Source organism: Xenopus laevis, chromosome 7L (genome assembly GCF_017654675.1).
Source record: "Xenopus laevis strain J_2021 chromosome 7L, Xenopus_laevis_v10.1, whole genome shotgun sequence".
In the NCBI taxonomy this organism is placed as follows: domain Eukaryota; kingdom Metazoa; phylum Chordata; class Amphibia; order Anura; family Pipidae; genus Xenopus; species Xenopus laevis.
In genome coordinates, this window is record NC_054383.1 from 100,748,758 (window position 1) to 100,870,653 (window position 121,896).

General features: G+C 39.2%; 3 protein-coding genes across 5 annotated transcripts; 1 reads left to right on the forward strand and 2 right to left on the reverse strand.

The window, feature by feature from the left end:
• Positions 1-4,187: 4,187 nt before the first annotated feature.
• On the reverse strand, positions 4,188-22,866 carry lrrc47.L (leucine rich repeat containing 47 L homeolog). The gene is given in 7 exon segments (NM_001086373.1): positions 4,188-4,729; positions 5,738-5,827; positions 8,429-8,531; positions 15,105-15,220; positions 18,913-19,029; positions 19,379-19,837; positions 22,262-22,866. Coding segments are annotated over 7 exon segments (1,701 nt in total). The 5' UTR covers positions 22,835-22,866; the 3' UTR covers positions 4,188-4,486.
• Positions 22,867-29,904: 7,038 nt separating this feature from the next.
• On the forward strand, positions 29,905-31,943 carry LOC108697017 (UDP-GlcNAc:betaGal beta-1,3-N-acetylglucosaminyltransferase 7). The gene has a single exon (XM_018226695.2). The coding sequence runs from the start codon at positions 30,489-30,491 to the stop codon at positions 31,719-31,721; it is 1,233 nt and encodes a 410-aa protein (XP_018082184.1). The 5' UTR covers positions 29,905-30,488; the 3' UTR covers positions 31,722-31,943.
• A 14,990-nt stretch (positions 31,944-46,933) lies between these two features.
• On the reverse strand, positions 46,934-118,337 carry cep104.L (centrosomal protein 104kDa L homeolog). Of its 3 annotated transcripts, none has more exons than XM_018226102.2 (22): positions 117,926-118,337; positions 115,933-116,054; positions 108,208-108,381; positions 107,680-107,818; positions 104,992-105,054; positions 104,749-104,825; positions 100,539-100,710; positions 99,992-100,147; positions 95,047-95,289; positions 94,421-94,624; positions 93,432-93,599; positions 83,877-84,050; positions 80,080-80,256; positions 78,996-79,202; positions 74,250-74,366; positions 73,862-73,895; positions 70,820-70,901; positions 69,108-69,216; positions 67,526-67,664; positions 63,689-63,756; positions 48,320-48,410; positions 46,934-47,923 (listed from the first exon to the last, which is right to left on the reverse strand). In XM_018226102.2, the coding sequence occupies exons 2-22, from the start codon at positions 116,043-116,045 to the stop codon at positions 47,787-47,789; spliced, it is 2,844 nt and encodes a 947-aa protein (XP_018081591.1). In that variant the 5' UTR covers positions 116,046-116,054; positions 117,926-118,337; the 3' UTR covers positions 46,934-47,786. The 3 variants fall into 3 exon arrangements, with proteins under 3 accessions (XP_018081591.1, XP_018081590.1, XP_018081589.1); XM_018226101.2 differs by having other exon boundaries at positions 46,935-47,926; positions 100,539-100,707; XM_018226100.2 differs by having other exon boundaries at positions 46,935-47,926.
• Positions 118,338-121,896: the final 3,559 nt, after the last annotated feature.

The window sequence follows — 121,896 nt, forward strand, 5'->3', positions numbered from 1 at the left end:
CAGGCAGTCTCTGGGCTCCGGCTGATCCTTATTGTTTAGCTGCTCCTGTGAGAGTTACACAAAAAGGCTATTCATTTTGTATGGCATGACGTCAGCAGGAAACTCTAGAGCCTTTCTTCTCTTTCCCGCACACAAGGCTGGAACACGGATCATGATTAATGAAATGCAAGGACTGTTGATGCCGACAATCACCTCCAGGTTACATGTTAGGAAACCGGCTGGCAATGTATCATGCTTTATCACAGCTGTGTTTTGCTATTCTGCTCTGCTTATTCAGCAACGTCATAGCACTTGAGAGAGGCATTTACTGGAACAGCAGTTGTTAGGGGTGTGTAGCAGAGACTGGAATGCTTATGGTAAATACAGCTTTATATACATGCATTACTGTGTTGTCCAGGGAGCATTAGATGAATTGTTTACATTGTTATGTAAGCTTTAGTCTCTCAGCTACAGATATTGATGGAGGTAACTGCACAGACCTTGTAGGGCAGATTTATTACTGAAGGCAACTGCACAGACCTTGTAGGGCAGATTTATTACTGAAGGCAACTGCACACTGCTGTAGGACAGACATACAGCTGGAGGCAATGGAACACTGCTGTAGGACAGACATACAGCTGGAGGCAATGGAACACTGCTGTAGGATAGACATACAGCTGGAGGCAATGGAACACTGCTGTAGGATAGACATACAGCTGGAGGCAATGGAACACTGCTTGCGGGACAGACATACAGCTTACACTTTATGGGAATTATTTCTATATTGCTTTAAATCTCCTGTGCTATATATATATTATGGGAACCAGAGACAAAATGTCTAGTTTTAACTTTCCCTGCATCATATAAAATGTATATCATCAATCATTTCCACTTGTCTCTACAAATCCACACTGGGTTCCTTACCTGCAACACCAATAAGCAAAGAAACAAAGGGCTATGGAAGCTGCAAGGCATTTACATGATCACACCAGCGTCTTGTGTTGCCTCTCTCTTATGATTAGCAGATCATTGAATGATGAAGCTCAGTAGTAGAAAAGGCAGATTTTGGGTAATTTTCAACATTATCACACAGACAATTTCTTATAAATCACCCTGAAGCTCGGTTTAAACACACACACAAACACAATATTGAAAGAGGTTTCTGGCAGCTGGCATTTCATTGACATCCAATTCCAAGTCACGTATGGTTCCTGCTTAGAAGGCAAGGCTGGGAATACACTAGCAAACACTCCCTATCTAATGGCCGCATACAAACGAATTTCTGGTCAGTATTGGCATCAGCTTGCTGATTTGTCACAATTGAATTGGTGCTGCTGTTAGTGCAACACAGACATATAGATACAGCCTGTTCACAAATGTCCTTTAATTGCCATGAATTTTTAAAATGTAGTTAATTCACAAGAAATAGGCAGATTGCAGCAGTAACACCGGTCAGCAATCAGTTTATTGGAGTAAGGACCATGGGTTATTGCAATGTAAAAAGTTATAGTGCACTTGCGCCTGTATAGGGAATGCATCCAACTGTCTCCTTCCTTATTTTCACAGAGCAGCAGTTTGATCTTGCTTTCTGGCTGGAATTCAGACTGTTGTAAAAGAGACCTTTCGACCACAGTCGTTAAAAAAATAATTTATATCACTGCAAAGTTCTGATCTACCTTAGAAAGGTAAATTATATTATCAATCATATTATTTCAGCTGCTGTTTGGGTTGCCACCTGGCCTGACCGGTAAAAACGATGCCTGACCCCAATGTTATTAATAGGGAAAAAATCTAAATATACAGGAAGGCAGGTATTTTTTTTCCAAAAAAGGTGGCAACCCTAGCTGCTGTGAATACAAACACACTTCAATTCTTTGGATTTGGCTACAGGTTTCTAATCCACGTTTGTCCACATCCCGTTTACTACATTTGGCTTAACATAAAGAATAACGTGAAGCATCTAGACAAGTCCCACAGTGACAGTATAAATATATGTATAATATATTATCAGTCCGTGCATGAAATCATTGCTACCATTACACAACATGAATCATCATGTAACTTAAGATTTGCTTTGACATCCCCATCTCTCATGCATCTCCCTACAACCACGGCCTCTTACTTTATCTTGCTCAGCCCTTCAACCCACTGTGCCCTCTCGCTTCCATGGAATCTTATTTTCCCCCAGTTTTATTTCTTGTTCACAGCTACGAGTTTTCCTTATCTTGACATGGCAAGCAGCCTATATTGGGAAGGTGATATTTAAAGAACAAATAAAGTCCCATCAGCCACCAAGAAACTTTATACAAAAGGTTTTCTGCATCAGGCCATGGTTAGTAATCCCTGCAGCTCGACATCTTTATTATGACAGTAGGTCCTCACTAGACAACCAGTGGCCATTGCTTGCTGTGAAGAATTTCAGGTTTCAGCCTGAGCAGACAGTGAGGTTATAGTTTGGCATATTGACTTCTAACCCCTTGAAATAAAGCATCAAGCTCTGTGGTGACTGCAATGAAGCAGGTCCAATAAAAAAAGCAATGATACAGAGGAGTAGCTCTACTGTATGTAAGAAAACCCAGGGGGTCTGTGGAGTATGGTTTAAAGTTCATTATGATTGGACATGCTCTGCACCATACTGAGCCTTGTCCCGCCTAGATTTCTATATGGGAATATAAAAACAATAAGATGGACATGGTAAGACAATGGCAGTGTAACAAAAACCACAAAAACTATGCAACGAGTCTGTAATCAGCACAGTCAGGCAGAACCAAAAGCACCTAAATGCCATCTCTGCTAGCAGCCACCTCCAGTTCACCTGTACAGACAATGTGCTGACATTCTATAGAGCTGCCGAGCTACGTTCACTCGGGAATGATGACTTCAACATTTCCCAACAATGCCCACGTGACCGATCTACTGCCTACAGCAATATTCACATTCAAATGCCTGGGATCAGGCTCTAGCACAGTCTGCTGCACAGATTTGTATATTAATCACTGTAGATCTCTCCGAGAGGACAGGGACAATCACAGGCTGCCATGTATCTTCAACTACACAGTCTACAATGACTTCATACACTATAGGGAACAACTGCAATAGGTAAATCATACATTCCTTTTTGAAAGAGCTAGGTAATCTTTGCAATTGGTCTTTATTTTAATAGGGTTTAGATAATATTGTGCCTCCTAATGCCGCTTTCCAGAATGCAGTTTTAATATGCTAATTAAGCAGCAAATAGAACACTGTTGGTTGTTAGAGATTGCTTATTTATCTGCAGAGGCCTTCTCCTAATCCACCTCCATTCAGACTTCAAAAATGCTTTGTGGCTGCCAGGTAAGAATGATAATAGGAATCAGATATCTATTGAAAGTACAAATCGGACAACTGCAGACCAAAGTGTTTAATTCAAAGAAACATATAAATGAAGTCACGAATGCATATAGTTTTTCATTTATCTTTTACTATGTTATAGAATGTCCCATGCCTAGCAACTTTGCAATTGGTTTTCAATTTTTATTTAAGTATAGTTTTTGAATTATTTGTTTTTCTCTTCTGCATCTTTCCAACGAGTGTCACATACCCCATCGGTCAAAAACGATTGCTCCGAGAGGCTACAATTGTATTGTTTTTCTTACTTTTTATTATTTATCCTTCTATTCAGGCCCTCTTCTATTCACATTCCTGTCTTTCCTTCAAACCACTGACTGGTTGGTAGGATAAACAGTTCCTTTAAAGAGGCTGTTCACCTTTAATTAACGTTTAGTATGATGTCGAGTGATGGAGACAATTGGCAATTGGTTTTTCATTTTAAATTATTTGTGGTTTTTGAGTTATTTAGCTTTTTATTCAGCAGCTCTTCTGTTTGCACCATCTGGTTACTAGGGTTCAAAATACCCTAACAACCATGCATTTATTCAAATAAGAGATTAGAAAATGAATAGGAGGAAGCCTAAATACATTTGAAGCCTTAGAGAGAATTTGTTATTGGATGGGGTCAGTGACCCAGATTTGAAAGCTGGAAAGAGTCAGAAGAAGAAGGCAATTTAAAAAAGAAAAAAGAAAAAAAAGAATTGGCCATGCTAAACGTTAACTTAAAGGTGAACCACCCTTTTAAGGACTGTGATTATTTGCAAGTAATGTATACCTCTGTAAAACAGACTAAGCATACACTGCCAAATAAAAATAAAACAGCACACAACCGCACAAAGTTTAGATTTTTTTTTTTAATAAATATCAGTCTCCCCCTCAATATATTTAAGAAGAATAAAAATGGGTATATTGGGGACCCTGTGTACAATAAAATGTACATGCTTCATTTCAAAAGCTACTTGGGCCCAAATCAAGATGATTACAAAATGTAAACATTTCCGCATGTATATGCACTTAGAGGATTAAGGAGTGGGGGAAGTAAAGAATAACACAAATAACATCTGCTGAGAGGGGAGTCTCTGTATTCCAGGGAAGGTAAGTGCTTTTTAGAAAAACTTTCTATAGCAGTGTGTTTAACTCAGCGCATGATAGCGAAGGCAGAAGAACTGAAGTTCAGGTCTGTTTTGGAAGGATACAAAACCTTGAGGTTTCCTTCAATATCAGAGACACGCACTTGTTCCAGTACGAGCTGAGCGGCCGTCCCTGCGTTGGGATTATTACTGGCCAATGGCTCTTGCTGATCCTCTGCTTCAGGCTCAGTGTCTGAAACACCTTCTGGCTCTTTGTTTTCCAATGTAAACTTATGGAGCTCTGCCATTTTCTGGAAACAGTAGGACAAATGGTAATTACTTATTTAGCATTGATCACATTCTATACGCTAGTACAACTCCCTAATAAAGCTTCAGTTCCCTGAATACATACACAATAAGCAGCAGGCCACAATCATACTGGGTGGGAATGATAAACACAGTTGGCTGAGATATCCCAGAAAGATTCCATGTCTCGGGGCAGATTGAATGTCACAATCTTTATTGCTCTTGGAAAGGTAATATATTTCCACACCAAGTGAAAGTCTTTTAACAGTTCAAGGAATGAAAAACTAAACCTCCTTTCCTGCAGTTATTAAGCTGATCACTTGCATTGTGTTCCAGCTAATACCAGAGCTGCTGGTATCACATATACCCTCAACAATTACTAGGCTGGATCAAAATACACACGCCAGCAGCTCTAGTTATGCTCTGCTGGGTTAGCAAGGGAAAAAAAACAAACTTCTGTTAAGTTATACCATGGAATAAATGTGAAATTCCATAAAAAGATGAAAAGGCACCAGCTAATACTTTTATAGTTGTTTTCTACAAGACTTTCATAACATAAAAGCAAGTTAACTGGCTCTTGACTAAACGGACCATAGTGTGAGTAAAAGCAATGGGGAACAAAATTATTATGGTACAAGTCAATATTCAATAGCAGAGAGAAAGACTGTAAAACTAAGGGGTATCCTAGAATAAGTGCTAATGGCCACCTATAGAAATCAGCCGGTTACTGGTCCCCTATTTAAAGGCAAACAGCTGATTGGTCACTAGGCAAACTTACCACTCTCTAGTATATTCCACCCAAATGTCTGTATAGGCATCCCCTGTACTGACCACAGAACTGCCAGAAAGTGTACTGTATAGTGGCCCTTTAATGTATTTTATAATTACAAGAGCATTTGTGTAATTAAGTAATTTGCGCTATGCTACAAAAAAAAAAAAAAAAAAAAAAACAATATTCTGAGAAAATTCTATTTCCTAGTTTATTTCATGCAATGCGAGAATGAAATACTTACAAGGATGAGTGCGTCTAAGACATCTTTGCAGATCTGCAGGCTGGTGCCACTTGTTACTTCCACAAAGACTTCTTGGGTGCTTTTCCAGATCTTGAAACAAGAAGATCAAAATTAAAAAGGTTTCCCTTCAGAACATGTCTCTGTAATTGTGTGTGTATGTTATTTACTGTCACAGATCAAGCTTAGAAGAAAAAAATAAAATTTTTAGAAGTCCACAATAGTAGGAAGCACAGTTTATTATATATGTAAAATGTTCCTTTCAGTACATTTGCATTTCTTCATATAGTAAGGCCTTGTTTCACAGCAATTTAAAGGGGTTGTTCAACTTTAAAGTTAACTAATGATATAGAGAGTGATATTCTGAGACAATTTGCAATTGGTTTTCATTTTTTATGATGTGCTTTTTGAGTTATTTAGCTTTTCTTTCAGCAGCTCTCCAGTTTCCAAGTCACCCTAGCAACCATGCATTGATTTGAATAAGAGACTGGAATATGAATAGGAGAGGGCCTGAATAGAAAGATGAGTAATTAAAAAGTAGCAATCATAATACATTTGTAGCCTCACAGAGCATTTTTTTTTTTTAGATAGGGTCAATGACCCCTAGTTGAAAGCCAGACAGTCAAAAGAAGGCAAATAATTAAAAAAATGAAGACCAATTGAAAAGTTGCATAGAACTGGCCATTCTAAAACATGCTAAAAGTTAACGTAAAGGTGAACCACCCCTTTAAGGCAGGGGTTCCCAACCGCTGGGCTACTGCCCAGTACCAGGCAGCGGATAGTCTTCAACTGGGCCGCTCGCTGAGCCTAGGGGACAATTGGATGGCGGAGTGCTGACCCCTCCCAACCCCCCCACCCCGGTCCTTGCAAAAAAATTTGGCTCTATACCGGTCTCCTGGCCAAAAATGGTCGGGGACTGCTGCTTTAAGGCATACACTGTATAGCAGTTATTTCAATACTTATACACAGAACACTTGGTTCTAATAATTATATGCAGATGCCCTGGCAACTGTCTATAAAAGACAATGTAAGTATATGCAGGCAAGGATTGCAGCATATAAACAATGGAATTTACCCTATACAATATTATCTTCCCAAATAAACGGTATTATTTGGCAGTGAACAGACACTGTCACTAAGGGGGTGATAGATGTTTTTTTATCTTTTCCTTATCGTACAACCTGAAACAATCTTTTAAATGCACGATTTGTCTATCGACAAAAACAACCGTTTCAAGCAATAGCATTAAAGGGGAACTATTGTGCAAATGAAAATGTAATATAAGCTTCAGCATACTGAAATAAGAAACTTTTTAAATAAAATCAATTAAAAATTCTGCATTGTTTTGGAAATAATCAAGTTTATCTTCACTATCCCTCTCTCAGCATCAGTTTCTCCTCATTCTGTCTTCATGCAGCAGTTGGGTGTCAGATATTCATTGACAGTTAGAGCCAATATATCTTACTAGACATTAAGCCCGTTAAATTAACGGGCGCTAGAACATATGTAGTCAAACATTCGCCAGAGACGGTCTGTGGGGCACATGCGCAGTAGCGCAATCCCACGGACACAGGGACTGGACGCAGAGACACTTCAACTTTATTATATAGGATAGGGGGGCTCCTTTTGCCTAGAAGATGTATTAGAGCTCACTCTATTAAAATAACCAGGGTTTGAAAGCCCCTCCTTTTTGTAAAAACAGGGCGACTGCTGCTCATTGTTTGGTTTCACTTTAGCCCTGTTGCTAACTTACTGAATGTCAAGTACGTGGCAACAGCTACACCAATAACATACAAGGAACTAAAAGGTTAAAAACAGGCAATGCACAGTGTGTGTTCTGTGTTTAGAAATAGTCTTACAATTAGCAGGGCAGGAAGCAAATGTTACCTTCAATTTCCTTTTAAACTGGTGCGCAAAAGAAGGGAATAGGCACAGATAAACACTACAATTGGTTTGGCTACTGGGAGATATATAGTTGTGCTTTAATTTACCCTAATGAAAGGAACAGAAATATAAAATGCAATGTGACAGCACTCCAAGGATTTATGACATAGACATCAGTCAAGCAAAAAGGTTTATTGTATTCATATACAATACAATAAACCTTTTTGCTTGACTGATGTCTATGTCATAAATCCTTGGAGTGCTGTCACATTGCTTTGTTATATTATTTTCTACGGATTAGCACCCAGGTTATTTCCCTGGCTTATGGTGTGCGCTGTGTGTGTGTGTGTGTGTGTGTGTGTGTGTGTGTGTGTGTGTGTGTGTGTGTGTGTGTGTGTGTGTGTGTGTGTGTGTGTGTGTGTATATATATTCCAAGTGGGCAGCACACCGCCTTTGTAGCTTACCTCAGGTGCAAGGTAAAATGGGTAGATAATGTAGTAAAGATGACCAGCAACACCGAGTTTTTTGAAAGAAACAAATTGTATTCAAGTTACAGGCTTTGCATGTAACTTGAATACAATTTGTTTCTTTCAAAAAACTCGGTGTTGCTGGTCATCTTTACTACATTATATATATATATATATATATATATATATATATATATATATATATATATATATATATATATATATATATATGTATGAAATATATAAAGGATGTGCACTACAGGACAGGGACACAGTCAGAGTAAGGTTGGAGAGCATCAGCTTTGTACTATGAACTAGCACTAATATAGAAAAGCAGATTTACCTTTGTCTTCTCGCTGTTTGTGATTGGTGGGAAGGAAATGACTGCATTCTCAGTATCAATTAAACAGGGATAATTTTCTTTGCGATCCAATAAATGAAGGTACCTATAAAACAATTATTAAAAGCATTATAGTTTACAGCTATTTAAGATGCCCATACACAAGTTCACCACACCAAAATGATAGGCCACGGCTGATTATTCACATACATGCACACACTAACAAATAACGTTTAGAAGTGTCACATGTATACACACACACTTAGGTAAACCTATACACACTGGAAATCAAACCCCTGGTGTTCATATTTAGGGGGGTTTATCGTGATACCTAGTTTTTTTAGGGTAAACCCACTGTTAGTGAAGTGTTTGGCCTTTAAGTCAGAAGTATGCAGGTTTCTGGAGCAGCACTTTGGAAATGTGGTGGCGAGCTGCTGATTTTTTGACCTATACAAATCCAGAAATCTCGATAAAGCTATACAATTTTGACGTATTCTGGAGACATGGGCCTTTCCAAATCAATTGTAATACCATGCATAAAATAAATTATGTTTCTACTATATCTGCTGATGGAAAAAAAAAATGTTAAAGTTAGAAGCCTATAACTTATTACAAAAGTGGAATTACACCAAAATTCTAGTATATTTTGAAAGCGTAGGTTGTTCTAAAAAAAACCAAAGCAAAACAAAACAAAAAAAAAAAGCCTTAAGTCCCCTCCAGGAAAGGTCCCTAAACTGAAAGAGCACAAAAATGTTCAAAAACGGTCTGGCAATAAAAGTTTGCTAGTGACCAAATCTGCCACAGTGAAAGAGTTAATGCTTTTATTCACATATAAATAAAAATAAACATCTATTCAGTAGGAGCTGCACTTTATTGTATGTATCTAATGCTAAATGGAATATTGGGCATAACAGTGCTACAAAATGAATCTATTTATAAGTGAACATATTATGCTTTCTAGAAATAACAAAAACATTCCTAAGTGCTTATATACAATATATAAGTTTGTAAATGTAATGCTGCCCTGCACTGATAAAACTGATGTGTTTGCTATGCAACAGTTTGTTTAGGGTAAGGACACAAGGGCAGATGTATTAGTACATTTTACTATCTGCACCGTTATGTTCTAAGAAATTACATCAAAAAGAAAAATGAAGCGACTGATTCCCCCAGCAAATCAGCAGACATTAGCTAACCCCTGTGATTTCATAACACTTGGGTAGATTATTTGCACTTAAAGTGGACCTGTCACCCAGACACAAAAAGCTGTATAATAAAAGTCTGTTTCAAATTAAACATGAAATCCAAACTCTATTTTTCATTAAAGTATTCATAAAGGTTTTAAACGCATTTAAAAATCTCAGCTGTCAATCAAATATTGTCTGCCCCTCCTCAATGCCTTAGAGATGGGGCAGAAAATTACTTTCACTTTCCATTAGGCACTTCCTACATGTCACTGCTCTCCACACATTCCCCTGTTCTCTTCACCGTTTCATTGTGTAGCCAGTACATGGGGATGGACATCAGGTCCCACATTCTGGTGTACAAACAAGATTATTGCCTTAATAACAGTGTCCACAAAATGGCTCCTGCCTGCTTGTTATAATTATGAATTCCCAGCCCAAAGGAAACAAAATTAAAATAATTCATACACTGTAATTAAAGTTCATTTTGCTTGACTAACATGATAAAATAGGATTTGGAATATTTTTTTTAGATGACAGGTCCCCTTTAATATCGCCTGGAATTCAGCCAACAGAGGAGACTGTACAGCGATGCAATGTTCCATTGTTCTGACCATGTGCTTCTTCCACAGTTAAACTCCCCTTCTTATGTGATAATAGGAATTCCTATACTTGTACAGAACATATTGATGAAATGCTTTTACCTTACCACAGATACTGTAGGAGGACAGCGGGAAGGCTGAATTCACAGCAATGACGTCCATAGCAACCAAAAGCAATACCGGTTTATCTAGCAGACAAATACCGATCAACAAGTGGAATGTTCTAGCACACATCTTTCTCCAAAGATTACATTGCTAATTTATTCTATGGTCACGATAAGTGTAAATAGTTTCTGCACCGAACAAATATCTTTTCCCCACAGCACTGAGAGTAAAGGCCGGAATATAGGTATCATGTGGGAAAGACAGATACTCATATCATCAACCTATCAAACACATCAAAGGTTTGAATTCCGATATCAGAATCGACCTGTTGTGGTCAAGAAATCCAAGGCAACAGCACACTGCACAAATATAAGAGCTGGTTTATTTAAAGTAATGAATGACTTCACTAGAACGTTATACAGCATTATAGCTGCACCATCTCTCATTAAAGCAGTTCTTAAAGGGGCTGTTCACCTTCAAACAACTAGTTTTCAGATCGATCACCAGAAATGACGACTTTTTCCAATTACTGTTTTTCTAATATTGAAGTGTAAAGTGTCATTTTTCACCTTCTAAAGCAGCTCTGGGAGGGGGGGGGGGGTCGCCGACCCTGTAAACTGTTCTACATTGATACATTTAGTTGATACATTTCTTATCTTTGTCCCTGCTGACCAGAATCTCTGGATTTCATTAAAGGCAGCTGTTAGAATTGATACAATAGTTACTAATACCCCAGAGATGCTGCTGAGAAATGTATCAACTAAATGTTGCAAAATTGTGACAGAGCCTGCGCCTGAATTACTGAGCTGCCAGACTCAAACACCAGAGACAGGGACATTAAAAAAAAAAAAGAAAACTAAAAAATAAATAATGGAGTAAGTAAGTAATTGGAAAAAAAGTCTATTTCTTAGGAACAATCTGAAAACAACTGAACTGAAAAAAGTGTTTGGAAGGTGAAAACCCCCTTTAACTAACTTTTAGTATGATGTAGAGAGTGATATCCTGAGACAATTTGGTTTTCATTTTTAATTAATTGTGGTTTTTGAGTTATTTAGCTTTTTTCCAATTTGCAATGTCAGCAATCTGGTTGCTAAGGTAGACATTACCCTATTAACCATGCCCTGATTTGAATAAGAGACTGGAATATGAATAGGAGAGACCTAAACAGATAAGAGAGTAATAAAAAGTAGCAATAACAATACATTTGTAGCATTAGAGAGCATTTTTAGATGGGGGTCAGTGACCCCCATTTGAAAACTGGGAAGAACCAGAAGAAGGAAAATCCTTCAAAAACAATTAAAAATAAATAACTAAGAGCAATTGAAAAGTTGCTTAGAATTGTTCACCTATTACGCAAAGGTGAAGCACTCCTTTATAGGGACAATAAACCCAACTATAAAGGTGTCCCACTGCTCCCCATAATACTCCATTAGAAGCTGAGAAAAAAACAATTACATATAGAAACCAATTCACCTACAGAATTCTACTGACCAAAAACTTAATTACAGATGCAAGAGCATCGCCCAGTGGGAATGCATATTCCCAGCACTGTCATCCATCTTGCTCTTATCTTACATACAGAGATTATCGTGCCCTATTGGGGTCATTATATCACACTGGAATCAGACATGGGGAGTAACATAGTAAGGAAGGTTGAAAAAAAGACACACGTTCATCAAGTTCAACCTTTTAGGTTTTTTTTTTTATCTGCCTAACTGGGAGAAAGGACAGACTTGTTCAGTGCTGGGAAACTGTGCTTAATGCTTCCAGCTCCAAATGCAACAGTAGCCAAATTTACACAGATCAGCAGAGATTCTCATTGGAGGGTTATTTTGCATTTTAATGCTGCCACGGGCCGTGGAGAGCTGGGGAAAATATTTTTGTGCAATATTGCTTTAAAGGAGACATTTTGTGCAAAAAATAAGAATGTACCAGTGCATTATACTCATTTAGATATAAGAAGAATTGTGCTTTAAAAAGTAGTGTTTCAGGCTGATTTATTGAATATTTCTGCAAAAACCCTAATAATCCCTCCCTCCTGTTCCACTTCCTGCTCCCTGAATTCCCAGTCTGTGCAGGGGAGCCGGTGGCTCTCAGCTCACTGCACTGTAGGACAGGAATCAATCAGCAGCTAGCAGGACCTGATAGGGAACTGAAGCATGTCTCTGCTTGTGTGACTGCAGGACTGTGATTGGCCGTCCCCTTCCTACTGTGCTTCTGGCAGGGACCGTTAGGACACGCCCACCCCTTATTTGAAACACAGACAGGGACCATAGAACATCTACAGGAAGCTCCAATAAAGGGGCTAGTTTTAGAGATAATTTTTAGCACCATGTAAAAGCAACACCATATATTACTCATAACTGCCTACAAAATTAGTGTTTTTTTATTTATCCTATATGTCTCCTTTAAAGGGATACTGTCATGGGGAAAAAAAAAAAAAATTTCAAAATGAATCAGTTAATAGTGCTACTCCAGCAGAATTCTGCACTGAAATCCATTTCTCAAAAGAGCAAAGATATTTTTTTTATATTCAATTTTAAAATCTGACATGGGGCTAGATATTTTGTCAATTTCCCAGCTGCCCCCAGTCATGTGACTTGTGCCTGCACTTTAGGAGAGAAATGCTTTCTGGCAGGCTGCTGTTTTTCCTTCTCAATGTAACTGAATGTGTCTCAGTGGGACATGGGTTTTTACTATTGAGTGCTGTTCTTAGATCTACCAAGCAGCTGTTATCTTGTGTTAAGATGGCCATACACGGGCCGATAAAAGCTGCCGACAGACCGAGTCAGCAGTTTATTGGCCCGTGTATGGGGGCCCCCGTCGGGCTTCCCCGATTGAGATCAATCTCGATCGGATGGGATTAAAAATCCCGTCGGATCGCGGCCGCATCTGTTCGTTGATGCGGTCTCGCGATCCGACCACCTGTTTGCGTTCGCTAGGATCCGATCGTTGGGCCCTAGGGCCCACGATCGGATCAGCCCGATATTGCCCACCTCAAGGTGGGCATATCGGAGGGAGATCTGCTCGTTTGGCGACATCGGCAAACGAGCGGATCTCTCCATGTATGGGCACCTTAAGGGAGCTGCTATCTAGTTACCTTCCCATTGTTCTTTTGTTTGGCTGCTGGGGGGAAAGGGAGGGGGTGATATCACTCCAACTTGCAGTACAGCAGTAAAGAGTGATTGAAGTTTATTAGAGCACAGGTCACATGACTTGGGGCAGCTGGGAAATTGACAATATGTCTAGCCCCATGTCAGATTTCAAAATTGAATATAAAAAAATCTGTTTGCTCTTTTGAGAAATGGATTTCAGTGCAGAATTCTGCTGGAGCAGCACTATTAACTGATTCATTTTGAAAAAAAAAAATATTTTTTCCCATGACAGTATCCCTTTAAGAATATAACCCTGATGTTGCTGGATGCTATGCTGGGATTTGTAGTCCGCTAATAACTGAATAAAGTGTGGTTGAGCCGGGTTTAGAGCCCCTAAAATTACGTTTTAATATGATGTAGACAGCAGGATTCTAAGACAATTGGTCTTCATTTGTTCCCAATTTTTCATGCAGCTGCTTCTTTTTATGCAAACAGATTTGATGCAGTGATGTCCAGATGGTGATGTATTTGATGCCATTTATTTATTTTTACAACAGAAGTTATGCCCAGTGTGCTTAAGTCCTTAATCCAGTTTGGACAAGAAGAAAACACAAGTAAAAGATCTGTCCCCATAAATAAGTCAGACTTTATCATCTACAGTTTTGTTTACAGTAGTACCTAACTAAGTCATTCATTCAACTATTGCTTTATATGACAACTAGGTACTGGGTTATACAACCAACGATTGGATGGTGATAAAGACATCTGCAGGGGGTCACACATTCAGTTACTTAGTGTTGCATAATGTTCTATTATTTCTTACATCAGTTTTTAATAAATCATACTAGAAGAATGTAAACCTTAAGCTGGCCATAGATGTAAAGATCCAATCATTATCGTGAGACCACGAATATTTCAAAACTATCGTTTAAATGTACGATGTGTCCATCAACTAAAAAGACCATTTCAGGTGATATTGCCAGGAAAACAAAGGGGAGCTGCCTGCTTGGCCCTGCAAACATAGATAGATTGCACTGGGGCCGATAAAGATTTTTTAACCTGGCCGATCAATTTTCTGACAGATGTCGGCTGAAAAATCTTAAGATGTACGATCTTTCGAATCCCACTTACCGCACGATAATTTCGAAGGATTGGTTGGATTTAGCTAAAATCGGTCATTTGTCAAGAAAAATCTTTGCGTCTATTGGGAGCTTTAGGCTCCTCTGTCTGATTCTTATCTCTTCTCTGATAACAATTAAAGTCACAGCATTAATACAGTAGTATAAATCACAGGTTCCCCTACATAAATAAAAAGAAATGAAACACATTTGTTAAAGAGGGAATGGTATGACAATTATTAGGAATGCACCGAATCCAGGATTCGGTTTAGAATTCGGCCAAGATTATGCTTTTTTTTGGTAGGATTAGGACAAATTAAAGTGCCTGGCCGAACCGAATCCAAAAAAAATCTCACAAATTTTTGTCAGGAATTTTTTTGACAGTATGGTTCTCTTTCCTACACATTTTCCTCATTTACATATGCAAATTATGGCTCGGATTCGGCTCGGCCGAATCGTTAATAAAGGATTCGGCCGAATCATAAAACAGTGCATACGGTGCATAACTAAAAATGATCACCCCCTTCCCCCTAAGTAATTCATGTCAATGTTTCAGGATTCTGAAAAAGACTAACTTGTGAAGTCCAGAGACATTCTGTCGCTTTTTCTGCTTCCTTTGCTCCTCTGCCTCAAACTGCAGTTGCCGAACAAGATCCTTCGCATTGATCTCTTTGCGACCCAAAGGTATAACCTGCATAAATACACAGGGACAAACCCCAATCCTCACAAAGTTTTAATCAATGACAAAAACATAAGAATGATGAAAAAACAAGCATGGTTTGATATTATAGGATTAGAAGTGTAAAGGGCATTATTTGCTCTATATTTGTCATGATAATAGCTTGCATATCCTTGATTTAGTTTTAATTAGCATTCACCCATCTTAGTTTCTAGTAAATGTAAGACAATTGGAAATGTGATGCCTTAGAATCAACATCCAAAGTCTAATGAAAGTATATTATTTGGGCAAGAACCGCCAGCCCTGATGCGGACTGGCAGTTCCTATGTACATCCAGCCACTAAAAGCCAGGGCCAGACAAGACACTTTCTTATAGCACCGAAACCTCTTAGAAAGTCTTAAGAATCATTCTACTCAGCTAAAGGTGTGTTATTTCTGGCCAGAGATCAGTGAAAAATGAAATGTGGCTGCCTGCAACAGCAGTTTACCAGGATTAATTTAATCATGGTGGGTTGTCCCATGGCATAATTAGGGCTCATGTACAAGCACACCCGTCTGTATAGAAGAGCTGGACATATCATACATCACTTTATACTAGGTACAAGTAAGCACACATGCTGGCTGTACGATGTAGCAATGCGAAGTTTTAAATATTTATATGGGTAAAAATCTTACTCATGAATTCTTATATACCTACAAGATAAAAGCCTCACTCATACTTTTTATATGGTTGTTGCTGCCAAGAAATATTTTATTTGCAGGTGCTGGCAAACAGATGTAACATTTACATTTAAATGCAATGTTATTACAGGTGCTCTAGTGCTATCCACAACTGATTTATATGCACATGCTCAGTGACTGGCACAGTTTATGGCCAATGATACACTCAATACAGTGAAGAATCCTTTCTTTACAAAAATGTTATGTAGCTCACACTATGAATGTGTGATGTATGCATGTATGTGTGGATGAAATGAATTGCCAGCACACCCTGGCCTCTCATGCAGTGTCTGGTGCATGGTGTGGGGGATCAGAGCCCCATATAATTCACACAAATAAGGGCAAAGACTTGCTACTATTTCGGGAGATTAGTTGCCAGCAACAAATCTCTTCTTCTTCAGATTAATATCCCCAAACTGCCTTCTTGACGGCTAGAACAAAAAAACGGCGGGATGGCATTCGGAATGCTTCGTTTCCAAAGTCGCCTCACGAGGAAACTTCAGGCTACTTCGTAAAGCCGTAGCGATCCGAGTGCCTTGCCGACGGGAAGGCTTTTCAGGGAGATTAGTCGCCCAAAGAAGTTATTTGTCACTGGGCGACTAATCTCACGAAATAGCAGCATGTGTCTATGCCCTAAAAGATTAAAATCACAAAATTGCAAGTAGGGATTAACCCTACGAGTTTATTCAAACAAAACATTTTGGGCTCACGCCCCTTCGTCAGACATTGGGGTCTGACAAAACGCTATGTCTGAATGAACAGGCAGGTGCAAAGTCTTAAAGGAAAACTATACCCCCAAAATGAATACTTAAGCAACAGATAGTTTATATCAAATTGAATGACATATTAAAGAATCTCACCAAACTGGAATATATATTTACATAAATATTGCCCTTTTACATCTCTTGCCTTGAACCACCATTTCGTGACTCTATCTGTGCTGCCTCAGAGATCACCTGACCAGAAATACTACAACACTAACTGTTACAGGAAGAAGTGAGGAAGCAAAAGGCAGAACTCTGTCTGTTAATTGGCTCATGTGACCTAACATGTGGTTTGTATGTGTACACAGTGAATCTTACGATCTCAGGAGGCGGACCTTATTTTTTAAAATGGTAATTTTCTATTTATGATTACCCAATGGCACATACTACTAAAAATCTATATTATTATGAAAATGGTTTGTTTACATGAAGCAGGGTTTTACACATGAGCTGTTTTACTCAGTATCTTTTAATAGAGACCTACATTGTTTGGGGGGTATAGTTTTCCTTTAAGACGGAAACATACAAAGAGATATAGTTGGGTACCTTGGGCTACGCCTACATGTCAGGACCATGAATCTACTGTTATGACTATAACTAAATGATCTTACTGGAAGATTTCTTGATACCACCACATGTTAAGTGGAAAGTCACCGACAGGTATAAAATTGATAGCACTTTCCTCATGTTGTACATTATTGAACTGACTGGCCATTACACTGAACAAATGCATCAACTATAACCTGGACATCCAAGCATACATCAGTATCACTTGAGATCTGACTGCTAAAACCAACAGCTAAGCAGAGATCACATATAAATTGTGGATAAGTGGCAATTTTAAGTTAAAATTACCCAAAGTTAACACAATGCACTTCTATCATACTTGACTGTGTTAAAGGGGTTGTTCACCTTTAAGTTAACCTTTAGTATGATGTAGAGAGGGATATTCTGAAACAATTTGCAATTGTTTTTTTATTATTATTGGTGGTTTTTGAGTTATTTAGCTTTTTATTCAGCAGTTCTCCAGTTTGCATTTTTAAAAATTTGGTTGCTAGGGTCCAAATTACCCTATCAACCATGCACTGATTTAATTAAGAGACTGTAATATGTAGAGGAGAGGCCTGACTAGAAAGATGAGTAATAAAAAGTAGCAATTCCAATATATTTGTAGCCTTACAGAGCATGTTTTCTGTAGATGGGGTCACTGACCCCTATTTAAAAACTGGAAAATCAGAAGAAGACAATAATTCAAAATCTATAAGAAATAAATAATGAAGACTGCTTCAAAAAGCTGCTTAGAATTGGTCATTTTGTAACATACTAAAATTAACCACCCTTTAACCCTGCCTTCCATAAAGCAAGCAACTTTAATACAGTTAAATGAAACTTTGACTACAGCTGCAAAAGGAAACACAGAAATACATTGTATCGAGCCAGTGTAATGTGTTACCCATTCCCAGAATGCTTAAAGGATAAGCAAACCTTAAAAATAAGTGAATTGATGAGGGCGCTATTCTAAGCACTTTTGCAATGTACATTGTTTTTTTTTTTTATTCCAAGAAATTAAAGGATTCATGTACTGTTAACATCAATTAAATTTGTTACAACAGCGCCACCTGCTGGTCATATTCTGACCAGTCTGACCACCAAGTAGTCAAGGAAGTTGTCAGGAGAAAGAAAGAGGCTGCTCTGATGTTCTTCTGCTTAGAAAATAATTTCTAATTTTTTTCCTAACCAGAAGAACATCAGAGCAGCCTCTTTCTTTCTCCTGACAACTTCCTTGACTACTTGGTCATCAGACTGGTGGGAAAATGACAGGCAGGTGGCGCTGTTGTAACAAAATTAATTCATATTAACAGTACACGTTTTCTTAATATCTTGGAATTAAAAAAAACAAATAATGAATGTGCATTGTAAAAGTCTTAGAATATTACCCCCCATCAATTTTTTATTCATTTATTCATATTTATTTTAAGGTTTACTCATCCTTTAAACACGGTTTTGTTGAAAAAAAAAAAGAAAAGTATTTGTAGTAAAGCAAACGTAACATTGGCAGAGTCTATGTGCAGATGTATCACCATTATTACATTTGTTCAGCTCTGTGAAATCCAAAACGCAGAAAGAGAATATGAGAAAACACCTCTGGTATTTACATGCCAACTGTCTTACAGTATAATTCTCCATTTCATTACACATATTGCTCCTAATGTATCATACCTTGAGGTCTTTGGGTGGTCTGGCGTCATACAATAGAGGTCCTTTCACCAAGCGCAAGTCGTGAGTGGCAATTGTAGCTAAAGTCCTTCTATCGCATATTTCCTCATGGAGCTTGGTCTGAACAGTAAAGAGCAAAATTACAAGCTAGAAAAGATTATCACAATCAATCACTCTTGTAAAGATGCAGCACCTTTAAAGGAAAAAGTAACAGTATAAAATAAAGGTGATTTAAAGTAATGAAAATATGTTTGTAGTGATGTGCTGCACTGGTAAAACTGGTGAGTTTGCTTCCGAAACAATACAATGGTTTAAATAAACAATGCTGCTGTGTAGCTATGGGGAAAACCATTCAAACCTGAAAAGGAGAAAAGGCACAGGAGACACAAGAGAGTACAGTTAAGCTCAGTAGTATACAATGGGATTATTCAGAACTTTATTATTATTATAACTAGGCCCATAAACCCACCTGAGCAGCAAGGAACCTTTTCAGAGCATTGCCTGGTTTAAGGTTCATTCCTTTCACCACACAGCACACAATGTATGGACGCACTTCTTTTGTGCCGGGGCTAACATTTACTTCGACTGGCGTTGGATTCTCTGAAAAGTGCAAGACTTTCAGCATCATCTTATTCAGCTCTCCTACATCTTCCGCTTCATCACCCTCATTGTCCTGCTTTCGTTCTTTCTTTTTCTTCTTCTCCTTTGATTCCTTTCCTGCATTCTCTGTTATTGTTTTGCCTTTCCCACCTCCTCGCCCACCAACTCTTAGGTACTCAAGCACAGATTTCGTCTGGCACCCATTGACCATCTTTTCCAGGCGTTTATCTTTCACCTTGTTGCCTTTGAAATTTATATCCTTCAGCTTGGAGCAGTCTGCAAGCTCAAATGGGATGTCAGTGAGCAGGTTATTGGAGAGATCAAGGCTCTGGCAGAAACAAACAGAGAAATCTCAGAACATGGCCACAATAAACAGAGAACTACAACTGCCACCAATAATATGGGCTCACAGTTAGAAACTAAACAGACAAATGTCTGAACATGTAAATATTACATTTAGGGAATCCCTGTGTGCTTGGAGTGGTGAATATTTACAAATTACAGGACATTCAATGCTTAAACATTATACTCCTGCTGTCTGCTATATTTCAGCCTGAAGCAGATTTCTCAATATAGGGTAACTATTTTTTCAAAAAATATAAATACATGTTTGCGTAGAGATCTGGCGATGTAACCACTATATAGAAATAAACTGAAAGCAAAGGCCAAATTTAAAATTCTGGACCTGTCACCCAGACATAAAAAGCTGTATAATAAAAGTCTTTTTTTAAATTAAACATTAAATCCAAATTCCTTTTTTTTTTAGTAAAGCATTCATACCTGTTGTTAACTTGTTTAAAAATCTCAGCTTTCAATCAAATATTGCCTGCCCCTCCTCTATGCCTTAGGCATAGAGGCGGAGCAGGCAGTTACTTTCACTTTCCATTCAGCACTTACTAGATGTCAATGAACTCCCCACATTCTCCCTCTCTCTTAACCATTTCATTGTGTAGCCAGTGCATAGGGATGGACATCAGGTCCCCCATTCTGGTGCACAAACAAGATTCTGAGATGATGCAAGACTTGCCTTAATAAGTGTTCACAAAATGGTGCCTGCCTGCTTGCTGTAATTATGAATTCCCAGACTGAAGGAAACAAGATTCAAATAATTTATATAGTATAATTAAAGTTTATTTTGCTTGACGTAACTCTAACGTAATAAAATAGGATTTAGAATCATTTTGGGTGACAGTTCCCCTTTAACTGCAATAGGATTATACAGGACATACAGGGTTATGGAAGATAGCTCATACAGGGTTATGGGAGATAGCTCATAGTACAAGTTGATCCAGCGAATGGTCCGATTGCCATCTTGAAGTCAGGAAGGAATTTTTTTCCCTCTGAGGCAAATCGGAGAGGCTTCAAATGGTTTTTTTTTTGCCTTCCTCAGGATCGACTAGCAGTAAGGCAGGTTATATATAGACTTAAAAGGCTGAACTTGATGGACGTGTCTTTTTTCAACCTGACTTACTATGTTACAGGTCAGTGGCTAGCTTTACTGCTTCAGGCTGCCCCAGTCCATGATACTCAAGGAATCTACGCCAACACTGGATGCAATGTCTTTTTAGTGCAGTGAGAGATAATCAGATCCAGGGGCGCGCCGCCAATGAGGCGAGCTGAGAGGCTCCCTCAGGCGGCAACGCCGGAGAGGTTTCCAGGTACGGCAAAAAGCTGCTCCTGGTACCTTTAACAACCGATTTTAAACCGGAAATTCGGCTTTACTAATGCAAGAGATCGCAATTGCGCTCTCCGCATTAGTGTTCCTGCCTCCCCTCCCGACAGGTAAGTCGGCGAGGGGGGGGCAGCATTGCAGGAGCCACCTTGGGTGGCCCTTAGGTTAAGAATCGGTGCTGATCAGATCATATATATATATATATATATATATATATATATAATATCATATACTATATGTATAGTTATTTTCAAATGGTTCCCTGTGCGGAGTAGACGGTGTAGTTGGAACCCAATCAAATACCTTGACTGTTGTGGACTGGGCTTCCTGAAGTAGCAGAGTAAAGTGAACCTTTTATCTTTAAAATTGTTAGAAACTATATGCATCAATCGGTCTATCTATATCCATCTGTCTCCATATCTCTATCTATTTCCATCTATATCCAGTGTTGGACTGGCCCATCGGTATACCAGGAAAACGCCAGGTGGGCCCAGGCGTTGTTAGGGCCCTCTTGCTTCTAACCTTTAGCCTACTTCATGGTTATTCCCGATTTATTTAAAGGAAAAAAATGCTTAATAATGGAAGAATGTCGTAAGTAGATATAAAAGACTAGGAGAATACAGAGGTTTAGTGAGGAGGGGAGAAACAAAAGTTTGGAAAGTGGGCCCAAGGTCTTGAGTGTTCTGGTGGGCCCCTGGCATCCCAGTCCAACACTATATCTATCTCTCTCTCTCTAGATCTATGAAACAAAAAAACTAGCACTAAGGCTCTTGCCATATGAAAGAAATGGTGTCTTGTTACAATAAACCTATAACCACCGTTTCTGTCCTCATGGGACCTTTTTCATTTGGGACCTAGTTAAAGCTTTAGCAGATTCTAATGGAGCCTCAACTTTATTGGATGACTTCACATCCTCTCAAAACATAAACAAGCCGTGTATCATGTATATTTAGTGAATATTATGAGCTGATCCCTAAGCTCGGGGCAAGGCCAGAGCATGTGTTGTGAATAACATAATAAAACCTAATATTATTCTTGGCCAGCAGCAGCTTTAGTTGTGAGCTAAGAGATTATTGTTACCTTGAGGGCAGGCAGGAGGCCAATGTCCCCCGGCAGCTGCTGGATCTGATTGTCGGCAGCAGAGAGAGAGGCGAGTAGAGACAGCTGTCGGCACAGGAGCCCGGGAGGGAGAGCTCGGACACGATTCCGGGAGAGATTGAGCTCGGCCAGTTTGGAGCAGCGCTCCAGCCCCGGGGGAAGCTCCATCAGTTGGTTGCAGCTGACATTTAAGGTGCAGAGCTCGGGCAGGCCGCATAGCTCCGCCGGCAACTCTTCTAACTCGTTTCCGGAGACGTCCAACAAGCGCAGGGCCCGCAGCTGTCCGACAGCCGGAGATAGGAGGCGCAGCTTGTTGCGGCACAGGACCAGGTTCTGCAGGTGTATGAGGTGGCCCAGGCCGGGAGGAATCTCTCTCAGCTCCGAACAGCCGCTCACTTCCAGATAGTTGAGAAGAGTGAGGGAAAAGAGCTGAGGGGGCAGCTGCCCGGCACAAACGCGGAGCTTCTCATCCAAACCCTGCAGGACCAGCTCCCGTCGCTTCTCACGTTCTACCTTCTCTAACTCAGGCCACCCTGCCGCCCCGACTGAAGCCATCTTCTGCAACCGGAATCACAGCGCACCACGTGTAGGCTGCCCGGAAGTGTGGCTCAGCCAATCACTCTTCATCCCGGAAGTATAGCTCAGCCAGTCACTCTTCATCCCGGAAGTGTGGCTCAGACAACCACTCTCCATCCCGGAAGTATCCCTCATCCAATCATTCTCGAGCCCTGTCTGTAATTTTCGTGAACCACCAGGAGGCGCGCTTATAGTGGGTATGAGATGTTTATGGTTGTTTATTGAGTGTCGTATTGGATGGAAGAGTTTGGCATGAGTAAAAATTAAAGTAATACTGGTAGATAGAGACTGTCATTATTGTAAACTCATGTTTCTAGAGCAACAGGTATGTCCTGTCCAGTCAATAAACACACTGGATGATCATCAGGGCTTCTGTAGATTATATAGTGAATAAAGTACCCCCTCTTGTAAAATATAAGGATATTATAAGTTACTGAGGAGTTTCATGACCATATACAGGTCATGGAACTCCAAGGTAACTTCTAATATCCTTCTATTTTGTGGGGGTACATTATTTATTATAATACACAAGTTTCAGTGAATCATGTGACAGAAATGACATCAGAACTCACTGTTTATAACTGATGACATCAGAACTCACCGATTATAAGGATATAAGGACAGAGATTTGCAGTAACAGGAGTTATGTCTGTCTGAGAGAAATGATGGGTAGGTTTAGGAACTCTCTCTTTGAATCAAGCAATGGATGAGATCTTTGTGGCAGCCAAACCTGTATGGCATAGACAGGGTACAATTCGAGATTTTCCCTAGGAGTTAAAGGGGTTGTTCATCTTTAAATTTACTTTTAGTATGATTTATGCATTTGTAATTGGGTTTCAGTTTTTTTATTATTTGTGATTGTTTAGTTCTTTAGCTTTTTATTCAGCAGCTCTCCAGTTTGCAAGTTCAGCAGTCTGGTTCCTAGGGTCAGATTACCCTAGCAACCATGTATTGATTTAAATAAGAGACTGAAATATGAATAGGAGAGGCCTGTATAGAAAGATGAGCAATACAAAGTAGCAATAACAATACATTTGTAGCCTTACAGAGCATTTGTATTTTAGATGAGGCCAATGACCCACATTTGAAAGCTGGAAAGAGTCAGAAGAAGGCGGTAAATAATTTAAAAACTATATAAAAAAAAGTATGTTATAGAATTAGCCATTCTATACCATACTAAAAGTTAACTTAAAGGTGAACCATTAGGATTGACAGTACACAGGAGAGTCAGTGGATATACTAGGCATTGAACCAGGCTTCTCAACTGGCTATAGAAGGCAATTACTTCCCTATATAGTCAACAGAGACATACTTCAGATTCCCTATTGGTGTATCTGTGTCTTTATGGAGTCATCCAAAAGATTTAGCACCTTGCATCACTTTACCAATGCAAGCTATCAACTTTGGGGAGAGTCTGTGATAGCACAAAGGGTTTTTGTCCAGTATTTGTCCATTAACTAAAAGTATGGAGAATCCACAGAAGATCATTGTGCAAGTGCAATCATCCAAGTAATATTTAAGAACTTAGAAGGACATTCCAATGTGTGATCAGCTCCAGGGCAGTTTTTTTGATCTCATCCCTATATATACCGCAAGACATATTGTGGAGCCTATTTACTAAACCTCGATTTTTTTTCTGGTTGAGTTTTGAAAGGGAAAAACACAAATTTTTAGAGGAAAAAAAACCCCTAAAACTTGTAGAGATTTATTGTACCCCAAAGCTACTAAATTTGAATTAAAGTCGAGTTGTTGGAGCATAAGAATCGAAAGTCGTATGATTTGGATTGACATCTGCTTTTGTTGTGACTTTTTTTTTGCACCGACTTTTTTGAACTGATTTTTTGATAAATGAGTTACAATCATGGATGGGAGTAAGTTCGGCTTTGCTTTAATAAAAAAAAACAGATAAGTGTCAGTTTTAGTAAATATTCCCCTGTGTGTTCTGTCTCCACGATGGTAATGTAACCCAATAATCAAGCTGGCCATACTGGCACAGATTGTTCATAAGCAGCATTCATTTTCTCACTGAACTTTATTGTCTTCTGTCCCCCCACAAAAGCTATCGGTGAAATAACACTGAAGTTGATTGGCCAAAAAAACAAATAAAACTCATTCCCTAGAAGCACCAGGATGTGGGTAGCAGGTTGCAGCTCTGCGTTCACAGGGAAATGTACAGTGTAGTTCAATGTCAGGTCTACCTACCTCCAGTTGGCATCCTACAGTGTGTAGTGATGAAAGCCACTTGCTCAGCCTGGGAAAGCAGCCAGCAGGAAGCGGAACGGCTTCTACTACTTGCAAACTTTTTAAAAATCTTTCTTAAATTAGTACAAGCCAACCTTTAAAGGCAAGTTTCTTCTATTTTAAGAGGTGTATAATGCAATGGCAAACAGTTGTCTTGACACTTGATGTGCCCTTTAATTTGGTTTTTCTGGATTTTTTAGGAGTCATTTTTTTCTGAAAAAAATAAAATATAGGAAACCATAGGGGAGATTTCCGACCATTATTCTTCTAATGCAGAGACTGAAAATATGGCAACCGTTGCCCAACAGTAGGCTGTGTCTCTTTGCAACCCGTAGGCCCACTCTGTGCTTAAAAAAAGTGCAGCTGGTGTAGACAATTTCTGTAAGTGGACTCACCCAGACCCTTGTGAATTTGGTCACAAGAACACTAAAGGGAACTGGAATTCAGTCAACTGAACCATTCAGACATGAGGAAACTCCGGGGGGACAGTGTTTAGGACGCACTTGTGTTCACATATGGGATGTGGAAGAACTCCAAGGTGTGAGGTAAATTCTTCTGCCAGCTGTAAGCAACATTATAACTAACAGCTTTGTTTTATGGCTTCAGCATGGGCAGAATGATTCATATGACTGTGCTTAGACTTAATTAAAACTACCAAATTGACTTGACAGCTCTACCAGCTTATACACCGCCTTCACTCATAACAAAGTTGCTAATATATGAAACATGGACATAACAGTAATTATTCTGTAGCTCCAGGGATATTTAAGAGAGTAAATACACTCTCCCCTTGCTCCTTGCTTCAGAGGTGATACGTGGGGGGCATTCATTATGTTACTAATGTAAGTGAGATCTTTAACTCACATTTTCTGCAATAAAAAGCTTTTTTTAACATGTGTACATTTTCTTTAAATCCGGTTTGTGTCAAAAACTGGACACACTTGGGGGGTTATTTATCAAAGTCCAAATTTGTCAATATTTTCTGCTACAAACTCCGATCAAATCCGCTCGGGTTCTTTACGATTATTTATTATTACATTTTCCCAAAAATTTGCTTTGTGGGAAAAAACAAGATTTTCACGATTTTTTTCTGAATTTTCACCCGAAAACTTCGGGGTATTGCACAAAACCCAGCTCACATCAAAAAATCCTCAGGGTTGAATAAATTCTGAAAAATTTGTAAATTTTTTTTTTTATAAAATTGGACTTTTAAAAAAATCACGAATCTGAAAATCTGGCATCTCAGACCTGTCAAGGTTGCATATAAGTCAATGGGAAAAGTCCCAATGATTTTTTTGATGTGCGCTGGGTTTCGTGCAATACCCTGAAGTTTTCAGAGTTTTCTAGTGAAAATTCCCAGAAAATCCAGAATCACTGTGTGTTTCAGTGCCCTAGAGTAGTACAGAAGCTCTACTTTGTGAGAGAAAGGAAGGAGGCATAAGGGGTGATTTAGCACCTCTAAGTGCATGTTTTTTGCATTTTGTACAATGCCTTCTGCTATTACAGAAAGATGAATATAGTGCTGTCTACATCTAATGGGAGGGGGAGACACAAACACAAGCAAGTAAGGGAGCAGCAAACAAGGGAGGCTGCAATGGGGCTGCCATGGATCCCAAAGCTGCTGTCTGCCCTTTATACTGGATTCCTTTATCCACTAACATACAGATTGCAGCCAGACCATAGGAAGAATTTCTCACTGAATGAACTCCAAGGTGCATGCTCTTTCTCCCATTAGTGCTCTTCTTCCCCTGGTCTTTTGGTCTATTTTTAATGACCATTATAGCCATTTAATTACAGATTCTAAACATTTGCCCAAGTTTTGTCTATCTCAGCTTTTTAGGTTGGTAATAAAAATATTCTCCTTATCTAAACTGTTTTTTTGTGTCTCAAAATTGTTACAAAGTATCTTATTTGCACCTGTTAGCTGTTCTGTGCTCTCTGCTAAACGCCAATTAAGTTAGAAACTTTGTTTCTTTTTCTGGCTGTTCAGTGCAGAGAAAATAGGGGCTTTCCAGTACAAACGAGGGACTGCAGGTTGAGCTGTCAAAAGAGGGACTGTCCCTCCGAAAAAGGGAAAGTTGGGATGTATGGTCTACTATCCGGTGAAGGTCCCATTTCTTCCCTTAGTTTATATGATTTTCATGCTATTTGGTACTGTTTCTTTTGTTACCTTGGGTTTCCCTCACAACAGAAATCATTTATTTCCTCCAAGGCAGTTGCCCATTAATGCTCTGCATTTATTCTCCCTTTGAGTCATAAAGAACCCCTAATATCTCTCACGATGTAAGTGCGCCCCACCCAGGGGAGGTTTCTGGAAACCTTCTCTATGTTCTTTGGGGATATTTTTCCTTTTATGTGCAGCAGGTTTGGTAACACTAATGTCTAATTTTGAAAAGAATTGTGTACATGCCTCATTGTGTATGACCCTTGCTCTCTACATTGTCATAGGCAGTTGTCTCACTTACAGAGAGTCAATTTGAATGTAAGCGCTAAACTTGACATACACATATGGGGCCTAGTTATCATGCTGTGTAAAACATTGTAAAAAAAGAACATCACTGGTCATTTTGCCCATAGTAACCAATCAGACCTTTTCTTTTGTTTTCTGACTTGTAAGTGGCAGTTGAAATCTAATGGCTGATTGGTTTCTATGGGCAACATCATCAGTGATGTTTTTCTCCAGTGTTTTACAAAGAATCATAAATAGGCCCTTCAGTGAGCATGTCCCACTGAGTATAGAATAAGTTTTTCACACATTGTGTTCGCTGTTTATTTTCACTATGTAGAGGTTTCCGAAATGTCTATGCCTTTAAGCGGGGGTTGTAAGCTGCTATCATATTCACTGTGTGTATGTTTTAGGCTGTTGCTTCAGTGTACGATCATAATTTCCTTGGGGCGATCCTTACCCCTCTTTCATGCTGCCACCCTCCCCCAGATTTTTGGTTTGAAAACTGTAAATTCGGTTCTAAGGGCAGAGACACATGCTCAGATTCGGGGAGATTTAGTCGCATGGCGATAAATCACCTCTTCTTCGAGGCAACTAATCTCCCTGAACTGCCTCCCACCGGCTAGAATCGAAATTGCCGGCAGGATGGCACTCGGAGCAATTCATTTTCCGAAGTCCCCCAAAGTTTCCTCGTGAGATTAGTCGCCCCGAAAAAGAGGAGATTTGTCGCTGGGCAACTAATCTCCCCGAATCTGAGCGTGTGTCTCTGCCCTTAAAGTTACCAGGAGCAGCTTTCTAGCCGTCCCTGTAACATGTGGGGCGAGTTTCTCAATTTGGTTCAGTGACCCTGTATTTTCTCGATTTTTGCTCATCTGCATTTGTATCCAGTTCTTTCTGGTCTTTTCTGAGAATTACTATTTCAGTATGGCCTCCAACAAGAGTTATTTGTTGTATTCATCTATAATAGTTGAATCCTTGTGGGTTGTTTCTGCAATGTTATTGCATTCTTTACTCCAGGTTTCCAGTTAAAACCCGTTACCCTCCCATTATGGAGTCCCAGTTAGTTCTGACATGGTGGAGCCCAGGTGAAATGGCAAAATTGTGTCATACTTGCCATAATTTTCCTTTCCTGGGCAAACTCCATGTCAACAGAATTCCCATCCCTTTTTTCATGATGAAAAGAGATCTTTAATCATGCAAAGATACAAACAATTTAATTCTTTGGGTGAACATGACCTTTGTTTGAAGCAGGTTTTATGTAGAATGTGTTGTATTTTGGAAAAAGGGACAATATTAGGGGATTTAATTTGGATCACCCTCCCTAAAGTCTACTAAAATCATTAATTCATTAATTAAATTAAATAGGCTGGCTTTGCCTCCAATAAGGATTAATTATATCTTAGTTGGGATCAAGTACAAGGTACTGTTTTATTATTACAGGGAAAAAGCAAAAACATTTAAAAATATTTAATTATTACAGGTTTCCAAATAAAGGATCCCATACCTGTACCACTTCTTGCAACCAATCTGCTTACAGTTGCCAGGGTCATTAACACTGGTAACCAGATTGCATTTCAAACTTGATTTGGTGCAAGGCTGGAGAGTATGGCAAATAATCAGAAAACTGAACTGCAAAGATGATTTTATTTTTAGCTTACCGTGCTTAAAGGGATTGTTCACCTTTAACTTTTAATAGGATGTATAGTGTGATATTCTGAGACAGTTCGCAATTGGTATTCATTTTTTATTATTTGTGGTTTTTGAGTTATTTAGCTTTTTATTTAGCAGCTCTAGTTTTCAGCAATCTAGTCGCTAGGGCCTAAATTACCCTAGCAACCATACATTGACTTGAATAAGTGACTGGAATATGAATAAGAGAGTAAGTAAGCTGCAGTAATACTAATTCAACATGCCACTGCATTTATCCTACTTGCTGTCAATTCAGCCGAAGAGAAGCAGCCTGAGCGGAACACCAGGGGGTGCTCTCCACTTGCATCTCAGCAAAAAGCCTCATCATTTTCTCATAAATATCTTCCCAATTATAAATGTAATTCCCAATGTTAATGATATATCTATAATAAATATCTAACAACCCTCAACTTGTTGGTTAAAACTGAGAAATGACAAACTGACTGCTTAAATTAATTTCACCATTCTAGCCCACATTGGTTATTAATGGAATAACCTTAGGCATTAAATATTTTGGGTTTGGGTTATCCTAGATATAACATATTTTAGTCTACAATATTTCCATGTAGCCATTTTTTGAAAAGTGTCTAAAATTTTGAAAAAAATGGTTACTAATAGTAACGTAAAAGGTGAAATAATATAGATAATATAAAGGGGAAGTCCTACTAACCTGAAGGCATGTGACTTTGCTGTGGTATGCCAGAGTGGACTGAAAGGGTTAATCATGAACAGCCAGCCAAGTGTGGCTCCTGGAAACCCGATGCTGGAGTTTACTGCCTGTGTACTCCAAATGCACAAGTGGCAGTTTACATCTGACAAATCACAGGGTGAAACTGCAGTGGAGACTTGGGCGCAGTATCATTCTGGATTCTAGTTCTGAAGAGTTTGGAAAGACTCCGTCAACATGTCTACCCTCCCTCCTGCTTCAGCATCAGGAAGAACAAGCCTGAGGAACTCCTGAGTTATCTGACATGTCCGTACCCTACAGGCATCCCTGTGCTGGAATGAAACTGTATACTTAAAGCATGAAACTAACGGACAGAACTCTGCTTTCTTCTCTTCACTGACATTTTCCAGAATCTGAATGTGCAGGCGATTTCATAGTACTTTCCAGTGACTCAGTTCTACGTTTCCTCAGGAAACGTATATTTTGCAGACATGCAAGTCTGTTATTTTTTTCAGGAATAAGCAGTAGACTGGGGGGAGAAAGCTGAGAATTGGATCCTGTTGAAATTCAGTGTTCCCAACATTCCAGGCATGGAGTGTCTGTTTCGCAGGAGAAGAGTCCTGAAAACCTGCCTAAGTGTGTCTTTATTTTGTGTAACACTGGTGACTATTCATAAGTTTCATATAGTGGAGGAAGGGGGCAAGAACGAGTTGGCACTGCATTCTAGAGTCAAGCACCAATGGCTTCAGCCAGAGAACAGCTCCTACAAAAGAAGCAGTGAAGGAACCAGTTATCACGATGCTGGATCTTCCAACAAGGAAAAAGCAAGGCTTTCCAGGGCAACTGATTTATCGCCCTCAAGGTGGGACATAAATGAAAGCAGATGTCCGGAAAACAGTGCTTTAAGGAAGCAACCCTGGTTCAAACACGTGGATCCTAGGTTCCATCAGTTTATTCTGCACAGGCACTGCAGGTATTTCCCACTGCTTCTGAACCATCCTGAAAAGTGCCAAGGAGGGGTCCACCTGCTCATTGTAGTAAAGTCCATCATTGAACAGCATGACAGAAGAGATGCCGTGAGGAGGACCTGGGGCAAAGAGAAGGAAGTAGATGGGAAAAAAGTAAGGACCTTGTTTCTTCTGGGAACCACATCACTGGGGAAAGACCATCGAAACCTCCAAAGGCTTATTGAACAAGAGGACCAAATATATGGGGACATCCTGCAATGGGATTTCATGGACACTTTTTTCAACCTGACCCTAAAAGAAGTCAACTTTTTAAAATGGTTCCACATTTATTGCCCCAATGTGCAGTTTATCTTTAAGGGGGACGATGATATTTTTGTTAACACTGGGAACATATTGGACTTCTTAGACTTTAAAAAGGACGACCCTCTGTTACCGAGCTTATTTGTGGGGGATATCATTTCTCGAGCTGCTCCTATCAGGAACCGGCAAAGCAAATACTTTATTCCCAAAGAGTTGTATGATAAGCCGTACCCAGTTTATGCTGGAGGAGGAGGATTTTTAATGGCTTCTTCTCTAGCACGGAAGCTCTTTATAGCTTCTGAGAAGATACAGTTATTTCCCATTGACGATGTGTTCCTGGGGATGTGTTTGAGTTCTGTAGGGGTACAGCCCAAGCTGCATCCAGGTTTCCGGACATTTGGGATAAGCAAACGAAAATCTAGTGCAATGAATAGGGACCCTTGTTTTTATAAGAGCCTTTTGGTTGTCCACAAAATGAGCTCGGAAGACTTACTTAAAATGTGGAATATTGTCCACCAAGGAAAGATCAACTGCAGTAAAACAGTTCATCTCTAAAGTCCAGTATCATCCAGTGACATAATGCAAAGTAAATCCTAAGCAGGAACAGAAATTAGTGTGGAATACAAAGAAAAAATAGTTGTTACATTGACAATGTAGGAATTTACACACTTATATTAATAAGGGAAATAATTCCTTCATCCTATATTGTGCAGGTATAGGATCTATTATCCTGAATGCTTGGGACCTGGTGTTTTCTGGATAATGGATCCTTCTGTAATTTGGATCTCCATACCTTAAATCTACTAAAACATTTAAATATTAAACCCAATAGGATTGTTTTGCCACCAATATGGATTCATGCAGCTTACTTACCATCAGGTACAAGCTACTGTTTTATTATTACAGAGAACCAGGAAATCATTAAAAAATATTTGAATTATTTGCTTAAAAAGGACTCTATGGGAAATGGCTTTCCCATAATTCTGATTTCTGGATAAGGGATCCCATCCATAGTTATACTGTATATATATATATATACACACACCCATCACTTCAAGTATTTGTTACAAAATGATTTGAATTTGTGGATGAGTCCTAATATTTATCAGTTTTTTTAAAATGACTATACATTAAAGTGGGAGGTTCGTCTTAATATTAAATGTCAATATGGTATTGATGGACCTATTCTTAGTCCCTTTTCAATTGGTCTTCATTAATTATTTTGTATGGTTTTTGACTTATTAGCCTTATCAGGAACTGAATACGTGTCTGTCCCTTGCCCCTGTAACCAAAAGACACCTGGATTGTGAGGGATAAGTTCCGTTGCTCTTATTTTATTTTTTTATTTTTTTGATAAACTTTCTGTTCAGACCATCTCCTGTTCATTTTCTGTTGAGACTTCTGAACTAGTGTCTGGTTTCAAGGGAAATTCCAAGTTTGAGGGCTCCATGAATGAAAAATGCCAGTATTGCAAAAACCACAAAAATAATCAATGAAGACCTGTTATCCAGAATTAATAAATTCCACCGGCACACAGGTCTTAGTTGCAAGCAGGGACAACCCTTGCTATGTTTTATTTGCGTGATGCAAGGTTTCGGGGTGATCCCCTTTGTCAAGCATTGCTGGTGGAATTTATTTACTCTGAAGTCTGGGGGTTTCCGAAGCCTTCTCGGCCGGGCACCGGGCAATTTACGACTTGGAGAGCCAGGGTGTGCAAGCTGGTAACTATACTTGTTTCTGTTATCCAGAATGCTCAGGACCTGGGGTTTTCCAGATGAGGGATCTTTATGTCATTTGGATCTTTATACCTTAAGGGGCAGATTTATCAAGGGTCGAAGTGAAAATTTTAATTTTCAAATTCGAATTTGAATTTTCGAGTTTTTCATGGCCAAAACTGTAAAATTAGACTAGGGAAGTGTTATAATTCGATTCAATTTATCATACACTGGCCCTTTAAGTACTTGAATTTGACTATTCGCCACCTTAAACCTGCCGAATTGCTGTTTTAGCCTATGGGGGACGTCCTGGTGTCAATTTGGAGTTGTTTGCTGCTTTCCTGACATTCGAGTTTTTCCTCTGAAATTTGAATTCGAATCTGATTCAAATTTGATTTGATTCAAGTTTGCGGGTCCATCATACTCCCCCGAGTTGTAAAAATTCTATTTTTTTATTAATAAATTACAGTTGGTCAAATTTTGAGTTCATGGGAGTTTTAAATAACTCCCATGAACTCGAAATTCGACCCTTGATAAATCTGCCCCTAAATCTGCTAGAAAATGATATAAAAATGTAATACACCCAATAGGCTGGTTTTGCTTCCAATAAGGATTAATTATATCTTAGTTTGGATCAAGTACAATGTACTGTTTTATTACAGAGGAAAAACTAAACCATTTAAAAAATGTTGAATTATTTGCTTACAATGGAGCCTATAGGGAAGGCCTTTCTGTAATTCTGGGCTTTCTGGATAACGGGTTTCCGAGTAATGGATCCTATACCTGTGCTGCTGTCAACATCATATTAAAGTTTATTATAAGGTGAACTATCCTTTAACCAAATGCAAGGAGTTCCATAGTAAAATTGTTACGTACAGATAAGATGCTCATCGATATTGGAGCTTATTCAGTCTGATGAGTTACAGTATATACTGATTGATTTCACTATTAAACGATCAGGTTTATTGCTTAAAGGGGAACTCCACAAAAACAGAACTTGAGCTTTTTGAAAAGTAAACATAATTTCAAGCAACTCGTTAAAAAAATATATCCAGACATTTCATGATTTTTAATTGTTTCTGAAAGGTCCCTAAGCCTAGCCCCCTGCTCTCCTTCTGATCTGTCTGACTACTTTGCTGAGCTGGCTGACTACTGTTACTTTGTATCAACAGCCATCTGTCCTTAGCCTGCATCCTCCAACCCCCACAATTCCCTGCACATGTGATTTCAATAAGGAACATCACAGTGCAATGCATTGTGGGTTATGTAGTTCCTGCATGCTGCCTGTAAACTGTGGAGTAGTTGTTACAATTTGTAACATCAGTGTTTAGTCCCTCCTTCCCTGCCAGGATTTCAAATGATGCAGAAAGAGAAGAACTGTTAAACAGCTGGATTTCAGCATAGAAAATGGCATTTATTTATACTTTTTTAAAAAAACAGGTAACTGAGATGGGTATATTAGGGGTTTTTGTGTAATCAAATTTTGGTTTGGAAGCCGGAGTTCCCCTTTAAACATCCTAGTTTGACATCCTAACTGTATTCGGCTTGGATCAGACAGCAAACACCATATAGGAAAGAGAAGAGGTTTTATGAGCTATTTCTTTTATATGAAGGATAACAGGGCTTCTAATGTGATACAACTGAGAATATATTAATGATACTGTCTGTTCCTTTTAAAAGGGAAACTAACATGTTTGATGGCAATGGCACAGGGATTGTTATGATTAAAGCAGATGGAAATACCCTTAAGCACTGGCAGTTAATTCCCTGCTACTGAATGGGAAATTTGCTGCATTTGGCACATGATGGCCTGCACTGTGTACCACGAGAGAACACTAACTCTTCTGTACGGTGCATAAAAGAAGGGACTTTTCCTATTTGCTAGAATGGGAAGCAGCGATCTCGTCTCTTTTTTTATGTGATAAACCACAAGATAACTTTTTCTCACTGTAATGAATCTGGCCCATAGTTGGGAGTCTCTCACTTGAAATATTTAATGGTAGGGATGCACCAAATCCACTATTTTGGATTTGGCCGACCACCAAATCCTTTGTCAAAGATTCGACCGAATACCGAACCAAATCCTAATTTGCATATGCAAATTAGGGATTGGAAGGGGAAAACATTTTTTACTTCTTTGTCTTGTGACAAAAAGTCACACGATTTCCCTCCCCGCCCCTAATTCTGATTTGGTTTGGAAGGGCAGAAGGATTGGCGGAATTCTGCTGAAAAAGGCAGAATCCTGGCTGAATCCCGAACCGAATCCTGGATTTGGTGCATCCCTATTTAACGGTAAAAGAGTCGGACCTGCTATGATGTTCTCCAGGAATATTACAGAAAGCCTTGCCACTCGCAATAAACCATTGGTGCAATAAACATATTAGACTGGATGCCCCGCCCCCTTCCATATCCCAATATTGGGCCAGATTCAATTCAATGAGAAAAAGGTTTATCACCTGAAAACTCATGGACAAGATTCAATTTGAGATGCAATCCATTTCAGAAAAACTTAGCTCACGGTTTATCACTTGAAAACTGGAATGACGTCTACGAGAAAAAACTGGAACTGAATTAAGGGAAACGTTTTTTTCTCCTCTAATTGAATCTCATCCATGATTTTTCACATGATAAACTGTGAGATAACTTTTTCTCACTGAATTGAATCTGGCCTATTACGTTTTAATAGAGATTTTTTTTTAACTACATTGGCATCCTGCGAGTCCCCCTAGAAAAGTAAGGGGCAGATTTATTAAGGGTCGAATAGTAAATTTGAATTTTTGAATTGTATTTTTGGTCAAAATTGTGATTGCTACTGTGGATTAAAAGATTACGGGCAGTGTTAACAAAAATCATGTCAATGTCACCCCCCATAGACTGATTTTTTTTGGATTCATTTTTTTTTTTTTTTTTTTTTAAAACTGATTTTTTTTTTCGGCAGAACAGCCAGGCTGACTTTGATATGGGAATGTGAGTCTGACATCTGGGCACGTATGCCAAAAACCTCACCATTTTGAAAAGAAAAGTGTCATTGCCAGGATAACTCCTGCAAAAAACAGCCTTACATTGCTTTCATTGATCTGACTGGTGCTGACCAATCTGCACAGTGTTCAGTTCAGTTCAGTTATCCAAAATCCAATCCAAAAGGAAAATGGTTGCATGTTGCTTAATTATAATAATAATAATGGTGTGCTGCGAATTTCTGCAACCTTTTCCTGAGCACCTGTCCAAATAAAGGTGCATGTGTAATTTACATAGCGCATATGTCTACAAGCTGCAGGAGGGCATGTAGGAACCCTCTCTTCTGCCCCTATACAAGTTAGGGAACGATAATGGACATAGGATACAACTAGGATCATTGGCAAGTAGTAAGGACTCTGCAAGCTTCAGCATACAGAAATAAGAAACTTTCTAAATACAATCAATTAAAAATCCTGTACCATTTCTGAAATAAAGTTTATCCTCACTATCCCTCTCTCAGCATCTGTTTCTCTTCATTCTCTCTTCATGCAGCAGTTGGGTGTCAGATATTCAGATTATATTCAGATATTAGAGCCAATATATCTTATAGATGGTCTCCTTTTGCCTAGAAGATGTATCACAGCTCACTCTATTAAAATCACCAGACAACATGGGGGAAATCCACTAACAGGCTAATTTTCACCAGCGTTAGCCACTTTGCCCTTTAGTAAATTTGCCCCCATGTCTCTCTACATGCAAGATTTGTGCAAAACGCAGTTGTTTAGTGTTTAATTATTTTTATTGATTTTAACCAAAAACCAGCTGATTGCTTAGATTTTGTTTGTGTTGGAATCAGAGTGAGCTCTAATTCATCAGCCCCCCTACAAGATCTATTGGATGTAACTGTCAATGATTATCTCACACCCAACTGCTGCATGAAGAGAGAATGAAGAGAAACAGATGCTGAGAGAGGGATAGTGAGGATAAACTTTATTTAAGAAACAATATAGAATTTTTAATTGATTGTATTTACAAAGTTTCTTATTTCACTATGATGAAGCTTTTATTAAATTTTCATTTTTGTGATAGTTCCCTTTTAAGCACTAATCAGGGGTGTGTCCTTGGGCCCCTTTGTGCTCTTGCACTTCTGCCTGGGGGCATAGAAAATACTCCCTTTTTCTGTACTTTAAGTGCCCCAAGAGCAATGAGACCCACAACTTGGAGCCAAGATGTAGTTAACTGATTATCTACTGAATTCATTAGAAAAGCTTGAAAGCTACTACATTTAACATGCCATTTGCTGTCAGGGTCAGACTGTACATGGGGGGCCCACCGGGTTCCTAACCTAAGGGCCCCCCGCGCGCATGCGAAGCGTGTGTGTGCAAACGCCGGTGCGCATTCACTACCGGCGACAAAATTTATTTTTTTGGGGGGACACGGAGATTGGTGGAGGGGGGCTGGGTTGACGGGGCCCATGAGGGCCCGCACCCACCGGGTTTTTTCCCGGTGTCCTGCCGGCTCAGTCCGACGCTGTTTACTGTACAATTTATGACACCAGCTTAAAAGATAGATTCCTCTTTTTTTTCTCTTTTCTATACTGTGCTCCATACTTACTGGCAGAACGTGGCATGGTAAAAGCAAAGATCCATGGAGTGGAAAGGGTTGAACTGCACTGATTCAGCCCTGCTGCATTGTAACATATGTTCTCTGATTGACTCTAAAGGGAGTTGTTTTGTCTGCAATGAGAACAAATCTGTACTGTAAGCAAAGCCCTAATGTTTATGGCAGAGAGTTTTAGGGAAGGATTTTACAAGCCATTGAGCTGTGTACAGCAGATGTGCATATTCTAAGAACGATACCAAATCAAGAATCTATTTATACCATATATTCCCCAGCAAATCTTCCCTAGGTAGTCACTAGGGTTGCCACCTTTTCTGGAAAAAAATACTGGCCTTCCTATATAGTTATCTTTTTTCCCTATTAATAACATTGGGATCAACCATCATTTTTACCGGCCAGGCCAGTAAAATACCAGCCAGGCGGCAACCCTAGTAGTCACTGATGTAAGCTACAACATCCCCAAATCAAAGTATAGCAACTATATGAATAAAGATGGACATACACCGTAAGATGATTTGTCTGATATTGTCAACTTTGTGGAGGGTCATATGTTGCTGATCCCGGGGCCCCATGCAGAGTCATTGGGAACAGGCTGAAGCCATGAAATAATAAGGGGCATGGAGTCAATATGTTGTGGACTCAATAAGCAGTTTTTTATGAATTTTACATACAAATGGAGCACCGGCTAATACAGTATCCAGTATACAAAATCTCTGCTGGAGTTTTAAGAGTTTATTTGGTTAATGAGAATGGAGATAATGTGACTCTTTTTGTCTGCAAATGTCTAGCTCTCTCAGTATAATTATTCCTTAGGAATCCACCTTACAAATTCTGCGCTATCCCCAAAAATTCATTGACTTAAGCCAGTGCTCCCTCTGTATCTGTCCAGTTTGTGCCTCACAAATATAGAAGGGCAAGTGATGGGTTCTCTACATATTTCGGGGAATCACAATTTACACTACAATATACTTACAAACCAACAAAATGTACCGAAAAGATTTGGAATGGAGAATGGAATGGAGAAGGCTTTTAATGTGTAGTTAAGAAAACTTTCTTTGGTATCCTAGAATTCCTTGTTATGATTGCATACTTGATAAGATCCGTGTCCCTTTACTGCGACCAGCTGCTGCTCCGTAAATGCAGCTCTTATCAATGACAATGCAGCTGAGCAGTTGTGACATTTCAATGAGCAAGTTGAGAAATATTAACTTAAATATGTATTGTTTGTTTAATTATTGAATAAAGATTTTTTTCTTATAATCAATATTGCATTTATTAAATAAATACACATAAATCAACATTTTGGGAGGTTAATAATCATCTTGGGTTACTTACATAATTATGGTTAATATCACATTGCCCCTTGCTAAGCAGTCATTCTTCATATACGTTAAAAGACCACTGATTGTATATTGACTTTTTCAAAGTAACTCTCTCTGCCTGTCACAACTTGGCCAATTCAGGCCCAGATATGAGGCCAGGTCACTAAGACCCAGGGACTCGGGTATCATATAGCTGCATTATTAATAGCGTCATTGGTTAAACAAGCAAGTGGTCAGGGCAGGCAGCAGAAAATAGCGGGTCCATTAGACAAGTAAGAGGACAACAGCAAGTCTTACACAAACAAGAGGTCACGCATGCGGCAGAAAACAGCAAATCCGATAGACAAGCAAGAGCTCAGGGCAGGCAGCAGACAATAACAAGTCCAGTAGACAAACATGAGATCAGGGCAGGCAGCAGACAATAACAAGTCCAGTAGACAAACAAAAGGTTAGGGCAGGCAGCAGACAATAACAAGTCCAGTAGACAAACAAGAGGTCAGGGCAGGCAGCAGACAATAACAAGTCCAGTAGACAAACATGAGATCAGGGCAGGCAGCAGACAATAGCAAGTCCAGTAGACAAACAAGAGGTCAGGGCAGGCAGCAGACAATAACAAGTCCAGTAGACAAACAAGAGGTCAGGGCAGGCAGCAGACAATAACAAGTCCAGTAGACAAACATGAGATCAGGGCAGGCAGCAGACAATAGCAAGTCCAGTAGACAAACAAGAGGTCAGGGCAGGCAGCAGACAGTAACAAGTCCAGTAGACAAGCAAGAGGTCACTGCATGCGGCAAACAACAGCAAGTCTTTTAGACAAGAAAGGGGAGTAGGGAGCAGATAATATCAAGTCTGTTAGAAAATCAAATACGTCAGTGCAGTTGGCAGACAATAGCATGCAGCATCAGACCAGGCTGGCAGGGCACTGGGAGAGAACTTGGTGGGCCCACCACCCCAGACCTGGTGCATGTCATGTGACAAGGTTACTACAGTAGCAGCTGCAAAGGAGTACATGATATGGCTCTGAGGTACAGAATGCATTGGGGAGTGGGAGGGGATTAATGGTGTGAGAGGCCTTTGTGATCGGCCTTTTAAGATTGTTACAGACAGCAGATTAGCAGCTGTCTGATCCGTGATTGCCATCTATTACTGCTACACTCGCTATTATGTATGTTCAACAGGATACCACTGATTATAGATAAAATAAAATGTTCAGTCAGTTTTTAATTAGTATTTCATTTTATATTGTCCTTCTTTACCTTAATGGCACTACCAAACTGTATTGTTAACCAAGGTACGATTAGTTGTTTCAGCTGTGATAATAGGTTTGAGATCCGATTGTATATTCAGAAACACGAAAGACTCCCTAAATGATGTAGCTGCAGAGCTAAGGTTCAACAGAAGTGCAATAGAAATGGACAAACTGGATTTTGTATCTTCTTTGTGCCAATTCTGGTTGTTGAGAATGCAGAATTACAGTAGAAAAAAGGAATTCTTGTTTTGTCATGCGCAGCACGATTTTAGCCACCTAGCTTGAGAAAGAAAGATTAAGGCTTTGGGAGAGTGGAATGCAGCAAAGAACTTAATCCAGTGGATTCATTGCAACTTTAAGCCTGAACGTCAATCTTAAGAGATTTCGGGTCTCTTGACATTGTAGCCTGTGAAAATATAAGTATTTATATATCTATTGCTGCAACTGGTAACATTTTCTCCTACGGTTGAAGTGTTGTCACTAGAAAATACCCAGAAAGATTCCTCTTAGAGAGTATTCAAGAGAGGGGTATTTAGATCATGCGATGAGGTGGGTACTGGGCTTGTTACAATACATTTCCCACAGGAGGACATTTACCCAATTCTTCATGCAAAAAAGAAAATTTAACTTCATCATAATTCAAGAAAATAAGTTAAAAACTAGAGAGATCAAGAATTTTTACTTATCCTGTAATTGTTTTACATGATGAATTCTAGTCCCGCTTGTAGTTCAAGCTTATTACTGCCAAATGCTGGTAACATAAATACTTTAGGGGTGTATTTATCATGCTGACAAACGATTTACCCAGAAAAATAAAAAAAAGCAGTGCTAATAAATGGGGAATATATAAAGGTGTGTATTTTCTCTTACACTGGGCCAGGTTCAACAAAAAGTTCTCATGGTTTATCACGTGAAAACTCATAGCGGAGATTCAATTTGAGGAGAAAAAAAAAAATCTTTTCTCCAAATTCAGTTCGTTTTTTCCCCCATAGACTTTTTTCCCCATAGACTAAGAGAGTCAGCCCCTTAAGCTGGCCATAGATGTTGAGATTTTTAAAAGATCAGATCCTGATCGTGAGACCACGATTTTCTCGAAACCGATCGTACGAATTTACCATCAACTAAAAAGACCAATTTGCCAGAAAACAAAGGGGAGCTGCCTGCTTGGCCCTTCAGACATAGATAGATTGCACTGGGACCGACAAAGATTTTTTGACCGGGCCGATCAATTTCCTGACAGATGTCGGCCGAAAAATCATAAGATGTACGATCGTTTGAATCCCACTAACCGCACGATAATTACGAAGGATTGGTCGGACTTCACTAAAATCGGTCGTTCGGCAAGAAGAGCTTTACTGTGTGCTAATTCCCCATTCTATTGATACACATGTAAATACTAAATGTAGCACTGCCAGATCCGCTCATTTAGTGAGGTTGCCAAACAAGTGGATCTATACCTGATTAGGCCATCTACACACTGGGCCAAATTGGGCTGATCTGTTGGTTGGCTTGTGAACCAAGGATCACATAGAGAAGCCTGTGCATCCATTGAATGAGGACTCCATTAACACATCAATGCATTCCTCATTGGGTGGGGAAAATAAAACCAGATATTGGTTGGGCAGGCCTGTCCCTATTCACAGTCCAATAAGCTAATGACTAGCTTTTATTGGCCAGTGTATAACTGCCTTTACACTACTGCCAAAAGATTTAGCTCCTTGGTTTCTTCTCCATTTACAGCTATGCATACATAAAGGCAGGGGTCCCCAAACTCTATATTCAAATATAGAGTTGGGGAGCAACACAAGCATGAAAAAGTCCCTGGGGATGCCCAAAAGGGCTGTGATTTGCTATTTGGTAGCCCCTATGTGGACTGGTAGCCAACTTGGTTTTTATACGACCAAATCTGCCTCCTAGTGAAAAAAAATCAGAATTAAAGGACCTGCTTTAAGGCCACTGACAGCAATATCCAAGATGTTGCTCATGAGTCACTGGTTGGGGATCAGTGCATAAAGAGAAACAATCTTTCCAAAGTTAGAACGTTTCCCAGGGGGCCGAGGCAAAAACTGCATAAATTCCGGCAAACCATTCAAACCGGAAAAGAAGAAAAGTAGCTTGTCTGAATGGGACCTCAACAAAATGGTGTCAATGTTGTGAAATTTAAAACTGGGGGTGTAAAGTCAGGGGTTCTACTGTAGTTTAGCAGTATTATGGGTTTGCAGAAACAATCCAATAAACGATAGTCACATTGAGACTTCCTGTATCCCAACAAAAGTTCAAACACAACAAAAAATTAAAAAATACATTATTCTCTTAAAATTAAATGTTTATTATGGATTTATACTCTGTATGTGAACACATGAATGTAAAAGGCAAGCCAGACATGCACAAATATATTGTGTCAACATTTTTATAAAGCCTTGGGCTAACACAGCAGATAATGAGTAGAAAAGGATCAATGGCTTGTTACATAATAGATCCAGCAATAAATATTAACACTCAAATCAGTCATATCTCATTCACTGAATAAAGAAACCAGTCAGGACTAGTCAGTGCCGCATACCTACTCCTTAACTTCTCCCCGAGTTCAATGGCTTCTCACTACTTCTACATGGAAAACTGAATTAAAAGGACATAGTGGAGCAGACTTTGTTTATAATAAAATAAATGTACATAATAAATATTGCATAATAAAGTTAAAAAGCTACCAGCGTGTGCAAAGCAGATCCAAAAATACATGCAGACTGGTGATATATATATATATATATATATATATACACAATAAACAAAGTGAAAATAAGATAATTAACAAGTATTCCATTCTTATTGGCTCTGAAGAGTTGCTTTCATATGAGTGTAAAAGGGCAGCAATCATATCAAAATTGTTTCCCCAACCAGTTAAATGAGCTGGGACACTCATTATTCACATGCTTTGAGTCCCAACATAATCACCTATTTTATTAAAATAATGTTTTTTTTATTTAGGGGCTGATTTATCACACCTTGCATAAAAAATTTACTTTTTGAATATTATCAAAAATGAAAAATAATGATCGATAGTGTTCTATGGCATTTGACTTGCAAAGCCGACATTTTATTGGCTGGTCAGGGATGATGAATCATTAAGGCTCACACAAAAGCATTAGAGATAACACAAATATTTACTGAATCAGTTGAACTGGTGTCGGCAACTTGGATCAGTTCCAAAAATCCCAACAGTTTGAATGTCTAGAATTCAGCAGAATCCCCAAATTGAGCTTTTCACATTTCTGCAATCTTTGCAGAAATCTCTGCAAACCTGATGGTTTTACCATCTATTTTGATCATATACGTTAGTGTATTTTTAAATGTTAAAAAAAATATGTTGCAGCGCCATTTTAAATCAATTTTATTGCAGTACAAAAATTGTTTTCTTAGTCTGACACTTAGGGGCAGATATATAAAAGGTCGAGGTGAAGTTTCGAAGTGAAAAACTTCAAATTTCGAGCTATTTTTTGTGTACTTCGACTAGGGAATAGTCATACTTTGATTCGAAGTTGAAGAAAACCGAAATTCGAAGGTTGAATTTTTTTGAAGTACTGTCTCTTTAAAACTTCGACCATTCACTACCTAAAAGTGCTGTTTTAGCCTATGGGGGACCTCCTAGAACCTGTATGGTGCAATTGGGAGATAGAAGGTCGAAGTTAAAAAAAACTTAGATCGAAGTACGATCGTACGATTCAAAGTAGGCCGAATTCGGCCCACTTCAACCCCAAAAAACTTCGACCTCCATTTGATTGCTCTTTTTGAATTCGAAGTTCGAAGTTTTTTTTAACTTTGAACGTCGACCTTTGATAAATCTGCCCCCTACAGTCCCAGTCTTCATCCGTTCTAGCAAAAGCCAAAAAAGTTTTGCCAAGCATTCCCTAGAAATCCAGTAAACCTCATCCATTTCTTTTAATGAATAAGGTGAGACACCTTATGTCAAATACTGTACGTATCACAATGTGACCTTTTGTCTCCAGTACAGTAGAACTGAGGGGCTTCTTCCATGCACTGCTCCATAAACGAGCTTTTTAATTCCACTTGATCCCTCAGCAGTAGGGATGGGCAAATTTTCTCGCCCTGTTTTGGCGCATAAATTACACCCATAGACTTGTATGGCGTCGTGGGTCAAAAAAAAATTTTTTTTTGCTGGCGGCAAATTTTTGGTGAAGCGAAACTGGTCAAATTTGCCCAAGCCTACTCAGCACACCTGTAATTCCATAAATAACCATCAACATCAAATTAAATAAGGGTTTCAGCCCATAGACTACTAGGGGATTCAGCATTTAAAACCAATAGTTCATTTTGGGTTAATGAGAGAGAGAGTTGATTGATATTTTTCAAATCTGTGAAACTGACATATAATATCACTTTGAACAGCCAGCTGGTTCACTTACTAAACATGTGGAGGCCTATTCATCAAAGGTCGGATTTTCGAGGTTTCTGAAACCATGACTAAGCTCACTGGGGGTCATTTATCAACACTGGACAAATTTACCTGTGGGCAGTAGCTCATGGCCACCAATCAAATTGTTGCATTCATTGTTCTACCTGCAGCTGGCTGAAGAAAGTCACTCACTGATTGGTTGCTATAGGTCACTGCCCATGAGCATATTTGCCCAGTGTTGATAAATGAGCCCCACTTTCTCTAAAACTGCAAATGTCATAAAATGTATTAAAAAAAATCAGAATAAAAAAACGTACAAATGGGAAAAGTTGCAGAAAGGCCGCAAAAAAATGCACCAAATTCAGTGTCAAACATATCTAAAAACCTCAAACTAAGAATCAAAGAAAGTTGTAAAAGGGACATCTGCCATTGACTTCTACATGTTTTAACTGGAGAATTTTAATAATCAGATTTGTTGCCGTTTTGTAGCATAGTGAACACCGAAAAAGTCTCACTTTCCCCCCTCCTTTTTGGATTTTTGGTGTAAAAACTATGAAAAACTATGATCCATAAAAAATTGCAGTTTAATAAATTGGCCTATTAAAGTTGGAATGTGCTGGAATGCTGCAGTAAACAGGATTCCAATATCCATGAGCAGCAATTGGACACTGAATTATCTGCACAGTACAGCGCATGGCATATACAGATGGGTCACATCTGATCACCTGGTGCACATGGATTAATGGATTACGTACAACAGAAACGTGATTATTTAAAGGTAAATGTTGTTGGTAAGGTCTCTTCCATCTTTACCTTTTTATGATGCCTTGTGGCAATCACTACATTAGGGCAAATCCTAAAATGTGTAACACTGTTTTTTGGATTAAAGGAGAAGGAAAGGCTAAAACTAAAGGTGGCCATAGACTTAAAGATCCGCTCGTTTGGCGACATCGCCAAACGAGCGGATCTTTCCCCGATATGCCACTAAACTGCGTGGCTATATCGGGGGTAATTCGAACGTTCGGCCGTATGGCCGAACGATCGAATTACGATGCGCCAAGCGGCTCCGACGGGTCGGTCGGGTAAATATCCAACCTTCCCGATCGATATCGTGGGCAGATATCGATCGGAATGACCCGTCGGAAGCCGCAATACACGGGCAGATAAGCTGTCAAATCGGTCCAAACGACCGATATCGGCAGCTTTATCTGCCCGTGTATGGCCACCTTAAGTAAGCTTTATCAGAAAGGTCTATATAAATACACCAGTAAACCATCAAAGTAATGATGCTCTGAGACCTCTGTCAAAAGAAACACTGCATTTCTTTCCTTCTATTGTGTATCAGACTTCCTGTTTTCAGCATAAACCTCCAGGGCTTGAGCATGCTCAGTTTGCTCCTCTCTTCCCCTAAAAAGAAAAAATGTTTTTTAAGGTTTCCAGCAGTTTGTCCCTGAAGCCGTTTCTATCCCGTTCTCCAACAGGTAAAAAAATTTAATAACAAATAAACTAAAACAGCCCTTCACAAGGAAGCTCAGGGGAAGAAAAAAAAAAGAATGATTGAAATATAGTGTAGTAAATTCTAGTAATTCGCCACCTTTATGTGCAAATCACTGTATTACTCGTGGAACCCACTCCGGCATCCACCAAACCGTAGTTAGCCTTATTCTAGGGGGTCACCATTAGGGGGAAGGTGGGTACTCACAGACATTTAAATTGGTTATGCGTTTATCTGTAGATTTAATTAGTGCTCCGATTCCAATTGTTGTCCGGAATAGTTTCCAGACTGGACATACCAAAATGTCGACTCCTGATTCAGCTGGAAAGAAGAAAAGCTTTGCCCGTGGGGATGTGCTACAAACTGCGGTGAGTCCCTTGGGGGTGAATAAAGTTTAAGCATGTGGGAGACAAACTTTAGCAAACAGATCACCTTGCAGCCATTGCTCTCTCCCCCTCCCTGCGGTAATCTGAGCCCAGAGCTATGAGTGAGCATGGAGAGACTCAGGCAGGAAGTGATGTCACAGCAAGCCAAGATGGCAGCTGCTATCATAAACAAATACAGATTGTCTAGAGCTGTTTACTCTTGTATAGTAAAGCATTCTACAGAATAAATATAGTGTTATAGCTTGCACTATTGTGGCTAATCTATTGGCAAGAAACTGCTTTGGTAATTTTCCTTCTCCTTTAAGTAACATGGTGTGTTGGAACACATTGCTTTCTTATTTCTGGAGAAACTATGTACACCTAATTGTAGAAAACTCCAGAGCACAAAGGTACGGAGGCATTTTATTGCCAATAGATTAGCTGCAATAGTGCAAGCTATAACACTATATTTATTCTGTAGATTGCTGTACCATACCTGAGTAAAAACCTCTAGAAGCTCTCTGTTTGTTTAGGATAGCAGCTGAAGTATTAGCTTGGTGTGACCACTTCCTGCCTGAGTCTCTCCCTGCTCACTTATAGCTCTGAGCTCAGATTACAGCAGAGAAGGGAGAGGAGCAAACTGAGCATGCTCAAGCCTGGGACAAGGAAGTTTAAGGTGAAGGCAGGAAGTCTGATACAGAAGTCCATGTGTACACAATAGAAGGCAAGATATGCTGAGTTTCTTTTGACTCAGTAAACTGAGGGTTTACTGGTATATTTAGTTGGACCTTTCTGATAAGGTTTACTTAGTTCTAACCTTTCCTTCTCCTTTAAGTAGAATTTGTGGATTGGAATGGAAAAGGTTTAGAAAATGCCCGAAGTAAAGGTCAGAAGTTAAGCGCTGCTCTTTTACAGTACAAGGGACTATCTCTTTAATTAGGGAGAGGGGTGTACATAGTGGGAAGCCAGAGTTGGCTTTAAGGAAATGTTTAGGCCGACTGCCCTTAGGTTAATCTTCAAATACCAAGAGCACCTGTCTATGTGCCCCCGCCTTGTTAATTATTTGATCACAACCCTGAGATCAAATCTTTATTGGAAAAGAAAGATTCTGCTTTCAAACTGGAGGGATCTCATTCTGGTGCCCCTGCAAACCAATCGCTGCTGCCAGACGTCCTGCAAGTGTTGTTAGTACCTCCTGGGAATCCTCATTGGCACACTTGGGTGGCACAAGCAGACCTGGTAGTGAGCAGAAACAGTTTTTCTTTTTTTAAAATTCTGATTAAACATAAAAGTACAAAATGGAATCAACATGAAACAGAATTTTCGTTTCGCTTCGATTTAAGTATTGCTGACGAAACGGCTACATCCGGACACACACGTATGAGAAGTAGGAGTGCTGCTCAACTAAATGATGTGAGGTAATACAAGTTATCATTGGGATAACACCCTCTGTATATGGTTCTAGGGAAATGATCCACTGTGTATTCATCGTTTCGGCTGTGCTTTGCTTGTCGCTTTATTCAGTCCTGCCCTTGGGGCTGGAATCCTACTTCCGGCTACTGGTGCCCGCACTTTTGGTCCGCCGGTGCCCGTTTTAGTTATTGTCGAACCTGGAGCTTTGGCTGCTGAACAATTAAAAAGAATACACGTTTTTAAAAGGGACCATAAGAATTTCCAGAGTTAATTCTGCAGCTGGATATAGATGCTTACCCTTCCCACCCCCATAAAAACCATTTTAAAAAACTTCCTTGTCGTCATTTTTTTAAAAAAAAATACCAACTTTTGATTTTAGAGGAAGGAATGAGCACATTGCAATGAGAACAACTTACAGAGGAGGCTTGGGGAGAGGATTTCTTTTGGGCAGGACCCTCTGTACTTGTATCGGTTATTATTTGTTACAGAGAAGGGTTTACCTTTACACAAGTACAGGCATGAACAATGATGATTTTTAGTTTGGGGCTTGTCTTTATTTGAACTGTTGCACGTGAAGCACATCTACAAAGGCGTCGCATTCATACCTTGTAATGCCACTTGTGTTCTCTGAAGGGCCGCTGTCCGGCGTGGGTTCATTCTGCAACCCTCTTTCCCCATGAGGTGGGATTTCCAGGCCTATAATGAAAAATGAGAACATAAATAAAAATATTACTGTGGTGCGGATATCTAAAATTAAAACAATGTCCATGCTCTTGAATATTTAGATATACCGGTATGTACATTTCTTCCAATCAAAGTAGTAGGGTATCCAAACGCCACTGCTAGTTCAGTCCAGTATAGAAGTGCAGCTTTCCCCGATCAGGTCACCAATATCCTGATATATGGACTTTAGAATCTTAAAAATGGAGTAGAGCACTCAAAAAGCATATTAATGCTGTGAATATTCTTTTATTGCCGACTACTGGTACACAACATGTTTCAGGCCTATGTGCCCTTTATCAAGTGAGTGACACACAGGCCCGAAACATGTCGTGTACCAGCAGTCGGCAATAAAAGAATATTCACAGCATTAATATGCTTTCTGAGTGCTCTCCTCAATTTCTAAGATTCTAAATTTCTTCCAATTAAATAGCATCGGCTTTTATGAACAGGATTTACTCCAAATTATCATTTTGTGCCTAATTGTCCTAAGAGTGCACTTTTTGGTGGGTTGAGATGTAAAATCTAACAAATAGCATGCGCGTTAGTGAAAGGTTTTTTTTAATTGTGAAGACAGATTAGGTGGGGTCCCTAGAGGAAACAGCTCATTTACTGTACTGTGTTGCAAAATGTATAATGTAGAGAGTGATATTCTGAGACAATTTGCAATTGGTTTTCATTTTTTATCATTTGTGGTTTTTGAGTTATTCAGCAGTTCTCCAGTTTCCAATTTCAGCAATCTGGTTGCTAGGGTCCAAATTACCCCAGCAACCATGCACTGATTTAAACGAGAGACTGGGATATGAATAGGAGAGGGCCTCAATAGAAAGCGGAGTAATAAAAAGTAGCAACAATAATAAATGTGTAGCCTTACAGAGCATTTGTTTTTAGATGGGGTCAGTGACCCCCATTTGAAAGCTGAAATGCACCAGGAGAAGAGGGCAAATAATTAAAAACAAATAATGAAGACCAATTAAAAAGTTGATTAGAATTGTCCATTCTGTAACATAATAAAAGTTAAGTCAAAGTTGAACCACCCCTTTAAAAATAATAATACAGGTATGGGCTCCATTATCCAAAATCTGTACCTTAAACAGAAAGATCTGAATTAAGGGAAATTAATTTAGGGAAGAATAAACATTTTTTTTTTAATTATTTCCTTTTTTTATGTAACAATAAATCAGTCTTGATAACTAAAATATAAACAATCTATATTTGAGGCAGAACAATTCTATTTGGTTTAATTCATGTTTAAAAATTTAAGATATGGAGATCCAGTTTACGAAAATATGCTTTATCCGGGAAACCCCAGGTCCCAAGCATTCTGGATAACAGGTTCCATATCTGTAATAAAAAATCACCCCCATACGTGGTGGTAGCTTCTGAAAATGAACTTTATTCAATAATATAATGGTAACCACAAAAGGTGCAGATTTATCAAGGGTCAAAGTGAATTAGAGGGAAATAAATTTGAAGTAATTTTTTGGACACTTCGACCATCGAATAGGATACTACGACTTCGATTCGAAGAAAAATAGTTAGAATATTCGATAATCGAAGTACTGTCTCTTTAAAAAAACGTCGACTTCAATAATTCGCCAAATTAAACTTGCCGAAGTGCTATGTTAGCCTATGGGGACCTTCTAGAGCAGTTTTCTAAGTTTTTTGAAGTCGAAGTAAAATCGTTCGATCGATCGCTAAAGATCGTTCGATTCTGCTTCGACTGCAGGATACCCAAATTAGATGAAAAAAGTTCGAATTCGATATTCGAAGTATTTAAATTAGATGGTCGAATTTCTAAGTATTTTTAACTTCGAAATGCGACCCTTGGTAAATGTGCCCCAGAGTGTATAATTGGGTGTAAGGTGAAGGTGGGATGAATTACCAATAAAGAAGGAAATCTGAATTCCAGAGTGCTGCTGTATTGTTTCCTTCTTTATATTTCATATAAGAAAAGAGATCTATGAAACACAGAGGTGCTGACAATGATATTCTTATGAGGCGTGTGAGAAAGAATGCGGAGAAGCCCTGAGTAAGAAGAGCATTACATTTCCAGCTGGGTGTGTCCGGAGAAGCAGAGCAAATACATTTTACTGCTCAATATTCTCATTACATGGTCAGGCAAGCAAAAATAAGGGATTCTCAAAAGAACATATTTAAAAGAAAAAGCCCATTGTATTGCTGGTACGTAGCATGAAAACAATAGGATATGGTGAACTGGATGAATGAATCGGATTAAGCAGCTGCCGTTCACGATTGGATGGTGTACCACGGCCTGAGAACCGATTATAAATGATTTCGCCAAAACACGCCACGCTGTGACCATGTTATAAAAAAATAAATAAATAAATAAAAAGTTCAAATGATGACAAAAATCCAGGTGAATATATAAAATTGCAGCAATGACCCATGATTCCCCAGTGTAATACATAGATATATGTGTATATATATATATCTATATATATATGTAATGCATCTGGTCCTGGAACTCTGTGACCATAAATGAAATGCTGAAAATGTGTGATCTGCACACTCAAAGGAAAAATGTATCAATTTTTATTCCATACAAAAGTTAAAATATAGGCCCAACGCGTTTCAACCGATCAAGGTCTTCATCGGGGGGAAAATACAAAAGTAATAAACCGTAGAGACTTGCCAGATCCACCAACAGAGAAAGACCGCATAACAATCCAAGTTAAGCACCTGTAAATTTGACTCCCAGACACTAGGGCCGGACCTCTTAGGGGTTCAAACATCCTATATTTGGTCAGGACCCCCTTACATTACTACAAGGTTGCAATTGTTTACTCCAAATCATCCCTAAGTAACTATCAGACAGGGCTTCTACTAGTATTTATCAGAGCAAGCAGATATCCCACCCAAATCACATTATAACTGGCTTTTAACTGAATCCCCCCACCATGACTCTACTTTGGGGTCCCAAAGTGGGCCAGTCCTTCAGTTTGGCAACAACATCCCTGGAGTATCTATGAAAGCAACATCATATTTCACTTTTTTCTCATATGAAATGTTCTCTTATAAATGTTTTTCCATTGAGGGTACAGTAGGCATCAAACATTAGGTTAGGGCAGACACAAATAATTCTCAAAATGCCTCAAAGCTTTTTAAAGGAGAAGGAAAGCTACTGAGGCAGGTTATTGCCAATAGGTTAGCCACAATAGTGCAAGCTACAACTCTGTATATATTATGCAGAATGCTTTACCATACCTGAGTAAACAGCTCTAAAAGCTCTCTGTTTGTTTAGGATAGCAGCTGCCATATTAGCTTGCTGTGACATCACTTCCTGCCTGAGTCTCTCCCTGCTCGCTCATAGCTCTGGGCTCAAATTACACTTACTTGCTTACTGGTTATATATAATATATATATATATATATATATATATATATATATATATATATATATATATATATATATATATATATATATATATAAATAAATATAAAAAAATAAAAAATAAATATATATATATATATATATATATATATATATATATATATATCTTTCTGATAAAGCTTACTTAGTTTTAACCTTTCCTTCTCCTTTAACGCTGCCGAGATCCTGGGTACATGCACTCAATACAAATCATGAGACAAATAAAGGGAATACAATTTATTTTCTAAATGACATGAGCAACGAGACAGGGAAAATGTGGTCGCATCGGTTTTGCTGCGAGTGCTGTATCAATTGCATGAATCCACTGTGCGCAAGATTCTTTTATTTCTGGACTGGGTTGAGTATTGACCCTCTCTATTGATGTTTTCATTCTAAATAGATTTAAAAATAAAAGTCTGAAAATTAACCCACTGTCTTCCTGCCAAGGAGCTTCCATTTAATCTTCTGCTGGAATGAAGGACACTATCACATAACAAAACAGGCCCAGCTGAAGATTTCCTTTTTGCAATTAAAGAAAGCCATGGAATGAGAATGCTTCTCTGGAATTTCACATGGTCTGTCTGGAGTAACAACATGCCTTTATTTGAAATCATAACTGTGTCCTTTAATACAGGTGCTTTGCTCATATCGCTTACGGGACCGAGCATTTAAAGCAAGATGCGGAAATGAATGCAAAGGATAACCTTAGCTAACCCCAACCCCCGAAAGAATACTGTAACGAGACAAAACCAAATAAGGTGGCAGCAGGTGAAGTGGAGCTCAGATTAGTGCGAGAAATTTTTTTTGGTATTATATTATCAATTTTCTTTGAGAAATTAATTTTTGGTATTATATCATCAATTTTCTTTGAGAAATGTATTTTTGGTATTATATTATCAATTTTCTTTGAGAAATGTATTTTTGGTATTATATTATCAATTTTCTTTGAATCAGCTGCAGCCACTAATGGGCAGATTTACCAAAGGTCGAATATATTTTTTCTTTAATAAATTTGAATATATTTACAACCTCGATAGAATAGTCCCGACCCGAAAATTCAAATCGAACTGAGTTTTCCCCCTGGAAAAAAACTTTAATGTCAGGAAGGCTATTAACATATTTAAATGGTTCAACGGACCTTTGCCACTGACCTGTAAATAGGGTTGCCCCCCGGCGGGTCTGGACCGACTGCGGCCGGTATTACAAATTTACCGGCAATGTAGAAAAAAAGCCCTTGGCCTGCCCCCAATTAATTTAGAATTTACCTTTTTTTTCAGCCTTCTTGCCATCACGCGATGTGGCCCACCCCCATTTGCATGTTGGACCGCCCCTTTTGTACCCACCCCCCACTGGCCGGTAAAACCTTTAAGAAAAGGTGGCAATCCTACTTTGTAAATTAACTCAACAGGTTTTAGGTGGCGAATATTTGAATTAGAACTGTTTCCATGGTCAAGATGTAATAAATCTCACATTCTGACACCAAAAAAAAGGGAAAATTCAAATTCACTATTCGACCCTTAATAAATCTGCCCCATACTCCCCAAAGTGATTTCACAATATTCCATTTTTTGGTAGTTCAGCTGAGAAATACTTTGCTTCAGGGTAGAATGTTTCTAAGGATTCCTTGTTCTTAGGTCATTGGTCCAATTGTGGGGCTTGAAGCAGTAGAAGGGGGGGGGGGAGTCTTTCTAAATGCTAATTAGGGTAGGATTTGGACACAATACCCCAAAATACCACTGATATTTTTCTATGTCTACACCAATATTTTCCATAGTTGTAACTGGACCTCCAAGAGGGACATGAACTGAAAATGTCTGACGAAGGCCTTAAAGTATGTACCAGTGCTCCTCGTAAGCCTCACTTTTATCTCACCAGGGTTATAGGATACAGTAGTAGCAAGTCAGGAGCAGATCATATATTTAAATGGAGGAGATAAAATGATTATGATACCCTGGTGCCAGATGCAGGAAAGCACTGCCTAGATTATGAAAATGTGAAATATACAGAATAATAGTGTTCACTCCACCCCCACCAACCTTGCCCTGACTTGCTCCTATAAGGTGTTGTGTTCGCATGCAAATTGATATGAATCTTGCACAGGCACAAACATACTTGGGTACATATCATTAATCTGGTTTATGCACTGGGTGAAATGAGGATTTAGAGTTTAATTTAATCTTTAGCCAGGACATAGGGTGCAGGTTTGGAAAAAGGAGGGGGGGTGGGATTCAGGAACATTTTCTTTGTCTTTTTAGTAAGAGTCGAAGGGGGTTATTTATTAAAATGCAAATGTTAAAATCTCGGAAATTTTTAGTTTTTTTCACCAGAAAAAAAACAACAATTTTTTGAGATTTATTATAACCCAATGCTGCAAAAAGCCCGAATCCGACCTGTTGAGGTCCTGTATAAGTCAATTGGAGACGCACCTATCTCAATTTGACGTTTTCGTAGTCTGCACAGGGTTTAGCTCAAAAATGCAACATTTTCAGGGTTTTTGGGCAAAAACCCAGAAAAATTCGGGTTTTTTTCATGATATGATTGAGTTTTTATATTAATAAATAAGATAAAATCTGGCACGTGAGTTTGAATGAAATATGAGATAAATTCGGATTTTCCTAAAATTACCCCCTACGTGTTACACGAATGCTGATTTTTCATTCAGAAGCTGCAGCACTTTACCTTTTTGCTAGGAAGCTTTTTACCTCTTTGTTTTCTTGCAGGTCATGACAACTCCCCTCCTGCTACCCCACATAGTTGTCACCAAGCACCATTAAAGGGGTTGTTCACCTTTAAATTAACTTTTAGTATGATGTAGAGCGATAAATAGATATTCTAAGACAATTTGCAATTGGTTTTCATTTATTTGTGGTTTTTGAGTTATTGAGATTTTTATTCAGTAGCTCTCCAGTTTGCCATCTCAGCAATTTGGTTGCTAGGGTCCAAATTACCATAGCAACCATGCATTGATGTGAATAAGAGCATGAAATATGAATAGGAGAAGCCTGAATAGAAAGAGGAGTAATGAAAAGTAGCAACAATTATACATTTGTAGCCTTAAAGAATATTTGTTTTTAGATGGGAGTCAGTGACCACCGTTTGAAAGCTGGAAAGAGACAGAAGAAGAAGCCAAATAATTAATGAAAAATAAAGGCCTGTTGAAAACTAATTTAAAGGTGAACCACCCCTTTAAGTAAATCTTAAGTCTTCAATAAGAGAAAACCTAGCAAACAGCTAAAGTACAGATAGAACATGACATTTACTCCACCCCACTCAGCACAAAGGATTAGAATCTGCCAGGCATACAGTAATTCAAGTATATCAGGGGCCAAAATGCTGGCTTCAGAAGTCACTCCAGCCTATTACATGATCTCCACCAGAGACTACAAAACTTAGGGTGTGCCCATTTGTGGGTATAATCGAGCCCTACAATGTGTCAGTGCTATTTGGCGTTACATATGCATAAGTAGTGACACACCATACTGGGGGTTATACAGTAATGCTCTCGTGTAACCCAGTCACAAGAATGATCTTGATAAATCGCATTTTATAAACCTACAGACTTGGTAAGTGAACTGCACTGAAATGCAAGCAGAACGTCCTAGGTCAGGATATAATAATTGCAGTACTCTTGGGCACATTATCTTACTAAGTAAGCTTTATCACAAAGGTCTATATAAATACACCAGTAAACCCTCAAAGTAATGCTGCTCTGAGCCCTCTGTCAAAATAAACACAGCATTTCTTTCCTTTTATTGTGTACACATGGGCTTCTGTATCAGACTTCCTGTTTTCAGCATCAACCATCAGGGCTTGGGCTTGAGCATGCTCAGTTTGCTCCTCTCCCCCCTGCTGTAATCTGAGCTCAGAGTTATGAGTGAGCAGAGAGAGACTCAGGCAGGAAGTGATGTCACACCAAGCTAATATGGCAGCTGCTATCATAAACAGAGACAGTATGTAGAGCTGTTTACTCAGGTATGGAAAAGCAGTCTAAAGCATAAAAATTGAGTTCTAGTTTGCACTGTTGTGGATAATCTATTGGCAATGAACTGCCTAGGTAGCTTTCCTTCTCCTTTAAGTGTAAAAACCACAAAAAAAAAAAAATCTGCCATGTAAAAGCAGTCACAGTCCATTAGTAGTCTATGGGAGCTGTGCTGATCCTATTGGACCATTTTTAGCCAGACATTTAGTAATTGTCAGAAAAACTCATGTAGCACACCCGTGAGTGTACTTTTGCTGTGTATTGAGGCTGTATGTGACCAGGCTAACACTGCTATTAGTGTGCCCCCGACCCCCCAGTGTACCCGGGCAACTCCCTGCAACTCCCGGTACCTGGTGTGGATAAATGCAGCAGTAGATTCAGCCAGACAAGTCCTTTGCAGTAAATTATAACTGGTTTATTAACAGAGCACCGACAAGATCATAGGTTACAGTACTTTGATGTTCACTGGCAGTTATAGAGTAGCCTTCAACAACAATATTCCCTCCAGGGGGGTAGAAGATGCAACAGACGGAGTAGAAATCAATATAGATCAGTAACAATAGACTTGGGAAATAGTTACCACTCTCACTGGGCACTATCCTTTATGGTTGAACACTAAGGCATGGGTTTCTCAGCCTGGGGTCTTGTATCTTGGCACCGGACTTGATCCTCACCTCACCCACTGTATTCAGCCTGGGGTCTTGGATCTTGGTATCCTATCTGGTCCTCAACTCACCCACTGTAGTCCCTACACTAGTGGTTCAAATACCACGGGGTCCTAACCCCACTATTTCTCCTCGTTGGAGCCACATCTGCTCACTAGCTACCCTGTGCTGACTTTCACTCCTAGAGCGACTATTACTGTAATACTATCCCTATCTCACGCTTCACTAACTTTTCCGGCAGACCTGGACCTGTAGTACCTCACACTGAGGCAAAGTCCCAGGACAGACCCAGACCTCATGGTGCTAAACCCTTTTATATTATCACACAGTGCCATCTAGTGGACAATCCCCAGGTACTAGTGTGGACCCAGCTAGGGACATAGCTGCCTGAGTTAACTAAAGGGCCCTTAGGTGTCCAAATACTAAAGAGGAATGCCTGAGTTAACTACACCCAAATCTCAGGGTCTCTACATTCTCCCCCCACTTAGAAACGTCAACGTCCCCGTTGACAAACTAAACAGTTACTCTCAAGTGCACAATAAATCACATTTTAAATAACATTTACTATTTGTACATCACGCTTCAACAGCCTCTCCAGAGGACTGCCCATGGTACAATGGATCCTGTAAACAAAAATATTGCAAACATGCATTTTCCTGAGCACTGTATCAATACTTTAATGCAACCTCATACTGGGTCCATGGCCGTGGCCCCCAAATCCTATTACCTCGGGATTAACCCTACATATTACCAACACTGTACTTAAATTCTTTATTCACATTTCTATTATTTATGCACTTAGGCGGGAAAAGGGAATTGGGATTTTGGGACAAGTGTCCCTTAACTATTTACAGTCTCTGGGTTGTTTGCCAAAGTCCTCCTTCCAGGTGGGTGCGATTCACCCCTAGAGTGGCTAAAAATAAAGAACCCACTACAGAGTCCAACATGGTTTCAGTCATGCTGCAGATCAAACCTGAATCTCTTTTCTTTATGAGTCCTGACTCCAGGGGAAGCCTCCCCAACTTGAAGTGTCTCAACCCAGAGATGAATAACAAAAATAAAGCTCCATTCCTTGAACTCCATAAACAGTTAGCAACGAAGTGCAAAAGACTTACTCCGGTCAACTTTAACTGGGGGTGGTTACTTCACCCTTCCCCCCACAACAGAAAACAGCACCCTCCAGGGTGTGGCATGACCAACGGTCGCAGAACTCTATCACAGTCCCTGATCACCCTTAGGACTTACACCAGGTACGTGAAACGCCTTTTAACATCCTCATAAGACGTGTAATATCTGGGGTGAGGCTTCTCCACCTTCTGGCCTTGATCCCCAGTGACTTCCACACTGAACAGCCTCGGGATAGGATTGTACTTGCCGCTGCTGTGGACTGCGTGCTTCAGCACGGTGCGGCCCCACCACCATTCCTGCTCCAACATGCGGACATATTCCCAAGCCTGCATTCTCTTGGGCCTTTCTGAGTGTATCAGAATATTAGGGGGCATTTTCTCCTTCATGGTGATTTCTTCCACCACCCAGTCATCCAGCTCGTTTTCCACCCTCTCATACACCCAGAGTGGGGCATAGGGCATGTAATACCCCCAGAGTCGGTTCACCCTGAAATTTATGACTCTCTGGATGCGAGACACTGATTTGAATATAGTGGGATCAGCCCTTCCAGGCAACACCCAAAAGTTCTTTTCCTCCTCAGGACTAACTTTTGGCGGGGCCCAGAAACTTGGGGGGAGTTTAAACATAGGCTCAGCTGCCGCTCCTCCTTGTTCCTCTGGTTCCGCCTCATATTCCTCCCAGCCAGGGGCCGGTTCACCTGTGGATACACTACCCCCTTCGGCCGAAAGGGGCACACCACCCATGGGCACTTTTCCTTCCTTTAACCCCTTCAGGTAGGATATCGGGGCCAGCACCTCTTCCTGCCCGGATTCCACATATGCCAGGGTAGATTTAGGTATCCCCCCATCTGAGCTTGTCCCTCCGCTGGACACCCCCCGGGATGTAGATCGGCCACGTGGTCCTCGGGCCCCAGGGGACCTACCCCGATCTTGAACCGGGACTCTCCGGCTAACGGGAGCATTAGAGTCTCCTTCTGCAGGCTTTCGCACTTCAGCGGAGGCGGGTGGACTAGCGGGCAAGGCCTTTGGGGTTTGGCCCATAAGAGTGGTGGGTGGGGTAGGTAGCGCAGGTGGCGCGGGTAGGGCAATGGCACTATCCTCCCCCTTGTTGGTGTCTACGATTTCAATAGGGGTGCCCTGAACTTCCGCTAACCCAGGCCCGGGTGTGGACAATTCCCCGCTCACCTTCCCATCTCCTCCTTCGGCTGGGGACGGCGCCGTAACAGTCGGGACCGGAGTGCTAGGCCTGGACACAACCGGGTCTTTGGCGTCCAGCAGAGGCCCGATCCAACAAGGCCGTTGACACTTTGGGCATATGGACGTAATCTGCTTCAACTCCGCATAAACCATGGCACTGCAGCCTCCACAAATAGGAACCGGGATAGGGTTCCCCTCATCCGTCACATCAGCCGCAAAAAGTCCTGCCCAAATATAGCGATAGCCGGCATCCAGCAGCATGACTCCGGCTGGTCTCTCCTGCAGTGACCTGTAACTGGCTTGGTCACTATCTGACATTTCTGCTTTTCGGGCTTGCCTCTATGACACCGTTAACAGAGCTCTGATACTGCGTCTGCTCTGCTCACTAGCTGGTCTCACAATGCCCTCCTAAGATGGCCGCCGTGACATCAGCAGCCAGACCACTCCTCCCAGCCTGCCAAATTTCCCATACTGTCATTGGTTGGTAACACACCTCCTGATCTCGGGGAGGGGTGGCTAAACAGGGTGGTACGGCTGTCTATTCGGCCCACGTCACTCACCACAGTTTCGCGCCTTTCCTCTGGCGCCACTTTACACGATCCTGATTGGTTCTCCCCACCAATCTGGAAAGGTGGGCACACAACTTTCCGGTCGGCCCTCTCCTTCAGGCAACAGTAAATTTAGGGCGGTCGGAACTCAGGCTGCAAGCTGCGCTAGGCCAATATGCCTTTTTCCTCTCTGGTCCGGCACTGCAGCGCCTGTCACACTTTTCTCTCACAGCAATAAGTTCAATAAAGCTATCCCGGACGAGCCCCCAAATGTAGCACACCCGTGAGTGTACTTTTGCTGTGTATTGAGGCTGTATGTGACCAGGCTAACACTGCTATTAGTGTGCCCCCGACCCCCCAGTGTACCCGGGCAACTCCCTGCAACTCCCGGTACCTGGTGTGGATAAATGCAGCAGTAGATTCAGCCAGACAAGTCCTTTGCAGTAAATTATAACTGGTTTATTAACAGAGCACCGACAAGATCATAGGTTACAGTACTTTGATGTTCACTGGCAGTTATAGAGTAGCCTTCAACAACAATATTCCCTCCAGGGGGGTAGAAGATGCAACAGACGGAGTAGAAATCAATATAGATCAGTAACAATAGACTTGGGAAATAGTTACCACTCCCACTGGGCACTATCCTTTATGGTTGAACACTAAGGCATGGGTTTCTCAGCCTGGGGTCTTGTATCTTGGCACCGGACTTGATCCTCACCTCACCCACTGTATTCAGCCTGGGGTCTTGGATCTTGGTATCCTATCTGGTCCTCAACTCACCCACTGTAGTCCCTACACTAGTGGTTCAAATACCACGGGGTCCTAACCCCACTATTTCTCCTCGTTGGAGCCACATCTGCTCACTAGCTACCCTGTGCTGACTTTCACTCCTAGAGCGACTATTACTGTAATACTATCCCTATCTCACGCTTCACTAACTTTTCCGGCAGACCTGGACCTGTAGTACCTCACACTGAGGCAAAGTCCCAGGACAGACCCAGACCTCATGGTGCTAAACCCTTTTATATTATCACACAGTGCCATCTAGTGGACAATCCCCAGGTACTAGTGTGGACCCAGCTAGGGACATAGCTGCCTGAGTTAACTAAAGGACCCTTAGGTGTCCAAATACTAAAGAGGAATGCCTGAGTTAACTACACCCAAATCTCAGGGTCTCTACACTCAAATTTTTAGAGGTTTTATCATTTTCTAGCACAACTTTCAGTGTTTATTTTTGTTCTTACTTTTTATATTCAGATCTTTTAATAAATTACATGGCAATCGTGTTTTTACGAAAATTTGTGTATTTGTGGTTTCAAAAGCCTATAAAACCATTAAATGAGAATGTTGATAAATGGGCCTCTAAGTTGACCCAGGTGCAGTAACCCCGAGCAACCAAAAAGATGTTTGCTTTTCAATATAACACCAGTTACCTGCTGATTGGTTGCTACGGGTTACTGCACTAATTGTGCATAACCCCATTTGATGTATGTAAAAAGTCAGAAAATACAGAAGCTTTCATGGGTAATATTCTGAATCCCATAGATGAGATTTCATGTTTCAGAGCACGAAAGGACTTAATTAGGCAGCCCTGGTCTGAAGCAGACAAGCACATTTCTCTGTAATACAATAGATCAACTCCAAAATTAGCATTTATCTATCCATAACAGAAAATAAAATATCAAAATATTCAGCAAAATAGTTATTTCCAAATATTCTTTGGAAAGAAGTAAATGACTAATGAATTACATATGCAGCTTCACGTCCACTCTGCAACTGGATCATTCGGGATAGTAGCAACTAATGGCTTTCTGAAATAAATGGAACCCCAGGTTGCTTTAATAAAGAAACCTACAGCTACACAAACAAACCAGGCACATTTGCCCTCAGCTATTTCCTCTGCTTCGTATGACGGCCAAAGGAAGGAGCAAGGATTTATCATGTGCTCTGTTAGCTGGCAGTGCTCAAAGATCAGAATGGAGCTCTGGCTACAGGCATGGCACAAAGGGGAAGTCCACCTCTTAAAAACATTCTGTTATGGTAAAATATGTTTTTTAATGCATCAGTTAGTAGTGCTCCTTTAGCAGAATCCTACATTTAAATTCATCTTTCAAGGAGCAAACAGATTTTTTTTATATTTAATTTTGAAAATTGACATGGGGCTAGACATGTTGTTAGTTCCCCAGGTGCCCTCAGTCATGTGACTTGTGTGCAGCTAAACTTCTGTCACTCTTTACTGCTGCACTGCAAGATATCAAGAGTAATATCATCCAATTCCATTTCCCCCCAGCAGTCTATCAAAAGAACATTGTGAAGTTAACCAGATAACAGCTCCGTGACACCTACACTGCTAAAAATGCTCCCATTCATAGATATGAGAACAGCAGTCAATGGTAAAAATCAAGTCCTGCTAACACAAGTCGCAACTTCAGTTACATTGAATAGGAGAAAAAACGCTCATTGGTAGGCAGTTCTGTTGTGAAGTGCTGGCTCTTTCTTAAACCACATGACCACACACACAAGGACCTGAAATGGCTGCGTACATACTAGGGATGCACCGAATCCAGGATTTTGTTCAGGATTTGGCCCTTTTAAGCAGGATTTGGATTCGGCCGAATCCATCTGCTCAGCCGAACCAAATCTGTATCCTAATTTGCATATGCAATCAGAAAAGTCTATATAAATACACCAGTAAAACCTCGAAAGTAATGCTGCTCAGAGTCCTCTATTTCGATTGAATCCAAAATAGTGGATCCGTGCATCCCTACTACACACCAATTTTACAGCTAAAAAATACATTTATTGTTTCAAGATTACATTTTTTTAAATGGTAGGATGAAATGTATGCAATGTACACAGTGCAATTTTGTAATAAAAACTATACATTAAAAATCATGACAGAATCCCTTTAACCTGGCAGACTCAAGATGGAGAGGGTTAGGGCAAAATGCACACTTATGGCCGAATTCCAAAAATCAAGTTTCATTTTTGGCCCAAAGACAAATGTCATTCCTGTCACTGCTACAGGGTGAGTGGGTCAACATGGTATTGACACAGTATTTTGGCCGCTGGCAAAGAAAACTTTATGCTTCCACATTAGTTAATGAAATTAAAGGACCAGTAACATCAATTTGTTGAAAAAAATTTGTTAGTATACAAAAAAAAAAAACACACCAACACAAATTAAACTTTTAAATCACAAAGTCTTTATTAAGAAATAACTTACAGAAACTCCACTTCCGCTCCTCTTCAGAAAAGGCAACAGGGCGACCATTCAGCGTGTGAAGAAGCGTGGGCTGGGAAGAGCAAGAAGGGAGTGCGCTGAGGAGTCCCTGGATGTTGCACATTGATCCAGCCGGCTCCAACTTCCCTGCAAGGGTTTAAACTGCCCATGCAGTTGCTGATGATGAGAAGCAGCTGCCGCTGCTGCCATTTATTCGCGGTTTCCTCCACCGCCTCCACTACTACTGCTTCCTCCAGGGTCCAGGCTGCCGCTTCCATCTGTAGTGCACTTAAGTAGTGGAAGCGGCTGCAGCAATGCAGGGAGCGAAGCAGGAGCCACCAGGGCAGGGATCAGTGGAGGAGGGGGGGCCCGACGCCACAGCCGACATTTCTCCGCTCCTCCCTCCACCACCTCCACCGCTGCCTCCAGGGTCCAGGCTGCCGCTTCCATCTATGGGACACATCAGTAGTAGAGGCAGTGAAGGGGGCGGAGCAGGAGCGACCGGGGCAGGGAGCTGTGGAGGAGGAGGGGGCCCAGCAGTCGCTGATGATGAGAAGCGGCCGCCAATGCCACAGCCAATATTGATCCGCTGCTCCCTCCACTTCCACCGCTTCCTCCAGGGACCAGGTGGCTGCTTCTCATCTATAGTGCAGGAAGAGTATAGGAGGAGGAGGGGGCCCGGCCGTCATCACATCTAAACGTCGCATCCAAGTTGCTCATCACCACCCATACTGCTTCACTCGCTGTTAATAGGATAGGCAGGAGGAGAAATCGAGCGCAGTATGATTGATGGTCGCCCTGTCGCCTTTTCTGAAGAGGAGCGGAAGTGGAGTTTCTGTAAGTTATTTCTTAATGAAGGCTTTGTGATTTTAAAGTTTCATTTATTTTAAATTGTATACTACCTAATTTTTAAAAAAATTTTTTTGATGTTAATATGACTATTAATTAATGACTACGTCTATTTGTGTATCCCTACAGTGTGGTTTCTCCAGATGACTGCCTCTGTAAAATAACAGAACTGCAGCAAAAGATCAAGACCAAAAGCTAAATGCATTTTCAGAATACCTATTCCATAAACCACCAAAGAACATTTTTGTAGCCATTCAATACATGCTATCATACCTCTTCTCCTGGGCTGAAGTTTTCATGGCATAATGGGCAATGATTTGCAACCTTTTCTCCTTTTGCAGCTGCAAAAAAAATTCATAAAATGAAAACAACTGAATTAAAGAAAAGCAGCAACGCTGGACTTCAGAATGATGCTTGTTATTTTCAATTAACAACAGATTTTAATGAAACCAAACCAAAGAGTTTGGAGTCAAAACAATTATTGTCTAAAAACACAAAAGGGCTAATTTACTCGTACTGGACAACTGTAGCCCAGAAGTATAAGAGATGGATTCTTAAAGGGACAGTATACTGTTTTCAACATGAGTTAAACACACTATGCTTGGCCTTTGCAAGGTAGATTAACAAAAGTCCATTTTGCAGGGAAATCGAATGCTTTAGCTTCAGCTTGCAACCTGTTTTGCAGCTTTCAAAGGCAAACACCAATGTTACAGGCTACGAGCCTACATAAATCATACCACCTGTAAAGCGTGCATGATACAGTTTTTCTAGCACGAAGGAAATTGATTTGATGCTGGATTACTCAGCATTACTTATGTTTTTCTTCAAATCTGTGTTAAAAATCAGAGCCAATATGCAAGTTTAATGATAAACAAAGATAGAGAAGAAATAAAAATAGGCACAAGGGCAAATAATCATTTAAATCCAAATACTATATTTGCCTATATAACCACCATCCACAGCAAAATTCTCTTAAGGTGAACTTTGCCTTTAATTTAGAATAGGCGGACATATCCAAATGCACCCGACTTACGGGGTGTCTCAATTAGCAGCAGTTGGGCCACTCCTTAGAGAAAGAAGTGCAGCTGGTGGAGACACTTTCTGTAAATGGCCGCACCCAGGCCTCTGTGAATTCACAAAAAAAAAAAAAAAAACGGCAAGGAATTGGAATTCAATCTATTGACCAGTAATAACAACATCAGGGAACTCTCAGGGAAGAGTGTTTAAGACACGCCTATGCTCATTGTAAGGGATGTGGAAAAACTCCAGGGTGTGGGGGTAAATTCTCCTGCCAGCTGTAGGCAAACTTGTAGCTAACTTGGCTTTGGTGCTCTTATTTTATGGCTTTCAGTGTGGACATAATGATTCATGGACAGTGCTTAGGCCACATGAAAAGAACCAAATGACAGGCCTATTAGAGAAAAAAAAAAAGAGAGCCTCGCACTGCTGCAATGTGTTAACTGCTTCTTCCATGAGCTCTTATGCAAAATAAGCAAGATTATCGGCAGACTCTCAGCCTATCATTACTTATTAACATTTCAGACATCTCAGATGGTCATAAAAGTCCACAACTGTCTTTCTGAATCATGTCAGCCTCATAGCAGCCGAGTTAGCAGTATAATAACTATAATTCGGGAATCAGTCTGACCTGGAGTAACTGCGGCTGAGACAGTATTAGGGACAGAATTCATTACGTCCCAGGCTGGACTTTACAAGCATTTCGCAAGCTCTGATGACAAATTGTACATTATAAATTTAGTAAATTCATTATACATATAGTCAATCATAAATAGCCAGAATGCTCTATACAAGAAACAGATTTAAAGTCTGCACAATATGTTCATAGGTTTAACTGTTTGTATGCACATAAAAAAAGTGCTCCCCAAGGCTAGGCTATTAAACTTGAACAAGACAGGTTGGTGTAAGCAAAGTGAAGAGGCATTGGGGAGACAACTGGCATTTCTTCGTTGGTGAGTATTTATCACGTGCGTGTAAGATCTCACCTGCACTCCTTGTCGTATAATCTTTGGTGCTGCATTGGTCCCCTGGATGCATGACTAGGCATCACTATATACCTGGGTTTGTCACCTTGAAACATGTGCTGCAAAAATCAATCGTGGCTTAACAAATTGCCTGAAGTTAAAGGAGAAGTAAACTTTAAAAACAAGTGAATGTAAAATTTATGCGGGTGCTATTTGAAGCACTTTTGCAATGTACTTTATTTTTTTAAATTCCAAGATATTAAAGGATACATTTACTGTTAACATGAATTATATATGTTACAACAGCGACACCTGCTGGTCATTTTCTGACCACTAAGTAGTCAAGGAAGTAGGAGAAAGAAAGAGGCTGCTAAGATATTCTTCTGCTTAGGAAAAAAACTAGAATCCTTTCTCAAATCTTTCCTAACAAGAAGCGCATCAGAGCAGCCATCTTTCTTTCTCCTGCAGGGGCGCTCCGCCAATGAGGCAAGTTGAGCAACTCACCTCAGGCGGCAGCGCCAGAGAGGTTTCCAGTGGTGGCAAAAAGTCGCTCCTGGTACCTTTTAGAGCCGAATTTCCGGTTTTTAAACCGAAAATTCGGCTTTACTATTGCGAGAGAGCGCAATTGCGCTTTCCACACTAGTGTTCCTGCCTCCCCTTCCGACAGGTAAGCCGGCAAGGGGGGGCGGCATTGCAGGAGCCGACACAGCGCTGTTCTCCTGACAACTTCCTTGACTACTTGGTGGTCAGAATGGTCTGAAAATGACCAGTAGGTGTCGCTGTTGTTAATATCTTAGAATTAAAAAAATAATGAATGTACATTGCAAAAGTGCTTAGAATAGCACCCTCGTTAATTTTACATTTACTTATTTTTAAGGTTTACTTATCCTTTAAAGCAAGTCCTGTTCTTAGTTTCATTGTATTCTCCATGTGTGCCATTAGCTTCAGGTGTTGTGTATGCATATCATGTTTATTTCTATGATTTGCACCTATTTCCACCTGACCGCACCCCTAAATATCAAGTTGTGCTCCCAAGTGATTCTGCAACAGACCCTTTCAGCTGTACATATTACGGTATATGGCAAACACACAAAAATCAACAATATATTTACATTATGTAAAGAGATGGATTTGGAGATGAGCTTGCTTTGTGCCTGTATCTGTGTAAACAACTCACGTGTTCCCCTCATGGCAAGCCTTGCTGTTTCAACACCTCGTCTGCTGGAAATATTGGGAAGATTGTACTAAGGAAGCCAGGATGTGTTAATCTTCATGCTCTGTTTATTTAACAATTACAGTAAAGGTTTGCTGATGCACAAGCCAATATACTAAATACTTGGTGTTATATCCAAAACTTAACCTAGTCTCCTGTTTTTAGGATTGAAAGTTCAGAAAAGAAACGGGATACAAACATATAGGGAATGGTGATTCCAGAGCAGTGAAATGGAATTGATGGTGCATCAAAAGATTTAAGTTCTAAAAAGGGGAGGTTCACTTTTTAGTTAAATTTTAGCATGCTATAGAATGGCCAATTCTAAGCAACTTTTCAGTTGGTCTTCATTTTTTTCATAGTTTTTTTTTTAAATGATTTGCCCTTTTCTTCTGATTCTTTCCAGCTTTAAAATGGGGGTCACTGACCCCATCCAAAAACAAATGCGCTGTAACGCTACAAATGTATTGTTATTGCTACTTTTTATTACTCATATTTCTATTCAGGTTCTCTCCTATTCATATTCCAGTTTCTTATTCAAATCAAAGCATGGTTGCTGTGGTAATTTAGACCCTAGCAACCAGATTGCTGAAATAGCAATCTGCAGAGCTATTGACTATAAAGCTAAAAAACCATAATTAATAAAAAATAAAAAAAAACTGCGAATTGTCTCAAAATATCACTCTATATCATACTAAAAGTTAATTTTAAGGTGAACAACCCATTGAATAATTTTATTCTCTATCAAAGAGTCACTATACCCTCAAATGTTCCTGCAGAATTGTGCTTAGTATAGGAGAATACAGAGAATAGAAACTAATGTTTGTAGTAGACCAAACCCTTTTGTATAGGAAGCAATGGATTGCAGAGACAATCTGAATAAAAGTTGCCTTTTCTAAACACAGAAAGAATACCTACCATTACAGCTCTTGGCTTTTACATGTTCCAGTAGCACATCTTTATGAATTGCTTCAGAACATCGCTGGCATTTGCCAAAAGAATCTTTTTGATCACATTCAGTCAAAAGATGGTCTGTCAGACTTGCAATTTCTACAACCTGGATAAAAAACAAAACCCCAAACAATATCTGATTGAACAAATGGGTAACAACCTCATTCAAAAGTGAAAGATAAAATCATTCATTCCACACAATAATCTGCAAAAGCAGAAACGGCAGCATATTTGTTTTAGCTTCTTCATTTCTTATCTGCATTAATCACTGGTATATTGTACAAGATAATAAAGTGCTCATTATACAGGACTAATAACGTTGATTAAAAAAATTGCTAGAACTGACAGGGCTGTGTCTGGTTATGTAAACGTCCAAATCAAATCTCCATATTGGCTGTGCGGCATCTTTAAAACTACCATAGTCTGGATATTACTTGAACTATGTTTTATTATGACTGATTATTTTCATACTTTAGAGAAGACCACCTCCTGTCTCTCTTCTTTGAACCATTATTGCATGTTGGTGCTGACACAATTATAGGGTGGAAGCCGGAATTTTCAGCTGAAGGTGATTACATAGCCCAGTCACCACCATTTCCTTGTACTGGATGAAGTGTCCACATTTTGCACCAGTAATGCTCGTTTCCTTGTTTGAATACCCAACAGAATAATATGATTGAAGAGAATTATCCATTTTCTTCTCTGCATGTGGCAGTTTCCCATAAGGAAGGATGGAGTCTTTTCATACAAATGGGGTAAAGTAGCAGGCTTCTGTTGTTTACACAACAAGTAACTAGTAGCATGAGGCCTCAGCATTTAATCCCCTTGTTTTCCAACCGTTTTTCACAAGAAAGTTTATAGTAGCCGGATAGATTAACAGTTCCTTCACGTCAAGAACTGAAGCTATTTTCAACTTTGTGTTTGATGCCTTTAAACTGGGTTTGAAAAACCTGAACTGGTGACAACCTATAACGCTCATACCATCATTCCTTTCCTTGTATTTTGCCAGCCACATCCTAAGCTGAAATTTTCCCGGCTCATTTGTTTACTACAGAAGTCGAAGGGTTTAAGCACACTGGCAGATTCTGGGAGATTTAGTTGCCTGGCGACTAATCACCTCTTCTGCGGGGCAACAATATCCCCAAACTGCCTTCCCCCTGCTATAATGCGAAAACGCCAGCGCCAATGCACTCGCGGCGCTTCGATTTCCGAGGCAACTTCGGAAATCAAAGTGCTGCGAGTGCATTGGGGATGGCGTTTTTGCATTATAGCAGGTGGAAGGCAGTTAGGGGAGATTGTCGCCCTGCAGAAGAGGCGATTAGTCGCCAGGCGACAAAATCTCCCCAATCTGCCCATGTGCTAGCTCCCTAAAGGGGTTTGGATTTGAGTGTGTGCCTTGGGCCCCTTGTGACGATTATTTTGCAGGAGGGACTAGACCAATTAAGGTACGTTACTGCAAGCCTGTTATCAGCACTGACATTAAAGTCTGCCAAGACAATAAAACAGGGCAAATGAAATGATTTACTACTGAGTGAATACTTGACAGTACCTGCTTGCAGTGCTCACATCTCTTTAACATTGGGCAGTTCTTCCAGTAATGAAGATCCAAACCCTCATCTGTAAAGGATTTGTCTCTTTCCCCACAGAAGATACACAAGCTACAAATATAAGCAGAAGCAAACCATTAGTATCAGCAATACTCCAATATTTCCAATGTCTGTACCCACATCTAAGGTAGTTCAATAAAAAAACCAAGGGGAGAGACCACTTCAGCTCACCGCTAGTCCCCACTGAGACCATACAACACACTCCACAGACGGACAGCACTTCTGGACAAACAATTTATTGGCAGGTCGCTGTACAATGCCTAACAAGTTTCTAGAGTGTATCCCTTAATCATAGGCTCCTATGATTATAACTATGATTAAGGGATACACTCCCGAAACGCGTTAGGCATTGTACAGCGACCTGCCAATAAATTGTCCAGAAGTAAAGGTAGATGGGAGCTCTAACCAAATTGCCGTATTTATAAAAGAAGGGGGTGGTGAGTTCAATGAACATAAGCAAACTTTCAAACTAGTGCTTTATAATGGCAACAAAATAGTAAAATATGGCCTTTTTACATTAAAACAGGCAGAATGTAACGTCACCACATGTCCTAATTACTGTGCTAATTTTTAGCAGACATATTTTTACTGTATACTGTCCCTTTTATTAACATACAATTAATTTGTATGGCTTTGCGTATATTCTTCACAGGATTATGATTCTGTGTGTGATGTTATGTAACAATAAGAAATGTGGCAAAAGATTAAAGTGGTAGCTTAACTTTAAATTTACTTTTCGCATAATGTAGAGAGCAATTTTATAAAACAATTTGCAATTGGTTTTCATTTTTATTTTTTGTGTTTTTTCAATGATGCAGCTTTTGGTTCAGCAACTTTCCACTTTGGAATTGCTCTCTCTATCTGCCTATGGCAACCACAGCCCTTTAGCAGTAAAGATCTGTGTCTCTAAAGATGCCCCAGTAGCTCCCCATCTTCTTTTCTGCTGATTCACTGCACATGCTCTGTGCTGCTGTCACTTACTGAGCTTAGGGACCAACTCACAATATACATTACACATAGAATAGAAATGTCACAATATAAGGCTGATTAGTAATTAATACATGGCAGCACAGAAACAATTAGCATCAGAATTTAATAATCAGCCCTGTAGCATCAGCTTCTTACAGACCAACCTCATTTTCGGCTTCATAATTTTTAATTTATGACAACCCCTAAGCTTAGTTGCTCAGAGCCCACTGAGCATGTGAGTGTCACAGACACTTTCCATGATGGTGACCCCTGTAACAAGTTTGAATTCCTGAATCATTGCTGCTTTTGAGAAGCTGAGACTTTACGCTGGTGCAATAACTTCAGTATATATAAAATATGGCATTTTTAGCCATTCATTTTTAGGTTTTAGTTCTCCTTTAAATCTTACAAAATAGCTTCCAACTTACACTATAGACACAATGGGCAAAATGTCCCAACTGGATTGCATCTGGGTTGGTTTTGGAATCATTTTTCTTTCCATGAAACCACAACTGCTTTCTGCTGTTGGGGAAGCGAACAGTACTACTATAGCAGCATGAGGGCCAAAGGTTGGACCACCCTGATACAGAGATTTATTTTACCTAACTCACCCAACATTTGGGTTTGCAGAGAAAATAAAAGCACTTCTGTGAACCTAAAATATTTTCCCATAGCACATACTCACTTGTCCAAATAGTTAGCAACTGCAGAATGCCCATCAGATGTGTCTGCATTAGGAGACAGGGCTACTTTCCTGCTCCGGTCATCTTAAAAAAAAAAGCAAACAGAAAAATGAGTAGCCGAATGCACAGGAGGCAAGTCCTAACAGAAGGAGACAAATGTCCGACAGAGAATCAGTTGCAGAGAATGCTATTTGCCTGGATATGTATCCAACCTCCCAACAATACCATATATATATATATATATATATATACTGTTTGTATCTATCTATCTATCTATCTATATATATATATATAAATATATCTAGATAGATATAGATATAGATATATATAGAGATATATATAGAGATATATATATATATATATATATATATATATATATAGATATATAGATATATAGATATATAGATAGATATATAGATATATTTGGTTTGGTGTAAATGTAAGCAACTGACAGCACCAGCCTGGTATGCATGTTTTTACTGCAGTGGGATGGGAGCCATCAAAATCTGTGCTTAACACAGAGTAAATCATTTTACCACTATGTTGTCTGCAAGAAAAGAAAACGCAGACAATTTCAACTCAGAAATTGGGAACATTTTCACCTTTAATTAGGTATTTGATATTTCACAAGGAACAACTGAATCAGACTGTATTTTAATGCCCAGAGGCACACATATTACATTTCAATTACTGCTTTTCTAAGAAAATGCCAATTCTGTTCCTCAAGACACAGACAGGTGGTGAAATTATAAGGAAACACAAGCAATTTGTGGTTGATGACTCTACATTATGAGAACAGTCCAGAGAAACTGCAAGGCTTTAGAAATGCAGAAGAGATTGGTAATGGAACAAAAACTGAATAGAACTTCTTTAAAGGGATACGGGCAGGATTGTGAAAACTCTGCAGTGCCTTCTGCAGGACCCAATAGCCATGCTTGACTCTTTACCTTTGTCTGTTATTGGCTTATTGCATATGCCCGACAGCAGAATTTTGTTGCTAAATCGCAGTGTGGGGGCTCAGGGTACAACAATAGTGCCCTACACAAGCTGTAGACTATGTTAATCACATCTGAGCTATGGCCAGAGAGATGTTGTGAAACTAAAACTCACAGACGCTCTCGGAGGATGAGATTTGTAGTGTCACGACAGTCAAAGGCCTTTTGTCGAAATGAATTGACTATTGTAAACTTAAACTCAAAGGTAAGCAGGAATTTAGCAGCACGGTTCTGATTGGCTGTCAGGGCCATATACACTAAACCAATAAGAGACAAGAGTGAGCAAACGGGCGCCGACACAGAGCTGGAGGCGAGAAGGTATGCTGCTTTTTTTTTTTTTTTAATGACAGGAAATTTTTGATGGGTTATATCTGGAATATTATTTTGTTTACCAAGAGTAATATAACAGTGGAAAACTGTTTGCACGGTAGCCGCCCTTTGAAAAAGACAGTTGACTTATATTTTATTTAATCCTTCGAGGAAGCGAAAAGAAGACATTATCATGCCAACATTGGTATTTCATTATGTGTACATTTGTAATTAGTCTCTCTGAAGCAAATGGAGCAGCAGAAGTTATGTAAATAGAACAAGAAGTCCCTTGTGCCTCTAACCATTTGAAAATGGTTAGAGAATAGAGCTTGGAGGAACTGTAGCTCACTTCAGGGTAGATGGTATTTTCAGGATGAACATTAGTCAAACATTAGTTCATCAACATTTAACTAGAACTCAAAAATGAGGGAAAAAACCAACAGCACGTACTAAAAAAATTCCCCTATGTCCCTAAATATATATGAATAATGGGCAAATCTGACATATGCCGCAACCCATAGCAAATAATCCAAGACTTACTTTCACTTTTCTACTAGCAGTTGACTAATTAAAGCTAATTTCTGATTGGCTGCTATGGGGTATAGCACTTGTGAAAATGTTCCCAGTTTTAGTAAATGAGCACATTAATTCATTAATTACACAGTAGGGTCACACTCAAAAGAGGGCCAACCTAAAGATTTATTTTAGAAATGTTAGTTACTGCACTGGCGCAAATTTGTTCAGTAATTAAGTGCTGGTGAATTATTTAAAAAAACAATTCTATATATTAAAACTGGATATAATTGCATGCACACATATGAAATTACCATCTTTGGTGGGTTCTGAGCAAGATCACAAAGTTCTGTTAAACTGTGCATGCGCATGAAAAATTGCCAATCATATGCAATTCCAGGAAGAGAAACTAAAGACACAGCCCAGGAGCTGGGCACATAACTTTTCTCAGATAATAAAAGTGTCCAGTGATATTTCTTGTGGGTGCAGGAATGAGGATGAGGGCAGAGCAGGGATAGATTCTGATGAGGGGTCGTACAGGAAGGACAGAGGCGGCCTGACTAGAGGTTGGGGACAGAGAAGGGTGGAGAATTAGGATGAGAGACTGTACAGGGGGGACTAAGGAGTCGTGGCTGCTGATGGTGGATGGAACAGGGAATGGTATAGCAAAGGAGGGGGCAGAAGATAGAGGAATACTAATGGTGGAAGGAGCCGGGAGTGGGATTGTGGAATGAGGAGCCTTGGGAGGGGGAATGGTGAAAATGTGAGCAGAACAGATTAGTGATAGAAGAAAGACAGGAGCAATGACATGGGCTGGGCCAAATTATATATTGGCAAAAGAGGGCCCACGTTGCTGCCATTGTCCAACAGATGGCTACATTTGGCAGTGGGGCTGAAGGGGTACCCCTCTCTTCTGCTTTAGGTGCATGTGCATCTGCTGATGGTCAAAACGTGGGAATCAGTCAATGGACCAGAGCTGCAGCTCTGAACATGGGAGGATGACAGGAGAGATGGTGGACCTCTCACATCGAGTGGGGCATGTGCAGCATATGACTTTAGTGAAGGATTTCCTACTACAAGGTTGCCCACAGAGTGGGTGTCCAACATGCACTACCGTTGCAATTCTTTTTGATGGGAAAATAAATCAGAGCAAAAAAAATGTACAATAAGCAGGGGCAACAAACTTTGGTTTTTAGAACTTTTTTTTTTTTCTAGAGATTTCCTTACCTGTTTTTGATTTGTTGGCATGAGTATCTTTTGCCTGTGGAAAAAATATATATAAATTAATTTAGTCTTAGCTGAAAGTAGAAATCTTTATCTTTCCAAGCGCAGTGTACATATTAATATTTTAGGCCTTTGCTTATGTTATGAAGTGATCAGAGTTCAGTTTTTACCATCTCACTGACACTTGTTTGGTTTTGTTAAGTTACTTGCCAGAGCCATTTCTGGTTTGTATCATAAAACCAATGTGCGACAGCTGAGAAGAAATGTAATTACATGGAAAATGAAAACCAAAACAACTGCATTTTTCAGCATTTTGCCTTTGGATATTGGATATGTTATAATATAATAACAGAGAACATGGAGGCCTTGAAGCCAAAGAACAAGCGAGTACCTTGCCAGTTTGAACCTCAGCTTGGATATCTTTAAGGGCTGCCAATTGTTCTTGAAGAGCTCTGATCTCCTCCTTCTTCTGCCTTTCTGCTTCTTCTGCCATTTTCTTTTTTTGTGCCTGTTAAAATGTAACAAAAACAATTGCAGTGAGATGAAATGGTGGGAAATCAGTATATCAAGGCAGAATGATATACAGTAACAGTACAGTATAACAAGGATTGCTATGATTTGTGCATAATTACATAAGTGAGCCCCAAAGTCATTTGTCAACATGATTTTGTGGGGAAGCGTATTGTACTGCTGGCTGATGTTCATGTATGGGGAGAACTGGTGGGCAGTTATATATGGTTGGTTCCTTAAATCAGTCTTGCGTAGTTACCATCAGTCCCGGATTTGTGGAAAGGCCACCAAGGCCTGGACCTAAGGCGGCAGGATTTTAGGGGGTGGCATTCTGCCCAACCACAGCCACATTGGTTAAAAAACTCTGGGGATAGGCAGAAAATACAATAATTTTTTAAATTTCCCATACACCAATCCCAATAATGAAAATGTGCATGAAAAAGGGTAGGGGACAGGGGTGACGAACAGCAGTGGGCCTAGGGTGCACCCATTATGTAAATCCGGCCCTGGTTAACATTGCTTTATGGCTTCGAAACTGATTTTATCACAGATAATGTCACTATTTGTTTGGATGTTGCTAGCCCAGAGCATCGTGGCTACTGCGAGCTACAGTTCAACTAAAGCAACACAAGCAGGCTAACAGTGATGGGGTTATTACTAACCATTTGCCTTCCAGCAGAGATTAACTGCTGTTTGGTTAAAGGGGTTGTTCACCTTTAAGGTAACTTTTAGTATGCTATAGAATGGCCTAATTCTAAGCAACTTTTCAATTGGTTTTAATTTTTTTTTTTTTATAGTTTTGTCTTTTTCTTCTGACTCTTTGCGGCTTTCAAATGGGCGTCGCTGACCCCTTCAAAAAGCAAATGCTCTGTAAGGCTGCAAATGTATTGTTAATGCCACTTTTAATTACTTATCTTTCAATTCCGGTCCTCTCCTATTCATATTCCAGTGTCTAATTAAAATGAATGCATGGTTGCTATGGTAATTTTGACCCTAACAGATTAATTTGAAGAGCTGCTGAATAAATAGCTAAATAACTCAGAAACCACAAATAATAAAAAATGAAAACCAATTGCAAATTGTCTCAGAATATCACTCAGAAACCAAGAGCTCTGCAACACACAGAAAACCACAGGTTGGAGAAGCCTACCCTAGAATATGAACTAATATAGCTACCCTGGCACAGGAAAGAGTAGGGCCTTGAAGGTGTTTGAATTAATCCACTATGAGTGTTAAATGACGTTGGGCAAAAGCCCAGAATTCTCAGGAACTCTTTGCCACCTGCAACTGAGTAAATGGATATACATAATCCTCTATATTTTAAAAGTATGAAAAATACTAACTGGGAATCCGAATGTTAAAGGAACCAAAGACTGAGTGTGGTTAAATAATTTATATCTCAAAAAATGTATATTTTAGAAGACTGAACCCTTGAACATTAGCAGTCAGTTTAGTTGGTGCTGGCTCTTTAGGAAAGGGAGTACATAGTCACTTGCTTTCATTGTCAAAAAGACTAATCAAACTTGTTTCTGATTGGCTGCTAGGAGTTACCGTAGTTTTGCACTTAAACAGCCCAACAGAATTATTTGAATGAGTAGGGTGATTCTGTTTCTTTAAATCTAGTATTCAATTTCTGTCAGATCATTAGAGGGGGGAGGAACTCGATGGCACCGCTGCTAGCAATTTGTACCATAAGAAACATTATGTTCCTTGTTACTATAGAAACAGCTTGATTGAAAAAGGTTTTTGCTTTTCCAGATGAGGACAATATGAGGGAAGTAAATGCACAGGGGAGATGAAGGAACAAGCACAAACAAGGCAAGAGAAAGCTTCTTTGGATCTGCAGGCCAATAAAAATCATACAAAAATGAATGTTGTGTTTAAGTCTATGTGCGAGCGTGGCCAAACTCAAATTGTGCTCAGATTGAGTTGCAGATTGAGAAGGGAGTTGAGCTTTTCTGGGAAAGCAGTTGCGGAATCTGTGTATAATAGAAAAGCTACAGTAAATGCTAAAATATTAGCGCTAATTAAAAGCACTACGAGGGAACGTAATTAGAAGAGCAAATCATGGCTGAGTATGACAATAAGTAAATAGTAATTCCTCTAAATAATGTAGCCTCTGTGTTAAAAGGATATGTCAATGTAATTTTATAAGCTTTACACACACGCCCTTATGGAACCAGACACATGAGCAAATGCCTGAGGATGATGTAAGTTCCTCTTAGGAGTTGTCACACTCATAGGGACATATCCAGACTCCCTGTGGACTATAGCCCTGCAAGATACATTACACAAGCAACTAGCTTGCAACTCTCACAATGGAGTAGCCAATTGTTCAGGCTGCCAGGGGCGTCAGCACTGATGTCTTTTGTGCAAGTATCTCATCAACAAACTGCCAATATATTTAAAGGAATGCAAACCTAAAGATAATGTTTAAAGGGTTGATTCACCTTCAAATTAATTTTAGTATGCCATAGAATGGTTAATTCTAAGCAAGTAATTTTTTTTGTTTTTTTTTTTTATTGCCAGCTTTCGAATGAGGGTCACTGCTACTTTTTAGTGTTCATCTTTCTGTTCAGGCCCTCTCCTATTCAAATTCCAGTTTCATATTCAAATCAATGCATGGTTGCTACGGTAATTTGGACCCTAGCAACCAGATTGCTAAATCTGCAAACTGGAAAGCCGCTGAATAAAATGCTAAACAACTCAAAAACCATAAAATATTAATAAATGAAAACCTGCAGCAAATTGTCTCAGAATTTCACTCTCTACATCATACTAAATGTTAATTTAAAGGTGAACAATCCTTTTAAAGGAAAACTAAACCCTAAAAATGAATATTGCTAAAAATGCCACATTTTATATACTAAACTTATTGCACCAGCCTAAAGTTTCAGCTTCTGAAAAGCAGCGATGATCCAGGACTTCAAACTTGTCACAGGGGGTCACCATCTTGGAAAGTCTGCGACACTCACATGCTCTGTGGGCTCTGAGCAGCTGTTGAGAAGCTAAGCTTAGGGGTTTTGCAAATTATCAAGCAGAAATTGAGGTTGTATTGTAATACAAGTCTATGTTAATTAATTACCAATCAGCCTTATATTGTGGTATGTATATTCTATGTGTACTGTATATTTTGCGTTGGTCCCTAAACTCAGTAAGTGACAGCACCACAGAACATGCGCAGTGAATCTGCAGAAAAGAAGATGAGAAGCTACTGGGGAATCTTTGGAGGTACAGATCTTCCCTGCTAAAGGGCTGTGGTTGCCTTGGACTGATACAGAAGCCCAAAACATAACGTACGACATTTCTAGCATATTTCTTTAGTTCAGCTTTAGTTCTCCTTTAAGCACCTTTCTAATGTACATTCATTTCAAATTGTCATTGCTTTTACAGTAAATGTAATTGTTACTGAATGCATCTGTGTGGCTGTTTATATTATCTGCACAGATGGTTGACTCTTACTAAGCAAGCTTCTTTGGAAAATTAAGTCTTGGCTTAAGATGCCATTTGCTGCATCATTTCAAGAGTCAGAACCAGCAGTGCAAACAAATGCTGCTTTCAACTGAAAAAAAACCTTTCCCGGTACTTGTGGGTTTTTCATTTCCTTATAATAATTGTATGTCTTTATTTCTAAATAATTACAGTTGTCAGTACTGAATAAAGCAGCCTTGAGCAATAAAAATAAAATGTTAAGTCAGTGAGGAATCCCAACAAACTTTCTTCTGAATTTAAAAACAATGGCGTAGGTACTCTCCTGATGGGTTAAAACATACAAAAGGGCTCAATTATTATAAGCAGGGGAACAAGTGCTGGAATGCTATAGAGCAGTGGTCCCCAACATTTTGCTCACCAACCCCTTGGATGTTGCCCCAGTGACCTTAAAGTAAATACTTGTTTTTGAATTCCTGGCTTAGAGGCAAGTTTTGATTGCATAAAAACCAGTTGTACTGCCAAATGGAGACTCCTGTGGGCTGCCAGTCCTCATAGGGGCTACCAATAGCCAATCACAGCCCTTTTATGGCACCTCCAGGAACATTTTTTATGGCTATGTTGCCCCCCCGCTAACTCTTTTTTACATTTCAATGTGGCTAACTGGTAAAAAAATGTTTGGGGACCCCTGCTATAGAGAGTTAACTTTCTTAACCCCTTAAAGTACTTGCATCCCTGCCCATAGTCTGCATTGGAGTGAATATCTGTGTAGTTCACTCATGCCATGTGTCTCCTAGTGCTCCTGACTTGTTCAAGATAATGTTTTGTGGCCCTGGTACTGCAAGTTATGAAAACAACTGTTTTGTGATATATCTGTGGGAGCTACTGTACACTGCATTGTAATGGAACATAAGAAGATGCAGTCATAAAATATAAATGATTATTTGTGGTTAAAATAATCATGGCTGTCTCCAAAGTATGTCTCAAAGTGAACATCCAGAAGCACCACGCTGCTAAGAGAAATATGTGTTCCAGATGCCAAGAGAAGAAAACAATAGCCTAGTAAAATTACTTTCACATGTTATATATCAGTACAGAAGTACTGTTCATTTAGCTTATATTTGGGCCATTACAAGCATTAAAGATAAACAAAAGCAATTAACAACCATACAATTCCCCACCCTGCATATTTACAAACCTTAAGCTCGCTCTCAGTTGGTCTGCCATCTATTTTGGCAAATCCATCAAACAGAGTCTTGTATAAGATGTTTTTTCGGGCAGTGGAATCCTCAGAAGGCATATACTCTAGCACTTGGCTTGGGTGTTGCTTGTAGAGATACAGGATAATCTGAACAGCTTTATCACGGACCTCTGAAATGGTGTAATCCAAAGCGCCTACTGCAAACTGTTTGCAGCATATGAGAGAAGTTAAACAAAACATATCAGAATCAGTGTAATGTAAATCGCTGTGTATTTTGATGGCGCGATTTAAATAAATTATGATAAATATAATAAGACTTTACAAGATCTTAAATTGTTAATACTGAATATATATGTACAACAGAGTAAAGGTGTCCATCCACGGTCACATTTTGTTGTTCTCAGGAGATTGTGTTGTTTAACGATTGTTTTAACCATATGGCATGTCATCCACAGAGAGAACCACGATGTACATAGATGTCATCATTTCACTGTCAAAAGGTATGAAAATATTTTACATCTACAATGTGATATCAGCTTGTGGCAGAAGCAGTATGTACGGGAACCCAGAAGTGATGTATTTCTCATAATCAGTATGGTGGTCCTTGAACAAAAGTTCTTTGGTTTACCACCGAACAACAAATGTTCCTTGCAATGGATTCAAAGCAGAGTGATACACCTTGCTATTGTTTTACTCACATCAGTAAGGAAAAAACAAAAGCACACAAACAGCGGACTATGAAACGAACAGTTTTCCACATTGGCCTAATAAAAGAGCTAAGAGAAGGTAACCCTGATGGTTTAAAAACTACCTAAGGACTTCTGAAAACTTCTACAAGTTGTAGCACCACTGATTGCAAAAAAGGACATGTGCATGATGCAAGCTCTACGTGCAGAGCAAATACTGATTGCAACACTGTTTTTTCCCTTAATCAGTTGGCTGGAAAGCATCAATTTTGGGAGTTCTGAAAATGTCATATGCTTGTGGAATAAATATACCCAGTGCTGATTGATTAGTCAAGATTACAGTATGTACATTAAACCCGTCTTGTTTCCCAGGTCCTGCAAAGATGGGCTCTTACCTTCATTACATTGTCAACCGTAAATCCAGAGCTTTCTACACCTAACTCCTTCAACAGGTTCTCCAGGAGGTCCACCTGGCTCTGAGCTAGACGAGAGGGCATTGTTGGCTTAAGCGGCTGAACTAAATGAGCTGGAATTATTTGCAGTGGCTTAACCTCTTTAAAAAGAGCCATCTCCTACAAGAAAGAGAAACTTGTTTTCAGAAAGAGAAACCTTTAAGCTGAGGTAAAGTGAAACCTCATCAACAGATGTGACCAAACTTGAATGTAAAGAGATATGTGCAACCCATCTTTCACCATTTACACCTATAGTGAAGCTCACTTTGAAATACCCAACTTCTGTTTGAATCATGTGTGCTGCACAACAAATCCCAAAAATGTTATACACAATGTAGCCAAAGCAACTTTAGCGGGTGCTTTATCCCAGTGGCCAAAGCATCTCTAGGATACTGGTGTAGCTATGTGCCACTCAACAAGAAATTCTGTCTGTCTGACAATTATTTAGTGATTGAGACATAACTGGATGGTATAACTTCCCTTCGATTTTACTTAAAATGTGCATAAACAGCCAGATATTGCCTGGGCCACTCTTGATCGAGTTGGTGGCTATTGGGCTTCTGTATTCGACCAAACAATCACCTTTAAAATATGATATATTACCAATATCTGCTGGAGACTGTTCAGATTTTTATTGAGCAAAAAGAAAAGCCTATAGATCAGTGATCCCCAACCAGTAGCTTGTGGGCAACATGTTGCTCTCCAACCCCTTGGATGTTGCTCTCATTGTCTTTAAACCAGTTGCCTATTTTTGAATTCCAGGCTTGGAGGCAAGTTTTGGTTGTATAAAAATCAGAGGCTCCTGTAGGCTCCCGGTCCACATAGGGGCTACCATATAGCCAATCACAGCCCGTATTTGGCACCGCAAGGGACTTTTTCATGCTTGCGTTGCTCCCCAACTTTTTTTACAATTCAATGTGGCTCACGGGTAAAAAAGGTTGGGGACCCCTGCTATAGATCTATGCACCAAGTAATGTGTGTGGTCTATTGGTCTTTGAGTTAAAAGGAAATTATACTCCAATTTTAGACATGCACTGATTCGCTGGAAAGCAGAGGAATGATCCTTTACTTCCCTTTGTTCAGAAAATTTCTAAGCTTTTTTTTTTTTTTTTATAAAAGCCCAACTGAATGAGCTCACGTCAAAAAGGGGGGTATATTTTCCCTTTAATAACGGTTAGCTGGGTTTTTCTATACACCTATAAAAACAATATAATATAATATCATATAATATAATATATGCAGCAGACATTTTACAACTTAGTTTCAGATTTTTGTTGTATACAAAGAAAAAAAATCTCCTTGACATAGAGCTGGAAATTCTAATAATTTCTTTTAGATTATTTGGAAAATGCACCATTAATTCAACAAATGGCTAGTAAATAAAAATATGGCAATTATTAGGCTCTACATTACTGTTAAACAGGGAGTTAACCCGTATGCTGTTCCAGCTGTGTTAAATGTTCTTATAAATACCAATTAAAATAATATATGGAACAAATTGGTATTTTTTTTTAATTGAAACACTTGCAGAATGATAATAGAATATTGCATTTAACACTTTACTGGTATTTTTTGTCTGGCACAGGATGGTATGTCATGTCTAAGAAGTACAAACGTGCATCTGTAGTGGTTTTCACCATTTCCTTTCAAGTGTACAATTACGAATCCCTTGTGCAAGAGCCAAGTGCTGCCTATGAAATAATCATGTACCACCGGGAAGCTTATTAACTCTCTAGACATCTGTGTTCAAAGACAGGCTGGATGCAGAAAACAGTAAATAAAATGTGGAGGTCCCTAATGGCAGTGAATTAATACACGTACACAAAGTGTTACTGTTCTGCTGGATATGCTGGGCTGGAATATCACATAGGCTTCAGCAGCTGCTCTGAGCATGTACTTGACAGAACAAGGAATGTATTGTTCAAAAATAACGTTTTAGAAATGTTCAATAGTAAAATTTTTCAAGTTGAGTAAATAACTTTTAAAATAAAACTAGAGAACAAATTGCAAATTTATTCCCCAAAATCGACAATTTTTTTTCATTTTATGTTGTTGTTCTTAATATGAGCTACTTTCATCTCCTAAAGGTGACCTCCACCCAAAATAATTAGAGAAAATGTATTTCTAAAACACCTTCAAAATATACATTAAGCATTTTCCATTGGTTTTAAAATGGGTTTATCCAACTCTTTTTCTTAAACCCAGAGCAAATAAAATTACTGATTTTTTTGTGCAAATATGCCAGTTCTGCTGTGAATAAGTGGGAGTTGCCATAGTACTAGCCTTCAGAAAAGGCTATCTCCACAGATATCAAAGCAACAGAACGTTTAACATCCATAGCTAGAGGGTTGTATTTGTAGATGTTTGTTATTTCAGGTGTTTTTGTCTAGGAGTCTCCCCTGAAATTGTACCACCTAATGTTTAAATGCAATGTTTAGCCCAAAACCAAGCAATTTAGTATAGAATTTAGTGGGTTGTAAAACTTGCCTGTGTGGTTTAGGTCAGCTAGTGGTTTCCACCTACACTATGACAATGTATTAAACTCGTTGGGGCAGACTGTGAAAATCCCCCTTCCTCTAAATCTTTTTGCAGCTGTCTGTCCAACCCTTTATTATAGGGGACAGAGATGCAATGAACCCCCAGAATTTAATACCTCCAGGGCTCCTTCTGAGCTTTGCACCTAATTAATATTACACTAATCTGTGTACGTCACTTGCACCTACATAAAAATCAGAGACATCAATTCTTGGATAGCCTTTTGTTGGTTTATAATCATAATTCATTCGACTGCTGTAGCCCATGGCGGGTACGTTTCTGCAGGAACATAATCTCTTGGAAATTAAAATGCATATATTATGGGGTCTTGTGATACTTGTGCACCTCAGTTTTCAAACAGTGCCACTGATTCTCAGCTGGACGGAGACCAGGGGCTACAAAAGGGGAGCAGTCTCCAGCTGAATGGTGAATGTTCTTCCAATAATTTGTTTAAGAAGACTGGAACAGATTTTTTTCAGTATTTATATGTATTTTGTGCCATACATTCTTCCTTATATTTTAACAAGGTGCCCAGTGCATGTTGATGACAAAAAGTCCAACAGCACCTATGCTGGACTGGAAGATAAACAGGCAGGGGCCTGAACAAAAAGATAATTAAGAAAAGTAGTAAAACTGTAGCCTCACAGATAAAAATATTTTTTGCTGCTGGGGTCAGGGACTCCTATTTGACAGATGAAAAAAATCAGAGGGGGAAGGCAAATAATTTAAAACTATGATGAAAACCAATTAAAAGTTGCTTTTAATAGAGCATTTTATAGGTGATTTTTAGTAAAATCTATTCTATACATTCAGAGTACTATAGTTTGCCATGTTTCATCTATACAGAAGTAGAGATGGAAGCATCAAAATGGTAGCTTTGAATATGTCGTAACAAAAAGCAGAGAATTAGAACTAGCGGTTTTACTAATCTCGAACAGCTTTTGGTGGATGTCATGTGGTTCAACATTTGTTTACCTCTTTGGAACTGTCTAGAAGCAATAAACAAATGTGCAGAAGAACAGGCTATGTGTAACATTTTATTTTTACGAACATAATCAATATATTCTAATGTAATGTCAAACTACAAAAAAACATATTAGTAAACAAAATAAAAAACATGTTAAAGCTTAGATTTTTGGCATCAGCATTACAGTGACAAGAGGCTGGTAAAGGTAATGTTCACATGAAAGCATTCCCTATCGTACCTGAATGAAGTTGGACGAAATCAACCTGTGCCGTGCAGTGGAGTCTCCGGTTCTCACCAGCAAGTCTGGGAGGCATTTTTCTACACAGTGGGTGGTCTCCCCTTTGCCCAATTTGTGGTTAGGAATATAATCTGTGATTATCATTTTAAGCAGTCTCAAAGAAGCTTGGAAAACCTGAATTACAGAAGGGCAACAAACAAATGAAGTGTTATAATGCAAAGCTTCCTGTAAATCCAGGAAAGAATAAACATTCACAAATGCCTTTTATTCTCCAGTAAACAGCATTTAGTATTGGTGGATAGTTAAACATGGAATCAAATGCACCCAAAGTAGTACTGGCAGCTAAAAACCAGTTGTAGAAGATTTCCATCCACCCTCTCTACTTAACCTTAGTGGTGAGGACCTGCCAAGTTGGCAAGGGGCAAATGGCTGCTGAGGTACTTTGCTGCCATCTGACTGTACGTAGACACGTTTTTGGCTGCTGAAGTCTTAATTGGTCAAAGTAGCATCCCTGTTTGATGTCAAGGTGTTTGCCACCATTTCCCTAAATTTTCTGACTGCCTGGGGAAATATGTGAAAAAAGGTTGCCAAAACACTTAAATAAGCAGGAGTTTGACAAGCAGTAGGAGTGTCAGTGCAGAACCATCAGTGTATTCACTGCTGTGGTTGCGCATTTTTCTAGCTTTATAACATTTTGTTTGACACAGATGTCCATGTAAGGTTGAGATAGGTTTTCTGCTGAGATTATTCTGCCCAATTATAGGCCCATTGGCCACCTGAGTGAAGAGTCCTGTCAAAAAAGTACAATGGGGAACACAACGGGAAAACAAATAAAAGGCCTCTGCATGTCAGGCCACACCCCGATCCTCCCCAGATAGCAGTACCACCCCTTTTCTGATGGGCGGGCCGGCCCTATACTTGTGGGTCAGGCAGGTTTGGGCCGACCTCAGCACACTATTTGCAGTTCGCAGGTGGGTTTGGTTTGAACTCTTCTGCCTGCTCTTCCCCCGGCGACTTTACACTGCCGGCTTCCAGCTTTATACAGTATATGTGCACCCACCCCTTTTGTGATGTAATTGGCGGGGCTTGTCTATAAATAGAGGGGAGAAACCTTGAAGAGACAGGTTTGGGTCTGTTGAGCGTCAAGTTTTTCTAGACCCGCACATCACTACACTTGTGAAGTAATTACTACACTGTAAAGTAATTACATTTCTTCCTCAGAACAGTTCATATGGCCAGGATGTCCCCTTGGAAAAACATCCAGTTGATAAGTGTCCTATCTGCACTGAAGAATTGAAAACTGAGAATTTGGTATAGTTTTCTTTATTGTTTTGGAATGGGATGCACCTACCAATCAGTAGCTAAATACAAGCTAATGTTTTAATCTAGGGCAGGGCAATCATGGATCTTCCTCAGAAGGATACTGTGGTTTGTTAAAAAGAAATATATGTTTCATTGTATTTATTTTTAACTGGAATCTCTCTCTCTCTCTCTCCATTCTTTTCCCAGAGACAAAAGCTATGGGCCATGGTTAGCCATATCTGGAGCTCAATGAAAGCAAAAAACAGTGGTTTGTGATTTAATCCATGATAGGACTTCCAGGGATCCTCATCATTAACCGGAAATCCATTATCCAGAAAGCCATAATTATTTATAATACTACTTTTTTCAATTCCTACCTTTTTCTCTGTAGTAATTTAACAGCATCTTGTACTGGAAACTAACTTAGATTTAATCCATTTTGCAGGCAAAATAATCTTATTGGGTTTATTTAATGTATATATGATATTTAAGTAGACATAAAGTATGGACAAATTACAGAAAGATCTTTTGTGCAGAAGACACCAGGTCCCGGCATTCCACATATCCGGTCCCATACCAGTATAGGTTTCATTTTATTGGGGACAACCACAATCTCTTCCCAGAGACAAATGCTTTGGCCATGGTTGACTTACAGGGTAAGGCACAGGCACTTTAATTACCCCAGCAGATTCTTTTTCTCAGTTCTTTTATTGTGTGTGTGTGTTTTTAAAATTGTTATAAGAACTGGAATAAGTATCTCAGAGCAGTCTGGTAACTGAAAGGATTAACAGCATTAGAATGTGAATGTTCTATACAGAGTACTTCTAACAGAAATACAAGGGGTTACTCTCCAGTCCTGTCACTATGAAAGGCTTAAGTGTACCTCAATGCTTGGGTACTTGCCAGGAGCATGTGCCAGGTATGGCCCGTAAACGCGTTCCTATTTCCCTGCCTCAGTGTCGCTGTTTAAGAGGAAACTATGACAACAATTTGGCATTTAAAAAAAATAAAAATCATGAGAAAACATTAACTTGTCATTAACTTGCTTATCTGGGAACTGAGGAACACACAATTAATTACCATGATTTTCAATTATTTGCAAGTTTCATAATTCTGTAGAACCTTCTCGGCATCTATAGCACAGTAGGCCAACATTTTACAGATGCAGGATCAACATAACATTATCACATCAGGGTCTACCACCCATATATTAAAACTCAAATTTATCTGGTCGAGTTTTTAAAGGGGAAAACTCGAAATTTTCAAGGAAAAACAAACACTTGACTTTTTAGAGATTTATTAGACCCCAAAGCTGCTAACAATCCAAATCCGAAAATATTCCATCTCGAACTTGTCGGGGTCATGTAGTCAATGGCAGATGCCCCTGAAGTTGTTTCTTGACAATGTGATCTGCGCTGGATCATCTGATAAAGTCAGGGGGTTTAGCCTGATCATATAATAAATTTTAGTTTTTGCTTTGCTTTCAATCGTGGATGGGAGTTTGGTAGACTTAGTTTTAATAAAAAACTGAGATAAACGAGTTTTAGTAAATAACCCCCCCAGGTGTTACACTACCATGAAAAATTAAACTTTATGGATGCTGCCGAGATCTACTATTCACCAGCTACAGATCTATTGATTTATATTCTCACTTAATGTTTGAATTAATTTTTTCTTCTTGTTTGCTTGCCAGGGAATGGGTTAAAGGAGAACTAAACCCTAAAAATGTATATTCTAAAAATGTTACATACTGAACTTATTGCAGCAACCTAAAGTTTCAGCTTGTCAATAGCAGCAATGATCCAGGACTTCAAACTTGTCACAGGGGGTCACCATCTTGGAAAGTGTCTGTGACACTCACATGCTCAGTGGGCAGGGGTCGTCGCAAAATTAGGCTGGCTTATAATATAAGATGATGCTACTGATGCTTGTGATTTTTGTGTTTTTTAACTTTTTATTCAGCAGCTCTGCAGTTTTCAGTTTCTTGTTGCTAAATAAGGTCTAGTTCACCCTAGCAACCATGCACAGATTTGAATAAGAGACTGGAATATGAGAGGGCCTGATCAGAAAGATGAGTAACAAAAAGTAGCAATAACAATAAATTTGTAGCCTTACAGAGCATTTGTTTTTTAGATGGGGGTCAGTGACCCACTCCCCATTTGACTGCTGGATAAAGTCAGAAAAAGGAGGCAACTATAAAAAGTAAAAATATGAAGGCCAATTGAAGTTGCTTAGAATTAGCCATTCTATAAAATACTAAAAGTTTACTTAAAGGAAAATTAACATCAAAAAATTAAAGGGATACTGTCATGGGAAAATGTTTTTTTCCAAACACATCAGTTAATAGTGCTGCTTCAGCAGAATTCTGCACGGACATCCATTTCTCAAAAAAGCAAACAGATTTTTTTTATATTCAATTTTAAAATCTGACATGGGGCTAGACATATTGTCAGTTTCCCAGCTGCCCCAGTCATGTGACTTATGCCTGCACTTAAGAATAGAACTACTTTCTGGCAGGCTGTTATTTCTCCTACTTAAAGGAACAGTAACACCAACAAATGTAAGTGTTTTAAAGTAATGAAAATATCATGTACTGTTGCCCTGCACTGGTAAAACTGATCTGTTTTCTTAGAAACACTATTAAGCTGTTGTGGAGCAATGGCGGAAATTGAAAAACGGCTATATGGCACAGTTTAACTAATGGATAACAGATAACACCATTAGACAGACAGAGCTTATTTGCTATCTGCTGTGTAACTTGAGCCTTTTCTCCTTTGAACGACTGCCCCCATTGCTACACAGCAGCTTATTTGCCCTTTTTGCCCTTTTTCAAAAAAAGCAAAAAGATTTTTAAATATTTCATTTTAAAATCTGACATGGGGCTAAACATATTGTCACTTTCCCAGGTGCCCCAGTCATGTGACTTGTGCTCTGATAAACTTCATTCGCTCTTTACTGCTGTACTGCAATTTGGAGTGATATCACTTCCTCCCTCCCCCCACCCGGCAGCCTAACAACAGACAAATGGGAAGGTAACCATATAGGAGCTCCCTAACACAAGAAAACAGCTCAATGGTAGATCGAAGAACAGCACTTAATAGTAAAATCCAGGTCCCACTGAAACGCATTCAGTTAGCAAGAGAAACAGCCTGCCAGAAAGCAACTCCATCCTAAAGCGCTGGCTCTTTCTGAAAGCACATGACCAGGCAGAATGACCTGAGATGGCTGCCTACACACCAATATTATAAATTAAAAAAAAATACACTTGCTGGTTCCGGAATGCAATGTTATATTGTAGAGTGAATTATTTGAAGTGTGAACAGTGTAATTTAGAAATAAAAACTACATCATAAAAATCATGACAGAATACAAGTATAATGACCTGCACTGGTAAAACTGCAGTTTGCTTCAGAAACACTACTATTGTTTATATAAATAAGATGCTGTGCAGCAATGGGGGCAGCCAGTCAAATGAGAAAAGGCTCAGATTACACAACAGATAGCAGATAAGATCTGTAGAACATAATGGTGTTATCGGTTATCCACTATTTAACCTGTGCGGTATAACTTATTTTCAATTTCCACCATGGCTATACAGCAGCTTGTTTATTTGAACTATAATAGTGTTTCTGAAGCAAACACAGCAGTTCAGTGCAAGGCAACACTGCGTTATAATTTCATTACTTTAATACACTTTCTATGGTGTTACTGTTCCTTTAAAGGGAACCACCACTTTCCTTCGTTTGCAGCATACAAGAGCAGCACTTGTGCTTTTCCTGCAGCTATTTCCAAGCCCATGCTCCTGATTAAATTACATACACAAAGCCAAATTTGCATATCATAGGGAAAAATTAGAGGGAAAAAAAAAACTTATAGTCACACGATAATTTAAACGTAATAATCATGGTTTGGATTTGGTTCAGCCAGGCATTAAGATTTGATTTGGCAAAAATCTGAATCCTGCAAAAACCCTAATATGTCTGCTTGTTTGCATATAATTACGTATCACCACTTTCCTCTTCAATATGAACAACAAAAGAAAAATGTGAACTTTACCTATTTATAACCATAAACAAATCGTGTAAAATCTTTTGTAAAATAAAAAAAAACAAATTGTGTATCACAGTCTGCCCATCTCTCTACTACATCACTATTTAACCTTTCATCCCACCAGCTACAGATTTACTGGCAGACCCCAATTTAACATGAAGGCATCCCTGATGTTTATTCTTCCATTTTACTTAAATTCCCCCATTGACCCTCAACAATCTGCTTCCTGGTATCATTGATCCTTGAAAACAGAAAGGAAAATCATTCAGATACCACAAAGAATACGAAACAGAGACCAGCTGCAGAGTAAGACCCTTCTTGAAGTACCTGCCAATGGCTACATAAAGGTCCTGTGATTATTACAAAGGCCCTCTCTATGAACAACAGATTAAGGGATTATAGCGTCCTAAAGTTACATCCCAACAGTACAAACATAAGCTACATGAACAGCGTTGAGTCATTTAGTTTGTCCTTTAGGGCTCTTACTGACGAGCGGTTGTAGCTGCGCTCCCCTGCGTTCCGTTTTTCGGCGTTCAGCCGCAGGGGAGCGCAGGAATAGACGCATTACATTTTTTCCAATGGGGCTGTACTCACACAGGCATGTGTAGGCGCCGAACGCAGGAAAAATGCAGCATGTTGCGTCTCAACCTCCGTTCGTCACCTACACGCGCCTGTGTGAGTACAGCCCCATTGGAAAAAATGCAATGCGTCTATTCCTGCGCTCCCCTGCGGCTGAACGCAGAAAAACGGAACGCAAGGGAGCGCAGGTAAAAACGCTCGTCAGTAAGAGCCCTAAGTGTAGGTTACATATGCAGTGCAATAAACAGAGAGCTATGCTGTCAGACACAACCCTGTTATTGGTGGGCCTCTTTGTGTTTTCCCAAGAGCAGCTGTAGTGAATTACTAGATCATCTCAATCAAAACATTTCTTGACGAAGGATTTTTTTTTCCACTGACTAGTGCATTACTCATCCTTTACACATCCATTGTTGGGGCTCCGTCGGCAGAAGTAAATCCCAGAATCAGAGAGAAGCAAGTTCAGGGTATCAGAGAGCTCTTTGTGTAAAATAGGAGGCATGACTGCATGCAGGAGTCTCTGAAGAGATCAAGTCAGACATAGGCTTCCAACACTTTCACCATGGCAGCTACATGAATTAACAATGCCCAGCTTTGCAATTTATTGATTTAATTAGTCACTCAGTCTCATTAAAGGCACTCTGGCAGCCTCAGCTTGGAAAATATCACCACAATTATGTCCAACCCTAGATTTACATAAGCAGCAAGGGATCTACTGATGTTACAGCTCCTTTTTTGCACTCCAAAGTTTTCCACAATCATGGGTAATAGTTTGTTGGCAGCATTTAGCAATGCACACACATACAAGGGTAAACCAACCTCACAATCTGCAGAGGGAAAGCAAAGAGTATTTTCTTGACATACAATTTATTTTAATGGGGAACAATCGCAAAAATGAAAATTTAATATAAGCTCATCATACTGAAATAAGAAACTTTCTAAATATCAATAAATTAAAAATTCTGCACCGTTTCTGAAATAACGAAGCAATCTTCACTATTCCTGTCTCAGCATCTGGTTCTCTTCATTCTGTCTTCTTTCAGCATTTGGGTGTCAGATTTTCATTGACAGTTAGATTCAATAGATCTTATAGGGGGGGCTTATTTTGCCTAGAAGATGTATTACAGCTCACTCTATTGAAATCACCAGACCACATGGGGCAAATTCCCAAACAGGCGAAAATTCACCAGCGACAGCTTCGCAGCCATTGCAACACTTCACCAGGAGTAAATTCTAGGACAACGGTAATTCACTAAAGTGCGAAGTTGTGTCCAGGGCACCGAACGCTGGCGAATTTTCACTAGCGTTACTTCAGCAATCAAAGTGAAGTTGCGTTAGCATTGCCTAATTTGCATATGGTGGGAAATCATAAAGTTACATGGAGGTATATGTTGCAGCAAATACATTACACTACACAAGCCCAGGGAAACTTATTAAAAAAAATAGAGTTGTTATAATGCCCTACACATGAGCCCAGTGTATAGTTTATGTTCCATATGTTAGAAAATGGAGGGGGGAACCCGGTTACCCAACAAAAATTATTAAGGACCTTTGCAGGCTATCACTCAGAAAAAAGAAAAAAAGGCACCAGCGTTTTTTGGGACTTAGAAAAATTTTGCACTAAAAATTGAGGAAGTTCTATGCACTCCATTGCACTTTGCCTGGTCTGAGCTGGCGAAGGCAAGTCTGGTGAATGAGGTAACCTTCAGTAAAATCCGGAATTTGCAGAGTTACGTCCGTTAGCCAGAGCGAAAGTTCTCCTTCGCTAGCGAAGTGAGGCCTGCTCCAGTTAGGAAATCAGGGATGTTCCGAAATGACGCCACGCTGGTGAATTTTCGCTAGCGTTAGTCACTTCACCCTTTAGGGAATCTGCCCCCATGTCTCTCTACATGCAGGATCTGACACCCAACTCCTGCATGAAGAGAGAAGGAAGAGAAACAGATGCTGAGAGAGGAACAGTGAAGATAAACTTGATTATTTCAGAAACAATGCAGAATATTTAACTGATTGTATTTAAGTTTCTTTTTTTCAGTATGATGAAGCTTATAATAAATTTTCATTTTTGTGATAGTTCCCCTTTAAAGTGCACCTATAAAACACAGTATATAACTGAACTAGGTCTCAAAAAGAAGCTCCTTCCCTTCTGACATGATAGCGTGTGTCTAATCTTCAGAGGGATGTATGGAAGATAATCATGGAAGATTATCGGCCGGTCGATGTGCTAAGGCTTTCCTTTATTACTCTGAGCAGTAGTGAGCCTGTCTTGGACAAAAGTCTTAGGGGTATTCATGGAAACGGATTTAATTTGTTATGCTGTTGAGCATCCTTCCTTCTGTTATACAAGCCTTATGGAAATGTTATGCATTGCCAGCTATTTTTTTTTTTTGGCAACGGTGGGGAGTTTAGGCTTTAATACTTTTAAACTTTTTTAGAAATACAAACTTTTGCTGTACTCCTGTACTTTGCTTTGATTCTGAGATCCATTGGTATTATTTTGTACTCTCCACCTATTATTGAAGTTCAGTACACCCAAGCGACACTGTTCTGCTGGTTATATTGGGATTTTACAAGCATCACAGGATGGAAGACTCATATCTCAAGAACTGCATTTGTTTCCAAGCTTTGAATGCTTGTCTGACCTGCAAGCATATATTGAGAATAACGAAAGGGATCCAGAAAGCAGACTTTTAGGGGCAGATTTATTAAGAGTCCAATAAAACAAATTTCGAATTATATTTTTGGCCAAAATTCTCAAATTCGAATTGGGAATCCAAACTCGATTCAAATTTTAAATTTATCAAATCTTGACCCAGGGAATAATTTGAATTCGACTATTCGCCACCTAAAACCTGCCGAGTTCATGTAGAAGTCAATGACAGGTCTAATGACCCATCTGAAGATGTTTATAGACTTCCTGACATTCAAGTTTTTTTTCAGAGAAAAAACTCGTTCGAGTTTAGTCGAATTCGATTAGAGTTTTCGAGTCGGTAAAATTTGTTTGAGTTTTAGATGTTAGAATTGTTTCTTAAATAACCTCTCATTCGAATTTCAAGTATATTATTGTAGTTGTGGCCTTATATGCACGCAATCATTTTGTAAACAGGAGGTTGCTTGCTTTCTGGACTTGCAAACATACAGTCAAGCTTGGATAATCTATACCAAGTGGCTTTACAGTCTTGTTTTTGATTTTTTTTTTTTAGAATATTAACAGGCTTGTTTCAGAAGACATTGCTTATGTTCGGGATCCCCCATAAGTTTTGTGGTAGCTCTCAATGGTTTTTTTTCAATTTTTGTCAGATAATTATTTCAGCTCGGCATGGTATAAAATATACTTTGTTCTTAAACAGCTGCCTTTAGTAGTCAGATTGCCATGAAAATGATACATGTGCTCATCTATACCAAGTGAAAGAAAAACTAAACATTTGTGAATCAACATTTTCTTGGCTCTTAGGGTAATGACATATGTACCATTTGCCCTGCTGATGACATTACAACGGTCACTTATATGAATGGTGACTGCCTTTCCCCAGCATTAGTTTAGAATACCAGGAAAATTGCAAGGTGTTCTATGAGACTTGTAAGTTCATAAATCATTTTTTGGCAATGTGTGAAACTTGTGCTACTCACTGAAGTCACTTTGTCTTTGATGGCACGACGAACAAGAAACATTGCAGCTCTGAGCATGTTTTTCAGGTCATCCTTTGAAGTTCCACTTTCTATATCTGCCAGTTTCTTGGACACTGCAATTAAAGCATCTTCTCTATAGGACCATGTTTTGGAGTATGCACCCGCAACCTAGAGAAAATATTGTAATCATATGTACACCATTAGGCAAATCTCACTATATGCACTCATAATTCATCAGGGCAGACACATTGCTGCTCCCCGCATGACATGCACAGAGCATATATTTTTTATGAACTCCATTATAGCACTTGTGGCCTGCAGTGTTCAATGAGCCTTAGTAATTTTTGACACTGAAGCTATAGTAAATCCATGTATATGGCAGAATAATACAATTGGTTAGGATTGAATTCTATTTAGTTGCCTTAAGAAATGGAGTTCTCTACCAAACACTTTTGTCAGGCAACTATTGCCTGGAAGTTGCTGGCAGGCTGAATGCATGATCAACAGCAAAGTCTTTTGCCGCACACCACTTACTTTCTTGCTGGGTGCATCCGTATCCCTGGCCGCCTCCACGCCAAATATTACAACGAATGTACAGAGTGGGAAAGAGCACACCAGAATATGCAGGCAACGCCTTAGTTCATTTGCAGATTTATTGAGTGCACAAGCTTTCGGGGTCACAGCCCCTTTCTCAGGAAGGGGCTGTGACCCCGAAAGCTTGTGCACTCAATAAATCTGCAAATGAACTAAGGCGCTGCCTGCATATTCTGGTGTGCTCTTTCCCACTCTGTACATAGGCTGAATGCATGTGCACTTACCCTTACAATCTTATTTAAGACTGATAAAGCTAATAAGGCAAACCTTTTATTAACTGTGTATTTATATAACTACATACATTATGAAACTGAAAGCTGCCCATCAATAATTATATTTGCGTAAAACCATAAGATGTTTTTATTACCACTGTTTTAATAACTTTAATTGCTTACCAAAGCCTCTCCAAATACTTCAATGGCAACGCCAGCCTCTCTTAAAGCTTTCTCTGTAAGTGGCTCTGGTTCACCTGCGATTCTCGTTCTTGGAGAATCAATAGATGGCTCCTCATTTATCTCTGGCTCAAGATAACTGAACTCCTCTTCCTTATTTTTTCTCTGAGCTGGGAGAGGTCTCTCATCATAAGGCAAGGCATCAACCTGTGAAAGTATAATACAAATTTTAAAACACCATTTTTTGGGAAAGGTTAAAATGACACAATCTGCTTACAACGTGGACCTCCCATATAATTTTTTTTTTTTTAATAAATAATATTGTGTTCCTATACAATTTTTAGAAGCACATTTAATTTATCAATAGGTGGAAGTTGAGTTCACCATTTGCTAAATTCAATTCTAAAAATCCCATAGAAATGCAAAGAACATGGGTGAGTTTTTCTGTGAATGAGCTCTAATTTCAAAATTTGATAATACTGAACCTAAATGTCTGTTCTCCTACAAAGGATATTTGTAAAGCTCATTTTACTAAATTAAAGATCTTGGATGCTTAAAAATAATAAGAGGAATGGTAAACATGGTATTAGTTTTGTGTTCTAAAATGAAATAACATATTTCCAACCAACATTCATATATGGGGCCACCGGAGCTGGAGAGGCAGCTGGGGGAGGTGAAGGAGAACGTGGCTCTAGGATTGGTTTGGGAGAGAGAACTTTTGGCGGCTTTTCCGTCACGGCTGGCTGATCTTTCTTTGGCTTCTTTTCTGTACTTCTCTCCTTCTCTGGCTGTGGTGGTGACAACGCTCTCTGCTGTTGTGGGCTAACGGATTGTTCGATTGGATCCAGAGACGTCTCATAGACTCTTCGTATCTGACAGAATAGAGAAGCTGAATGTAAAATCACCGTCATTCAAATTGAATTACATAAATTAATTAAACTGTAAAAAAGTAATTCAAATGAAACATGCCATTGAAATAGTACTAAAAATATATGGTAATAAAATGAAGTTTAGTTTAGGTTATCAGTTTCAAATTATGCGGACTCACTGAAGCTTGAATTACAATGGATGTCCCTTATCTAAAAATTATAAAAATCAACTCTGCATTTCATGACAAGTATAAATGTACTACTATAACCTTATGCCTTTTAATGAGGTTACATTCATGACTCTGATCAAAGTTAATTGATATTAGGTTACTCCAGGTTACAGCACTGGAACAATTTAGCACTTTAGAAAGTGAATTCTACTACAGGTATAGGACCTGTTATCCTGAATGCTCAGGACCTGGGATTTTCCAGATAACAGATCTTTCCGTAATTTGGATCTTCATACATACTAGAAAATCATTTCAACAATAATTAAACGCAATAGGCTTGTTTTGCCTTCAATAAAGATGAGTTACATCTAAGGTTGGATCAAGTACAAGGTACTGTTTTATTATTACAAAGAAAAAGGAAATTATTTAATTATAATGGAGTCTATAGGAGACAACCTTTCCATAATTCAGAGCTTTCTGGATAACAGATTCCAGTTTATGGATCCCATACCTGTAAATGAAAGCTTTTTCCTAGAAAAAGCATTTAACTTTAGTAAAAGAAAAACTTGCATTCATACAAATTCCCATTTGATCCGAGCTTCATCTGATTTGACAGATTGTTTATAAACAAATGCAAAGGATAAAAAAAAAAAATATGGGCTGTGCCTGTAACTTTCTTGTCTGAAACAAATGAAAGCCTTTCTGAGAATTAAGTAAGTTTTCCATTATTCTTATGTAGCAAGAGGAGATTTTTATCCCTACTCATCATTCTTCCCTTGTCATTAAAAAGCTATTACAAGTTTAACAAAATAGCTCCACTGCATTACAAGAAATGTGATAGCTTGAGGAGAGGGTGATAATTCCACTGGAATGTCCTGTCACAGTAATGAAAACATACTGCTTGTTAACATATATTAAAAAGAGAGAGGAGGGGGCATATTCTGCTGCAGGCAGGTTTTTATAAGACAATAGCCTTATTTCTTTCTAACAGTTTTGAATGACCTTGGATAACCTTTCTGGTACACAAGAGGCTTTATGTTCTCTTGCACAAATCTTTTTTTTATGTGTTATGGGATAACAAAAACATAATACAGGTATGGGACCTGTTATCCACCGATTATGACGGATCTTTCTGTAATTTGGATCTTCATACCTTAAGTCTACTAGAAAAATATTTATTATTATTTAAACATAATAGGCTGGGTTTGCTTCCAATAAGGGTTAATTATCTCTTAGTTTGGATCAAGAACAATGTACTGTTTTATTATTACAGAGAAAAAGGAAATGATATTTTTAAATATGGATTATTTGGATAAAAGAGAGTCTATGGGAGACGGCCTTTCTGGATAACGGGTTTCCGGATCCGTACGTGCGTGTGTACGCTAAATGCCTACCGAGTTACTAATAATGTTATACTACAGGTATGGGTCATGTTATCCTGAATGCTAGGGAAATGGGTTTTTCTGGATAACAGATCTTTCTGTATTGTGGATCTTCATACATTAAGGGGGTTATTTACTAAACTCTGAATGCCAAAAATGCAAAAAAATTCATGTTTTTTTTTTTTAACTATAAAATCCAAATTTTTAGTGGAAAAAAAACAAACAAATATTTCGGGATTTATTATACCCCGAGGATGGAAAAAGTCTGAATCCGAAAAGTCGGCATCTCCGACCTGCCGAGGTTGCATATAAGTTAATGGGAGAAGTCCCAAAGATATTTTGATCTGCACTTGGTTTCGTGCAGTAATCCGAAGATTTTGTGGTTTTCAGGCAAAAATCCGAAACATTTGTACAATTAATTTTTTTCATAATTTTTGTTTCCGCTTTTTTCCCCCCGCAAACAAAATTTTCAGGAAAGTGTATTAATAAATAAGGAGAAAAAACACTAGCCGATTTGGTCGGAGTTCTTTTCAGAAAATATTGAGATAAATTCAGACTTTGATAAATGGGCCTCCAAGTCTAGTAGAAAATCATGTAAACATTAAATAAACCCAATAGGCTGGTTTTGTTTCCATTAACGATTAATTATATATTAGTTTGGATCAAGTACAAGGTACTGTTTTATTATATCAAAGCCAAAAGAATGGACGGCACTCCGTTCAAGGAGATAGCAGGTTTATTGCAAGCTCCTACAAGGATCTCACGCCCTACGCGTTTCGGGATTCGAAACGCGTGGGGCGCGAGATCCTTGTAGGAACTTGCAATAAACCATGAACGTGTGATCAGATATTTGGACCAGGGTCAGATATTAAATCAACTCGATCTGGCCCTGGGCATGGGTGGCCAAGATCCACTTATCCATTTGCTAAATGACCAGAACTGCCAGTGTATGGCCAGCTTTAGATGTAGAGATCAGACAGTAATAAACATGGGGAAAAAAATGCACATTTTGATTGGGAATGCATTAATCCATGTAATACATGAATGAGTTTTCCAGAACATCCTACTCTTATGGAATATCTGACATCACCTGTAGGCTTAATAGATTCATTCAGTTAAAAGCTTCTTCACATTAAATAAATACTTTAACCAAGGGTACTTATATGTAATAATTTTTTTATTAATAGTTAATAAACTAGTAATACTTATCCCTATGACAGGTGAGTAAAATGCTCTTTTGAATCTGTCTAAACACTATCATCACTTAAAGGAGAACTATTGTGAAAATGAAAATTTAATATTAGCTTCAGCATACTGAAATAAACTTTGTAACAACAATCAATTAAAAATGTTGTACTGTTTCTGTAATAATTAAGTTTATCTTCATTAACCCTCTCTCAGCATCTGTTTCTCTTTATTCTGTCATGCAAGAGTTGGGTGTCAGATAATCATTGACAGTTAGTAGGGACGAATACCGAACCGAATCCAAATATGCATATGCAAATTAGGGGTGTGAAGAGGAAAACATTTTTTACTTCCTTGTTTTGTTATTAAAAAGTCATGTGATTTCCCTTCCTGCCCCTAATTTGCATATACAAATTAGGATTCGGTTCGGCCAGGCAGAAGGATTTGGCCGAATCCGAATTCTGGATTCGGTTCATCCCTAACACTTAGTTCCAATATATCTTATACGGGGCTCCTTTTGCCTAGAAGATGTATTAGAGTTCACTCTATTAAAATCACCAGACATCGTGTCACTCTACATGCAGAATTTGTGCAAAAGGCAGTTATTTTTTTTTTTTGTACTGGAATCAGTTATTTGAGTGAGCTCAAATTCATATGCTAGGAAAAGAAGCCCCCCCCATAAGATATGTTGGATCATTCATCTGACACCCAACTCCTGCATGAAGACAGAATAAAGAGAAACAGATGCGGAGAAGAATAGTGAACATAAACTTAATTAATTCAGAAATGGTACAGAATTTTTAACTGTTTGTATTTAGAAAGTTTTAGTATGAGGAAATTAATCTTCATTTTCGGGATAGTTCCTCTTTAAAGGGATAGTTTACCTTTGAGATAACTTTTAGTATGATGCAGAGAGGGATATTATGAGACAATTTGCAATTGGTTTTCATTTTTAATTATTTCTGCTTTTTGCATTATTTAGCTTTTTATTCTGCAATTTCAGCAATCTGGTTGCTAGGGCCAAAATTCCCCTAGCAACCATGCATTGATTTGAATTAGAGACTGGAATATGAATAGGAGAGGCCAGAATACAAAGATTTGCAATAAAAAGTAACAATAACAATGCATTTGTAGCCTTGCAGAGCATTTGTTTTTTAGATGGGGTCAACGACGCCCATTTGGAAGCTGCAAAGAGTCAAAAGAAAAAGGCAGATAATTATAAAACTATCTAAAAAAAAATAATTAAAGGAGAAGGAAAGGTTAAAACTAAGTAAGCCTTATCAGAAAGGTCCATCTAAATATACCAGTAAACCCCCAAAGTAGTGCTGCTCTGAGTCCCCTGTCAAAAGAAACACAGCATTTCTTTCCTTCTATTGTGTACTCATGGGTTTCTGTATCAGACTTCCTGCCTTCAGCTTAAACCTCATTGCCCTGGGCAAGAGCATGCTCAGTTTGCTCCTCTCCCCCCACCCCTCCCTTCTCTACTGTAATCTGAGCCCAGAGCAGGGAGAGACTCAGGCAGGAAGTGATGTCACACCATATTAATACTGCAGCTCCTATCCTAAACAAACAGAGAGTTTCTAGAGCTTTTTACTCAGTTATGGTAAAACATTCTACAGAATAAATATAGCAGTCTAGCTTGCACTATTGCAGCTAATCTATTGGAAATAAAATGCCTCTGTAGCTTTCCTTCTCCTTTAAAACCAATTGAAAAGTTGCTTTAAATTGGCCATTCTATAACATACAGTTACCTCAAAGGTGAACCACAGGGAGATTTGTCGACTGCGTTTAAATCTGCCCTGCTGTGAGCAAAATATCTCTCTCCAAATACTTTCCCACTGGCAGTAAAATAAATCACCACTGGAAAAGCATTTTGAGCTCTATCACCTACGGTAGTGCAGATTTACAGACAAAAATAAATAAATAAATAAATATATTAGGATTATGATGCAAAAAACAGAACCATACTAGGGCAATATCCAGAAGGTCATGGAGCTCTAACTGTTGATACACTTTTTGGCGGTATTCCTCCATCTGCTGTTTTTTCTGCTTTGCCAAATCATAATCTTCCTTTTCAACAGCGCAGCGTTTTTCCACCTCATATCGGCCGAGCCGTTCCCCAACCTAATAGAGAAAAGCACAGTTATGTCTTTGTGGACAGGCAGTAGTTGCTGAATGAGAAAGTTGGCAGAAGAGCACATTTTTACATTGACAGCAAGCGTGTAAGTAAGTGTTGGATGGGAATTTGGTGCAGTCCATAATCTTAAAAAACTCATAACACTATCAGACATTTCTCTCCTAAAGGGACAAAATAGCAAGAACAAGGGATTTGGATTCGATTTCCTCTATATAATCATGTACCTCAGTTGCTTAATCCTAAACGGACAATTTACTAATCTTTTAAACAACACTCAGCTTGATCCATAAAAGTGTATGGGACATAATAGGTTACCTGAACCAACTGTATGTCCTGTCATGTAAGCCTGGTGAAAAGACTCTTTGTCTGCAGCAATACCTTTTGGAGATCAGCAATGGCTTGTTTCAGTTTCTTGGCATAGTCATAGCGCTCATGTCTTACGGACTCTTGTTTCTTTTCATCAAGTTTGCGAATTATTTGAGCCACTTCTGGATCTTGGTACATGTCAAAGGCCAAATCATCAAGAGGAGAAATTGAATCCAATTTCCTGCTGGCAATGAAATGAAATAAAAACAAATCTACTTAGAGATTAAAAAAAAAAATTCTTTCACTTAGGTATAAGTGTAGGAATACACGGATGTTTTCGGCGCAATCTGACGCGCTGCAACAAATCACATGCGACGGAAATAAGGTAAGAGATATAAATGTCGGATGAAATCGCATCGTTGATCCGACGTGACACAACGGTCAGATGCAGACGCAGTGTGCAGCGTCTGCATCCGACAGTAGTGTCGCGTCGGATGAACGATGCAACTTCATCCGACAATGCTTTCACTTACCTTATTTCTGGCGCATGCAATTTGATGCCCGCGTTTTGTGGCAGCGCGCTGAAAACGTCCGTGTAGTCCTACTCTAAGGTATATAGGATCTATTTTCCAGAATGCCTGGGGATTTTTCAAATAACAGATATTTCTGTAATTTGGATACCCATGCCTTAAGGGGCTTTTTTTCACAAATTTTTCACAAAATTTTATTTTTTCCTCTAAAAATTTGAACTTTTAAAAGAAATTCCTATATAAAAAAAAAATCTCTAATACAACACTTAAAACATTCAAGTCCCATATAAGTCAACAGGAGGTGCGCTGATCCTATTGTTTTTTTTTTTTAATTAGCCATTCAAACTTTCATATTTTTTCTGCACTCTTTTCCGACTCTACTTTTTATGTTTGGATCATATAATAACTGTCATGGTATTCGTGATTTTAGAGAAAGAAAGGTTTTTTAAAGCTCTAGTATGGAACCTGTTATGCAGGATACTCGCGACCTGGGGTTTTCCACGAAAGGGATTTTTCCATAATTTGGATCTTTACACCTTAAGTCTACTAGAAAATCATGTAAACATTAAGTAAACCCAATAAGCTGCTTTTGCTTTCGATAAGGATTAATTATATCTTAGTTGGGATCAAGTACAAGGTACTGTTTTATTGTTACAGAAAAAAAATTAAATCTGGATTATTTGATTATAATGAAGTCTATGGGAGACGACCTTTCCGTAATTCTGAGCTTTCTGGATAATAGGTTTCCAGGTAACGGATCCCACAACTGTACCACTAAATTCAACCTTTTATAAATAGGCTTCTAAGTCTGCTCAATAACATTTCAACATTTACCATAAACCAATGGAATTGTTTTACCACCAAAATGGATTCATTGAGCTTAGTTACTCTCAAGTACAAGGTACTGTGCTATTACTATAGAGAAACAAGAAATAATTAAAAACAAAATGTAATTATTTGCTTATCATGGACTGTATGGGAGATGGCCTTCCCAAATTCAAAGCTTTCTGGACAAAGGATCTTATACCTGTACAATCTTTACAGGCATTCAAAAGCATAGGCCTTATTCAATAAACAAATTCTGAGAATCCGGCACTCTCACTATAGAGTGTTAGTATGCCTGGGTGCACGATCATCATTTAATCTCCAACAAACGCAAAAAGGATCAGCAATCTCAGGTCTTAAAATTGTACAAAATATTTTTATTAATAAATTGACTCAAGACTAACGTTTCGGCCCCATCCAAGGCCTTTCTCAAAATAAATATATATATATATATATATATATATATATATATATATATATATATATATATATATATATATATATATATATATATATATATATATATATATAATCTTCACCAAAGAAGCCGCACTACTCAGGACTTATTGCAAAATGGTGCGTTTATTAGAAAATCTAACGTTTCGGCTGCAACACCAGCCTTTGTCAAAGTTACATGAATACAAACAAATTACACAACGTGACGACCGTTTATCGTGAGTGCTGGGATTTTGGGGAAGTATGTATATATATATATATATATATATATATATATATATATATATATATATATATATATATATATATATATATATATATATATAAAACTAGCACAGAGGATCCGCACTCTCAGGTCTTATATGAATATAAATTTATTTTTGTATGCAAGACTAACGTTTGAATACAATGATAGTTTCCTTGTTAGCGAGTCTCATATAGTCTAGATCCATATACATTCTGCTGTTGATGATTCCGGGTATATATATATATATAATGGTCGGGTCACACAAGCCCCGGTTGAAATAACTACACCCAATATTTGAGCATGACAGCTAGATGGTGCTATGGGTCTTTTAGGGCCAATTCATATGGGTTTAGCCAGCACTGTTTATTTAATTCGTATGGGCTGGGCTCCAATTAGTTATTAAAATGAGGTGAACAAATAAAAGATTCAGGACCCCGTCTTCAGAGTGGCTGCTTTAATAAATATTTTTAAAATATTTTTAAAATATTTTTAATAATGGACAAAGTATTTAGTATAAAGAAAAAAAGAAAAAATGACTCTCCGTTTAGACCCACTATTCTTACTCAATTTTAAGGTGTTTTAGTAACAAAGTAATGACATGCAGCATGACTATGTAGATACAGCATTACTAATGATTTGCAACATTGTTACATAACATTATGTTTCTCTCTGTATAAGGGATAGATTGTTTTAAATGAGTAGATTTATAACCTTTAGTTATACATGTACTTTGCAATTTTTATGTTTGTTTGTATGTAATGAGTGATATTTAAATCTAGTTACGTTTCTGTGACGCTATTACCACGTCAGTTCCAATTTGTCTAGTTTCCCGCCAATACCTGTATTTAAGTGTGTTCTTTCCACCACCAGACACTTTGAGAAAGGCCTCGGAGGAGGCCGAAACGTTAGTCTTGCATACAAAAATAAATTTATATTCATATAAGACCTGAGAGTGCGGATCCTCTGTGATAGTTTTGTATTACATTTTTGATACTGCACCCAGGCAACTTTAACTTTTATTCGTGAGTGCTGGCTATTTCGTGGATTATATATATATATATATATATATATATATATATATATATATATATATATATATATATATATATATATATAAAATGAATCAGATGAAAATTAAGCGTAGGACTGGCCAGATATGGGATGACTTTGACGTAGTTGGCCAGCTTAAATATATTGCAATATATGGACAAACAATCCCTGTTTTGTTTAAAGGGTAAGGCATTTTGTAGTAGCAGTATGCACAAAATGTCTGTCTTAAATATATTGATAATGGGTTGAGTGCAGAGGACTCTTGTGTTTGACTATATATATATAATATATATATATATATATATATATATATATATATATATATATATATATATACACATATAGATATATTCATACTGTACCATACAACACAGCACTGATGCCATTCAAATTTGTTATTTTATTCCCACACACTTAGACATTCAGGTATACATTGAAGAATTGAAGACAGGAAATTTTACTTAGGACATACAGCTACCTCTAGTGGTTTCTCCAACAAAATACATATTTGAGACTTCTGTGTATAGTTCCACATTATACAATATATACATTATATATTGCTTTCATTGTTCTACCTCCAGCTAGCTGCAAAATACTAATCATTCGTTAGTTGTTTGGTTTAATGCCCAAGCAGTAGTGATCCATGCTTCAAATTTGTCCCCAGCAGCTCACCATCTTAAATCGTTCTGCATGTCAGTGACAATGTACAGTACATGCTAAGTATGTTCCAGGCCAATGTTTAGAAGCTGGGCTTTGGGGTTGATAAAACCAAAATTCAGTTATGTTACATCTATCACAGAAGTTGATGACACAGAGCTGATTATTAATTAATTCTGAAGCATAATGCATTTTTTTCAGTGCCAAACAGAATGTGCCTCCCGAGCCCCGTTTTAAATAAACATTAAGGGGCAGATTTATTAAGGGTCAAATAGTAAATTCAAATTTTTTATTTATTTATTTTTTTTGGTGGCAAAATTCACACATTCAAATTCGAATTCCCCTATTCAAATGTGAGATTTATTTCAACCTGACCATGGAAACAGTCCTAATTAGAATATTTGCCAACCTAAAACCTGCTGAGTTTATGTACAAGTCAATGTCAAACAGTCTAGATCACACAAAGAACCCACAGCGTCCATATTTTAAAATTTAAGATATGAATGCAAAGTTTTACCCTGTGTACGAAGCATCAAGAGCAGACTCATCAGAGCCGTTTCCCAGGTACTGGTCAATTAGCTTCTCCCTTGATGGCTTGTAAAACAAGATAAAACAATGTTATATCATTACAATGCCAATGCCATAAAGGCAAAATCATTTAAATAGTGAAGGATGGTGCAGAGTGTATCTAAAACAATTAGCCTGTCAGAAAAGGTAACGAATCTAATGATAGGTTTATTTCAGATGTGCAAATACTTACTGAATTGCTTTCTTCATTAAAGTCTACTGGATCACCAATGATATTGATAGCTATGAGAGCAACCTGCAGTAAAAGCAAACTCTGTGTTACAGTGTGCAACTCTGTAGCCACCCAGAGATACCAACCTATAGCTCTATTAATGTTGTGCAAAGATAATCTCTGCATAACACATGAAGTGGGACAGGCAGTAGGCTAAGCGTTTAATATAGAGGGACTTAATATAAAAAAAACCCAACAAAAACAATGCAATAAAATTTCTGATGCAATATTTAAGTATATAAGATCAGTTATGTGAATTGCATGATAGAAAATATATGTGCAGTAAGTGACTTCCCAGATAGTAATGCGCAAAAGGATATTTGTAACTAATTGGGTCCAATTAGCATGTTTACATCTGTGTAATTTTCCAATTGATTTCCAATCAGATTGATGGAGTGCAGTGACACGAAACGCGTCAGACCTCATGGCGCAGGGTTAACAGTTTGTCAATATGTTTTATAAATAAAATTAAGTTCTTTTATCGATGAATTGATGAACATGCAATTCCTTGATGTGGTTCCTGAGAGTGCGCTGTCCGTAAGTTTGGTGTGTGACCACTTCCTGCCTAAAGCTGGCCATAGATTTTGAGATTTTTAAAAGATCCGATCCTCATCGTGAGACCACGATTTTCTCGGAACGATCGTACTATCGTACGAATTGACCATCAACTAAAAAGACCAATTTGCCAGGAAAACAAAGGGGAGCTGCCTGCTTGGCCCTGCAAACACAGATAGATTGCACAGGGACCGACAAAGATTTTTTGACCTGGCAGATCAATTTCCTGACAGATGTCGGGCGAAAAATTGTAAGATGTACAATCGTTCGAATCCCACTAACCGCACGATAATTTCGAAGGATTAGTCGGACTTCTCAAAAATTGGTCGTTCGGCAAGAAGAATCGACACGTCTTTGGGTAACTTTAGTCTCTCCCTGCTCACTCATAAATCTGGACTTAGATTACAGCAGGGAGGGGAGGGGAAGAGAGAGCAGCAAACTGAGCATGCTCAAGGCCTAGCCCTGGAGGTTTATGCTGAAAACAGGAAGTCTGATACAAAAGCCCATGTGTACACAATAAAATGAAATAAATGTTGTGTTTCTTTTAACAGAGGACTCAGAGCAGCAATACTTTGAGGGTTTACTGGTGTGTAGAAAGAACTTTCATTTGACGCAACGTAGAGGGTTCTTCACAGTTAGGACAGTGAGGTTGTGGAATGCACTGCTGGGTGATGTTGTGATGGCTGATTCAGTTAATGCCTTTAAAGGAGAAGGAAACCCCCAGGGCGCTAAACCCCTCCCCCCCTCCCCCCCTCCCCTGTGCTGCCCCCCCTCCCCTGTGCTGCCCCCCCCTCCCTCCTCCCCCCTGGCCTACCTGTCCCCCTGGGCAAATGCCCCTAACTTTTTACTCACCCCTCTGCGCAGGTCCTGTCCACGGAGTTCGCAGTCGCCATCTTCTCCCACGCGCGTCTTCTTCCTGCTCTGACCGGCGTCTTCTGGCGCATGCGCAGTAGGAACAGGTACCGGTACGGCTCTACTGCGCATGCGCCGAATGTCACGAAGTTTTCCGATTTGTGACATTCGGCGCATGCGCAGTAGAGCCGTACCGGTACCTGTTCCTACTGCGCATGCGCCAGAAGACGCCGGTCAGAGCAGGAAGAAGACGCGCGTGGGAGAAGATGGCGACTGCGAACTCCGTGGACAGGACCTGCGCAGAGGGGTGAGTAAAAAGTTAGGGGCATTTGCCCAGGGGGACAGGTAGGCCAGGGGGGAGGAGGGAGGGGGGGCAGCACAGGGGAGGGGGGGCGGGGTTTAGCGCCCTGGGGGTTTCCTTCTCCTTTAAGAATGGCTTGGATGATTTTTTGGACAGACATAATATCAAAGGCTATTGTGATACTAAACTCTATAGTTAGTATAGGTATGGGTATATAGAATTTTAATTAAAAGTAGGGAGGGGTGTGTATGGATGCTGGGTTTTCATTTGGAGGGGTTGAACTTGATGGACTTTGTCTTTTTTCAACCCAATTTAACTATGTAACTACCCTTTAAAGTAGGCATGCATACGGTACGCATCCATGAAAAACCGTCTGGTACCAGCAATTACCTTCATTGTAAGGCTGGTTCCTTGGATGTTATTAATTAGTGTTTTTTGTGTCCTTTCTGGTCTTTCCATAAGACATAAAGAGATTGAAAAATCAATGTGTTTTCTAGGCTGCTAACATGTCCCAAAATATACACTATTCTACTAAGACATAGCACTCTAAAGTACAATGGACCCCCAATATTTCATTTTGTAATACATATTTTACATAAGCACTGGAGTGTACCATGCTGTAATAAGGCCATAATTACTTACAGTTTCAGTTGCAGATTTGATGGCAAACCATCTATTTGGTGATGAAATGTATGAATGACAAACATTGTAATGGGATTGGAAAATATAATACTTGTGTAAACTGTGCACGTGCAAGCCCCAAACCTATGTAAGAGATCCATCTGGGCATTGAAGAAAAGGTGCAGATTCTTCCTTGCAGAGATCCCTGGGCCGGTACATTCTGATGTAGTCTGATGTAGTATCTTAGGGTACTATAAAGAGCTGTATATGTTTTCTATGGTTGATTAATAAAAAGTATCACTGGGAAAACTGACACTTACCTGGTTATAAAGATTGTATCTGTTTGAATAATTCTTGTGAAAAATCAGTTTAAGGTACTGTCCAACTGCTTCAACATACACAGACTTTAATTCTCTTGCTTTGTAGCCTGTTTTATCATTATCGGATAGTGATACATAGCTGAAAAGGAAAGAGTAAATGTATCCTAAATACTTTCCCAGAGATATACATTAGTATGGAATTGGATTTATTACATCGTTTACATATTATTACATCATTTACATAGCATTTCATAAACCAGCAAAGATGCGGGATATGTAGTTGCAGACATTCAATATTAAAATCGGATTTATAAACTACATTAAAAAATTGCCACCGACATAACACAACTGTTGGGAAGTCTGTTTCACATTGATATATGCAGACTGTTGAATATAAAAGCATGAAATTAAACTTGGTGTCTTTATCAGAATCAGATTTAGTAGCATCCCACAAAATTTCTTGTTGATGCAAGATAGAAAAGGATTTTTGAGAACATTTTTATATATATATAAAAAAACATATAATACCCCAATCTTCGGAACCTTTCCGACTGATAAGGAGAAAAGTAATCCGGCAAGCTGTCTGATATGTAAAATTCAATTTTGGAAGAAATCATGTACTGGTGAGCCAGAAGCTGCAACTTTCGGATACGGCATCTTTCTACCATCTGAATAATGATTTCTTGAGGATACTGGCAAAATCTGTTGAGAAATTGGTTACAAATATAACTGTCAAATGTTAATTATGGGCAATGTGTACACAGTATATGGCAGTTTGGGGAAAAAACAAATGACACTACAGGTCAAAGGCCTCTTTCCCTCCAAGTTTCCAGCATGTGGTGGGTGCAACCAAGTATGTACAAAATTAGGGCTTACATTTTTTAAGGAACATTTACAGAAAGTTTTATTTACATTTACTAAAGTGGTGATTGGAATTCTTATGCTTTATTTGTTTGTGCCATTTTTTTCCATGAACTGCACATGTGAATAAAGCATATAAGAAACAGTTGACAGGGGCCATAATACACAAACTAGAGTCCTGCAGCAGGTCGGGTACCCACAAAAACCTGCAGTGCCCTGCGGGTTGCCGTTAGAGGTTTCTGAGAGCGGGTATAGACGCTGGTTGGTAGTTCTCCGGGTTAGCGGGTCGGTTCTTCTGAATAGCGAGTTTTGCTCCTTTTTTCTAATCATGCCTAATTCCAATGATGTCACTTCCAGTTTACAATGACAACAGTTCCTGTTTCTGGATGGTCAGCGGGTCGTGGATCAGGTTGCGGAGAAGGTACTTGTGGGGCGGGTAGCGGGTCCAAGCGGGTAAGTATACGGGTTGCGGGATGGATTTAACAAATTGGTTCCATACGGGAATCTAATAAAAACTATTAGAATGTGTCTGGCTTATTTTTTTTTTTTTTTTTAAAAATACACTTTTATGAAACCAAAAAGTACTTACTCTTACCTGAAATATTGTACAAAGTAACGTCGTTTTGGAAACAAAAGTTTTACTATTTTACAAGTTATTGTCTCTTTTTATGCATTTATGGGAAGATCTATTTCACAGTAATCAGTACAGTAGAGCCCCCATTTTACATTTTTCAGGGGACCAGAAAAAAATGGTGTCAAATCCAGGAAAATGTAAAATCAGGGTAATGTATTACGCACAATATATAGGTGGGACCACAGAACAACAATGCAAAATGAGGGGAAACGTAAAATCCCTAGTGAAAAACAACAGAAAGCCTGCGTTGCTTTATGGCAGGGATATTAGACAAGCAACTGTTCTAAACTGTTCTACTATCCTTTATCAACTGGCTCATAAACATTTATCACATTGCTGCATGGAAGATCTGTTTATTGATAAACAATGAAAACAAAAGAGATAAGGAGAATAAAGGAGAACTAAAACACCCTTTAGGGCTATTCCACACGGGGAGATAGCCACGCGTTTGCGGTCACGGCGACAAAGCGCTGCGCCAGTCGCCGCGACCGGCGCAGGCGACAGTTTTGTATGGGCGCCTATGTAAAAACGCCTGTGCTAACCACACGAGGCGATGCGCTTTTCAACAGGCTTTTTCAGGCGACTGTTGAAAAGCGCATCGCCTCGTGTGGTTAGCACAGGCGTTTTTACATATATGCCCATACAAAACTGTCGCCTGCGCCGGTCGCGGCGACTGGCACGGCGCTTTGTCGCCGCGACCGCAAACGCGTGGCTATCTCCCTGTGTGGACTAGCCCTTAGCCAAAAGTCCCCACTGGCCCCTGTCCACTGGCCCACCTCCCTGCCTGCCCCTTACACAGTCTTACCTGAATTGTGTCCCCTCTAGAAATACTGATGGCACATGTAGAGTAAGAGCAGCGGAGGGGATACAATTCGTGGGTAAGACTGGAGGGGGGCCAGTGGGGACTTTTGGCTAAAGGGGAGTTTAGTTCTCCTTTAAAGATGGAATGAGGCGAACGCCAGAGGAAGCATTTTCTACAGTGGCAGAAAAACAATGATAATACTTAATGCAATTCCTGTCACTGTTAGCACGGATAGGAATGGCATCTGTCACATGGGTGGATTTCAACTTAAAACTGCTCAAATCGGCTGATTTAGGCAGAAATCTGCCCCATACGTGCACTGACAGTCAGATACCATGATTGTCACTGCTAAGAGATTTGGAGGCCTGTTAATTGATTGAAATTTTTGTAGTTTTGAGGTTTTTGAAACCAACCTAAACTCACTTTCTCTGAAAACATGAATGTTACAAAATGTATTTAAAGATCCAGATAAAAAAAGTAAGAAAAGAAAATAACGCTGAACGATCCAAAATAAAATACAAATGCCTCTAAAAATGCAAGTTTTTAGGACAATTCCTAGCAAAACAAAAAAAAAAAAAAAAATCAGAATTGATTAAAAATGGTCCAATAGGATCAGCGCAGCTCCCAATGACTTCTATAGGACCTCGCGACTTTTACCTGGAAAAGTTTTTGTATTAGAGGTTAATCGTTTGCGAAGGATTCGGGAGTTTGACCGAATCCAAAATAGTGGATTCGGTGCATCCTTACTGACATTAGCCATACATCATTAAACTTTAGCTGCTGACTTGTTCACAGACGACATCTTCTTCCACGCGATCTTCTTCCTGCTTTGAATGGCATTTTGGCGCATGCGCAGTAGGAGCATTTCGCTGGTATGGATCTACTGTGCATGCGCCAAAAGTCACAAAGTACTTTTGGAGCATGAGCAGTAGATTGTACCGGCGAAATGCTCCTATTGCGCATGCGCCGGTCAAAGCAGGAAGAAGATCATGTGGAAGAAGATGTCGTCTGTGAACTCCCTGGACTGGACCTGCGCAGAAAGGTAAGTAACAAGTTAGGGGCATTTGCCCAGCGGGACGGGTAGGCCAGGGGGGAGGAGGGAGGGTGGGCAACACACGGGAGGGGGGGAGGGTTTTTGCGCCAACTAGGTTTCCTTCCCCTTTAAGACCTGGCTGCATCGGAGTAGCGGAGGGCTTCTCCAGAAGCAAAAGGCGGCTGTTATAGGTGGAAGCATGAGCTGAGGCCGGGACCTTGGGGTTTGTTCTGGGTTTGGGATACCTTTTGCAACACTCATCCTTTTAGAATAAGTAAAAGGATCATGAATGTCCTGCACAACTAATATATGTTTAAAAATCAAATCATGGTAGGGCTGCTTCGGCCTGTTGATGAGCTCTATTCTTGACTGGCATGTGTAGGCTCGTATCATCCAATAATTAGCCCAGCAATACATTATATGTCCCAGCATGTGTGTCACCAAATTCAGTACACTTCCACAAATCTTTCTGTGCGTATGTTTAGTTGCGGCAATGAACATATAAAACTATATAAAGAACTGAAATCGGAAACTCTAATGTAACACAAAAGAACACTTGCAAAGCTTGTGTAAAAATTTCATGGTTACTGAATGTTGTGTGAAGATGTGTAAACTGAAAATAAAGAATTTATAAAAAAAAAAAAAAATTCAAGGTTCATTATAAAAAGGGCAATTGTGCCATGACAGTAATCCTTCAATTATAAAGTTTTATAATAAGAATGTTGAATATATGCGTATGAAGGAGAAGCCAATAAGTAGGGTTGTTCACCTTTGAGTTAACGTTTAGTATTCTGTAGGGAGCGATATTGAGACAATTTGCAACTGTTTTTCGTTTTTTATTACTTGTGGTTTTTGAGTTATTTAGCTTTTTATTCAGCAGTTCTCCAGTTTGCAGTGTCAGCAATCTGGTTGCTAGGTTCCAAATTACCCTAGCAACCATGCACTGATTTGAATGAGAATATGGAATGTTAATAGGGGAGGGTCGGAACAGAAAGATGAGTAATAAAAAGTAGCAATAACAATAAATGTGTAGCTTTAGAGATGATTTGTTTAGAGAGGGGGTCAGTGACCCCCTTTTGAAAGCTAGAAAAAGTCAGAAGAAGAATTCAAATAATGAATAAACTATAAAAAACAAATAATGAAGACCAATTGAAAAGTTGCTTAGAATTGGCCATTCTATAACATAACCTGAAGGTGAACCACCCCTTTAACGTTGCTTTTTCCCAATGCTACAACAACTGAACTGTTTTTCAATAAATAAACACACATGCTCTAAACGTTTCTATGGGTTACTATGTTACAACACGTGAGCAAGCACAAACAGAATTTCCTATCTGTGAATGTGTCAGTAATCTAAGCAAATCGGAACTGAGACACCTATCGGGGAGGGGTACATATGGGACATGTACATGGTCAGGCATTTTGACATCAACAACTAACTTTTAGCATGTTATAGAATGGCTAATTCTAAGCATCTTTTCATTTGGCCTTTTTTCCATTATTTTTTTTTTATTATTTGCCTTCTTCTTCTGACTCTATTCAGCTTTCAAATGCGGCTCACTGACCCCATCTAAATGCCCTGTAAGACTACAAATCTATTGTTATTGCTACTTTTTATTACTCATCTTTCTATTCAGGCCTCTCCTATTCCAGTCTCTTATTCAAATCAGTGCATGGTTGCTAGGGTAATTTGGACCCTAACAACCAGATGGCAAAAATTGCAAAATAAAAAGCTAAATAACTCAAAACCCTCTAATAATAAAAAATGAAAACCAACTGCAAATTGTCTCAGAATATCCCTTTCTACAACATAAGTTAAAGATAAAGAACCCCTTTAAAACAACTGCGATTGGATTATCTACCCTTCCAGTACCAATAGTCAGGGCACATTAAATGCTAAAAAACACAAGAGTAGGCAAAGCAAGCAGAAAAAGGAGGAGCCCTGTATGGAACAATAGCAGACAGTATGAACCTGGCCATGTCAATGTTACTCGCCAGAGCCCTCATTATGCAGATGGTTGGCACAAGTGCAGGCAGCAAGGACAGTGCTGGACAAATGCAGGTCCTTACTAGGCACCCTTAGTCACATGGTCTGCTGTACTCTTAATAAACCACAGTTTCCCATTATGCTTTACTAAAGGGGTCGTTCACCTTTAAATTCATTTTCAGTATGGTATAGAATGGCTAATTCTAAGCAACTTTTTAATTGGTCTTCACAGTTTATTTTTTTATAGTTTTTGAATTATTTGCCTTTTTCTTCTGTCTCTTTCCAGTTTTCAAATGGGGTGACTGATGTTATCTAAAAATAAATGCTCTCAATTCAGACCCACTCCCTTTCATATGCCGGTCTACTATTCAAATGGTTGCTAGGGTAATTTGGACCCTAGCAACCAGTTTGCCTAAATTGCAATCTGGAAGCTGCCGAACAAACTAACGACTGAAAAACAACTAGAAAATGAAAACCAATTGCAAATTGTCTCAGAATATCACTCTCTACATCAGTGATTCCCAACCAGTAGCTCGTGAGCAACAAGTTGCTCTCCAACCCCTTGGATGTTGCTCCCAGTGGCCTCAAAGCAGGTGCTTAGTTTTTATTTCCAAGCTTGGAGTTTTGGTTGCATAAAAATCAGGTGCACTGCCAAAGAGCCTCAATGTAAATTGACAATCCACATACGGGCTACCAAATGTCCAATCACAGCACTTATATGGCAGCCCAAGAACATTTTTTAAGCTTGTGTTGCTCCCTAACTCCTTTTACTCCTGAATGTTGCTCACGGGTTCAAAAGGTTGGGGATCCCTGCTCTACATCATACCATGAGTTAACTCAAAGGTGAACAACCCCTTTAATGTGATTTACAGAATCACATTAATATAAGATAGGTGCCTGCTGTGACAGAGTAAAGAGAGAACCAATACCCCCATGAGCACCATCAGCTGCCAATCCAACTATTCAAGTCACAGCTATATAGTTAAAGGACAAGTCAACCCCAAAATACAAATTTGCCTAATAAAAGAAAACATGATTCTAAGCAACTTTCCGATATACATATAAAAAATGTGCAGGGCTTATTTTTAAAAATAATGGTTATTGAAAGCAGCATTTGCCTAACTCCTGGGTGTTACTTTTAAAATAATGTTGCAAAAGTCTTGGATCCCCAGCAAAGACAGGTCTGTTAATCAGCTGCCTTGTCTTACATTGTATCAACAGTCTGAGCCATCAGGGCAGAGAATAGAAAGGGACAAACACTGCTTTCAGTAGCAATACATATACAAAGAACTTAAAAACCATAGAAAAAATGTCATGAATGTATATTGTAAAGTTGCTTAGAATTATGTTTTCTTTTAGTATGCAAAATCATTTTTTCGGTTGACATTCCCTTTAAATCTCCTTGGGTGATGTTTTTACTTGCAGTTAGTCCTCTTGAAAAATATATAGATACATATGGCCTTGAAGCAGCTATATGAAGGGCATAACCATTTCTTAGAAGAAATAGGAGACATCTAGACAGATCTGATCATGTGTATTTGGGGGGGGGGTGCAAGGTCATCCAGTCAACCAATGGTATCACCTCACAACAGAATTAATACATTTTGATGACACTCTGTATCAGATGAGGTTAATCCATACGTAATTCTGTTTTCAGATTGATGCTGCCTAAGCAACTATAAGTAGATTTTCAATGTACCCTAGTACAATGGGATGTTTGCCTCAGTTTCAGCCACACTGTACAATAGGCAAACAGATATATGTGTGTGAGCAAAAGTCAGGGCTATAATCATTTATAAATTTGCATTCAATTAAACGGATTGCAACTAAACTATGAATGGCGCTGCAAGGACTGTGTTTCCAGATACTTATACAGAATAAGCAAGTAAAACAAGGTGCTGAAGAGCACTTACAGATATGCTAAGGGTAGAGGGAAATAATTGTTTTCTGGAAGCTAAAAATTAGGGATGCACTGAATCTACTACTTTGGGATTCGGCCAAACCCCCGAATCCTTTGTGATAGATTCGGCTGAATACAGAACCAAATCCAATCACTTAAAAATGTTTTTACTTCCTTGTTTTGAGACGAAAAGTCACATGATTTTAAAGGAAACATATTATGTAAAAAACAAGAATGTACCAGTGTGTTAAACTCTTTTAGATATAGAAGGAATGTTCTTTAAAAAGTTGTGTGTTTTTGGTTCCACTTCCTGCTGCCTCCTTTCCCAGGCTGTGCAGGGAAACCTGCGGCACTCTGTACACTGCACTGTAGGATAGGAGCAGCTAGGCTGACCTGATACCTTTACTTGAGTGACTGCAGGGCTGTGATTGGCTATCCCACTCCTACTTCTACTGTGCCTCTGGCAGGGACCTTTAGGACACAGACACACCCACCCTTTATTTGAAAAAGGGAGAACATCTATGGGGATCTCAAATAAAGTGGCTAATTTTGAAGACAATATTAATTTACAACTAAAAGTAAAACCAGCCCCATATATAGGGATGCACCAAATTCCCTATTTTGGATTCAGCCGAACCCCCGAATCCTTTGTGAAAGAATCGACCGAACAGCGAACTGAATCCGAAACCCTAATTTGCATATGCAAAAAAAGTGGCATATGCAAATTAGGGTCCGGATTCGGTTCGGCCGGGCAAAAGGATTCAGCCGAATCCTGCTGAAAAAGGCCAAATCCTGGCTGAATCCTGGCTGAATCCTGGATTCGGTGCATTCTTACCCATATAATATACATTATTGCCTACAAAATTAAGGGGGTTTCATATATCGTATATGTCTCCTTTAAGGATTTGGATTTGGTTCATCCAGGCATGAGGTTTTGGTGCGAATCATGGTGAAAAAGGATATATCCTGGATTCAGCACATCCCTACTAAAAATAGGATACAGAAAATAGTTACTACAAAAACGACATGACTGTACCTTGGAGATCTCCAGCCACTGACAGTGGGAGCATGGACCATCAACTCTTTCGCACTAAATCCATCTTCATGCCCAGATGAACTTACAACAACAAATCCAAGCTTGTGGGGCATTATGCAGGTCTGTAGGTAAAAACAATCACATGTCACTCAAAGCACAGCATTTAAACCATCTCAGCTAAAGCTTGAAAACATATACATCTAGAAATGTACTATATGCCTATGGTTTACTGTGTTACCTCAGTAGAACAGTAGCCATATAATGGGCTCATTAATATCACTACCCTCAAAAATGACCTCAACGGCTCCATATCTTCTCATCTTAATCGGCTTTCACTGGTCAGCAAAAAACAGAGGGTACTGTAGCACCAGGCATAGACAGTCACTATTTAAAGGAGAAGTAAAGTCATTTTACCTTGGGGTTGCCACAAGTTAGGCATCCCCTAGTGGTTATATTTACTTACCTGACACCCCGGGCCAGTGCTCCTATCAGCAGAAATCTGCACTGACCCGGCATCCTATTTTATTATGGGTGACATCACTAAACACAATTTCTATAGCCAATAATTTACCCCGCTACTGCAAAATATTATGGTACTGGAAGTCACAGAATAATTCCACCACTTTACAAAAGTATGAGGCTGAAGGCAGAATTATTTCTTAAAAAACAAGTTATGGAGAGTCACTTGATGCAAATGACTTCACTAAGCATGACTGATGACATCACACAGCTCACTTTACAAAGTTAACGTTTACAGGACATTGATGGCTTACGAGTGTTATAGAGATTCAGCCGAACCCCCGAATCCTTTGTGAAAGATTTGGCCGAATACCAAACCGAATCAGAACCCTCATTTGCATATACAAATTAGGGGTGGGAAGGCGACAATTTTTTTACTTCCTTGTTTTGTGACAAAAAGTCACGTTAATTCCTTTCCTTCCCCTACTTTACATATGCAAATTAGGATTCAGTTCGGCCTAGCAGAAGGATTCGGCCGAATCCTGCTTAAAAAGGCAGAATCTCAAACCGAATTCTGGATTCGGTACATCCCTAGTAGGGAAATCACATGACTTTTCATCACAAAAGAAGCTTTTTTCCCCCCACTTTTTCCTTTCCTGATTAGGTTCGTATTCGGTCGAATCTTTCACCAAGGATTCGGTCGAATCCCAAATAGTGGATTTTGTGCATTCCTTACATACATATAAAGGCAGGGTATTCAGGTTTTATCAAAATGAAGAAGTTTCTCCAATCTTAACATTGTCACGTACAAATAAAGAGACTGAAGAAGGAGAACTATCGCGAAAACGAAAATTTATTATAAGCTTCATCGTACTGAAACTTTATAAATACAATTAAAAATTCTATATCATTTCTGAAATAAAGTTTATCCTCACTATCCCTCTCTCAGCATCTGTTTCTCTTCATTCTCTCTTCATGCAGCAGTTGGGTGTCAGATAATCACTGACAGTTACATCCAATAGATCTTATATGGGGGGTCCCTTTGTGATCAGATGTATTAGAATTGATTCAAATCACTAATTCCACTTCAAACAAATAGTGTGAGCTGTAACACATGTTCTAGACAAAAGGAGCCTCCTATAAGAGATGTTGGATTGAGATGTCCTTCACACTCACACTCACAACTCCTGCATGAAGAAACAATGAAGAGGCAGATGCTGAGAGGAGGAGACTGAAAAGGAATTCGAATATTTCAGAAATGGTTTAGAATTTTTAATTGATGACATTTAAAAAAACATCTTATTTGTGTGATGATGAAGCTTCTATGAAATGTTCATGTACCGCTAGTTCCCCTATCAATGGCCTGTGTGGAAGTGGAGGAGCCCAGTGTTCCGGCAAAGGGAACTGTTCGCTATGTATTAAGGCATGAAAAGTGATGGGCAGCAGCAGCAGCAGGTAACGCCCCACAGCCCCATGGAACCTGCTGGAACCGACATAAAGGCAACTGTGCGCGCCCTCAGCCCAAATCACTTACCCGGACTCTAAAGCCCTTGACGCTACGAGACAGGAAGCGGCGAATGCCGGGAACTCCTTCAGGTCACGCAATAATCCCCCCGGTTCAAGCAGAGTTATTCACCGCAGAAAACAAATTTCACCGCTCCTAAGGCCTGACGGACTTTCTGTCGCAAGGCCTGAGTTTTAATCGCTGCACAAAATATCAGCGGCCGAGTCCCAGAGGCGATACACAGAACCGGCCCCCGTTCCACCGCTCCTTCTCTCCCATCTCCATAACCACCGCTTGACAACAACCCAAGTACTGCGCAAGCGCGAAATGACTTGAAGCAAAGCATTCTGGGAGATGGAGTTCGGCTGCGAACCGGAGCGCTTGGTTATGCGGCAGAGCGCAGGGAAGGAGTGAGCATGCGTGTCAGGAGATAAGAATTGTATAGTAGCTGTACCTGCGCCGAGGAAAAAAGATCCGGGTGCAAGTAGCTTTGCCATTACGGTTCGTTGTTAAGGGACTACTTTTGCTGTGCTACTTATTCTGCTCCAGTTTAGCTGCTTAAAGGGAATCTTACCCCAAAACATTTTTATTGCGCAATGGAAGCAGCATTTATACATTTGTAACTGTATTTGCACTGGAAAGCAGAATGAGTTATTATTTCTTTTCCCTGGTTGTGACTGGTGAAACAATGTAGAACACATCAGTTTCCTCCACGTTTGTTCATCAGCTGCTATTGTGCTACTTACACTCAGAACAAGCAATGTAGACAATATAAACTGCTTTCAGAGACAATTGCATTTAGTTATAACTTTTAAACCACAATAACACTGTAAGTAATTTATATGCCAAACTTGCTAAGAATGGTGTCAGTTTCCTCCATGTCTGTTGCTCTGCTGGTTTTTGCTACTTCTTTCAGAAGTCAGAACAAGCAATGTAGAAAGCGTAAGCTGCTTTAAGTGACAATTATATTTAATAATAACTTTAAAAACCACTATAACACGGTAAATATCTTTACCTTTATATATAGATGTCACAAATTTTCGAGTTTTTTTTTATACCTCGAATGAAAGCACAACTCAAATGTTTTTTTTTATTTAAAGGGATACTGTCATGGGAAAACATGTTTTTTTCAAAACACATCAGTTAATAGTGCTGCTCCAGCAGAATTCTGCACTAAAATCCATTTTTCAAAAGGGCAAACAAATTTTGTTGTATTCAATTTTTAAATCTGACATATTGTATTCAATTTTTAAATCTGACATAGGACTAGACATATTGTCAATTTCCCAGCTGTCCCCAGTCATATGACCTGTGCTCTGATGAATTCCAGTCACTCTTTACTGCTGTACTGCAAGTTGGAGTGATATAACCCCCCTCCCTTTCCCCCCAGCAGCCTAACAACAGAACTATGGGAAGATAACCAGATAGCAGCTCCCCAACACAAGATAACAGCTCCCTGGAAGATCTAAGAACAGCACTCAATAGTAAAAGCCAAGTCCCACTGAGACTGATTCAGTTACATTAAGTAGGAGAAATAACAGCCTGCCAGAAAGTAGTTTTATCCTAAAGTGCAGGCACAAGTCACATGCCTGGGGCAGCTGGAAAACTGACAATATGTCTAGCCCCAAGTCTGATTTCAAAATTGAATATAAAAAAATCTGTTTGCTCTTTTGAGAAATGGACGCCAGTGCAGAATTCTGCCGAAGCAGCACTAATAACTGATGACTATGAAGATTTTCATTCATCCAGGTCATAGTATATCTAGTATAGGTCAATCTAAAAACAACTGGACTTGCTGAGTAATCAATGAAGACGTTTCACTACTCATCCGAGCAGCTTCTTCGGTTCAACTAACTGGTGTGGGAGGTTCTCGGCATATAAACTCTTCCACTAATCCAATCAGAATGGCACATTGTAACTCTTCAAAGAGGTGACATCTGAAGAAACTCACAGAGGTGTTGATTCTGTGTAGTTGTGATAGGATTATCCTATCATGCAACTCCTAGATACAGGTGTTACTTGTCTACACTTAAAAGACAAGGGACACTCCTTTGAAGACAGCAAGGTCCAAATCTTGGATAAAGAAGACCGCTGGTTTGAACGAGGCGTGAAAGAGGCGATTCATGTCAAGGTGGAGAGACCATCTCTGAACAGAGGTGGGGGCCTTCAACACCACCTGTCTGCTACATACAATGCTGTTCTAACATCTGTACCGTCAGATTCAGAACACTTCACACATCCATTCATGCAACTCTCACAAGTAACACCTGTATCTAGGAGTTGCATGACACATTGGATAATCCTATCACAACTACACAGAATCAACACCTCTGTGAATTTCTTCAGATGTCACCTCTTTGAAGAGGATGAGTAGTGAAACGTCTTCATTGATCACTCAGCAAGTCCAGTTGTTTTTAACTATTAACTGATGCGTTTTGGAAAAAACATGTTTTCCCATGACAGTATCCCTTTAATAACTTGAATGAAAAAATTTGAATCAGCAAGGTCGGGGGTTGACAACCCAAAAACTCGAATTAATCAAGTTTTTGGCGGAAAAAAACTCGAACTTCATCATCATCATCATCATTTATTTATATAGCGCTGTCAAGATACGCAGTGCTTTTGGGCAATACCCTTCGAAAAAACTCGACATCATGAAGACTATTAACATCTTCAAGTGATTTAAGGGACCTCTGCCATTCTAGCTATTTCTAGGGTAGGGTTATAATAAATTTCGAAAAATTAGATTTTTTTTTTTTAAAAAAAACATGAAAAAGTTGGATTTTTGACCAAAAAATGAACCTTGAAAACGTGAATTAATGTGGAAAAAAACAACTTAATCCTTTATAAATCTGCCCCTCAGTCATCTGGGAACCTTCATCGGAAAAAAAAACAATCATATCCCCCCGTCAGACATATTTATTGGAAGGGAAGCAAAATCCACATTGGTCATGTCATAACCACACCCACCTTTGTTACATGACATTAAGGGGGTTATTTACTAAACTTCTTATGCAAAAATCACAAAAAATTCATGATTTTGTTTTATAAAATCAGACTTTTAGAAAATCATGAATATTTCATAATTTATTAAACCCTGAGGATGGAAAAGTCTGAATCTGAAAATCCAGCATTTCAGACCTGTCGATGTTGCATATAAGTCACTGGGAGAAGTCAATGTTTTTTTGATGTGCGCTGGGTTTCGGATTTAAATTCCAAAAAAATTGTGAAATTCGTGAAAATTTGATTTTTTTTTTCCCGCAAAGCAAATTTCGGGAAAATATAATAATAAATAAACGTAAAAAACCAGAGCGGATTTGATCAGAGTTTGTTGCAGAAAATATTGAGATAAATTCGGACTTTGATAAATGACCCCCTAAGTGTTAATGTTTGATTATATGTTGCTCACAAATATTTCTAGTTTACATGAGCAGATCTTTGACCATTTTGACCACATGTGCAGGGCCAAAACAAAATGATCATTTAGCCCAAGGGCCAGCAATCTGATCCTAATGCAGACCTGTCGGGAAAAGACCTCATTAACAAGCATATACAGACCTCATACAATGGGATTGCCTGACCTGCCCCAAAAGATATCTAACCAACTTTCAGTCAGATATCAGTTGACAACTTGTTGGAAGCACAGGCTACAGGCTGCGATCTTGATCTGAAGTGACTTGAGTAATAAGATAGAACAGACTGTGTACTAATAAATGGCTTTTAATAGAATTTCAAAGGGAAGCAATAAATCGAAACATACAGTTTATAAAGGTGCCATTTCTTTGGCCTCACAGCTGGTAGAACATAATAACAAGGTAATGAATGTTCCTTTGAAGTATTTTATTTTTTCTCTAAGTGCAAAACCAGACTGATAGTGTAGATCCAGTGACAAGAGACAAAAACAAGAGTATCATTGATGCCATGTGCGATGGGTTGAGAGCTGTGAAATACAATGGTTGTTACTTTGTTTGAACGGAACAGAAGCCTAATCTGCTTTGTAC

What these genes read in the sequence shown, in the direction of transcription:
- LOC108697017 (XM_018226695.2), top strand. Translation starts at nt 30,489, where the DNA reads ATGGAGTGTCTGTTTCGCAGGAGAAGAGTCCTGAAAACCTGCCTAAGT.
- cep104.L (XM_018226100.2), bottom strand. Translation starts at nt 116,045, where the DNA reads ATGCCCCACAAGCTTGGATTTGTTGTTGTAAGTTCATCTGGGCATGAA. An exon ending in CGGTGGCCCCATATATGAAT is followed by an intron (nt 94,625 to 95,046) that starts GTTGGTTGGAAA and finishes ATACTTTCACAG; the next exon opens with GTTGATGCCTTGCCTTATGA. An exon ending in AACACAAGTGGCATTACAAG is followed by an intron (nt 47,927 to 48,319) that starts GTATGAATGCGA and finishes TTAATTGTTCAG; the next exon opens with CAGCCAAAGCTCCAGGTTCG.